General features: G+C 32.8%; 13 protein-coding genes and 1 long non-coding RNA gene across 22 annotated transcripts; 5 read left to right on the top strand and 9 right to left on the bottom strand.

The window, feature by feature from the left end:
- Nucleotides 1-1570: 1570 nt before the first annotated feature.
- LOC120251649 (phosphatidylinositol/phosphatidylcholine transfer protein SFH1-like) lies at nucleotides 1571-7045 on the bottom strand. The gene is made up of 11 exons (XM_039260253.1): nucleotides 6813-7045; nucleotides 6688-6716; nucleotides 5757-5840; nucleotides 5607-5660; nucleotides 4830-4907; nucleotides 4077-4130; nucleotides 3396-3455; nucleotides 3224-3319; nucleotides 2583-2684; nucleotides 2376-2456; nucleotides 1571-2241 (listed from the first exon to the last, which is right to left on the bottom strand). The coding sequence occupies exons 1-11, from the start codon at nucleotides 6865-6867 to the stop codon at nucleotides 1954-1956; spliced, it is 981 nt and encodes a 326-aa protein (XP_039116187.1). The 5' UTR covers nucleotides 6868-7045; the 3' UTR covers nucleotides 1571-1953.
- Nucleotides 7046-24661: 17616 nt separating this feature from the next.
- LOC120252776 (U-box domain-containing protein 36-like) lies at nucleotides 24662-27868 on the top strand. Its single transcript, XM_039260929.1, has 4 exons — nucleotides 24662-25013; nucleotides 26498-26616; nucleotides 27374-27489; nucleotides 27583-27868. The coding sequence occupies exons 1-4, from the start codon at nucleotides 24752-24754 to the stop codon at nucleotides 27797-27799; spliced, it is 714 nt and encodes a 237-aa protein (XP_039116863.1). The 5' UTR covers nucleotides 24662-24751; the 3' UTR covers nucleotides 27800-27868.
- A 46-nt stretch (nucleotides 27869-27914) lies between these two features.
- Nucleotides 27915-31033, bottom strand: LOC120252766 (serine/threonine-protein kinase D6PKL2-like). Its single transcript, XM_039260920.1, has 3 exons — nucleotides 30906-31033; nucleotides 29149-30063; nucleotides 27915-29020 (listed from the first exon to the last, which is right to left on the bottom strand). Exons 2-3 carry the CDS (start codon nucleotides 29946-29948, stop codon nucleotides 28147-28149), a joined length of 1674 nt encoding a protein of 557 aa, XP_039116854.1. The 5' UTR covers nucleotides 29949-30063; nucleotides 30906-31033; the 3' UTR covers nucleotides 27915-28146.
- A 16121-nt stretch (nucleotides 31034-47154) lies between these two features.
- Nucleotides 47155-49574, bottom strand: LOC120256912. The gene is made up of 3 exons (XR_005535459.1): nucleotides 49471-49574; nucleotides 47614-47698; nucleotides 47155-47378 (listed from the first exon to the last, which is right to left on the bottom strand). It is a non-coding gene; the product is annotated as an uncharacterized LOC120256912 (long non-coding RNA).
- Nucleotides 49575-57048: 7474 nt separating this feature from the next.
- LOC120283709 (heterogeneous nuclear ribonucleoprotein 1-like) lies at nucleotides 57049-61206 on the top strand. Its single transcript, XM_039290431.1, has 6 exons — nucleotides 57049-57191; nucleotides 57294-57334; nucleotides 58950-59110; nucleotides 59926-60025; nucleotides 60123-60292; nucleotides 60403-61206. The coding sequence occupies exons 1-6, from the start codon at nucleotides 57145-57147 to the stop codon at nucleotides 60922-60924; spliced, it is 1041 nt and encodes a 346-aa protein (XP_039146365.1). The 5' UTR covers nucleotides 57049-57144; the 3' UTR covers nucleotides 60925-61206.
- A 1897-nt stretch (nucleotides 61207-63103) lies between these two features.
- On the top strand, nucleotides 63104-67800 carry LOC120283689. Of its 3 annotated transcripts, XM_039290415.1 has the most exons (11): nucleotides 63104-63207; nucleotides 63777-64123; nucleotides 64370-64528; nucleotides 64952-65035; nucleotides 65738-65833; nucleotides 66328-66420; nucleotides 66524-66667; nucleotides 66756-66863; nucleotides 67268-67319; nucleotides 67400-67468; nucleotides 67591-67800. In XM_039290415.1, the coding sequence occupies exons 2-10, from the start codon at nucleotides 63791-63793 to the stop codon at nucleotides 67426-67428; spliced, it is 1098 nt and encodes a 365-aa protein (XP_039146349.1). In that variant the 5' UTR covers nucleotides 63104-63207; nucleotides 63777-63790; the 3' UTR covers nucleotides 67429-67468; nucleotides 67591-67800. The 3 variants fall into 3 exon arrangements, with proteins under 3 accessions (XP_039146349.1, XP_039146341.1, XP_039146356.1); XM_039290407.1 differs by lacking the exon at nucleotides 67591-67800 and having other exon boundaries at nucleotides 67400-67589; XM_039290422.1 differs by lacking the exon at nucleotides 67591-67800 and having other exon boundaries at nucleotides 63134-63207; nucleotides 63831-64123; nucleotides 67400-67589.
- Nucleotides 67801-68262: 462 nt separating this feature from the next.
- On the bottom strand, nucleotides 68263-71953 carry LOC120283678 (oligopeptide transporter 5-like). The gene is made up of 7 exons (XM_039290397.1): nucleotides 71860-71953; nucleotides 70784-71220; nucleotides 70588-70685; nucleotides 69875-70444; nucleotides 69441-69708; nucleotides 69141-69323; nucleotides 68263-69017 (listed from the first exon to the last, which is right to left on the bottom strand). Exons 1-7 carry the CDS (start codon nucleotides 71933-71935, stop codon nucleotides 68394-68396), a joined length of 2256 nt encoding a protein of 751 aa, XP_039146331.1. The 5' UTR covers nucleotides 71936-71953; the 3' UTR covers nucleotides 68263-68393.
- A 15127-nt stretch (nucleotides 71954-87080) lies between these two features.
- LOC120253889 (probable E3 ubiquitin-protein ligase XERICO) lies at nucleotides 87081-87907 on the bottom strand. Its single transcript, XM_039262096.1, has one exon. The coding sequence runs from the start codon at nucleotides 87754-87756 to the stop codon at nucleotides 87322-87324; it is 435 nt and encodes a 144-aa protein (XP_039118030.1). The 5' UTR covers nucleotides 87757-87907; the 3' UTR covers nucleotides 87081-87321.
- A 10412-nt stretch (nucleotides 87908-98319) lies between these two features.
- LOC120254467 (protein YELLOW LEAF 1, choloroplastic-like) lies at nucleotides 98320-101398 on the top strand. Its single transcript, XM_039262569.1, has 5 exons — nucleotides 98320-98465; nucleotides 98633-98694; nucleotides 99665-99789; nucleotides 100713-100788; nucleotides 100990-101398. The coding sequence occupies exons 1-5, from the start codon at nucleotides 98383-98385 to the stop codon at nucleotides 101232-101234; spliced, it is 591 nt and encodes a 196-aa protein (XP_039118503.1). The 5' UTR covers nucleotides 98320-98382; the 3' UTR covers nucleotides 101235-101398.
- Nucleotides 101399-101890: 492 nt separating this feature from the next.
- On the bottom strand, nucleotides 101891-106605 carry LOC120255378 (zinc finger protein CONSTANS-LIKE 9). Of its 2 annotated transcripts, XR_005534995.1 has the most exons (6): nucleotides 106467-106605; nucleotides 105547-106164; nucleotides 104663-104890; nucleotides 102859-103166; nucleotides 102250-102614; nucleotides 101891-102158 (listed from the first exon to the last, which is right to left on the bottom strand). XR_005534995.1 is itself a non-coding variant. In XM_039263212.1 (5 exons), the coding sequence occupies exons 2-5, from the start codon at nucleotides 106138-106140 to the stop codon at nucleotides 102485-102487; spliced, it is 1260 nt and encodes a 419-aa protein (XP_039119146.1). In that variant the 5' UTR covers nucleotides 106141-106164; nucleotides 106467-106605; the 3' UTR covers nucleotides 101891-102484. The 2 variants fall into 2 exon arrangements, 1 of the variants encoding a protein (XP_039119146.1); XM_039263212.1 differs by having other exon boundaries at nucleotides 101891-102614.
- Nucleotides 106606-110929: 4324 nt separating this feature from the next.
- LOC120282935 (protein translocase subunit SecA 1) lies at nucleotides 110930-115065 on the bottom strand. Of its 2 annotated transcripts, none has more exons than XM_039289770.1 (6): nucleotides 114822-115065; nucleotides 114595-114743; nucleotides 113347-113508; nucleotides 112193-112308; nucleotides 111239-111307; nucleotides 110930-111143 (listed from the first exon to the last, which is right to left on the bottom strand). In XM_039289770.1, exons 1-5 carry the CDS (start codon nucleotides 114994-114996, stop codon nucleotides 111289-111291), a joined length of 621 nt encoding a protein of 206 aa, XP_039145704.1. In that variant the 5' UTR covers nucleotides 114997-115065; the 3' UTR covers nucleotides 110930-111143; nucleotides 111239-111288. The 2 variants fall into 2 exon arrangements, with proteins under 2 accessions (XP_039145704.1, XP_039145710.1); XM_039289776.1 differs by having other exon boundaries at nucleotides 114595-114729; nucleotides 114822-114944.
- A 1047-nt stretch (nucleotides 115066-116112) lies between these two features.
- LOC120283618 (nucleotide-sugar uncharacterized transporter 2) lies at nucleotides 116113-120040 on the bottom strand. 2 transcript variants are annotated; one of them, XM_039290335.1, is made up of 9 exons: nucleotides 119909-120040; nucleotides 119486-119564; nucleotides 119188-119267; nucleotides 117708-117859; nucleotides 117398-117606; nucleotides 117226-117319; nucleotides 116980-117146; nucleotides 116723-116893; nucleotides 116113-116510 (listed from the first exon to the last, which is right to left on the bottom strand). In XM_039290335.1, the coding sequence occupies exons 3-9, from the start codon at nucleotides 119264-119266 to the stop codon at nucleotides 116303-116305; spliced, it is 1080 nt and encodes a 359-aa protein (XP_039146269.1). In that variant the 5' UTR covers nucleotide 119267; nucleotides 119486-119564; nucleotides 119909-120040; the 3' UTR covers nucleotides 116113-116302. The 2 variants fall into 2 exon arrangements, with proteins under 2 accessions (XP_039146269.1, XP_039146261.1); XM_039290327.1 differs by lacking the exons at nucleotides 119188-119267; nucleotides 119486-119564; nucleotides 119909-120040 and having other exon boundaries at nucleotides 117704-117757.
- Nucleotides 120041-122844: 2804 nt separating this feature from the next.
- On the top strand, nucleotides 122845-126284 carry LOC120253524. The gene is made up of 2 exons (XM_039261859.1): nucleotides 122845-124691; nucleotides 125920-126284. Exons 1-2 carry the CDS (start codon nucleotides 122886-122888, stop codon nucleotides 126016-126018), a joined length of 1905 nt encoding a protein of 634 aa, XP_039117793.1. The 5' UTR covers nucleotides 122845-122885; the 3' UTR covers nucleotides 126019-126284.
- Nucleotides 126285-127103: 819 nt separating this feature from the next.
- LOC120253953 (pentatricopeptide repeat-containing protein At5g65560-like) lies at nucleotides 127104-132598 on the bottom strand. Of its 4 annotated transcripts, none has more exons than XM_039262139.1 (5): nucleotides 130098-132598; nucleotides 129594-130010; nucleotides 129284-129451; nucleotides 128662-128849; nucleotides 127104-127656 (listed from the first exon to the last, which is right to left on the bottom strand). In XM_039262139.1, the coding sequence occupies exons 1-2, from the start codon at nucleotides 132524-132526 to the stop codon at nucleotides 129761-129763; spliced, it is 2679 nt and encodes an 892-aa protein (XP_039118073.1). In that variant the 5' UTR covers nucleotides 132527-132598; the 3' UTR covers nucleotides 127104-127656; nucleotides 128662-128849; nucleotides 129284-129451; nucleotides 129594-129760. The 4 variants fall into 4 exon arrangements, with proteins under 4 accessions (XP_039118073.1, XP_039118078.1, XP_039118068.1 ...); XM_039262144.1 differs by having other exon boundaries at nucleotides 129594-132054; nucleotides 132131-132217; XM_039262134.1 differs by having other exon boundaries at nucleotides 129594-132598.
- Nucleotides 132599-139505: the final 6907 nt, after the last annotated feature.

Genomic DNA, 139505 nt, shown 5'->3' with positions numbered 1-139505 from the left:
ACCGATCACTAGTTATGGGTGCAGACGAATAACCCAGTCCCCTCATTCCTGGCTGAGGGTGTGTATGTTGGACGATTAATTCTCAACCGGTGAGCATGCCCATGATGTATAACGTTTATCATTTTCGTCAAAACATAATAATAATAAAGTAACTTTTAAAATTTTAAATCTAGGGATGGCTCTAGAGCAAACGTTAGATCATCATCTAATAATTGTTATTGATGTGGGTCCCTTCTCCTTTGAAATTAGAATTTTATTTTTACATGACGAAAAACCTACACAGTGAGTTAGAATTTGATGTAACGTGTAAATATCAAATCTAAGGATGTCCGTAGACAACCTGCTCTCAATCTTTTTTATTATATAAAATTTGAAAATATTTTTTATTTTTATTATAATAAAAAGGTAAAATATATATATATATATATATATATATATATATATATATATATATATATAAGAGAAGAGAGACAAAGAGAAAACCGGTTGGGTGGGCCGCAAAAAATAAAAGTGAGAGGGTAATTGGATGCTGATCCAATGGCACTCTAGAGACTTGCATAGATTTTAAAATCTAGGCATGTCCTAAAATATGTGTTCAAATAAATTGTTTCATGAAGTTACAGAATTTATATTCCATAAATTTTGATTAATAAAAGATAGTTATGAAGCCAGTTTTACAACATAATAAATCAACCAAAAAAAAAATAACAGTTTCAATGTTAATTAAAACAAAAAGCTTCCCTCAAAATAAAGCAACAAAAAAAACAGACCAATTTGCCACAAATAATACAATGCTGTTTGAGTTAACAGAATCACAACCTCAAACTTCTCTCAACCCTCAGTTCCATCCCTGCCAAAAATCCATATAAACTCCTAATTATACTCTCACTTCATCTATACATACATTGTTCTTCTTGTATTTGATTTCTTGTTCTGTTTGTGCTTAGATTGTTTGTTTCTGTGAAAGGAATGGAGCCATTAGCCATTGTTGCAGCAACAGGAGCAGTGCTTGGGCAAATAACAGTGATGTTATGCCATCTCAGGCCATTCATTAACCGTCTTATCGATTGTCTTCAGCACCCTCGGCCACCACCTGCCCGTGCCGTCACCGCATCTTCTTTACTCGACGCTTTCTCCGGCCATCATGACGCTCAAGATTGAATAACAAAGAGGATGACACTCAAACTTCGTATTTCATCTTCAAGTTCTCATGCATTCTTGCCAGTACTAAGTTTGCCACTATTTATGTATGTATACTTTCAAACATGAATCCAAGAACAATGTTGGCATTTGAAATCTTCTGGTTTTGCAAGAAAACTTCTTAAATTGCCGGTTTTTGTAATATATCAGCTGAAAAAGATAATTTCTGATAACTGTTCTACTGGAACACAGTTAAGATGATAATTCAGTGCAATAATAACATTACTGCAGCAAATGCATACATTTCTCCAGTCAAAAGTTACTTCCAATTCAAAAGTATTTAACCTGGTTTGACATCACAAACAAGGAGTAAATCACATATAATTCTCTGATGAGTAGAACAACTCAAATTACACATGAAACAAAGTGATTAACATGAAATTCAGCAAGTGAAATAGATTTCTGATGAAAATTCAGTGCATGTTACATATAACAGTATTGGATGCATTTTAACATTACTGCAGCAAATACATTAGATTCTCACTAGTACATTAAGGCGCACTTGAGACAGGCCTTGTCTAGTAGGTTTTTTTTTTTCCTTTTTTTTCCTTTTTCTTTTCTTAGTTCAAAAGCTGCAGATTATAACTACAACAGATTGTATTAGTATATATTATCATTAGAAGCCTGCAGTGAGAAACTGCAATCACTTCCTAGTATATCCCACTGTGTAATTTCGGACAACAACATGAAAGGGATCGTAAACAACTGCAACATTGCTCTGACAGCGGCAGGTGTTACCGATTTTTTATGCCTTCATATGGTTGTGCCATTGGCATCCCCGATCTTTTGGAGCTCGGACTCTATAGTTGCAAAAATCTTTGTGTCTTGAGGGTCAGGCTCCGGGACATCGACGTGAAAGGATCCTTGTTTGATGGGTTTTGGAAGTTCTTGAATTAGGGATTGTTGATTAATGTAGTCATATAGTTCTTGATGGAAAGTATGATCCAATGAGTAGCAATCGGAGCTCCCAGAAGATGAATACCGTGACGAACCGGAGCCTTCCCTTGTACAAAAATGTGGAAGAGATGCATAGTCCATTATCTGCGAAAATGATCAACAATTTAGAATGGAAAATAAATAGCAAACATTTTAGAAGAAAACACTCAGAGGTGGACGGAATTATAAAATACCGACCACACATGCTTTTTCTAAAATGATAGATCGAAGTGCTTTACCTTTAACAATTCATCCCTGCCAGAACCTTGCAATACTTGCACTTTCTTTCTTGTCCTTTCTTGCAAGAGAGGCTTCACAACCTACAAAAATGTCGAGGAATGTGTCATTGACTAGACATCAAAGATCTAAAAGAATAATAATAATAAATTCAATACTTATTCAATTGATCACAAGAAAACCAAGATCAAGGTGACAAAAGAAATTACCTTCCAACATGCTGAAAATATGTAAGGAACATTTACAATAAAATAAGTATCCGTCTTCTCGGGATAGTTCAGGTCATCGACAGTAGAGATGACAGTCAATAGCTGCATTTTATACATTATAAAAAAAAAATCAGCATCAAAGGTAACGTCTTTAGTGAAGAAGATTATTGGTATGATAAAAGATGGATCCTGTACTACTCCAATTTCAAATCAGAGGTTTCTATTTACTGGCGTACTCTCAAGTTACCGAAAAGAGACAAGCTGTTGCAGACATAATTGTCGAATCCTAATCCAAACGTTGAAATTTATAATACGTAGTATTCTGATAAACACTGGTAATCAAGGTCATTCCAACCAATAGGTTGTGATTTTGCTATTCTTGCAGTCCCTTGATTACATGCGACTAATTAAGATGCAAGGAAAATGGGTTTGAAGAGAAGAGTCAACAGAGATAACATGTTGATTATTGTGTAGAACTCTACAACCAGTTACCTAATGGAAGTTAAACAAGTCAACCTCAATGAGAACAATGAGTATCATAGAAAGAAAATATCAGCAAATTTGCAATTCAGAGTGCAAACTGCTAATCCTAAGCGAACAAGGCTACCATTAATAAGCAGAAGAGTGTGTAAGTGGCGCACCTTAATTTGGCTCAGAGCTGAAAACTTTAGGCCAGTCATATCCAAAATTTTTATGCAGGTACCAATATGTCGTCCATGTTTCCTTGTTGCAGCAGGCTACAACGTTGCAGAAGTAAATAAAGGTGGCAGAAAAAATGCTACAAACATGAAGACTGAGCAAAAACCTACTCACCAAGACAATACGGTCACGATATTCATTGATTTGAATGTGTGACTGGACATAGTAGTGAACCTAAAAATGAAATGAAACAGCAACACAGGTGAGACTTGAGGGGGATGTATGTCAAAGTTAAAAACAGAAAATTGCATATGGCAATAAAAAATGTGTATATATACGTTCATATAATCAAAAAAGGTAAATAATCTAAAAAAATGAAAAGGAATGGAGCCACTGGTCAACTCTAAAATGGGAGGCATGATTTATTTTGGGCCTAAATAAAAAATTTTCATTTTAGTCCCTGAGCTGGATGAATTTGTTCATTTTAACCCCCTCCGTCCAACATAGTGTCACACATATGTGGCAAGTTTTTGGCCACAAAAGCTACCATGTCGGACAAAAAGATCAAACAAACAAACTCATCTCATTCAAGAGCCAGAATGAACAATTTTCTTACTTCAGGAACCAAAGTAAACAATAGCTCCACTTTAGGGGCAGTAAGAAATGATGTATCCATGGCAATCAGTCCTCAAAATGGAGTTGCATGAAAATCAGAATGACAAATAAAACACTCAAAACATTATGCCTGAATGGATTAACATCTTCAACAAGCACCGTTGCCTTCTAGACAACCAGCAACATGCAGATATAAGGAAGTTCATCACAAGAAAAGGATAAATACTTAATAATACTCACAGATGCTTTGTCGAAAGTGCTGAGCCCAACACCAATAGCAAAGACCGGGAGACCCTATAGGAAAGTAAGAAAAATATTGCAAGTCAACAAACATAACAAAGTAATTGAAAAAAAGAGGGTCTGACCTCACACAATTAAGATGGTCATGGGATCAATGAAACTTGAGATGAAGTGGGTTATATATTATTATTCATTAATTTTTAAATTTCCAGGGTCAGAAAAGACGGAAACAATCAGCAGACAGATATAAAAAGTGGAAAGGAGATAATTGGTTGTAAGAGAAGGGCATCAACTGAGACCTAGTGAAAGGACAGCTTATTCAAAGTGCAACCGCTTTATTCTGTTATACATTTTCTATCTAAACTTTGACAATAACCACACATGCAGCCAGGTAATGACAAGGTGCACTACACAATGCACTGGATTGGATAATTTTCAAAAGAAAATACCCTCCAGCTCCACATAAGTAAAAGAACCCAGGCATATAGAATATATGCGGCGAAACAAGCATGTTTACGAATCAAACTTTGATAAATTACCATTTGTGGTTCTAATAGATACCATCTGCATGATTATAGTGACCACAATATTGGTGATCAAAGCAGAAGAAAGATAGAGACACATAGTGTTAAATATTTCTCCATGTTATTCTATCATATTTAATTCCATAGTTCACGAATAAAGAAGAAGAAAAAAAAGGTACGCATGAAAAGGGAATCAGAAGAGTTTAAGCACGCGAAAGATAGAACTAACCTCCTTTGAATATCCTGACAAACCTATCAATTGTGAATCACGGACTGCCCTATATAAATCCCTCGGAATTATCGGTTTCTGAAATGACAACATATCTTAAAGAAATTAGCATATTTCAAAAGAAAGGATAACTTAGCATTGGGCATCTAGCATTATCAACATGACTTAATAGACGTGCACGTAATAATATTACCAGATCACTTTTGAGTTCCTTACAACTGCATTTTACATATTTGGTGGTTCTTTCATGTGATTATTTAAATGCATTATTGTAACTATTAGATCATAAAAGACTTGGGCAACAATGCTGAAACGTCTGCAACCATAAATATTTCAAGTTAACTGCTATGTGGACTTGCTTTGGTAAAAAGATTGTTTCAGTGCAATAAAAAATATGGTAAAATACATGTTAGGAGTGAAAAATAAGTTTTTTATCACCAGTCATTAAACAGATGACAGTTTCCACCTTTGCAGATTCAATCAAAAAAATTCTCATCAAATCATGGGAAAAGCATACATCAAAAGCTTGAAAATTCAAAGGAATCAGTAAACCTGCAGTTGTAACAAGTAGATAAATCATAAATATTAACTGACGCCAATGGGATTAAAAAGTAAATCATGTTCAGAATGCATCTCTGCCAGACTGCAGAAGTGCTAATTTGGTGTTTCACATAACATGATGCCCGCTCTTATAAAAATATTTTATTAAAAAAGAGATTATGCATGAGATGGTCCATCCAACCAACAAAATATTAAACTATACAGGAAAAAACTCACAGCCAGTATGTTGTCTATTTCATTCTGTATCCTCCAGTTTAAACAATCCACCAGCTGCAACAGAGAAGACAATCATGGAAGCGTTGTCTCATCATGAGTTGACCATCTAAAACAGCATCCAAAGAAAAATACTTCAAATATCTAACCCACCATTTTATGAGCTTTGGGAACACTCCACTCTCTTGCCTTGAGAAAACGATTCAATGTCTCTGTTGGGTAACCTTGATGCATGTTCTGTGGTCAAAGCAAGAACGTATGAGCCCTTATTACAATGGAGATCTAATAATCAATATGGGAAAAGTACACTTCCACTTATCAATACACTTTGGTTGTATTCAAGCAGCATGTGCCAAGATGTCTGCTTCGTTTTGAATGTTAAACAGCAAAGGATGCATATGGAGATCTAATAATCATCTCTAGGTGTGTATTTGACATATGGTCCATTTTCCAAATAAGCTGCTGAATTCAACCATACATTTCAGAATAGCATGTTAATCATCCCACAAAAATATAGATCACCTTTTAAGCTGTCCTCTACTATGAATTGCTCGCCTCATTATAACCACAATCTACATAAAACTAGTTGAGCCCTATAAAATAACTCATTCATTCTTATACTTTCTACTCAGATCCTTGATGTCATGGAGTCTAAACAAACAATTTAACACAAAAAGATGGAAACTTAGATTCCAACCTTCAGACCGCATGCCTCTCCCACAGCACTAACTAAACTTAGGACAGTTATTAGCAAAAGATAGAATTCGTATGACTTCTTCTACATTGTAAAAACAATCCCGTGTCCAAAACTCAAAATTAACACAGCTCAAATTTCGAAAGTTCGCTCCTTTTGTCATAACAGATCTTGCTCAATTAATGTCCATAGGTGCATGCATTGATACAAGTTAAAAATTAAGAAATACAAATCTGGAGAACAGAAGTAAATTCACACAGATGCATTCTCTGATCATCACTTCCAAGCTAATTCCAACAAAGCAAACAATTCCAAAAACCAAAAAACAAGCAGATCTATCAACACCACAACAACATTACACCCAAATCAAAATCTAAAACTCATCCCAACCTGAAAAGAGCTCCTCAACGGCTCCTCAACTGCAACCAAAAGAAAACAACCCAAAGATCATAACTTTAAACCAAAAACCCATCAAAATCAAACAAAACAACAATCAAACACCACCAAAAACACACCTTGGTCGATCAGCGCAAGCAGCTGCTTGATCGCGTCCTGCAAGTCACTCCCCATTCTCGGCCCCCAATTCACCACCAACCAAAATCAAAATCTCAAAAAGCTAGGGTTTTTCTCGACCCCAAGCGAGAAAGAAAGCGAGGAAGGAGGAAGCAGAGAGCAATGGGGAGCTTCTCCTCTCCTTCGCTTCCTCCCTCTCCCGATTTGAATCTATAGCCTTGCCTGCCTTTTTCTTCTTTCTAGGTGTACGGGCAGGAAAAAAGAAAAATTAGAAGAATAAAAAAAAAAAAAACAAATTAGTAAAATTAGGGTTTAAATTTGTTTTCTTTTGGAAAAAAAATTGGAAATTTTCTGGAAAATCTTTTTGAAAATTTTGATTTTTTTTTTTTAACTGTCAAGATGAGATTTTTTTTTTCTTTCTTTCTATCTTCTTCTGACCACACGCGCTTCATCCGCTGTGCATGATCTAACAGCAAACAGCTAATTTTTACTAGGGGGATTTTGTGCTGCCACGTGTACTTTAATGTGATGGTATAATTGGGGGTTGGTAGAGAGGTGGAAAATAAATATAAATTATTATTGTTACAATGATGTAAAGCATGTGACTCCACCGTCATGTAAAAAATAATTTTAAAAAAAGTATTATAAATAAGAAAATTATTTATTTTTGTTTGTTTTTTACAATTTTATTTAAAAAATAAGAAATGTGAATAAATTTAGTAGATAAAAATAACACTTGAAAAATATATTTTCTATTGATTTTAGATAATGTTTGAGACTATATTATATAAATGGTTTTATTTTTTTTTATATTAAAAATAAATTTTCAATATTATTACAATTTTCTTTTTACTTTATTTTTTAAAAGATATTTTATGGTGCTAGAATCAATTTATTCCTCTTTCCCGGTCAAAATATATCAACACTATTGAATTGATAGTGAAATTGAATAAAGTACAAACCAAACTTGTAGTTATGATCAGTCAATATATATAAATAAATATATATATATATATATATATGAACCTTAATAGTACAAAATTTGTTAAATTTCATAGTATATATTCCCATGCCAAAAAGATAAGTATTACGATTAAAAAGTAATTCCAATTTTCAAGGGAATATTAATAAGTAAAAATTCCTTAAATTCTTAGAGAATAAAACGTGTAGGAGAGTGATGTCCACTGTTGTTAATAGTCAAATTCAATAATGTACAAATTGAACATATTCTAATAATCTTTAAAAAAAAATATTAAATTAAATAAATTTCATAGTATTTTGTCCCATGCAAAAAGAGTGAGAAAAAATTAACTAAAAGGTGTTATCGGCATCTCTAAAAAGTAATTTTAAAGAATAAAAACAAGTAAAATTTTACTTCATATTCTTTTTGAGAATAAAACGTGTGGGAGAGTTATATGATTATATCCACTTTTATTAAGACTTAGAAGTTTAGACAATAAATAAATAAAAATAAAAATAAAAAATAAAAAATAAAAAATCAGACATGTCTTTTGTCCACTTGAGTGATGACTTCATTTTGTTGGTCATCCTTGATGTTGACATTAATTTTTTCTTTTTCTGAAAAAATCTATTTATTTATTTTTTAAATTAAAAAAAAAAAGATAAGGAATTGATTATTAATTGATGTAAAAAAGAAGGATGTCTCTACATAGATTGCATGGGATTGTTACTCTTTTAAAAAAATATTAATAAAAATGTAATTTCCACGCATATAATTTTTATTACATAGAAAAAAATAATACATGAAAAATAAAAATACATACTTCCAATCATAGGAATTGAATATATTTGGAAGATTAGATGTATAACATTATTTAATTTGAATATTATACTTTTTTTTTGTCCCATTATAATTAAATGTTCAGTTTTAGAAAATTTTTATGTCTCAAATTATATATTCATATAAATAATTTAAATATTAATTTTAAAATTTAACAATACTAATTGATTAAAATATATTATTCTCTATCATTGTTACTTTACACAAATTTAGTGGATAAAGAAAGAATTATGAAAATAAAAAAATAAAATAAATGTCATGAAAATTTTTAATTTTTCCTTTTATTTTTATTTCTTTTATAAAATTATTAAAATGAATACTTATAATTGAAATAGTAATACTTACAATTGAAGTGGTAAATTAATCTTAACATTTAAAAACTATGCCTTCACTTTAAAAATTACTCCATATATGTATATATAATCGTTTTTATCAAAAAGAATTAACTCCACAAATCAAGGATATTATGGACCGCAATAAATCAAAGTCAATTTGCTTGCCATCCCTGTTGAATGTTTGGCCTTCGTCACATAAATCATTTGCTTCCTTTTATTTATTTATTTTATTTATTTATTATTTATTTAGTTGATGTATGACGTGTTAACCAATTGCATTTATTGTACTAATTAATATGAGTAGAAAACAAGAGGAAAGTTGGCATTGGTGGGGATATTTCATGCTTGTTGTTGGCTTGTTGGTCTATAAGATTTCATTTCATTAAGTATGATAAGATTTATTTCTAATAAATCATTACTTCAATACTTTAAAAAAAATTGCCTTCTTTTTATTTATTTATTTTTTTTGCGTATTCTGTTTTATTTAAATATTTTATCAATTTAAATTAACCATGCGTATATTTGTAAAATAAAGTAATAATTGAGCGATTAACATACTTTGCTCTCATGTGGAATATAAAAATTGGCTTCCTCCCAATAATAAGAGGATATGCCAAAGCTATTTGATTCAAATGGTTACATGTACTAATATGAGTCCTTCATGTGGGTGGCGTGCAGAGTTGTAAGAGTTCAAATTCTTGTTAGAGATAATAACTCACGCGATAGAGATACTAATATGTATTTATCATCTTTGTCAAAAAAATAAATAAATAAATAGGTAAAATATAAAAGTATATGTGTTTGAAGTAATTTATCGATATTATAAAAAATATACATACATATATATGAGTATCAATCATCAACAAATGTTTATAAATTTAAATATATGAACATTCATATCAATCATTAGATTTCAATCTAATAGTTATGCACTTAACAGATCTAAATCATTCAACCCAATTTCTACTGGAACTACTACAACTTCCAAATCAACCCTTATCACTATACATAATAAAGTTAATCTTAATATGATATATTATGGTTGGTAAAGTAAAGTTTCTCGGTTCCACAACCATGAATTTATTTATTTATTTAGTATAAAAAATAAGTTTGATTTTTATACTAAATAATCTTTATTTAGTATCTCTATAAACAATTTTTTTTGGAGAAAAATTGTTGATGATGTAATAAATAAAAAACAATAATCTTTATTATATATTATAGAATCTAAACAATTAGTGGGAAGAACATCGGTGGTGTGACAGGACGAGGACTCACATGAACCTTAGATTTTTATATATTTTCCATTATGTCTTATATGCTTTTTAAAATATAATAAAATATGGCATTTTATTCCTTGCAACTAAGTTTGGGTCTTATTATTTGTAGATTTAAAATTAAAATTATATTCAAAAGTAGGGCTCAAGTTGACCAATTTGGCCAATTTGAAAAAATGCGTCATTATGTCAAGTTGTATTAAAATTGATTTATTAATTATAAAATTATATGAATTTGCAATGACCATTTAGCCTATTGGTATTGGGTCCTTTGTGTAGGGTGTTCGCCTCGATTATTGAGCATGGCTCCTCGAGTTCGATCCCCATCTCACGCAAGGTGAGAGCACGATTCGGTGGTGAGCACTGCTCTCCCACATGTTCGTTCCTGAGTTCAGATGCTTGTCGTCCTTTTTAAAAAATATATATATATGAATTTTTTCATGTGCCATAAATTAAAATCATATTATTTCCTGAAAAATTAGTTTTGAGAGGTCCAAATCGTGGAAGTTTGGGTTAAAAGATGTTTTGAGTTTAAATTTTTATTTTTAAAATTTTGTTTTGAGATTGTTGTTTAAAAAGAGTTTTTTTTTTTAATTTGTAAATCTATTACAAATAGGAATTTGCTAATATACACCTTTAATAATAAAATTTAGTTTAATATTCTTCAGATTAGTGCTTAACTACTTACATGCCTTTTGATCAAAAGCAAACTGCCACCAAAATACTAAATTAATAGTTATCACCTTGAGAAATAAAATAATAATAATAATAATATTTTCATGTAAATTATCTTTCATAGGGTACATAACATAAGTAAATAAAAGTTCTTGCAAATATGATTTTACCGATATAAATTAGCAATTTTTTTTTTTAGAGTATGTAAGCAAATTACATTTTTTAAGTAGCTCTATCTAGTGGAGAGCATCAGTTTGGTAACCTAACTGAAACAAATTATCAGTTAATTTAACCAAAATATGTTAAAAAATGAGAACTGAACCGAATCAAATAAAGATAAAAACCGAAATCAACCAAACCGAATTTTTTTTTCAATTATTAACCAAAATTTTTTATTTAACCAAAATTATATAAAAAAAGTTTTAAAATGATTTATAAGACAATTAATTGAACTATTAATTCATAATTTTTTAATACATCATTATATCATTTTAGGTTGATTATAATATATTTTATTATTTATATAACATAATTCATTTGATTTCGGTTAGACTAAATTTAAAAAAAAAACCAAAAAAACCAAATTACCAATAAAATTGTTACTAAACCACACTAGAAAAAAAAATTGATAACCGAACTAAACTTTTTATTCGGTTTGGCTTCGGATTAGTATTCAGTTTTTTCGAATAATGCGCATCTCTAGGTCTAGCAAGAAAGTCCTATTATAATTGATTTTTGAAAAAAAATACTTTTCTTTAGAAAGCCATACAATATCTTAACTAAGATTTATAAATATTAAAGCTGGCAACTCTTCAAGAATCAAAGGAAGCCTTAACTTATTGTGTACTTCTTCTAAGGATAAAAGATCTATCTACGAATCGTCAGAACAACCGAAAATTTCTAACATGCATCCTAGATTAATAGAGTGGTACCTGAATAATTATGTGAACTATCATTATTTGAAGGTTCTGTTTACATTTCTCATCACTTCGTAGTGTGTTTGGATGATGGAAATATTAACTGCAAATTAACACTTTTCTTTCCCACTGTTACACATTGTTATCCAGTAAAAAATACCACAATATTCATGTGAAGGATTAGAATTTCTCTATGTGCCCGCATCTCATCCCGTCATTCTTCACCATTTTGAGAGAAATCTTATTCTTTGAGTTTGAAATAAAGATGTTATCCCTTTTGATGTACTTCTTTTGTTTTTGGTTTTTTAAAGGGATAATACACATATATTTTATTGTCGATTATCTGAATAAAATGAATTATTTAATTAAACCATTTACTCATAATAATTAAAATGTATAATAGTTATATGAATTAGTTTATTTATGTTTATGATGATTAAAAAAAATAGGAAATTAATTTAATTAATATATATAATTATAATCATTATTTAAATTATTTTACTATCTAATAAACTTAATTATAATTTAATATCATCCACCATTGTATATAATATCATTCATTTATTGTAAAAGGCATACAAGTAATTTTACCACAATTTTCTTTCATATCTTTTTCTATTCCACACTTTCATTCCCTCCAATCAAACATAAGTTTTATGGTATAATACTCGAATTGGTCCCTCTACTTTTCTCTATCTTTTTTTTGGTCCCTCTACTGGTAAATGCTCCCAACTAGTCTCTCTACTTTTGAAGATGGGTCCATTTAATCCCTCTATGTTTGAAAATGACCCAACTAGTCCCTGTATTTTTAAGATTAGAGGGACTAATTGGAAAGAGACTAAGAGTAAAGTGACTAAGTGGGCTCATTTTCAAGTGTTAAAGAACTAGCTTGGTGCATTTCTAAGTAGAGAGACCAAAAGAGAAGAGAGAGCAAAATAGAGGAATCAATTCGGCTATTACACAATATTTTATTACTATTTTTATTTTCCTTATTTTAATTCCCATAATCCCATTCCCCCTAATCTCATTCCCTTAATTCCCATTCCACAAACCAAGCGCGTAAATTTTTCCAGTGAGTACTTAAGTTTGGCCTTATATCAGTTTGAGCAATAACTTTCAATTTGCATCAAAATGAGCATCAAGTTTTAATTTTATTTCTTCGGTAGGGTAATTGGGGATTTCCGGTAGATTTTTTGACATGGACGTCGGAAAGCTTTCGTGGATGCCCTGGGTCCATGTCACCAAGGGAGAGAAGCTGACGTGTACGTCCTACGTGAACAAAAAAAACCACATTGGTTAAGTGACTGAGTTGGTGACTCGGTGACATGGACTCAGGGCATCCACGCAAGCTTTCTGGCGTCCACATCACCAAAAATCCACCGAAAATCCCCAATTATCCAGCTAGAGAAATAAAATTAAAATTTGATGCTCATTTTGATATAAATTGAAAGTTAGTGCTCAAAGTAATATAAGGCCAAACTTAGATACTAACTAGAAAAATTTACCCTCCAAATGGGTTATCTAACTACCCATGATTTATGTACTTTTTTTGTTTTGATATATATATTTCACTCATGTACTGCTCCACCTTTTTCTTTCTAAACTTTAATTCATTTAGGGGTTGTTTGGTTACCTGCAACTAGCTGTAAGTAGCTGTAATGTAACTGGTTTTACATGTAAAAAGCTGTTTGGTTTGCTGTGAAATCAGTTTTACATGTAAACAGTTTTGCAGTTTTGTGTACTTTTGCTGCATTTCAACTTACAGCAAATTTTGCTGTAAGTTGAAATGCAGCAAAACATTTGGGCTAAAATCATCATTCTTCACTCTCCAAATTATGCATTAAAAAAAAATGAAAACTTACATGTAATCAATTGTTAATATAATTAAACTTATACTTATTTATATTTTATTAAATTTATTTTTTTTATTTAAAATAAACCAATTTGTATTTAATTTTAATTAAAACAATATTTTTTATATAAAATTAAAGAATTTTATATATTTTTAATTTAATAAAATTATTATTAAGTTAATTAATTAATTAATTTACATTAGTGTTAAGAGTAGATGGGGAGAGTTAAATTAATTATTTAGAGTTAGTGTTTAATTATTTATGTTTCTTCTTATTATTTGGCTTAGTTATTTGAGTTTCTGATTATTATTTTTAAATGTAATAAATACTTTATTAAATTATTTAATTAATTTAAAAATTAAATTAATTATTTTAGTTTAAATTATTATTTTTAAATACATTAAATATTTAATAATAATACAGTATATTGGGGGTAATCTCACCCCTCTACTTATATGGTGACCATATCTTCTAATTTACATCAAACCAAACAAATTAAAAGTAATGCAGCATTTTAAGTTACAACAAACCAAACATCAGTGATGTAAATAGAAATGCAGCATTTTCACTTACACTGTAATTTCACTTACATGTAATTTCACTCACAGACAACCAAACAGCCCCTTATTTGCACTTATACATATCCATTTAGAAAAAAACAATAAATAAAAAAAGCATAGATGACAAAGATAGAAAAAGATATCATAAGAGCAAAGCAAAAAAGTAAAACATTTTTTCCTAGTTAAAATTCTTTTAACATTTGAGCATTGAACAACCCAAAGTTATAAAGAGTATAGCCAGTTTGAATATTTCTTTCCACAACTGTTTAATTGGATTTGTTTGAACTGATTATTTTAGAAACAATAAAAAATAGTGGAAATTGCCAAAAAAACCCTTTAAGCTTTGTAGAAATCGCCAAAACACCCCATTAGTTTTTGCAATCCCCAAAATCCCTCCTTTTAAACTCTATGCTTTTTCAAACTCCCAAACCCCAGAACTGGATGCGAATCTGAGTGAGTTTCAAATTTTTGACGTAAAACGCCTCAGACGGGGAGTCGCGGCGCAGCACCATCTCGGCGATTTGAGAGGAAGTGGGCGGTTTTCCGTGAGGGTAACCCCGAGAGACTAATTTATCGGGAGCCGCTTAATCGCTTTTTCTCAACTCACGCCTTCGCCTTTTTCCATTTCAAGTCGCCTCCGAAGTCGTCTCTCATCGCGAAGCCTCCGTAATCGGCATTTCATCGCCTTTTTCCCTTTCCACCCAGATCTCAAGGAGAAGTCCTCCGCACAACTAGTTGGCATTTCATCAGCTTTGAAATCTAAGGTATTGAGTATGGTTTTACGTTAACTGCTCACTATAAAGAAAGATTTTTTTCGATTTTTGCTTTTGTGCCCTGCTTTTTGTCGAAGATATCAAGTCTCAGTGGGGATTTCTACCGGGGTTTTTGTTAGTCTCAGAGGGAGATTTCTCGGCTGGGGTTTTGTTTTGTTTTGCATTTTCGTATGTATACACCTATCGAATTAGTTTTTTTTCGATCGTTATGATTTCGCTGTAATATTTATAATGCATATTTCTCGCTTCGCTTGAGCATGGTCTGCAGCTTTTACAAACGAGGTCGACGCTTAAGAAAACTGAGATGTTACAGCTTTTAACATTTGTTGTCACCGCTTAAGTATTCTCGCCTCTGCTTAACAAAATGGGTCTCGCTTAACATTTTTATATCTCTGCTTAATAACCGAGAGTTTACCGCTTAAAAACCTTATATTTCCGCTTAAACTTTTCATCAATATCGCATGTCGAATGTGTTGTTATTGTCAGCAGCTTTGTGATTACGGCGGTCAACCTAGTTAACGGGCCGATGCTATTCGACACCCAGAGTGGAGACTTTTAGTCGAATTGAAAAATAACACTGACCCATGACACCGGAGATTATTCGACGGACACCGCTTCGCAGCTGCTCATCGAGCTAGAAGCTATATACCAAGAGAGAGCCCTTCTCGATTCTCTTTTCGCAGACGTACGATGGTCGCACTCAATAAATTCGGGATCGGGAAAGCTCGCCGAAGCTTTCAGCACCTCAAGATGTGGCCCTCGTGTTTGGTCTCAAGGCTCGCGATGGCGACGCAGCTGGTCTTCGTAAGAAGAAGACCAGTGTCATCGCTCAAGGGCGGTATCTATCAAAGACCCACGAGAGACACGCAGACTCCATCAAGAGCACTCGCAGCAACTTGTTCGGCTGTAGGGAGAAGAAGATACTTTCGCCAAACTCTCGATGGTGTACCTCATGCGGGACAGCCCTCTTCCCAAATACATCACGCCTGGCTCGAACCGGATCGCTGATTACGCCGATGATCTAGCGACCCATGGGACGATACGCACGGGCGCAGCGACGCATTGCCGCTTGCATGGAGGATATTCCACAAGAAGCCGCCCGAGCGCAAGATAGATGCGCCTAAAGTAAGACCAACACGTGGTACATTAAGGGTCGCTTTGGCCGCGCTTAACGTCCCTGGTTTTACGAAATGACCCGAACGGGAAGAAAGTCCGCTTTCAGAAGATCCCAAGGATGTTGCTACTACGTGAAAGTACTTTCACCTAAGCAAGCTGATTTGTAGAAACGAGCTTGTCATCGCTCGATGGAAAAGAGGTAATAAATCATGGACAATGTTTAACATAAGTCTTTAACGCTTAAACATTTTATTTAGCTGCTTAACTTTAGTATTTACCGCTTAACTCTTATTCATAATCGGGTTTAAATATTTTTGTTCTCCGCTTAATTATATTCTATAACGCTTTAAATATATAAACACCTGCTTTAAATATAGTTTTTATAGTTTAAAACGAACGATTTCACGAAATTGTTCGGGTTTACATATGTTAGTTTCTCGAAATGGTTCCCATGACGTCGAAGAAGAAATATTTGTTGGGGCCAACCGACCTGACGGATGCCATCGCTCCCAACCACTGGCTCAAGGCGGGATGAGAGGCAGCCTCTATCGCATGGGCTGACGCCTGCTCTCCTACTTCCACCCCACCACGCCGCACGCATTCCTCGACGCCGAGAAGCCCTCCCCTACCCCTACAGACGGCAACAACCCCCTACCACGACAACGACAGCCCCCGAGCGTGGCGTACTCGACTACGGCAGTCCCTCCGACCGCTGGCAAATTTCACCGCTGACATTAGGCGAAGATGTCACCGCAACTCTTACGCAGTATGCCAGATATTGATGACCGAAGCTCGGTTGTCGCCGCGTGTCGAGGCGCCGGAAGGACGTTTTCACAACCGGCCGCGCCATCCCTCGAAAGAACCGAGCACCCGGACGAACGAGGCGTCGGAATTTCGACGACGAGGACATCATCTGGAAGGTCATTCCAAGGCGGCCACATTCAAGAGACTTGCGAAAAAGAGGAGAACAATATCGCCTGCTCTCCACCGCCGGCCGACGATGAAACAATCGCGAACATCATCGGGCACGATGGCGTGGTTGAGAAGGACATCGAGATGACGCTGCCGCTACCGCTGAGAAGGCCGCTGACTCTTTCTCGATGAAATCTCGACCGCGGAACTACCGCCGAGATCGCGGCATCAAAGATGGACACAATCAACGAAGATCAAGAACAAGTTAAGTGCGTCATGCCGCCCAATGATCGCTCGAATCCGCTGTCGTGGCCGCGAACGTGTTCGCGGTCGATGCCGCCGCCGCCGCCCTCAAGATCGGGCTGTACACAATCCCACAACAAGAACAACCATGTAAGTGATGTGTTCATAGCTGATGTCGCCGCCATCGTCCCCCGCATCGAAGGAAGATGTCACAAGACCCCGACCGAGCAACGAGAGAGATGATCAAGGCCAATCAAACATCGACCGCATCTTTACTGAAAGCTTTTTATTCAAGAAGAAGAAATGGGTTGGCCTCGAGTCGTTTTTAACAAATACGAGCAGTGAGTTGATGAGGATCTTTCTCAACTCGCCTACTGGATTGGTAAGTGTAAAGTTTTTATGATATTGTTTAAAGGTTTTATTATAGTGTTTAACAATTACCTAATAGTGTTTAATACCTTTTATGTTATCATTTAATTTGTCTACTTAACATTTAATTATATATAATATCATGTAACAATTGATAATATCATTTAAATATTTATAATACGGTCTTATTATATCTCAGTATCGCTTAATCCTCAAGACTGTCAAGGTGGAAGAACGACGACTGCCGACCATTACACGCCGACAAATTATACACGCCGCTGAGGGGAAGGAGACGGTCACCGATGATGCGATGGACGCCAGATGCATAATACAAAAAGTCGCCGAAAGCAAAGAGCCATATCTCTTACAAGAAGCGCCGCCCATCACTGCATCATTATGGCTGTTTATGCCCGCAGGAAGACGCATACGACTGACACCATTATGGCTATGATCGGGATGTCCTGCAAGAACCGCATGAAGTTCAAATTGTCATCCTCTCGATAATCATGAATGGCCACTTCCATGTCGTCGTCTCGGACAATGATAAACAAGAATACAGTGCATTATTCTTCATGTCCGGGTACGATAAAGACGCTGCTGGACATGGTAAGTTCTTTAATTATGTCCGATTAATATCCGTTTGGTATTTAAATCCGGGTATTCTAATCTCGACTTGCATATCTCGACAATGAATCTATTCGACATTTTGTGTCGATCATGGAGTTCGCGAGTCACGACTCAAGAAGTACCCACTGCGATCGACATAGAAACCCCACGCCTAAAAACAAGGAAGCGCCGATCGCGCCGCTCACGCCATGCGCTTTTATCGAGCAATTACTTTGGGGCGAGAAGTCACGGCTACCGCAGCATGCATCGCCCTTACCTCGGATTAAGGTATGTTACCCGCATACTTAAGGAGGGAGAGGCGCCCTAGGCCACGCATGACAAAGGGGGTCGCCACAAGCGGGTTAAATTTTTGTGTTTGAAGAACATGTCCCTGTATATCCGAATGTCAATTTTGTTTTCGAATGTAAACTCGACAAATTCAATTCATTGTTTTCGTGTTCAAGAGTACGACTTGTATATGTTAATGTAAATTTTTGTTTGTTTTGAATTGTAAAAGCGTGTTAAATTCCATTCAGCTTTCATTTCATTGTTTAATTTACGCTCTAATTGTGTACATTTCACTTTCATTGTTTAAATATACAATATATCGCTTTAAACATCGCTTTTAAATATTTCAAAAATACGCTGAAATCTCGCTTAAAAATAACACTCGTCTCTGCTTAACTAAATGCATTCATTGTTTAAATAAATATGGGAAGTCGCCCATCAATAACTTGTATATCTCAATGTAAAGTTTGTTTGTTTTCAATCGTAAAGGCGTGTTAAATTTCATTCGCTTCATTTCATTGTTTAATTTACGTCAGAAGTTGTGTACATTTCCGCTTTCATTGTTTAAATATACCATATATCGCTTTAAACATCGCTTGAAATATTTCAAATTACATAGATCCGCTTTAAAATAACAATATCTCTGCTTAAATACATTCAATTCGTCTAGAAAGAGTAAGAGTTTAAATATGGAAACAACTCCATCAATACACAATGTTTCCCCGTCATCGCTCGGGCTTATTAACAATACCTAGTCGGCCACGCTTCATCAGTAAGATCGCCGATCGCGACCGGATCCATGGCGCTGGTCGTAATGTAACTCGCGGACATCAAACGCCATGCGACTCGATCCTCTTTTTCGCTCAGGCCGCCCAGTCGCCTTCTCGCACAGTGCGTCGCAAACGAAGCTCACGATTTCGCCTCAAGGCCCGCCATCGCTCGGGTATGGGGAATATAGCTTCCTTGTACGCAAGTTTGTAATTGTCGACGTGAAGTACCCGCTAATAAATCGACGTACGCTGGTGTCCCTGTCAGCATTATTGCTGCGCAAGCGTGTTTGCAAGCGGGATACCATAAACTTGCCACGCTCGACATGAACAAGTTCCCGATGGCGAGATCCACGGAGTTGCTCGCGACTGTCGATCACCCGTAACGATCATCGACACAACGACCAACACGAAGATTTCGGCCGTCCCTCAACAATGATCGCTACCTTGGAATGTATGTCCGGGCATAAGTAGGTCTCCTATTTGTTTGCTTTGCTCACGCGTTACATAACATGCGCATCAACTCGAACCTCGCAAATAAGGTTAAACAAAGACAAGTGATGGTTAAATAATTCAGTAAACATGTTTAAACATTATTGTAAATATTTAAACGAAAGGATTAATATTTAAAGTCGACAAGTGTAATTAAACAAAGATTGAGAATGTTTAAAGGGTAACACTAAATGTTAAGTGTAAAACCAACATTCGCAGACCTTACGGAGTCGACCATTTTCGCCACTCGGTAAATGACGAGCTTCCTTGATCCAAGCATTGAACGACTCCGCGACGCTTTGAATACATCTCACCCCAACGATCACCTCCGAACAGATAATTCGACCAATGTGCCTATATCCGATTTATTAATCAACCAGATGATGAGCTTCGGGTGATGCGGCTCGCAGCTCATTCACTGTGATCATCGAAATCTTTAGCCGTGGATGCCCACGCAATGCGGAAGCATATAGACCAGACACTCCTCCTCAATGCCTTCCCAAGTCCGACATTGGCTTTCATAAAATTGGCCTCCAAAATGTCGAAGACAGTGATGCATGTGGCGAAGAAGGGAAGACTCTCGCAATTAAGCGCCACAAGGCCCTCTGGACCTGTCCGACACGAAGGTAATTATCTCATGATAATCTCCATCCTCGTGATAAAGCATCGCCTAACTTAGATATGAACCAAGTCCAATTGGCATCGGGTCTCGATTGTCGACTATACCGAAGGCGACGTGGAAAAACCATCGTTTCCATCTTTCCTCGTGCACCCGAAAGAGTGTACCCGATATTTTCCAAGGAGACGGGTACCATCGAGAAAAAAGCAGCTGCCCGCAAGCCCTCTTGAATCCCACAATACACGCTACCGAAGAAAAAGAATGCACGCTTTAAAACGATCACCGCCTCTTTCCACGATCGCATACCGGCCGGATTTGTCTCGAAACGCACCTTATCCACATACCAAAAGCAAACAACAGTAGGCTGGAGATGTCACCGCCGTTGAGGACCACCCGGCATGCTCTTTTCCCAACCAAGCCTACTTGTATGGTATGTGGACACCATGTTCCCGCAACATGTCCTTCCGAATGTCGACGGCCTCTGCATAAGGGACGGTCCTTGAGCTTCGAATCACTCGTGCGCTAACCCATTTTTGGACGCTTTTCGGATGCGACGAACCTATGCCACCACCGCAAGTGTGTGACGGGTTGATTGTCTTGATTCTGAAAAGTATTTTTGTTATACTCTTTTGATGCATGATAGGCGCTGAACGACAACCATCTGCAGAGACATTCCACGATCACTCGATGTTTTTTTCGCTCTTTATAAAATTGAAGTCAAAATTCCTTTTGATTGCATGATTTCAAGTACATCCTCGAAAATGTTCGACACCGTCAAAACGTTGTCCAATATCCAACGACAAAGACTTCGTAATGATCCGACGAGGAAGGAAGACATCCCACACCGTCGACGTGGTCACCATGGGGGATGAATGGGAGCACTCGCAGAATCCGAATTCTCGCCAACACTTCACTCAAATAAAAAGATCAATATGTTAAGTGGAGAATATAATGTTTAAGTGATAATGACAATATTTATACGTTAAATTAAATACTTAAGCATTTAACTAATAACGTAAACGACTAGTACTAATATGTTAAACAATGACGGACATATTTTACACAATAATGACCCTGCATAACCTGGAATAATTAAAAGAAAAGGAACTTACTAACGAGTAAACCTCGCTTTTCATTAGGATTCGGCAATGGCACATTTTCCGTCTCGACGACAAGATCAACTACATGACACATTCAAGATGGAGTGGACGTGACACATCCGTCTGGAAGTCAACATCGCTTTTCTATTGGGCAAACCGCTTTATATCCATCCGATGTGATGAACTTAACCCACGACAAGAGAAACTTCGAGACCCCATCGCTCACATATCTCATCTAACACCAACTCCCAAGAAGTCCGAAAGCGGTGAACATTAGCACCCTTCCCTCCCCGTTTGAATCTAGCAATACCACAAAAACTCTCCATAATATATCGATTGAAAAACCAAATCGATACAAACCAAATGAAGTGAAGAACAAAAAAAGAAGACGAAGAAGAAGAAGTAGAAGATGTAAAGAACAAACAGTCGATGAAAGGGCAAACAAAAAAAGTGCAGATTGTAGCATGAGAGGTTAGACTAGAGCGTGATGTGATTAGGGCGTATTTTTTTCCCTCCATCCCAAGGGCAAAAAGGGAAATATATGTCACTGCATCGCGAGGAAGACATATTCTCATCGTTCGAATGAATGTTTCTCAACTCAACATGAGTCTACGTATAAGCGTCTAGCTTTTTATGTTTAAACAGATACATATAGTGTTTAAAAATAATGGTTAACTGCTTTAACTAAAGTCTATATCATGTAAATAATATGTTATTGTTTAAATTGAATGCTTTTCACCGACATCGCGTTGAAGATGGGTACCTCTGAGTCACTGTTTAAACATCTTTACGTATTTTTCTTAAACACCGTTGTCATTGTTTAAAGAGTAACTCAGAGTATTGTTTAACATTTTCTATTGTTTACACCGTTGGCATTGTTTAAAGAGTAACTTTTTCTTAAACACCGTTGTCATCTGTTTAAACATATTTACGTATTTTTCTATTGTTTACAAATCGACGTTCTTTTTGTTTCCCACATTGTTTGTTTTTTTACTAGGTCTATGTTTAAATTTCGGGAAGTTCACGATCGAAATAAAAGCTTTGTTTCGCTTTTATTTATAAAAGATTTACTAACATTTACAACGTCCGCTCGGACTTTGGACACTCACGACTCGACCGTGATAACGAAACAAGTGTCCCATGACATTCGAATGCTCACGCGGTTGCATAACATGCGCATCAACTTGAACCCGCACAACGCATGCAACATTAAAAAGGTTAAACAACACACATTCATGAAAACGACTATTAATCAATGTGTCGTGGTCGGGACTTAAACGAAAATCCCGATAGTTAAACACGTAACGTAATGGTTGTACATCGATGTAATGTTCTTAAATGGTAACGTAAAAGTCTCAGTGATAAATATCAACCCCGTCTTAAAGGATGTTTCCTGATCTCCCTCCTCTAGAGAATCCTCCGTAATCACGAAATACGTGAAAAATTTCTTTTCTTACCCAAGTCGAAATGCTCGCTTAATTGCTTGCCCGTCATCCATCGACGAAGAATCCTCCGCGATTCGAGCAATTATGAGAGCATTTCGACTCAAGTGAAAAAAGATAGTTTAACTTGTTGCGTGATTGCGGCTAAAACGATTCTCAAGATAAGGAAGAAGGTTCATGAAACATCCTTTCGAGATAGAGTGGTTGTCCCATGGGAAGAGGGAGGGACGAGGAGGAGGAGGAGGATGATGAGGGACGACGGGAGTGGTTGTCCATGGGGAGGGTTCTTTCCCGGTTATTTATGGTGTGAATTCCACAAGCGGTCGACTCTTCATATCCGAGAAAAAGTTAAACGACAAAGTGCCGATCATCGATCGATGAGAACGAGCGGGTGTTCGGAGAAAATTATGTTACTGCGATAAATTTTAATGCCGTCATTAATTCTTATGCACGGGATACCATAACCTGCACACCGCCACGCTGCCACTCGCCAAAGAATTCGGATCAAAGCGAAAAGATCACCGCTTTACTGCGAGACTTTGAGAATTTACACGTTAATATGAATAGTTATACATGTAAAGATAACGTTAAGCGGAGATGGGAAGTATTACACGGATATGACAATTATTAAACATATTAGTAAAATATTTAAACGTTAAACCAAGCGAAAGCCCTTCAAAAGGTTGAACACTGATGTGATTTGGCGCTTTCCTTTTCCACCATTTTCGTAGCCAAAAAATGGGATTTCACAACATGGGACCCATTTGAAGTGAGCAGTAGGGGGTAAAAGGGAAGTGAAACACTATCTGAAGTACTGGTCCAGGGTGTCAAAAAGTAGGAGGGGTTTTTGGGAAGTTTTGAAAATTACGAGGGTGAAACGTAATTTTTCCCTAAAAAAATAACACTAATAAACTTTATCCCCAGTTATATGTTGTTCCTTAAAAAACACTTGTATAAAAAAATTAAAAAAAAAAAGCTAATTTTTTTTTCTTAACAGATCTAAACATGACCTAACTACACACATGAGCAAAAAATATGAAACTTTTATCGATTCAATTTAGTTTAAATCTCAAACCACATTTTTAAACTTATAAATTGACTAAAAGTGCATCTCCTTAAATTCTAAAAAGCCACTTGACAGAGTTTTGTACTTTTATGCCTTCATGTTATGTTTCCACATTAAACAACCACAACAAAGAAGATCAATGTGCATATATATATATATATATACAATAGTTTTATTGTCAAAGTTTGCATACATCATTTCCTTCTATTATTTAATATTTTATCAAACAAAAACAGAGGAGATAAACAATCATAAAATAAAAAAACAACAAACTTAAGACTATAAAATTTTTCTTCGATAATGACAACATTATAATTATGTGAATATTAGTTTATTATACGGATATTCGATATAAATATACACACACAATCATAAAATATACACACACCCAAAAAACCTTCCTTGAAATATCCAACTTTTAACTGTTAAAAAACACCAAAATACAAACCATAATGTCATGTCCAAGATTATTAATAAATCACAAGGTTGGCCATTTCTACATTTCTACATTTGTTTTTTTTCCCCCAAATGTATGGTTATCAAAGAAACTCCATCCTCTTAACATGTCAACTACCAAGTCTTGTGTACATTTATCAATAAACTTCTATCAAGAAAAGTCAAACATAACAACACAAAATAACAAGAGGAAGAAGAAGAAAGAGATCAGAAATATCTTCTCTAAGTTTCTCTATCTATCTTTCTCTTGTTGAAAGATCTTTCATAGTTTAGAATGGGGAGTAATAGTGTGTGGGAGATAGAGGAGGAGGTGGCTAATAGTAGTAGTAGCCATAATAATAATAATGGAGGAATAGGGAGTTATATGAATGGAGGTTCTTTATCTTCATCAAATGGTGAAGATGTGTATGTAGCTGTTGGAAAGAAGAAATCAAGCATGGATGCACTCTCTTGGGCTTTGAAGCATCTAGTCAAACCTTCAAGCTTTGTTTATCTTGTTCATGTCTTCCCTGAGGTTCATCATGTTCCTACTCCATGTAAGTTTCACTCTCTATTTTTTTTTTTTTCATAAGTCCGAAGTTAAGCGTGATTGGGCGGGCGTGAATAGAATTAAGATTAATGGACTTTGGAAGAAATTTTTTTATTTTTTTCATAGAATTAAAAAGTTTGATCTCATGAAAATTTTGTGTTATTATTTTTATTTTTTAAAATTTTAAATGGTATTATGATTGGTGAGTTATTTTAAAGTTTTTCATATTTTTTGCTTTTTTTTCTTATAGTTATAAAGTTTGATCTCATGAAAATTTGTGCTTTTATTTTTATTTTTATTTCAATTTTTTTTTGTAAATATATGTTGGAAGCATAAAATTGAGTGGGTTCAAGTGATAGTGATAAAACTAGATGGTGTTTCTCTTTATTCTTATTTTTGAAATTATAAACTTAATTGTATTTATTTAAATGGAAATAATTTGTGCTACTAAGATTAATGATCTTATGAAAATTCCTTATTGTTTTCTTTTTATTTGTTATTTGGAACTAAAATGCATAATTGATCATAGATGTTGATTTTTTTTTTTGTTGAATAAATAGTTGTGAAAGATATTTAATGAAGTAATAAGAAATATAATAGTAGAAATGGTGGTCTAATGTGAAATTAAATAGTTGCTTAGATTGCAATTAAGATTAATTAATTGATGATCAAATTGGTATGTATTTGGTGAAGGTGAATCAGAATGAGTAAGAGTGGTCAAACCTTATACAAAGTCAAATCTGACTGGCCCTTTCAACAAAAACACAAGGCATCTTTGAAAAATTAAATTGAAAAGGGGGAAAACAAGGTATCTTTTTGGGAAAGCAAATGCATGATATTTGAAAAAAAAAAAAGAAAGAAAACATGTGTTATAAAGTCTTTAGCTTAAAGCAACTTCTTCTCATTGTTTTTTAATCATATTTACTTTGATTCTTGATTTAAATAAACTTATCTAATTTCTACATCTTTATACAAGATAAATATATCTCATGTATTTGGTTGTTTTTTTAGAAATATAGCCCTGGATTCGAATCCTTGACCATAAACCATCTGCCTGTGATTTAGAAGAGAATTAAATTAAATATCAACTTTTTTATTGTCGAATAGTTCTAGTGATGTTTCAATTGGTAATCATATATATATATATATATTAGGTTTTTTAATCATTAATTTTTCAAAAATTATGGACTCTAAACCATTGGAGAATGAGTAGTGACAATTTTACAAAAATAATTTTTTTCCAACATGTGTTTTTTTGCATAAATAAATAGTTAAACTCTAAATTACTTATTTAAGCAACCCAAGTCTATCTCATTTAAACAAATTTCCATTAGTAGCGCTGGGTATTTACAAGCCACAATTTAAACCCTCAATTTCTTAGTGAAGAGGGATCATCTTGTCAAACATTTCTAATAAAAAGTTTTAATTGACTATTTATAAAAATGAAAAAAAAAATTAAATTTATTGGATTTTATTTAATTTTTGATCCAGTAGGACTTGTGCCAAAAAGTCATGTGAGTGCACAGCAAGTGGAGACATACATGGGACAACAAAGAATCAAAAGAAGAGAAATGTTGCAAAAGTTAATGGATTTATGCCATTCTTCTCAGGTAATCTTATTTCATTCCTTTGTATAATCCTTCATGAAAATTTCTAAGAAATCTATAAATCAATTTATCATTCAATTTATTTGTCTTTTTGGTAAAGTAGAGAAATTTTTTATACTTGCCCATCAAAATATGTTTAATTATATATTTAATCTTAAAATCTTGTTATTTAAGTAAATAATTTTAAGTTCAAATTTATACGTATGTGAAAAAACACCCATAAGAGATCTATCTCTTTATATAGTTCTCAGTACTTAGTTTGGACTGGTTTAGAATTTATCAACCCTTGTTATTTAATGGATCAAAGACCTAAATAAAAAAAATTGTTATTTATTTCTATATTTTTATAAAATATGTTTGTTTAATAGACATCTTTTGCTTAACCTACCCCATGATTAGAGCCTAAAACAAATGATGATATAGCGAAAAATATCCTTAGTAAATCATAAATTAAATATAATATGTTTTATAGTTTTTATGAAGAATTGAATAAACCTAAACCTTTGATTTTAGGAGAGTCAAGTGTTTTCACCGCTTTCGCGCGCGAGAGTGGCAAGTAAATAGTGTTTTGAAAAATTCTTTTTAATAGCATAATTTACAACAAAATAGAATTAATGGCAACTTTTGAAGGACAGATAAACAATTAGTTATATTTTGAGGGGTATAACAGGTAAAAAGAGACCTCTAATTTTAATTTGTAATTATAAGATTTCATGAGGGTGTAATTGAAAAATAGCACTGATGAAAATGTTTCAAGCAGGTCCAAGTAGACACACTTCTCATTGAAAGTGATTCAATTGCAAAAGCAGTCCTTGATCTCATTCCAGTGCTCAACATTAAAAGGTTAATTGTTGGGGCTAGCAAATCTAATCTGAGGTAAAATCAAAATCATTTTTATTAATTTTCTCATTATTTCATCTAAATAATTCATGATTTGATTTTGTTTTTAAATTTTTCTCAAATGATTAGGAAGTTGAAAGGAAGCAGCAAAGCAGAACAAATACAGAAAAGTGCTCCTCAGTACTGTGAAGTAACAATCATTTGTGATGGAAAACAAGTTAATGACATTGATCACAAAGAGAAATCATCTTCAAATTCTAAGAATGTTTCTGAAAAGCATGAGAAAGATGGAAGAAAACAAGTTATTAAGAGTTCTTGTTATTGTTTTTCGAAAAAATTCTTGTGATACATTTATTTTTTGTGAACATTTAAATACAATCAAAGAGAAATTGCCTGCCGAAGAGTTGTTTTCGTATTTCTGCAGCAAAAATCATTCAGAATTGGAACTCAGGAACTCAAGAGAAAAAAGGCGAACAATTTCGATTCTCCGAATCACCATAATTAACATGAAAATGTTTCATCATCCTCTGAATACATAATTTCTGACTGAGAGAACACAAAGAATGACAGGTGAAAAACAGTTTACATGTATGGAATATAACATGTCCTTCCCGGAAATGTTCAGAAATTCTACCATCTGCCTTACGTATTATACATCGAATTGCACCATTTTTATCAGAGAAAAAAAAATCACTAGAAGAAGTCGAATTCGAGATAGTTATCAGAACCCTTCTGAGTTACAGCAGTGTTGGCTGGCTTTTCACTGGTTGATGTGGCGGAGACCGGAGGCCGTTCAAGTTCAACAGGTTTTGGAATCTCCGGCGGAGTTGCACATCGGATTAATGCCCAGTTCACACCTTCAAAGAATGCATGCTGCTTTATTTCGGTCGCCCCGCGCTTGTATGCAAGCCTTTGTTGTGGTTCTTTGATGAGCAGTCCTCGTATGAGATCTCTTGCGGCGAAGCTCACAATGGGAGAGTCGGGAAATCGCAATGGCTGTCCGACAACGTTGAATAATGTGGCCCGGTTTCCCAACCCCTTGAATGGAGTTTTGCCGAACAAAAGCTCATACAAGAAGATACCAAACGTCCACCAATCGACCGCACTTCCATGGCCCTCACCCTTGATGATCTCAGGAGCTAAGTACTCGTGTGTGCCAACAAACGACATTGAACGTGCATCAGTTGGTTCGGCAATGAGCTCTGGCAATGGAGTGACCTGGTTTCCAATCTCGGGTTTTGGTTTTCGATCCTTCTTTGACTTGGATGAGAACAGACGAGGCCCGAAGCATGTTGTAGGGGCGACGCATGCAGGCTGGATGCAGGACGGCTCAATGCAAGCAGGTTGGACACAGTAGACAGGATTGCTTCGCTTTAGTGAATCAGAATCTGGGTTTGATGACTTGATAAGGGTCGGGTTCACAGCACATCGAAGAGAGAGGTCAAAGTCCGAGAGCATAATGTGGCCATCTTCCCTCACCAGGACATTCTCCGGCTTGAGGTCACGATATATGATACCGAGCATGTGCAGATACTCAAGTGCAAGAAGAACCTCTGCCACATAGAATCTGCATTCAGGTGGTAATGCACAATAGTCATGAAATAATGAATTAATCGATTCATTGTCAATAAGATCAACTAGTGAATGACAATAATGAAAATTAAGTATTAGTGAAATTCAAGCAAAGATTCATACTTCACAGCTTGTTCGGAAAAATATTTTCCGGGTTGCCTTTGCCTAAGAGTGTGTAGATCGCCTCCAGGACAATACTCCATCACTAAACACGAGAATTTCTCGGTCTCAAAATGAGTATATAGAGTCGGAAGAAACGGATGATCCAAACATTGCAAAATCTCTCTTTCAGTTTGAGCACGAAGTAGCTTTTTCCGACTCGCCAAAGATGCCTTATCCATAACCTTCATCGCAAAGTAAGACTTCGTCCCGCCCAACTCCGACAAGTAGACACTACCAATATCACCGCAACCCAACCTCTTCAGCAATCTAAAATGGTTCAATCCCAAAACTCCATCTCTAGTGCGGATCATTTGAATGGCTTCCCATCGGGAGTCATTCGCTTTGTGAGGCTTACTGATGCTACTACTCATACTGCTACAAGTGCTCTCATCACTGACATCGGTGCTCGTACTAGCCCTGCACAAGCTGCTCTTTCCACTCTCGACACAATCGATCCTATCACTGATCTTAGCACTTCCGCTGGTCTTCGCCAAACTACTGGTCCCGTCGCTCACTTTAGCAGACGCTGAGCTATCCTTGACACTGCTCTGCACAGACAATTTCTTTTCTTGGTCCCCATTGACATCAGAGGTCAATGCCTCATCCACTTGAGAAAGGACATGAATTTTCTCAGTTTTATCGGTCAAAGCATCGATCGCAACGCTCTGCAATTGTTTTTGAGTTGGACCTTGCGACGAACATGGCTTTTGCGGACTCGCCTCTTCTTCAGATAAAGATTTACTAATAGTTTGCGAAGCCATCAAAGCGAACTATTTGCACTGAGTGTTAGTTCAAGCTAAAACATTTGAGCTTAAATAAGCACAAGCTAACAAAAGTGGTGACATTCAGCATCTTGTTCTCCATTAATGAGAAGTCCTGTAATGACATTAAAGAGAAAGCAATAGAACAGTTGTGAAAAACTAGTGGATACATGACACTAAAAACACAAAAAAAAACGTTGCATATAAAAAGAAAGTGAGAATAAATCTACAGATAACCAATCAATGGTGCACAATTTATATCACAAAGATTCAGTAGTGAAACAAAATCTACATGGAAAGTTAAAGATCTTGAGATAAGAAAACACAAAAGCTATTTCAACAAAGCATCAGAAACCTACTCTTTGGCTTCATTCTAGAAATACACAAGTAGATTTAAAACAAGATACATTAAAGGGAAAAAGGAAAATTAGAGATGGTACAGAGATTGAGAGAAGGGGATTTGTTTGCATCTCAAAGAAGAAACAAAAGGAGAGAAATCATAGAAAAAACTCATAAATACAAAACTGCACATCACACCAAACTTCAGTAAAAACCAAAAATTTTTCACAAAAAGCAAAAAATTGCAGAACCAAAACACCCAAAAAATGGGGCTTTTTTTTTCCTTTGGGAAAAGACAACCAGAAGAGACTTAGAATTAAAAAAACCCAAAGAAAAAACAGAAACAAGTGAAAATCATGAACACAGGACTCAAGATCATCATCCCTGCCTTCATTTAAGAAATTAAAAAAAAAAAAAAAATTCTCAAAGCAAACATCACAAAACAGAGACTTGTTTTTCCATCACAAACAAGAAGAAAAGAAGAACAAAAAGAAGTTCTCCATGAAGTTCAAAACCAGATCTTAAGATAAACACACCCAAAAAGAGAAAACCAAAATATCAAAACAAGCACAGATCCATTATCCAAAGAAACGAAGCAAAAGCAATGCAAAATCATACCTTGAGCCCAAAGATCAAAACTTTATGAGTTCCTCTGCTAGAAAAACAGCTCTGCAACTCAGTGTATCCACAGAGAAAGAGAGAGAGAATGAAAAAGCAATGAGAGCCAGCGATTTATTAAAGAAATAATATTAACAATAATAATAATAATAATAATTATTATTAATAGATAAATAAATAAATAAATAAATAAATAAAATAAAATAAAATAAAATAAAAAAGTTTACGGTAAGTGAGAATTGGAAAGATTAGATTAATAAGGATGTGGGTGCATTAAGTGCATGCAAAGAAGAGAGCGGTCAAAGGTAAAGCCATGATTCAATTATTTCACTAATATCTTTTTGTCCCCCACTCCCAAGGCCTCCTTGAATCACATCACTGCTTGGTGTTTTTTTTTTTTTAAAAAAAAAAAATTTAATAATTTATCTTTTATTATTTTTTATTTTTTCTATACTTATTTTATTATTTTTTATTTAATAAAATATAAAATTATTTATTTATAGCGGTAAGACACTTAACCTCCGTATGGAAGGTTAAATCTTTTCTCATTTATATGAATAATGATTTATTCAAATTGTTAAGAATTTAAATATATGATTAGTTTGTTTTTTAAAAATAAAATAATAAAATTATTTGTTTTGGAGGAGTAAAAAGTAAAAAATAAGTATATAAATGGGGTTTTGTTTAAATGGAAAATTTGGTGTAGAAATCATAAAAATTATAGTTATATGTTTACATCTCATAAAACATCACTAATATTTGTGTATGAAAATAAAATTTAAAATATATTTTTGTCGTTTATAGTTATTATCTTTTTATTGATGAAAATTATTAATTTGCTTGTTTTAATTGTGGGAGCCAATGGAATTTATGGCAATTTTTTAAAAAATTGTGAAAATTAGATAATATGGACCACAATTTGTTAATGCTAAATAGGGGCAGTTTGTTAATATTAAAAAAAAATGCTTTGTTATTTTTTCTTTTTATTTAAAAAATCCTAAATTTTAGCGTATTTTTTACATATATATATATATATATATATATATATATATATATATATATATATATATATTTATCCTTACAAACATGCAATTACAGTAAGTTACAAGGGGAAAAAAGATAATAAAAGTGTAAAGATAATTTTGTTGGTGAATTTGATTTTTTTAAAAGTTTTTTTTTATATATTTTTAAAAATTCACTTAATTATATATATGCCGATAATAAAACTTAATAATATATATATATATATATATATATTACCACTTTAGCTCATAATTTTTATCAGTATAACTGTTTGTATAGATCAAAATTATAACATAATCTATATAATGTGTCATAATTTAATAATTTTTAAAAATTATGACTAAAGAGAGAAAAATTTTCAATTTCCTGCTTTTCACAAGTTAAAGCGAAAAAAATATATATTTTTTTTAATTTTTATTTTACTGGTCTCAATGCTTTTTTAAAAATTCACAAAAACATTGGTTCACTTTCCCATATATTCTTCATATTTACAGATACCCCCCTGGTTCACATCACTTTCGAGTCCCTGTCATTTTGGTAAATGACAAAAACATCCCTCCTTCTCCTCCTGCCGGCAATGCTCTGAGCTTTGATGAAGATGTTTTTAACTAGTGGACCTCCCTATGTCCTACTTATTTTTCTTCATTGTTTTAATATAAATATATTTGCAATCACTATCCAATCTTTTTTTTTAATTTAATTAAATATCGACTAAATTTATAAAAAAATAATAATTTATTAAATGACTAAAGATATTTTTGCAGTCTTAGAAATGCCACATTTAAGTAATGCTTATGTTTTTTTAAGATATGAGAACCACATAATAAATATATGTATTTCATTAGAAATTTAGAATGGGTAACAGGAGCCTAGAGATCGAATAAATAAATGGTACTTCATTACAATGATTAATGAACAGCTCAGAGACCGAAATTCTTGGCTTTGGTATTTTGCAGTATATACTATTTATTTACTATTTTTCTAGGTCCTCGTAAAAGAGTCATATTCTTCATTCCATTTAACTTGAATGTCAAGAGATTTACTATCTTTAAGTTATAATTTAGGATATATCATTTTGGACGTATACTAGTAGAGTCATTATCATTCATCATCGCCTAGAAATGCTACTTTTAACCCATATTATAAACTCTAAAGTCATGGGTAGAAACCTTTTTCAGAACTCATGCATCAGTGATTTCGTATATCTTTTTCACTCGCAGACTTATCACTTTTGTCAAAAAAAAATAAATAAATAAAAATAAAAATAATAATAATAAATATAAATATTTAATAATAAATAGTTGAGGAATAATATTTAAAGTGAAAACTTTATATTGTTCTTTTTTAAATTAATAAATTTGATAATTGTATTTGAAAATAATATTTTTTAAGTACAACTTAAAAATCAATTGCAGCTTACTATATAATTAATGCATTTAAACACTTCGGACTCAGAAAAAAAAATAGTACAGAAATAAGTTTTTATTTTATTCAAATTGATATTTTAACTATAAAAAAAATATTTTATTGATATTTAGTGCTCAAGTTAAGATGTACTAAAATTATTTTTTTAAATAAAATATTTCTCATAATAAAACTACTAAAATTTGAACTTTTTATGATAATAAAAACAACTAAACATGGCTAAAATATTAATATTTTCTATATGATGTCTATGAACCAGGAAGAGAAATCAAATATAATCATTGTGAAAATGGTAATAAAAAGTAAAATTAAAACTTCAAACATTATTAAAAAAAAAGTAAAATAAGTCTAATGAAAAAAATTGAATATTAAGTTACAGTAAACCAAACATGCTTAAAAATTATTAAAAAAAAAAAATCTTTGAACATATCAAACAGTTAATAGATAATAATATTTGTATGGACCACTTGGTTTGGCTTGAAATAGAGCTTCATAATCACCATAAATGGAGGAAATTATTGCTAGTTAGAGAAAAAGAATATTTATGGTTTGTAGTTATTTGTGGATGAAATTGTGGTTATAAAATAATAATAATAATAATAATAATAATAATAATAATTTTTTGCTTGCAAATTTATACAGCTCCAAAAAAGGTATTTAATGACTTATTTTTTGTAAAATAATTTTTTTAATACATTTTTGCAAATTATTTTTATTTGCTGGTATACTTCTCTCATAAAAAATCAACTAAAAAATTTCTTAAAAAAGAAAAATTAAAGGCCTATTTGATTATGTTTTTCTTTTTATGTTTTTATGACAAATTTGTAATTCTATTTTTTATCACAAGTTTTGGAAATTATAAAAAAAAACTGTTTGAGTGTTGATGTTTTAAAAATAGATTTAAAATAAAAACTTATTTGCAAAAAAGTTATAAATACAGGTTTTAAATATATATATATATATATATATATATATATATATATATATATATAAACTTGTTTGACTGAAAAAAAAAATCATTTATTTTATTCTCTACATTTATTTTAACAAATAAAAACAATAAAGATCAATCTTTATTTTCATGAAATGTATTAAATTAATTTTCAATCATAAAATATATCAATAAATGAAAGCATGGTTTGACATACAAACTAACTACTATCCTGATGGCGTAATCTGGAACTTGTTTTTGAAACAACTTGATGGCCATTTGGTTCACTGTAATTTGAAAACATTACCGTATATTATATAGTAATATAAAAAAATTACCACATTTGAATTAGTGACGGTAGTAATATTAATAGTAATATGTGATTATCAACTTTGGAATATTACCAAGAAACTTGGTAATTCCATTACCACAAAAAAAAGTGACTATGTTGGATTACCAAGTGGGTGGTAATCTGAAAATTTTTTAGACAAATATACATTTTGTTTAAAAATAATAATTTTCATATTTTATTCATTGAATAAAAAAAAATTAATTTTAGATACGTTATTTTGGAACTTCAATTTTTTTTATTTTAATTAATTTTTCCTGTAAAAATTTTATTTTATCTCAACTTTCCATTTATTCAAAATTTTAGATATAAAGGTATTTTGGAAAAAATGTGCAAAAATTAATCTTTGATGTTATAATTTAATTATTTTTATCCCAAAATTTATTTTACTTTAAATTTAAACTTGCACAAAATTATAGATACAAGGGTATTTTGGGAAATTTGGAACATTACCAAATTGATTATTATGTAATATGAGTTTTCAACTAAACATGGTTATCATAAATTACCACAAGATTCCTAGCCACATAGTATTCCCAATTACATTACCATGCTAATCTCATTACATGGTAACATATTATTACGGCTAACCAAATTGACCCTCAAGGTCATCTTTCTTTTGGAATAACATTATGTATTGTCTCCTCGTGTTTAGGCCTTGCATTGTTCCTATAATTAAGGATGGTAACTCCATCTTTATTTTGTGGGACCGCTAGGTTAATAACCAATCCGCAACACATCTTGGCTTAAGGCTTTTAACAGTTCTCCATATCCGATGTCTATAGAAAGTTAATTGCCTAATCCCATTGTTTATCCAGTCATGGATCCATTGCTAGGATAGTGCTATAGACTAGCATTAGGGTTGGAAACTATACTACTTGTAACATAGACTCAAAATAGTAGAGCCTTAATCGTGGCAAGTTTATCATTAAATCTTTTTATGGCTTCCACATTAACGGAGGTAGGAGGTGCCAAGTAACCCCGATCATTTGGAAAGAGTTTTGTCCCCGAAAGGTGTACTTATTTGCCTATCTTGCCTAGGACAATAAGATTCTCACTTTAGACAATCTTACATTTAGGGAATGTAACAGATTATTTATCGCCACTTGCACCTTTTGTCACTCTACAATCAATCACTTGTTTTTTGAATGTACTCTTGTTGTTGGCATTTGGAATATATATATTCATGTTAAGGGGATTTCTCTTTACCTTGTATCCATGATTAATTTGTGGGGGCCTTTAGTGGTGTCAAACGGCCTAGCATGGCCAACACGAGATGGCCTGTGCCCGGGCGTTTGCAGCCCCCTGGCCATGCCGCTTCAGGTTGACACGGTCTGGCACACCTCATGTAGGGGTTTTATTTATTTATTTATGATTTATTTTCAGTTTTTTAACTAACAAGGCCTTCTCTTTTATGTTTCCAGATTTCCCTTTTTTCTAATAAATTTTTAGCAATTTTTTTGGTTTATATATATATATATATAATATAGTGGGTCGGGTCACATGCTGGGCCTACCTTGGTAGTAGGTGGGCCTTGCCAGCCTGGCACACAGTGCGCGTCCCACAGTGGGCCCTTGCAGTGCCGGGCCAATCCAGCCTATAGCCTATTTGACACCACTAGGGGCCTTGGAGGGCTTCCATTAGAGACCCAAGCAGGGACACTTGGGACCTCTTAGTTTGAGCAAACATTTTGAGTATTTGGCTAGAAAGAAATAAGTGATTTTTAAATCTATACTTTGCTCGACAACTACCATTATGGTTAATATTAATAATCAATATCTTATATGGATTGCTATAAGTCCTAAGCCGAAGAGGACAAAGGTATATCACAATTCAGTGCAGTGAAGTAAAGCTTGGAATTCCTGGGGTTCCACCTTGATGTGAGCGATCTTGGCAAACACAAGTCTAAATCGGGAGCCGGCTGATCCCCTTATGTCTTTTGCTTAACCAGGTAGAAAAGCTACGTTTTATCCTGTTGGGGCATAGTTTTTTGTATCATGTTCTTTTATATCAGTTGTGTTTGTTTTCTTTCAATCTCTTCCTGATTATCATCCATACGTAGTGGATGTTATGTACTACTATGTGACTCTTCCTTCTCCATATGTGTAACCTTAGGGATGGCAATGGGGCCGGGCGGGGGCGGGGCACGCCTCTACCATCCCCACCTCGTTCCTTTTTTTTATTCATAAATCGCCTACCCGCCCCGTCCTACCTTGCTCATTGTTACAAATAAGTAACTAAAATTCCTAAAAATATTTTTAAAATAGATTTTTTTACAAAACATATACTTATAAAGACAAGCTCATAAGAAATTTATTGAAATTTTTTAAAAAAAAATCATTTACCCCTACACTATATAATATTTATAATAAGTTAAATTAATAGCGGGGCAGAGCGGGGCGAGGTGGATCGAATTGGAACAAACGGGTCGGTTCGATTTTTGTCATCTCTATGTAACCTTATAACTTTTATTTAATTTTTTAATATATGTGCTTTATCCACTTTGTCAATATAAATATATATATATATATATATATATATATATATATATATATATATATATATATAATACAAAAAATAATTACCAGATAGTTAATATTTCCCTTCCAACTCAATAATAGAGGATTGAATTCTACTCGCATTGTACATATTTCTCGAAAAAGAGGATAATAATCTTATGAGTATTTTTTTTACACTAATATTTGATCCTTGAAGCAACTAATTAATGCCAATACACTTCTCCAACCACCCAGGAAGGGGAGTAGTATTTTATATGAGTGTATGTCAACCAACTGATAGTTAATGAAGAACCATAAAACTAAGTTACTTTGAGATGTCCATGCGCGTAAGAAATCCAATAATAATAATAATAATAATAATAATAATAATAATAATAATAATAATAAAGATTTTCTTATTTATTTTGTAAAAATAATAATTTTTTATAAATCTCTTCAAACAATTTTTATTTACTTATGTACCCTTGTTACCAAAAATCCATAAAAAATTTATAAAACAACAAACTATCATTTATTCTATTATTTACATTTACTTAGACAAATAAAACACAAAAATCAATCTATACTTTCACAAAATGTAATAAATTAATATTCAATCATAAAAACATATAAATAAATATATTTTTTAATACATAAGCATATATAGTTTTTATGAAAATTAAGTATATCAACAAAATTACAGAAAAACCTTAAGACCGAATATTTAAGATATCTGAGCTTATAAGAAATCCCATAATAATAATAATAATAATAATAATAATAAATTATTATTATTATTATTATTATTATTATTAAATTGTGGTGCCCCGCCTCTTATCAGTATCACACTCACTGTGAATATGAATGTGAATGCTCAGCCTTTTTATTTTATTTTTTTCCCAAATGTTTTGGATAATGCACTTGGAATCTTGTGAAGAAAGGACTTTCTTTTCAGTGATTCTTTTTTTTTTTTTTAACATGCATATTCCTATTTTCTTCGCTGATTACTTAATCTCCTCATCAATCATTCTGCTTTTTAACTTCAGGGGGTGTTTGGTTCGCGGTAATCTTTTCAGATTACCGGGAATCCAGTGGTAATCTAGATAGATTACCATGTTTGGTACTGTAGCATCGGTAATGTTGACGGTAATGTGAGATTACCAATACTGAAATATTACCAAATAAGATGGTAATGTGATTACCACCAAAATAGGTGTCCATCCAGATTACCAAGTTGGTGGTAATGTGTAATGTTTTGTTTTTCCAATTATGCCCTCACTCATTTAATTCAATTCCTTCTTACACTCTCTAATTTTTATTTTCCCTTATTATTTTTGATATTATAATTTAATTATTTATTTATCTAAATACTCTAAATTAAGTTTTGTGAATTTTTATATGTAGAGGTATTTTGGTAAATAAAAAGATATTTTAAAAATTTGTAAAAAAATAATTTTTGATATTATAATTTAATTAATTAATTATTTAAATACTTTAAATTAAGTTTTTCAAATTTTTATACATAGGGGTATTTTGGTAAATACACAAGGTATTTTAAAAATTGTTAAAAAATAAATTTTGATATTATAATTTAATTATTTATTTATCTAAATACTTTAAATTAAGTTTTTCAAATTTTTATATGTAGGCGTATTTTGGTAAATACAAAGGTATTTTTAAAAATTGTAAAAAATAAATTTTGATATTATTATTTATTTATTTATTTATCTAATACTTTAAATTATGTTTTTCAAAATTTTATACATAGAGGTATTTTAGTAAATACAAAGTTATTTTAAAAAATTGTGAAAAAAATAATTTTTAATATTATAATTTAATTATTTATTTATCTAAATAATTTAAATTATATTTTTCAAAATTTTATATGTAAGGGTATTTTGGTAAATTTGATATATTACTGAGGTGATTACCATGACTAACCAAACATAGTATTGAAAGATTACCAGTAATATAAATTTTCAACCAAACATAGTAATTTCACATTACCACAACATTCCCGGACATATAACATTCCCGATCACATTACCACGGTAATCTCATTACCATGGTAATATGTCATTACTGTGAACCAAACGCCCCCTCAAGGTCACCTTCATCCTTCATTGCCACACATTAACCATGCAACCATTAAATATCTATAAAGAATTTAATATCAATTTTGTTATTTAGAGACTTCTTAAATTTGCAAATCTAAAAAAACCAAAAAACATCTCTAAAACAGTCAAAAACATATCTAAAATAACTTTTAAATGATCTAATAGTTATCATTGATGTGCCCCTTTTTCTTTAAAATTATATTTTTTTTACAATAGAAAAAAGTCTGCATAGTGGCCGGCTAATTTTATGATAATGTATAAACGTATATAGATTTCAAATTTATGAATGTTTGTACATAACTAGTTTTTTATATACCTTATTTATTATAATTAATATTAAATGTCAAAACTTCCCATCCATACTCAATATAACCATATAAATTAACACAAATAACCCTGCAAAATAAAAAACAAAAGATAAAGAGAGAGAGAGAGAGAGAGAGAGAGAGAGAGAGAGAGAGAGAGGAAAAGAAAGGAGAGAAGTTTGGGTGCATTTCCAAAGAGAGGTTTTATCATTGACATGAAAATCCATTTTGATGAACATGACTCATCAATGCAAAAAAACTAAAAACAAGAAGTCACCTCTCAAAGCACTAGTGTTGTGTTTCACTTGCACCAGAGAAAGACAAAGGACTTTCTTATCAGAGAGTCTTGTTCCTATGAAACTTTTTCAGTGTGTGTGTTTTTTTTTCTCTTTCAACTATACCTTGAGTTTCACAAGGAAAAAGCATAACAGTGCCAATTTACAAGACATATTTGATCCATGACACCTCAACTGCTATTCTATCATTCTATGTTCTCTGTCTTTCTATATATTTTATCTTCTTTTTATTCTTAGCTTTCTCTTTCATTACTGCTTTCAATGTTGGTCTTGGTCCAAGTTCAACTTATCTGTCCAATAGAGATAGACAATGTATTGTGATTAGATTAGTTTTAGTTTATTTGTTCACTTTAAAATTGGGTTCATAGACCATTGTCTCTTGAGCTAGTGATAATGTAATTAACTGTTATATACAAAATTCACATGCAAAACAAACCAGACTCTCTCTAATTTATATAATAAGTTTTCTATACTAAAATTTTATACATATTTTTCAAACTCTAATGCATATATAAAGTATCATAAGGATAAATTTAAAATAATTTCACATCAAGTTAGATATAATAATATAATTGAATCAGGTAAGCTGGCAAGATTTAAGACGTACACATTAAAAAAGAAATTGATAAAATAAAATCATTAAACAAACTAAATCTTATTCTCTTTCAAATTTGACTTTATATTAAGTTGATCTTAGTTAATATTTTGTTATTCCAATGTGTGTGTAAATTTCTTTAGAAGTTTGCGAATATAAAATGATAATTTATGTTTTATATATATGTGTGTGCGTATAATATCGCAGAGTCTATTAAATAAGATGAATTATGTTAATTAACTTAGTAATTAAATATCTTATCATGCATTGTATGCTGATATCCAAATCATATCTATAAGAATATAATATTTCTCTTTTGTTAGAGTTACAATATATATATGTATTTTGACCTTACAATATTAGTATGAGATCTTAATTAAACAAGAACCAATATATATATATATATATATATATATATATATAAAGAAAGAAGTAGATCTAGTCCCAATTATCAAGTGCTTGTAGGGTGCCAATGCATCTACAACCAATGAGAGCAAAGCTTGTCTCTCATTAATGTTATTCTAATCTCTTTGTTTAAGTTAAGCTAGCAAATGATACAAAACCCTAGAAAGGCTGGCTGCCTCTTCATTGTTCCCTGAACTACCCTTTTCCCTAAGCACATGCATCTTCTCCTCAGTCTGTTTTATCAGGGCATCTTCTTTCCTTTAAAAGAAGTCCTAAGCATAGTGTTATTATAATGTTAAAGGGTATTTATTATGTGTACACATTTCCTACTGATGTATAAAATTACATATATGCCCTTACACATGATGTATTTACATATATACCCCATAAGTCAAAGACTCATATGGTTAAGGTTGAGTTAACATCGATGAGAATAAAAACAAATGTAGCCTCTAAAAAAATTCATGCTGTAAAATGTGAGAAAACATAGATGAGTATATTCTTGTGATTTGTTTGCAATAAGTGTTTAAATCCATGGCTTGTCCCTCCCAAAATAAAAAAAAAAAAAAACTTAAATCCTAATCCTTCACGGACATAGAAGACACTCAATGTCTTTGAATCATAATGGTAAAACTAAGCTTTAAGTTTCTTTTATTGAACTCCTTGAAACATATATATATCTATATTGATACAAAGTGATTAGTGTTATAAAAAAGATAGTAAGATACAGAGATGCACTAGTTATGATGACTTAACAACCACTAAAAAGTCATAATATGGGGCCGATTAATATGTAGGGCAATAAAGACCGATCACATGCGTCTAAAATAATATATTAGTAATCATAATCCTACAGTAATAAATCTCCTGCCACAATACTTCACCAGAAACAAGAACTTTGCACTTGTGATTGTCCTGTTTCTCTCCAACAAATGGAGATATGAACTAATTATAATAATGTGGAAATATCAAGATGAAAAATCATTAGAATCAAAATATATAATATCTGTGATATCGAATAGATGATAAATTTATGTTTAAAATGGGTTCTCATGCATTAAATGATTTGACTTAAACTGCTATAACTAATCAGTTACACCATTAGAATGTATAGTTCGTACATGTATCAGTTAAATTCCTTGAGACAATTTCTGACAACCATGACAATCTATACAATATATTGCAAATTATAAGCATGAAAAGTTAAAACAAAGGCTGCAAAAGTCCTTCCATATATATGAAAAAGGATCTTAGCAAGTGCAACATGATTCTCATTTAATTAATACACAATAGCCAATGAATGATCTTGAGTTTCACCTGCAAAATATGGATGCCAGTTGAGAGAAAACATTATACTGAAGGATTAAGAAATCACAATAATCATAATAATACAGGGAAAGGCAAGAGGGAATCTATCTCATTCTCATTCATTTATTAGATATATTCAAAGAAATTGATGATGAAGCTAGTGTATACTCTCATCAGTCATCACCTTTAAGCATCTGCAACAAAAACATGTGAGTTCAATATCATCCAAAATCAAGAAAACATTGAAAGATGAAGAAAAAGCTTGATAAATTTATTCGGGTAAAATGGATCTTCTACTAACAGAAAAAAAAAAAAGTTATCGCTGACGTTCCAAGATCCACTTCCAGTGGATCATTATAGTCATTATTTTTTACTTTTTTTTTATCGCCTTTGTAGTTTTGTTACCTTTTTTGTTATCAGTTATATGTTTTCGCTAATCTATTATGGTTTATCAAAGTTCAAGAAATGCAAAAGAAAAGAAAAAAATGACAATAAGCAGAGGTGGGCACGGCTGTTCGGAAACCCGGTCTGGCCCATAATCGGCCTGGAATTGGCTCGCCGGTTCAATGAACCGTAACCGGCCCATCATGTAGATAGGCTGATTACGGGTTAGGGAAATCCCAACCAGTGACCCGGCGGGTTGGCTCGCTTGGTCAGGCCCGGTTTGGAACTGGGTCAACCCGTAGGGTTAACTCCGGTTTGGTATTTTTTTTTTTTGAATTTTTTTGACTTTTTTTTTTTTAATTTTTTTAATGGGTGGGCAAACCGGCGTAGTGGGTTGGCCCGACCCGCCGTGTTAATAGGGAGTCGGGCTGGTTCCGGGTCCAACTCCCTGTGATCTGGACCAGCTGTGTCAGACGGGTCCGGAGGGTTCTACACCTTTGTCGGGCCGGGTCTGGGTCAGGGTCGAAAGGCCGGTGAACCACAACCGGGCGGATCAGGCCCGCCAGGCCGGTTAACCGTCCCTTGCCCACCACTAAACAAGCATATGGAATCATTTTGATATTGAAAGGATTGTCACAAAAAAATTATTTATAATAAAAAGTTACCCCAAGTTCCCAATTAGAAATTAAAATAAAAATGAAAACAAAAACCGAACAAGGAAAAAAAAGACGTAGGGTAAATAAATAAATAAGTGATTATAAATTTCTTTTAATTGGAAAATTAGAAGAAATCAATCAAAACAAAATGGGGATATAGAGAATATATATATATATATATATATATATATATATATATATATATATATATATATATATATAGAGGACCAATCCTCTATGGACGTCCATAGATAAGAAATCTATGGATGTCCATTATCAGCCGTTGAATTTCGATCCAACGGCTAACATTGATGAACGATGAGATACTACGATATATGAGCGATGTGATTACTCGTTTAGAACGATGATAATTAACGGTGATCATCGTTCATCATTGTCGTACCGTTGGATCATGATCCAGCGGTACGATAATCGGGACGATCCATAGATGAATCATTTTGATATTGAAAGGATTGTCACAAAAAAATTATTTATAATAAAAGTTAAAAAAAAAAAACCAGGTTCCCAATTAGAAATTAAAATAAAAATGAAAACAAAAACCGAACAAGGAAAAAAAAGACGTAGGGTAAATAAATAAATAAGTGATTATAAATTTCTTTTAATTGGAAAATTAGAAGAAATCAATCAAAACAAAATGGGGATATAGAGAATATATATATATATATATATATAGAGGACTCAATCCTCTATGGGACGTCCCATAGATAAGAAATCTATGGATGTCCGATTATCGACCGTTAATTTCGATCCAACGGCTAACATCGATGAAACGATGAGATACTACGATGAATATGAATAGTGATTACTTGTTTAGAAACGATATAATTAACGTGATCATCGTTTCATCATTGTCGTACCGTTGGATCATGATCCAACGGTCGATAATCGGACGTCCATAGATTTTTTTATCTATGGGACGTCCCATGAGGATGAATTCATATATATATATATATATATATATATATATATATATATATATATATATATATATATAAGCTAATCATCAAACAAGATGAGTATTAAATATGATGGCCAAGGAAGGACCACACATAGTCTACATTTCATAACCAAAAAGAAAGAAGAAGAAAAAGAAAATAAAGTTAAAACCAGAGGAAAAGCAATACATGTCAAAGTGAGTATAGTCGGTCATATGATAATGTAGAGCATTATGTTAAACTAAGGCTGTTGTTTTATTAAAGTGCACATATGCTATAGTTTCAGTTTCTCTATATATGTGAAAGTTTCAGCAGTCAAGTCAAGTGAAGAAGTTGAATTGTGGTTTGGCTCAACCATTTTACATTACACAAGCTCTCATTACATTGTAGATAAATATAAGTCATGTGAAGAGTATCTTGAATGAATGAGAAAGCTTTCAGTGTGCTCTTCTTCTTCATTATACTGGTTCTTTGCTTCAATGCTGCAAGAATGAAGATCAACACATTACTAAGTTCTTATTTTCAGCCTCAATGTATGGATTTGATTCATTATTTTTTCATGCAGTTGAAAAAAAAAAAGAAAAAGAAAAAGAAAAGTCCTGTCAAATGTTTTTTATGAACCACCTTCGCATTGGAATTAAGCATGGTAACTCTTTCACTCACCAAATGAAGGGCAGAGGGATTAACTTGCTCTCACAAAATTAGTTGAGGTAAGTGGCTAGTCTATTTTATAAAAATCTTATTGATCATCGCAAGTATAATAATAATTATGGATATCACAGAATGAACAAGAAAAAAATCAGCTTGCAATTGCCACCTTGATAAAGAATCAATATCAACTGAGCATATCTTAATTTCCTGATTGAAAAAAACAAAAATTACTTGAGAACAACTGTAATTTTATTACAACAAAAGATTTATGCAACAAAAAATAGTCATCACACAAGAAATAGAGTTTAGGAATATTATCACAAAAATAAACATAGTTTTAATAGCAAATGTGAAAGCTCCACAACAATTAAAAAAACAGAGAGGTATTCTAGTGTTTGAATACACACAGAGGCAAGCAAACAGATCACAGACATGCGCAAATGATGGAGTAATTAGGAGGATCAAAAGAGAAGTGGGGAGAATTGAAAAACAAAGAAGAGGACAGAAGAAAAGAGATGTGGAGATGAGGAAATTGTTAGAAAAATGCAAGGTTGGTGTTCTAACAAATCGCACAAAGTTTATAAATTGAATAAGTAAAATCAATTTAGAGGCACGTTTCCATTATCCTTAAAAGAGATTTACATCCCCGATCACAAAGATTTTTTTTTTTTAAAGTTTTGTACAGTTTCTCTCAACATATAACCAAAGATAATGATTTAAGAAAAAAAAATGTTGTTTTCCAAAATCACACTATTTATGGAAGAAAAAGTTGAAAACAGAGTTGTTTGAATGCAAAAAATTTATAGCCTCCAAAAGACGCATTCGAAGAGTTACAACTTTTTATCTTTAATAAAACCATCAACAAAAGCTTTTTGAGTGCCACATCTTTTTAGCCTGATAGGATCATTAAAAGGTCATAGTATTCTTTTAAAATATATCAATTAAATTAATTAATCACACTCAAAAGTTTGCCTTTGAAAAATTTCATCTTTTGGCCACTTAATACCAGTAGTTTATATTAAAAAAAAAATGATTCTCCATCGGTATAATACTCGAATCAATCCCTCTACTTTTCTCACTCTGCCTTTTTAGTCCCTTTACTTGAATTTGATATTTTTAGTCCCTCTACTTTATTTTTTTGGGCAAATCAAGTCCAACCTTTGAACGGTGTTAGATTAGAGATTCACTGTTAAGTTTTTCTGACATGGCATTTTAATGGATAAAATATAATTAAAAAAATTATTTATTACTATTATTTTGTAGAATTATTTCCTTCAGTCTATTTGTCGGGCTGCCAAAACCCTAGCTTTGGGTGCCACTCACCGGTGGCCATGGATGACCCCCATACCTTGGCCCTCCTCAGCGAGCTCGTCTTCCGCTTTCTGCCCACAAGATTTTCCATCTCCACCGATGCCGCTCTTCACTACGCTCGACGCCTCCTCTCCCTTAATTTTCTCTCCCCCTTCTCCATCCTCGTTGACGAGACATCCCTCTCTGACTTCATTAAGTACCAGATCACGCTCTCTGGCAGCACTTCCGCTGCCCTTGTCTTCTCCGACCTACTTCACAAGCTCTTGATGCTTTTTCGGCAAGTCTCTCTCTGATCATCCTTCTTCATCTATCCTTCCCTCACTTCTTTTCCCTGCCTCCAAGAAGATTGCAGTTCAATCTATCACGGGGAGCAAGTAAGCACATATAAGCAAGTGTATAAGCAATTCTTTAGTGGCCGCAGGCAGGCCCCTCAGAGTAAATGACAGTGGAGGTTAATTGAAGGAGATGACGTTACACGGCGTTCAAAACCAGTCGTCAAAGTGAATGAATTCAAAAGAACGAAGAAGTAAGGAAATGATACGACTCTTTCTTGAACTATTTCATAAGCAGATCTTTCCCTCCACACTAATCATGTTCTCTTGCAACAAGAGTAGGGTTCCAAGGTGGTAAGCCGACGATAGCCAAGGTGGCTCCATACGGGCACTGGGTCTAGCTGTGGGAAAAAAGACAAATTTTGGTAATTTTTTTTCAGAGCGTCGACAACAGTGGTGGGGTGCTCGTGCTCTTGAAGGATCCACATTTTTAATTTTTTTAATAATATTTTATTTATCAAAATACCACGTTAGCAAACCTAACATCAAACTAACATTGTTCGAAGGTTGGACTTGATTTGCCCAAAAAATAGAGTAGAAGGACTAAAAAGGTCAAATTCAAATAAAGGGACTAAAATGGTAGAGTGAGAAATGTAGAGGGACTGATTCAGGTATTATACCTTCTCTGTCTCATTCCATTTCCTTTAGTGAAATATATAATAGCTTTTTTGTAACAAACTTTAGCAAGAAAGGTATTCTTGATCATGTTAAAGAATATACAACTTTGGCAGCAAATTGGATGAGGAAATTTTAAATAACTTAAGTTTTACACCCTCCAACTGAATTTTTTTTACTGATGCATCATGGATTCTTGACTCTGAGTGTCACACCCCGCCCCGCTGGCCCACGGAACGTGACAACCGCCGTGACGATCTCGAGGAGGGACACTTCGCCACTCAACCATCGGAGTGCAGCAAGGCTAACTAACAACCTAGAAAACAACAACATTAACACTAATACATATCGGAAGTAGCAACAACAGCAACCACAATAATAAACAGAATTAGAGGAGGGTCCACAAATACACAGGGAAACAACAACAATAACAGCACACAGCTGATAGACCAAGGGTTTAAGAGTTGTATACTACTAGTCAACAACAAGGTTTTCTACATACTAGTGGATCCCAAGTCTCAACAACATATGCATGAACAAAATGAACATACATGAACTGAAAGGAAATGCAATAGAGAGAACAGTAGTAAATGCTCAGCACACTGCCACACCGCCGCACCTACTACCTGCAACAGCCTAAGAGGAAGAAAAAGGGGTGAGTAATGAACGTTACTCAGTGAGGGGCAGTTAGCACAACTCTAATAGAAATATACCACAATAATGGCATAAATCTCCAAATATGATACTTTACAAATAAAATAACTAGTTTGGCGCATGAGTACATATAATAGTAAACTTTAATACAATATAACAAAAAGATAGAGTAAGAGGGTAATTTACCTCAACTAGAATTTTACAACTTCAAAACCACAAAATACTGAAAATAAGGTTCCAAACAAGCTAATCACGAAGCAAATCTCCACAATAAACATGTAAATCAAAATAGTTCCCTTTATAAGTATAATAAAGTAAATGAATTTCACAATAAGTAAACATAATACTAGTGCCAAGTCGAATTTATAAGAGACTGCCCTCCTAAAAGTGACAGCTGGGCTTCACTCGCTCACCACCAATTCAAGATGACACTACAAATAAAATCAATGGAAATAAATCTCAAACCCAGTATTAAACAACACCCAACACTCACCCAGCATAAAGCAACACCCAACACCCAACACTCACCCAGCATAAAGTGGTGTAGGAACCTCCTCAACCTTAATAGTGGCCATGGCTAGATCTAGAACCGTCAAAGTACTCATACCCTTGACGATGACCCATCGGTTCACCGCCTGGTGACAACGGCTACCCGATGAATATCCAGTCAAGACTCTACACTCCCACCTAAACTGGTCCTTATAGTAATCAGCCAATCTACCATGCCACCTCAAAAGGCTGGCCGTGGAAGTCCACCTACTGCAGCAGGGAATCACCATATAAACTCAACAATAAGCACAACTCCACACGGAGTACAATAACCAACAATAATAACAACAACATTACCTTAGCCATTTCTATAAGGAAATGATAAAAACACAAACAAAACTCAAGCTTTTAACACAAATCATTTTTCAAAATCCAACACAAGAAACAACGCGGAAATTCTTTCCTTTCGACAACCTAAAAGGAGTTCAAGCTTAGATTATGCAAAATCAAAGAATTCCACGACAAATCCCAAGTTTCACAAAACAAAGATTTCACAAACTCTTTGAAGAATTTAACTCACAAGTCAAAGATGAACATTCAAACACCGAAATAATACCTACAAGATCTTTAACAATAATAACCATTATTAAACAAGATATAAAACAAGTATAAACAAATAAAGCTTTACTTAAGCCACAATATATATAGCTATTAGTATTTTTCTAATAAAATTATACTAATTAGTCCCACTCGATCACAAACTTAGGCGAGTATAGCATGCGAGAGTGTTACTCCTCTACTGGCTCCCTACCTCAAGCCAATCCCTCAACACCTAACCAACCATGACCGCACACACGCACACACACAAGCAAGATAAGAGTAAGCCAAAGAAACACTAAGGAAAACCATAAGATCAAACACACAAAACAACTCTCAACAAGGGCAAGGGTTAGCTCAAAACTAAGATTGGGGGTTTCCAAAGAATTCCAAAGGTTCCAGGCTTCCCTCTAAGCCAAAGAAACCAAGAAAACAAGGAGAACTCACTGGTGCTACAATAACCCCAAAATTGCAAGCATAAGATTCACTAAATATTCCAACAATTATTGGAAAACAGACAAGGGAATCATACTCCAATAACCTTCTACACTCTAACAAGAAGATAATGCAAGAATCAAGGCTCAAATATGCTCATTTATCACAAGCGCTAAGGTCACCTAGCAAGGATGAAGAAACAAGGAGAAAACAAGAAAGAATATGGTGTTTACCTAGCTAGCTTCAAAAAAGAAAGAGTAAGGAAAGATGGAGCTTCAAGCCATCAAGAGAAGGATTTTTTATTCAAGGTCTCCTTTTTCTCCAAGAGAAAAGTAAAGAGATAATGAAAGGAAAAACATGGTTTTAAAAGACGAGGCATGGCTTTAAATGATAAGGCATGGCCTTGAAATGACAAGGAATGGCTTTGAAATGACAAGGTATGGTTGGGGGTATAGCCAAAAGAAGGGATATGGAAAAAGACCAAATTGCTCTTCTAACTCCCAAGTATGCAAAAATATAATAAAAAAAATTAGGATTAAGAAAATAGGGCAGGGTACAACACTGAGCTTGGAGGAATAGGCATCTACATTTTAGATACCAATTTCCATATTCTGGTTGCAGGTTATTGTTGTTTTAAAGCATAGTGTTGCTTGGATGCTGAGTTGCAGGAGTTAGAATTAGGACTTTTGTATGCTTTGAAGAGACATATACAGTTAGCCTACGCCTTTACAGATTGTGTGAAAATCTATCAACTCTTCCATCATGGTAGAAGTGAAATTTTTCTGGAGAATTGGTCAAAGATGGCTACATATCTTCCATCTCAAGTCCATAATGCATAGTATAATCATTGAAGCAATTCTTAGAGACTGGAAACAATTTAATGATGGTCTAGCATTGCATGGAAGAAGTATGAAGACACTTCCTCTATTCCATAGGGGATGGAACTCCCAAAGTGGTTAATGGACTAAGCCAGAAAAAATGGTTTATTCTTCTAGTTGTTGTTATGAAATTTGTTTGTTTATCTTGTAATGTTGGACCTTTTAATGTTATTGTTCCCTCCTTTGTATTTGATCCTTTCTTTTAGCAACAAAATTGCTACCTTGTAGTTCCTTTCTTTAAATTAAAAAAAGGGGCTAATAAGATGTAATAGGGTATGAATAATGGCTTGTCCACGTTGTTGAGAAAAGGAAAAAAGGCTCTTCAATACTACCACCACATACAACAACAATAATTTGTTCATTAGAAAATGTAATAATGGATGCATAATCAATAAAGAGAGAATTATACAAGTGAATCACAAAGAAAAGGAGTATTATCAAAAGAAAGAAACATAATAATAATAATAATAATAATAATAATAATAATAATAATAAATTGTTAAATAAAAAAATAAAATATTTTAAAAAAAAAGAACGTGGGTTTCTCTAACAATTACAAGAATTTGATCAAAGAGCATGAGCATGCGATCCTTGAGAATATGCATTGCTCGTCAGGGTTCTCTAAAATTAACAAAAATAACATTGCTACAATATTTATGTAGTATTCTATAATGTATGGACAATACTGTTGATCCAATAATTCGATCCTGAGGCTGCTCATTCACTATTCTCATAATATTCCACTACACCAAGTAGTGGTTATTAATTAGTTAGGTATTAATCCCTCTTCATTTTCTATAACTACTTGATAAGAAATACTTTTTGGTGGAATCTAATGCACGTGTGTGTATATAAATGGTAAAATACCCTAAATGGTCATTCTACTTAGGTCACTCTGTCCTTTTAGTCACTCTACTCAGAAATGCTCTCAACTAGTCCCTCTACTCTTGAAAAAAAGCCCACTTAGTCTTTTTACGCTTGAAAATGACCCAATTAGACTAAGTCAAGTATTATACCTATATAAACCTATATTATAGCATGCAATTAACTTAGATTTAAACAGTAAATATGCTCTACAACTCCCATGAATGGACTTAAGTGTGTTAAACACTTTCACAAGATTAATTTCATATCTTTTGTGCAAAAAATTTTGGGTATTTACTTGTCATTAAAATATGCCTAATCTCTAATCTAAATATGGATTCTCCTTGACTAACATGTCTTATCATGGAGCTTCCATAATTGTTGACTCAAATGATAAGAAGAACATAAATGAGTAGTGGAGATAATATCGGTTGCCATAGTTTTTTATAGAAGGTAAACAAAAAAGAAATCTAAAAAATTGATTTTTTTAAGCTTTAATTTGGGGGAAAAAAGAAATACTTACTTTAGATGTGGCTTATAGATGTGGATAGAACCATTGATATGTCCTCGGTTTTCCTGGTATAAGTTATATGAGAATTTGTGATTCACAGCATGGTGCAATTTTTAGTGTCTGGTGTATATTATTATTTTTTTACCCTTAAAACCATACATTCTGCTCTTCAAAGCTTGGAATTTTAAAGCAAGCATGTTAATAGTTAGTACGGTGCAAGGCATTCACAACATTATGACATGGATTGGTGATGTTTATAGAAAAAATAAAAAATTAAATATATTTTTAAACTTTTTGGACTTTTCATGCAAAAATGACCAAAAGTATGGTGACCTTGTAGGAACCCACTAATGTAAATTTAATTAAATATAAGCTTTTCAGCAAAATTGCCATATTTGTAACATTTTGTAACTCCTAAAATAAAATTAAAAAAATATATATTAAAGCTTTTTATTTTTTTCTTCAAAAACTGATAATGTTATAAATATGGTTTATTTAATTTTTTTTTAAAAAAACTGATATTAAGCTTGGTCATTTTTGCAGAAAATGCCTGATTTAAATTAAATCAACTATATATATATGCTTTAACAATATATATGAGAAACATACTATGCCATCAATAGAATAAAAAAACTATATATATCTATATTATTTATTAATATATTTAATTAATTGCTCCTTAGCTTTTGCGATGCACACAATGAACAAGAACCAGTGTTTTCTGTTTTCATTAGTCACCATCATATAGTTGTAGAAACAAAACGATAATATTTTAATATCACTGTGAACAATTTTCCTTTTACTTTTTTTTACAAATTTACTAAAAATGAATAGAGACAATGAGCTTACACTATGTCACACAAAATGTAAATTCACTCACATGCACCAAGTGTGACATTTTCCTTTCAAGTGTGACACACCTAACTACAACTTATATCTAAAATTTCTATATAGACAAGCACCACTGCATTGGCAATCAATTCAAATATAACACTTGCATTTTCTTGATAGATCCTAATTTTTTTAAGTAGAATACCCTATTTAGTCCCTCTAACATAGTTAGTCTGTTTTTTTGGTTTCTGTAATATAATTTGTATCTAGGAGATCCATGTATTTTAATTTTTGAGAAATATAAGTCCTCATAAGGACCTCCTAGGAGCAAATTATATTAGAGAGAGGGATTTATATTTCTCAAAAATTAAAATACAGGGACCTCCTACGGACAAATCATATTAGAGGGACTAAAGAGACAGATTGACTATATTATATCTGGTATCACTTTAACATCTTTGTATTTTGCATCTGTAGTTTGGAGATTAAAGAGATGTCTCTTCATAAAAGAATCAAAGATTTATGTTTTCTCTTGGAAGCTCAGAATTAGAAGACATTCTCTAGAAACCCACATGATGAGCAAAAACTGAGTATTTTATTTCCATTTTCATTAATTACCAAAACTGAAATTTTCACTGATAACATGTAGTTGCAGTGACAAAGTAATAACACTGTATGCTGCAGCATGTCTAATTAACTATGCATGGCTTATGTTTCATCAATAACCTAACATTTACCATTTTACTTTATACAGATACATACAAAATGAACATCAGGTGTTAAATCCCCTCCTATACATCAAGTGTGATGCACTCACATTTCAAGTGTGAATGTGTGACACAAACATAGCTACAGACTCATACTTGGGATCTATATAAAGATATAGACACAAGCATGCATTCTGCAACATCAACATTAATCCAAATACAATTTCCTGATGGATACCAAACTTCTTTGGTTTTCCATGCTGATCATCCTCATGTTTTTCAAAGCAATTTCAGCTACAAGGATTCCAGATTGTTTTCATTTGAATCCAGTTTGCTGCCACGACGAAATGATCCACCTCCCACCGGCACCTCCACCATATGACTGAACAATTCGTTATTGTTTCGAATAAAATGTGTGTGTATGAGTGTCTCATAATATACTAGAAATTGGATATGTTTATCTATCTATGTGTGTATGTTACCATGTCTGTGCCACACTAGTTAAGTATAAGTAGAAGTGTCCGTTGAACATGTTACATAAGGACCCAAAACCTTAACTTCTCCATAACTCGAGTTACAGGGAAGGTTTGGTGAGAGTATATGAAGCTAGAGAAAATTGGTCTCATAGCCAATGTGGGACTATGGACCTAAGCCACTACGTCCCAATACCCTCTTTGGGCCTACAGCGGATGTGGGACCCAAGATTCTAACTCATCCAAAGCACAACATGCATCGACATGGAACACAGCTTTGATACTATATTACATAGGGATCCACTACTCTAACTTCTCCATAACTCGAGTTACAGGGAAGGTTTAGTGAGAGTATATGAAGTTAGACAGAATTGGTCTCACAGGCGATGTGGGACTATGAACCTGAGTCATTACGTCCCAACGAAAACAAACTAGTACTGTTGCAAACATATATGTTATTGATTTAATATATATGAAAGAAATATATTTATACAAGTGCTTGTTCAAGAGGGTTATGAGGAGCTAAGTAATTATGATAATTAATTTATAATACCTTCTTTTGCCCAAACACCTTGTCTTCCAATGCAGATACTTAGATTTGTAGCTTGTATGAAAATCATATTGGCTTATGATTGGATGGGAAACTAAAGTTTGTCACAAAAGCGAGATTTTTATTTATTTTTTGGTTATATATATATATATTTATTGTAAACAGGACTCAAAAACACATATTACTCTCTTAGCAAGATAAAAGCATTATAGGAGTGGAAATTTTGAGAGGAGGATAGTTCTTACGTACATGTCTTTTTTTTCTTTGGTTTTTTTAAATAAAAATTCTGACTTTTTAATTTATTTTCTCTGACAAAGCTCTTTAATCTATGTGCTTCTATGATGTATTGTCCTTTTTATTTATTTATTTATTTTAATTATTGATCGTGGATCTGAAATATAAGAGGTAATTAGAATACTTGTATGCTAGAAATGTACTTCCATGACAATATGTATGAAAGTTTTGGGTTAAAATATGTTTCCTTATTTGGTAATTAATAAAGAAAATAAGATTTAATACTTATTTTATAATTTTTTTTAATTAAATTGGCTATTTTTTACATATCAAGCTGCAAGACTACAAAATCTGAAGGGCTGATAGCCTGATAATATGAATAAATGGGCAAAAAAACTAACAAAGTTCTTTTCTAATATTTATAATTAGGGGGTGTTTGGTTTGAAGGAAAGGAATGAGAATCATTGCTTACATTAAGAAAGCCTTTGTTTGGATATGGAGTAATGTGAGTGAGAGAGGCATGGACAAAAAGTGGGAGAGCCATGGGGGGTGGGAATTCCTATGCCTCTCATTTTTGAGGGGAGTGGGAGAGGAGAGAAGAGATATGATGGGTAAATTACCCATTTACCATTTTATTTTTTTATAATTATAAATCTATTAATCTAAATAAGTTATCATAATAATTAGTTCAAAAATACTTAAATACAATATTAATTATAATAAATAAAATGAATACTATTAAAGTGAACTATTTTAATTTTAATACTTAATAATTGTAATTAAAGTGAATAATAATTGATATGAATGGTTATTATGATTTAATTTTCTTAATTAAAGTTAAATAATTATTTATTATATTTAATTAATTGTTAATTAATGATATTAACAAAGATTTGGATATTAATAAATAGTGTCACATGTGAGCTATTAAAATTAAATATCTATTTATAATAATGAATTTATTTTAATACTTAAATAATTTAAAAAATAAATTTTACAACCCATTACTATATTTATAACAATGATATTCAATTGCATAAAGGGCATAACAGTCATTTTATTATATCTTTCTTTTTCACTTTTTTCCATTCCCAATAAACTAATTTTCCAATCCTTCCAACCAAACATAGTTTTAATTCCCATGCCTTTTTCAATCCCCTCACTTTCATTACTCCTCCACTCTTTTTCCATTGCGTTCCTTGCAACCAAATGACCCCTTAGTTGGTCCTCTAATGAAGTGTTTTCCAATGGTTTAAACTTTGAAGCTCAAAATATTTAATTTTATAATATTTATATAATTATAAATTGCAATTGCCTGCTACCATATAATTTATATGAGAAGTAGTGAAATTAAATTTTTTTTTTGCAATTTAAAATTTACAATTTCAATGTTCCTTGTGAACTAACCTTAAACACAGGACTAATGAAAAAAAATTTCCTCCAAATAAAATAATTTTTTAGTCACTAACGGCCTTTGGGTCAATTAGTACTGGTTCTTTTGCATAGGTAGGGCGTTCATTTTGGGGGGGACCTGAGATCAAATTTCATGTCCGCGCAAGGTGAGGCACGTGAGTCACGTTGAGCTCTACTCCCCACATGTGTACGTCCCTGACTTACCCTTAAATGGGGGCGCTTGTCGTCTATTTGTCAAAAAAAAAATTTTTTTTTAGTCTTTTCTTTTTTAGAAAATTTGATCATGTATTGGCAATAATGCATTTATTAATTAAAAAAATATCAACCTATGGAAATTTATATTTTGGGCCTAAAACACACAAATTATAATATGAATTCACCATCTGATAATTATTTATTTATTTATTTATTTTACAAAATGTAAACAAGCCACGCGTTAGGGGCTCGTCCATGAACTGGAAGACTGATCATCCATCCTGGATAGAATTAAATACTGTTAGACTATGAGTTTTTAGTAATTAATACTCTTTCATGTCCTTTTTAGTTTATACTCATTTCATTATAGAAGTTTTTTTTTACTTGTTCATTTAAACATTTATGAAGCATTAAATATTATTTTTTTTTCAAATTTATCATTTATATTTAATATAATTTTATAATTTTCAATAAATTATATTCAACTATATATTTTTAAAGCACATTTTAAATAAAAATAATTTTAGAAAGTTAATATAATTTTTATAAATTTTAGATTACCAACTAATTTCAACTAACTTTTTTAATCCATGTGATTTAGTTAAAATGGACAAATAAAAAAAACCACAAGTATAACTTTTCACCGAAAATAGATAATCTATATATTTAAGAAAATAAAAAATAAAAATAATAATAAAAAAAATTTAAGGGTAGTGTTATGGTTTTAGAGAAATGATCCCACGTAACCGGTTTCGTGATAGTTACTATAGAACCAAGATGTGGCTCAACAACATTGTTGGATTGCCACGATTTAATAATTTTTAAAGTAAAATGTATAGATCTTTTAAGATAATTACCAATATATCCCTAAATTATATTATAAAAATATAAAATTTACATGGCTAAGAATATACCACATCTTGGTTCCGTGGTAGTTACCACGGAACTGAGTCTACCGGATAAAAATTCATAGTTTTAAGGGAACTATTTTTCTCCAACTTAGTTGACAGCCGTTCAAGTGCCTTGAGATAAGACCAATGGTCACGATTAGCCGGTCTGGTTCAAATTTGAACCGATGATACGAACCGGAAGGGTCCGGTTCGGCCCGGTTTGGACAAATTAAAAACACTCTTGCTCGATGACCTCGTGGCCCTAAAATCATCGAAACCACAGCCCCTCTTCTCATCTGCTCCTCATTTGGAAACCCTAACCCTAACCCTTGGCCGTTGCGAACGCTTGGAGATCATCGCCATGGCCTCCAAGGCAAGGATCAAGGAGCGTGACGGAGCAAGCCCCGGGTGAGCTTTCTAGATTTCGGTGTTTATTGTGGTGGTGTTGTAGTATTTGCTGAGTTTTTCCCCCCTTTTTTGATGGATTTCATTTATTGGAAAATTTTTCAGGAAGATCTTTGTTGGAGGACTCCATAGAGACACTACCGATGGTAACCCTTTTCCTTCTTGGAATTAATTTGTTGGGTTTCGTCGTTCTTTTTTGGTTATTTAGGTGTTTGCTGGTTTTGTTTCTGCACGAAATCTCTGATTTCAAGGGAATTTTTGTTATGAGGGATGATTGCCAGTGGATTTGGTCTTTGAAATAGAAAAAAACTGGATTTTGGATTGATGTTAGGGTTTGATCAATTCGCCCAGTTATTTTTTTATACTGTAGGTGATGTGTAGTGATTGTAGGAGGTGATAGCATGGTTAAGTAACATGGAGTTTGCTGGTTGGTGGATGAAATTTAGATTCGTGATTAAATGCGAGGAATTACTGTCTCCTCAATGAAGTCCTTGTAGATTTCTTTGTATGAACATAGTGTTTATATAGGTAATAAAATTAAACTAGATGCAGGGACTCTTCCAACGATCTCTGCCAGACTGAAGGAAGTAGTGGAAACTTAACAGCATAATTTTTTCCTCAAAGCGATTGTAAAAACTTTATCCATTCAGGTTGATCAAATTTTCTTGAATTTTTTTATATTGTTTTTTCCCTTTACTAAGCTAGTGACCAGTGATGGAATCAGGAAAACAATGTCGGCGGTTATGAATTACACCATGGTGTATCTATTTAGATTCTGAGTTTTGATTAGTTTCCAGAGACAATATATATGTATCCAGATAAAACTGTGTCTGCCTGCCTGGAATCAGAAAGGACATGTCTCTATCTGTTCCAAACAATAAAATTTTTTACAAAAAAAAAAAATGGTGACTAATTCAAGGGGATTAAATTTTTTCCGGAATTTTTTTGATAGTTTTCGTTGTTTGCTTGTTTGTGATTATTGATTGATTCATGAAAACAATGTTTTCATTTATCAAGTGCACCATTGCTTCACTATTTAGATTTTGTTTTCTGTTAATTTTATGTAGGTCAGTTCTATATATATTTGCACATCTGCATATGAAAGCTGTGGAACATGTGTTTGTATTTGTTTTGTAATCAAGGTGATACATGCTTGATTAGTTATGTCCAGTCAGATCCAAATAGATCATATATTCTTTTCTGTTTAGCTCTGCTGGCAAAATAATCTGAAAGTTCTTATGAAAGAATAGATGTTTCAAGTCTACACTTAAAGGTAAACCATCAATAAGAAAGGACACCAAAAAATTGTCACTTTCATGACTGCAGGAGGCTATTGATAGTTATGTACGTTAAACAGTGCATTTTTTTTCTTGAATTAGGCCCATGTTAGCTCTGTGGTAACTCAATACAAAATATCTATCGTGCATTTTCTAGGAATTGTTCTGTGAAACCTTTCTTGTCTGTTGGTGTAAATGATGGTATATATTCATTATCACTTAAGGATACTGACTTATTGGAAATAGACAACATGCTTATAATGTTATGAGTGGTTTCTCTAGTAATGCTATTTACTTTTGACCTGTATGCGAGTCTATTTATTTGCATGTTCATACATAGCCTGTAAATATGAGATAGTTCATGCTGTTTATTTAAACCTAAGTACCGGTATTGGTTGTTAATCTGATTTTTATTATATTCTTGCTACTTATTTATGTTCTCATTCTCTTTTTCTTTGTTGTCATTTTTTTTATGAACTATCAGACATCTTCAAGAAGCATTTTTCAAAGTATGGAGCTATAGATGATATTGTGATAATGAAGGACCAAAGGAAGCAGCCAAGGGGTTTTGGGTTTGTTACTTACGTTGACCCATCTGTTGTTGATAAGGTTATTGAAGATACACATGTCATTTGTGGTAAACAAGTAAGTGCAAATGTGATAATTGAATGGTTTATTGATTCCTAGAGCTTGTGTCATGCTCTCCCTCCCTTGTGTCATTTTTTGATGCTTACTTTTTCAGTATATCAAAATTATGGATTTCTATCAAATTTGAGAAGTTGCCACTTCATCAATTTTTCTCATATCTATTCTTTCATCTTTACAAGATCACTTTCTGACTTTCTTATGAAATGACAAAAATTTGTCTTATGAGTTACATTCTTCAATTTCTTTTCTGATGATCAAATGTATTTATTATGCATGTTTCTTGTTATTAAATCTCTTTGTTTGTTAAACTCCTTTTGAAAATCATTGTCTTTTGAGTCTGATGCAACTTCTACCAAGCATCTCAGGTTTTCTTAAGTCGGGTTCAATTGTCTTGGATGTGACATTATACCCAAATGTCAGTGCCAGTATGTGCAAATCTCTGTTCAAACACCTCTAAATTGCTTTTTGATCTTTATGTTTGGATTTTAATATCAACTGAATTAGAATTGAACTTACAAATGGGTGTTGACTCCAGTCTTGCCCTAACATGATTAGTGCCCCACATATTCTCAGTCCTCATGATCTACAACATATGTGTATATAAATACTCATATCCGTTATCTGTGAACTAGTAGCACTGCTTATTTTTACTGTTCCACTCAACTACCTTTTTCCCATCCTATTCCTCTGCGTGGTTGTGTTTTGACTTGTAGTCTGACACGTTTTAGTATCCACTGAACATTCCAAATCGCAAGTCATGCAGCATTCAAGTTCCACTATTGCTTATATCTCTAGTTCTAATATATGTGCAGGTTGAGATCAAGAGAACCATTCCAAGAGGTTCACAGCAGTCCAAAGATTTTAAGACCAAGAAAATATTTGTTGGTGGGATTCCCACACAATTGACAGAGGGTTAGGGTTTTTTTAATAATCATCCATGTAATTTATACTTTTTTCTATTATCAACTTGTTTTTACAATGTTTCTGTGTCATTTCAAATCAATGTTAGATGAGTTCAAGGATTTCTTCTCCAAGTATGGAAAGGTAGCAGACCACCAAATCATGCGAGACCATGCTACTAAGCGATCTCGTGGCTTCGGGTTTATCATATTTGAGTCAGAACAAGTTGTTGATGATCTGTTATCTAAGGGTAATTATATTGATCTAGCTGGATCTAAGGTAAGTAGTTCACCATGTTAGATCAATGCTTACCCCCTGTATAGTGTAGTTTGATGTTAGGGCTATTTGTACAGCTCGACTAACATTAACATTCTTTATTTCTTTAATAGGTGGAGATCAAGAAGGCTGAGCCAAAGAAAGCCTCAAATCCACCACCTTCTGCATATGACAATGAACCCAGGCCTCGATCTTTCAATGATGGTTTTAGTGGATTTGGTGATGCTTATGGTGGTTATGGTGCTGATGGTTTTGGCCCCGCATCCTACAGGGCACCGGCAGGTCTTCCTCCACCCAGATTTGGTAATTACGGTGGTTATGGAGGTGGTACTAGTGAATTTGTCGATGGATATGGTGGTATTGGTGGTGGTATGGGAGGTGGCTTTGGTGGTTACCGAGGAGAGTCTTCACTTGGTTATTCCAGCCGCTTTGGATCATATGGTGGTGGGTTTGCTGGTGGATACGGCGGAGGTGCCTTAGGCGGTTATGGCCGAGGTGAAGAGGGGTTCGGGGGTTATGGCGGTGGGTATGACTCTGGCCCTATCGGTGGCTATGGTTCCGGTGGGATCTATGGAAGTAGGGGAGCAGGTTATGGTGGCGGTGCAGCCAGTCGGTACCATCCCTATGCAAGGTAGAAAACCAGAAAACAACCTATTCAGCTGATGAAGACAATATTCTAGACAAGTTGACCAATCTTTGAAATAGCATTTGGTGGATATTTCCTAGTTTATGATGTTGCAGTCTCTGTCTCTCTGTTGGTGATAACTCAGGCTTGATCTTGGCTGCATTATTGTTCCAAATTCCATGTAATGTGTATCAAGCTTGAGTTTATATCACTGCCCTCTATGTTTGTCTGTAGAACGCTGTGACAAACTGTTTTTTTACAAACTTGGTGCAAATATTTGTCTGTTCTTTCTGGTTGTTGAGTGGTGCTATTTTCGCTCTGGACATTTGTTTGCAGTTTATATTAATGGTTTTCAGGCCTAGTGAAAAACATATACACAACTAGGAAGGGTAATGTTATATATGTATAAAATTGTTAAAGTTAAATCTATTTTAGACCTATTTTTATTTTCTAATTAAATTTTTAAACCAGTTGTGTTCCAGACACACTGAGGCATTCAGTTTAGTACCTAAATTAGAATTTCTCAAGTAATTGTTTGTTTTCACAAGAAAATTTGTTAAAGGTTTTGAGTTTTAAGTAAATATAAAAATTAAAAAATTAAGCAGTTAAATTGAAATGACATGCTTAAAGAATTTCAAATAATAAGACGTTCACTAGCTGGTAGAGCCACACTGGTAGGTCTCTAAACAGTATCATGAATAGTGTTAAAATCATATACTTGCGTGGTAGACGAGTAGTTGTGGTGTTTTGGTTTTTATAATTTTTGCCCGGGGGATTAGTCGAAATCAGTTTGAATGACTGAGATTTTTCAAGTCATTGTTATGATCATCATCCAACACTTCAGATAAAAAATAGGTGTATAAAAATCAGTTATATCCCACTTTATATTAAGCATAGCACTTGTTTTTCTCTCCCACGGTTGAAGCACACTCTACATATTCACTATTGCAGATATTGTTGAAGTGTACTGTATATGTTTATTATTATATATACTATTTAAAAAAATAGATGATTTACAGCCACTGGATTTCAATCCAACAGTTGCAAAAAAAAAAAAGGTCCCCAATCTGTCAAAAGAAAAGAAAAATCTGCTAGGCGGATTTCAATCCAACAGTTGCAAGATGGATTTTTGCTAGGGGTGAGCAAAAAAATCCGGATCCGATGATCCGATCCGATATCCGGTTTTTTTACCCGAATTTTTTTGGGATCCCGATCCGAAGAAGAGGGTCTTGTACCCGATCCCGAATTTTTAAAGGTGAAAACCGGATCGGATACTGGGTCGGGAGAAATTAAAAAGCCGGGTATCCGAATCCGATCCGGTTTTTTTAATATATTCATTTATATATATATATATATAATTAGATATAGATATATAATTAGATATAATAAATTTAAATTTTTATATGGTTTAAAAAGTACTTTTTACTTTTTTTAGACCATATAAAATTAAAATTTATTATATATATATATATTAATAAATTTAAAATTTTACAAGGACGTAAGTAGAAAAAAAAAATAAAATCCCTTGTTTAAATACTTAAAGAGTTACTTATATAGTTACATTATTAATTTATTATATATATACATATTAATAAATTTAAACTCTTATAGGGTTAAAAAGTAAAAAGGAAAAAAATTTCAAATCTTTATGTCTAAGATCGGTGAAACTCTTTTATTATTTTTTTGAATTTTTTTGTGGGGAGAATAATGTAAGGTTTTAATCCTCTTTATAAGTTCTGAGTTTCTCGTATTTGTTTTTTTATGAATGTTGATGTTGTTATATAAAAAAATCTATGGAGTAGATGAAAGCTTAATTTGGATCCCGGATATCCGATGATCCGATCCGGGTTTTAAACCCAGTGCCGATTTTTTTATAGTATCCGGTTTAAGCCAGGGTCGGGATCTGGGTCAATCTTTTGCCAATCCGCAAAACCGGGTACCAGATCCGGTTTTAAAAACCGCGTCGGGTACCCGGTTTTGCTCACCCCTAATTTTTGCTGAAGGAGCAGTCTCAATATATATATATATATATATATATTAGTTCTAAATTTAGAGCATATATTACTTATAAATAAATAAAAAAATGAACTCATTTTTGCCTTGGGATTAGAAACAAAAAGCATTTCTATTCAATATGTACGGTGGATCTTGAATCAAGAGAAGTGGCCAAGGGCTGTAACGTTGCGGCAATTTTATTATAACTACAAACTATAAACCCTCGAGTTCATCCCCAAAATGAGAAACCTCCGACATCCATCACGCTGAGACGCGACAATTTGCCTTCAAATTGCAGGTATATCTCAATGATTTGTATTTTTTCTGTTTTGTTTTTGCCCTAATTTGTTCTCACATCGATCACACCAGTAAAAATTGTTTTTTTTTTTCGTTTGCATGGTGGAATGCTGTGATTTTTGTTTGTTAGAACACAGCAATAAAAGGGGAAAATATCAATTTTTTAGTAATTTGTGGAGAGCTCAATCCATAGGAGGTATTGGAATGCATATTCTGTTAGTCATTCATGCCGTTCCTGAGATCTGCTGCACTATTTCCTGATATTTGGCTGGAATTGGGAACTTTGTCAACGTTTTTGTGAAGAATTTTTGTTCAATTTTACTTTCAAATTTGGTCTTTTTTTGTGGTTGGATTAATGTTTCCATTATGTTCGCCATTTGTGTGTTGAAAATATATAATCTAAGGGATATCATATCATTTGCATTGTCAATGTTGTTTGCCTTTGTACTGTTTTGGATGTTATCAGGTGTAGAGATTTCTAAATGCTTCATTTGAATCAGGTGCTTTTTATTTATTTATTTGTTTTTTATCTGCTCCTAATTTCAAACTTCCACCGCCTTCGAATTGTAGCATATGGCAACTCTATGATGAGCTGCATTTCATATATATCATCTGCAACTGTAGTTTCACGGAGTAGTCATGTCGTCATGAGGAGTTCTTTGTATGGGTTTTCTAGCAATTCATGGAAACGAGGTATATGTCATGCTGGCTTGAGAACGATTAAATTAGATTTCCTCTTCTCAAGATATCGTGTTCGGTGCTACTCTGCTCGTCGTGCACGTGGCTCACAACCACCAAAAGTTAACCCTGAAACATCAATGGAGGAAGAAAATAAGGCATTCTATGTTGTCCGTAAAGGGGATGTTATCGGCATTTACCAAAATCTAAGCGATTGTCAAGCTCAAGTCAGCTCTTCAGTGAGTTATTATGTGCTTTGCTAGTAATTATGCTTACATGACTTGGAAACTATGAAATTAATTGCTTGTCTTATGCACTCATTTTAGTAACCCAAACTATATGAATACTTTTAAAACCTCGTCCAATTCATTATTTTGTGAATTAACTTGATATTTCATTCCCATGGTAAGTTCAAATTTATATAATGTTTTAATAAAGTATGTTGAAAATGTCTCTTATGTGTTCATGTCATGGGTTTCATATAGGTATGCGATCCTCCTGTTAGTGTTTACAAAGGTTACTCTTTGCATAAAGAAACAGAGCAATTTCTTGGTTCCCGTGGCCTTACAAATGCTTTATATACCATTCATGCTTCACATGTCAAAGAGGATCTTTTTGGAACCCTTGTTCCTTGTCCTTTCAATGTAAGTTTTTCAAAACCACTTATTGCCATCCATCTTATTTAATGCTTGTTTTGATAAAATATTGTGCTTGTGTAATTGTTTATTTCGTGCATGCTTAAACCACATCAAATTCCCTGATTTGTCATTTTGTTTAATCTGGTCTAAATGAAACAATGGTTCCGGCTATGGTCAAAGAAAATAGTCAATGTCAAGAAAGGTTCACAATAACTGGATATTAGAGATTGACAACTGTTTGCTTATACATATGCTTCTGCCTAGTTGGAGATGATTTTGTATCAATCTAATGTGATTGGTTTTGCATTCATCCAAGTTGTAGTTTTTAGAAATAGGATGTTTATGTCCTTTGGTCTAAATATATGTTGTTTGTTCTTGTGATGGATAGTCAAAACAACTGACAGATGCCTTATTTCATTATTTTCTCAGCAACCTGATGGACTTGCTTTTTTGATTGATAAATCCCATGATAAAGCTCATTCAAAAAGACCAGTGGAAGCAGCAAATACTGTGGTAATCTTGATTTGATGGCTTAATATTATAGATGATTAGTGTAGATGTCTTGTAATTCTTTTTGGTTATGATTTTTAGTGTTGATCATCAATGTTTCCTTTTAATGTGCTGCTGATTTTAGGGGCTCATTAAGATAGAATTCTATGTTCTGATTTTTTTTTTTTTTTAATGAATGGAAGACGCCCTTTTATTTTTAGTTTTTAACCATTTGCAGTTTAATTTGAGTGTGGTTTAACAGGATTATTTTGGTTTGTAGATGCCCTGGTTTAGGATAGGACCATGAAGCAAGACATGTTAAGAACTTTGTTATGTATGGAGAACTCATTGAGCTTAGACTAGTCTACTCAATTTATGTTTGAAATCAAGCAACCTGTCATCTTTGATGGATAACAGCATACCTTTGCAGTCTCTATCTATCATTGAGTGGTCATTATAGCTATTTCCTAATTGTCATAGGAATCTGGAACAAGCAGCTCAAAATTGATGTGTGATTGTGGGTACTTTTGGTAACCTGAATCAGTAAGCATTGGATACTTGCAGAATTTTCTTCAGATGGATTTTAAATAATTTCCTTTATATTGCAAGAATTTGATGCTACTTGTCCTTGTACATTGTTGCTTTAGCAACTGAAGCAGTCATCTTCCTTGTACACAGATCTTGCTTATTCTCATGTCATTGTTTTCTGCACTTTCTGCTCTGTAGGGTGTTATCGGATCTAGTTCTGTTTCGACAGAGGTTTTACAGAAACGTCCAAAATTAGGGCTGGCTATCGAGGCTCAACCTCTACGTAGTAAAAAAGTAAGTTGCTGCATCTTTTATGCTTACTTGTCAGACCTGTCTGAGTCCTTTTCAGTGTTGCGATTCCAGATTTTTCTGTGTGTTTCACTTGCTCTGGTGTGGGCTTATAATTGAGTTTAAACCATAATCTGATTTGGCTCAAGTTTGCTTTAAAATTCTTGTGAATCAACTCATACGAACATACATGAAGATTGGTGTTACACATTTAAGATCTAATGGATGGTATCAGAAGCCTAGTAGTATTGTGCTATCTTATGCTATTATTTTATACTGAATAAAGCTGGTCAGCTTTATGTTGAATTTACTGCAAATTGTGATCTTGACATTATGCAGAGTATCAGTTCAAATTAAAACCTTCAAATTAACTAACTGAAACCGAATATTTCAAATCAAGCTGGAACAGTCAGGAAAAGTTTGAACTTGTCTTGCAGTTCTGTCCTTGTATGAAGAACCCCAATTGTGTAATAAACTTTTTTTAAGTTTCATGTTATTAGATGTCCTGCACTGTTGAGTTTGATGGTGCCTCTAAAGGGAATCCCGGAAAAGCTGGTGCTGGAGCAATACTTCGAGCAGAAGATGGAAGCATAGTATGCGTTATCGACCTCTTTAATTAAATTCCCTATCAAATCATTAGCATCAAAGAAAAATTCACCTTGATATACTTATTCAACTCTTTCGATCTTTATCAAGGTTTCTCGACTCCGCCAAGGATTGGGCGTTGTTACCAATAACGTAGCAGAATATCGAGGCTTGATTTTGGGAATGCAATACGCTCATAAGAAAGGATTCAAGGAAATAAAAGTGCAAGGTGACTCTAAACTTGTTTGTATGCAGGTGTGTCGCTCTCGATCTATTTTCTATTTTAGTTCGTCTACCTGTTTCTCTGCTCATCAAATTGTTAACTCTTTCTTGTTTTAAACAGGTACAAGGTCTTTGGCAAACCAAGAACCAGAACATGGCTGATTTGTGCAAAGTAGTGAAAGAACTCAAGGATATGTTTGGATCAGTCCAAATCAACCATGTTAGGAGGGTAAGAAAATGGGGTTTTTTCCTTGCTGCCTCCTGAAAAATAGTGACATTGCTTTATCCCCATCTCTTTTAATTTTATTTACTTTCGCTAACTTGGGTTAAAATATATGTAAACGACCTTTTTACCAATTTTTTTTACATAAAATCTCTTTTATAATGAGTTATCATTCGACATTATATATAACATTTGAGAAACCCTGTTTTTTGATAAAAGAAAACATATGATTTCTTCAATCGAAACTAATTATATGTCTAATATCGAATGATATGCATTATAATGTAGATTTTTATATGACAAAAAGTGAGGGGTTGGTAAACAATTTCAATATTTTAGAAAAATTGTGTTCTTAGTGTATATCTGTTCATTTATGTCCTTCAATAACTTCGTCTGGCTAAAACTTGAAGGAGTTTAACTCGGATGCTGACGGAGAAGCAAACTTGGCCGTCGAACTTCCTAGTAAGAAATTAACATCCTGAATGCCTTTTCTTTTTTATGTCTTAGTACCGATTTACAAGAAACTCGGTAATCTAATGCAGATGGTGAAGTTTATGAGGAATGTGGATAGATTTAACTGATGCTTTTCAACATAACACACAAGGATCATGGTGAAGTTTTTCGCATCAATAGTTACTCACATGCCATTGAAAAGTATTGTAGAATTTCTCGTATTTATTTTGGTGAACAATTCTAGTGCTAATTGAAGAAAAACATGCTCTATTTTTGACAGAATGTTTGCTTAATTATGTCTTTGATTCAATTTCCACAAAAAAAAAAAAGAAGCCAAAGTGAAGACCCTCTTCATATTCATGTGAAGGTATGATATGAATTCATTTAGTTGTTGAGTAATTGTGTAACAAATTAACAGGATGTGGCTGTATTAATTTTTTTCCCCCAGTCAATTTGAGTTGTGTTTTTATTGGAAATTAGTCCCAAATATTTTGTCAAATTTCTAGATAAATTTTGAAGTGGTTACTTAGTATTTTTTTTTCTTTTTTAAATACATTATATATATATAATATTAATCTAATACCATTTGATTTTTTTGTGGTAATTTAATAGCTATTCATTGTATTACAGTGAATTTATTAAAAAAAAAATTAATAAAATTACTTATAGAACGCCTGCAGTGTACTCTTATAAATAAAATAATTTTAGGTGAAATAATTAGAATCTATATTTTTCTGCTACATGACATCTTAAAGGTATAAGGTGACTGTTCTGCATGTACTTTGTCCTTTTAACTCTTTGTTTTTTTTTAAAAAAAATATATATATATTTTAAGTGATTAATCCATTTTTTTAAATAGCACTCAATAATAATAAAAAAATCATAATTAGTTCAGAAGCAGGGACATCAAAATTTACAAACAGAAGTGAAATATCAAATGAAGAACATAACATAACATAACATTACCAATCTATTAACAAACCACAAATGAAATTAATTAGAATGTCCCATGATGAAAATTTCAATAAACACAAAAGCCTGGCAAACAAACCAAATGATGCAAAAGATAATGAGAGTATCTAGTTAATGAAACACAGGGCATCCCTTCCTGATCACCCCAGGAGCTGTAGGACAAGTAGCATAAGGGCAGTGATCATCACCAGCATTTCCCCACCACTCTACACCATAGATGTTAAAATACTGCAAACTAAAGAAGAGAAGAATGGCCATGAAGGCGACGCCGGCGTCCATCGCCGCCGATAACACATAATTATGCCTTGTCCACCAACCTTTATACTTCTTGTAAATCACCACATTAAAAATGTATCCTACAACAAACCAGGTAATATAGTTCACTGATCTTGCCGGAGGCATATACGCTGTTGCACCGATCAATATCGGCATATTGATGTCTTTAATCCATTTTTTCTCCGGGAATTTTTTGGAAAGAAGCCAAATTGGTACCGGAGCAAGCGCGCCGATGAGGAAGAAGTAATTCATCATTGAGTAGAGGCCTAGTTTAGTGAATATGCGTAAAGGACCGAGGACACCCCAAATGATGGAGGCGTTGTAGAACACATTGCTGCCCGGGCATGTCCATGGGCTGCTCTCCGGCAGAAGGGCATCATTGCAAATGTTTGGGATTGATTCTAGCAGCCACCACGCGGTGCCGAAGTATACCGATGATGTCACTATTGTTCCTACAAGCTTCATTATTTCATCCAATGTTAATTCATGCAAACATGTTGTAATTGACATTTATGCAATGCATCTGCATGTGTTCCACAGAAGAAAAAGAAAATTGAAGAAGGTGGTAGAGCATTTAGTTACCTGGGCAATAAACATGGATCTGGGTGGTATTTTCATGTAATGACCTAACTTGAGATCTTGAAGTAAAAATAGAGCTTGAGTCATGCTTATGTATCCATAAGTTTTGAATGCAACATTTGCTAATGGTTTCCCTGGGTAGAGATACCCTATTACCATCTCTGTCACTACATTCAATCCTGGTGTCTGCATCACACAACACACACACACACACATGGATTCAATAAACATTCTATATAATCAATAAATTATTAAATGAATAAAGATCTCATTATTACATAAGTGAGATTAATGCATGCACACCTGATTAGTGGTTGCAGTGATAATACCCACAGGGAGAGTGAAGAAGAAAGCAATGGCACAAGCAAGTATGATGCCCCAGTATGGTAGCTGCAACTGCTTTCCAAAGCCCTCACAAGTCCAGATCGAAAGCCCGAACACCACCATCAAGAGGACGATAAACCACCACTGTGGAACCGTCTTGTAATTCCTCTTCATTAGCCTCAGGTGCACGTCGGCAAACTTTTCATTTGCACTCTTCGTCGTCTGCTTCCATAGCTTCAATATTGATCTGGAAATTAACCATGGATCGTTTAATACAATTAATTGCAAACCAAACATATCATTTACGCCTGATTAAATTAGTAGTGATCTAGTAGTTCTATCGGCGACCCGTGTACCAATAGACCCGCAGGTCGTTGGTTAAGTACGTAGCTTTAAGCTAACAATAGACTTACTTGCCGTTGAACAGAGCGACATGGGATAGTACAGCGGTGAGTGTAGCGAAACTGAGACCATAAGCAAGGGCGAAGTAAGCACTCATGTTCAAACGGCTGTAATTCTCGTATTCTTTCAAGTTGATTGAGAAAGTTTCCTGATTGAGTATGCGAGTAACGTTGTAAGGCTGTCCATTACTGTCGTAAACATTTGGAGTGATGATCGGAAATCGCTTCGCATTGTATGTATTGGTCCAGTAGATGATCGGAGTAATAATATAAATTATGATGACAAAGCCTGCCATTATATTGTACAAAGCAAATGCCGGGTATGATAAAGGACTTCCGAGGTAAGTAATTGTTGCCCAATCTAAACCAAATGAGCCGATGCCGAGCCCGTGTTGGCCAGAGCCGATAATGTTGGCAGTGACAGATTTTTTCCATATCCAGCAAGCAATGGAAAACATCGAAATCGAAGGAATAAGATAGCCGGGGAGAAGATAGTAGCAGAAACTAAAGGCGAAAACCATTAGGAAGAATTGCATCCTTGAAAGCCCTCCTTTTGGCCTCTTTTCCTTTTCATGCAATGTTCTGAAAACCCAACAAAAAATAATAATAATAATAATAATTTAAAAGAACAAAAGAAAAAAAAAAATGGCATGGAATTTGGATTTTGAGCCATGAAAACATCAATCTATGAGTTAGAACTGAACTGAAAACTAATTAATTAAGACCTGAAGAGTGAGACTTGAATAAGATTTATTGGCCACCACATGTAAGGAGAATCCACTAAGTACTTTCTGAACAAACCAGCCCATCCATAACCAAGCATCTGAATTACAATAACATACAAAATTTATTGACAATTCTCAAATCTCTCACATGAATCATGTAAAAGGAAAAAAATAAACACTAATTGTAAGAGATTACCTGAGTTGTAAGACATAGCAAATATGCGGCGAGGGGATTCAATTGCCGGTGATAGTAAGCCTTAACTGCAGTGATGATGTCCAGTGCATAGATACCGCCATTACCGGCATTCGCAATTATGGTAATGAGAACATGCTCTTTCATATTAAAAGGTCCAGGGTTTAATGAAAAGGTCCAGTTAGTGAGAGGGAATTTGATTTTGCATTTTGGCAGTGTGGCAGCCATTAGCTTCCCTAATGGAAGAACTACAATCTGAGCACAGACAGATGTAATTGTTATCGCATTTGTTCGGTACCCGAAGAACTGGTTGATGAAGGACATTATAAAGCAACCGGCCACTCCTAATGTCCATGTTCGAAACGTCAATGTCTGCAATGTCGGATCATCGGTTATTGGCACCGTCAACCTCACTTGCTCTATTGGATTATCATTCACTTCTGCTTTCCATTGTCATCATATACATTATTGTCATCAGGATTCAGAAACATATATCAAACATATAACAAACATATGAAGATGAAGATGATTATATTACATAAATCTAATATTCAACACTATGAAATAAATTAAACAGATGAAAACATTAATTTCTAATGTAAATCCAGAAAAAAGAAAGAAACCTAAACACAAACCCTATTATATATATATATATATATATATACACTTTGGATCAAATAAAACAACTAACTGTGGAACTTGAAGATAAGAGAAGATAGAGAAGTGATTCTCAATAGTAAAACATAAACCTTAAATATGTGATGGAACCACTGACTTCAATATATATAGATAATTAGATCAAAGAAAACATCTATGGAACTTGATATTTGAAGAAAAAAACATAAAACCTAAAATGATAAAACGGATGAAACATTGATGTCTAATGAACATGCAGAAAAAAAAAAATTAAAGGAAAACACAAACATTATGGATTAAGTAATGCATCTGTACAACTTGAAGATAAGGAGTGATTCTTAATAGTAAAACATAAATTCTTAAATATGTTAAACAGATGAAAACATTGAAGTCTAATGTATAAACAGTGAAACAAAAAAAGAAAAGTGATTCATGTTTAATACCAGAAGGAAGTCCATCAGCAACGTTGTTGTTCTTATCAGAGGATGGAGTGATGATTTCTATTTCATGGGAAGCCATTGGTGCTCTCTCTCTCTCTCTCTCTCTCTCTCTCTCTGTGATCAGACTAGAGACAGAGAGAGAGTGAGATTTGAGAGGGAAAAAATAAATATAGACCTAAAAAGGAATATGTCATGAAACCCCACTTTATAAGAAAAGATTCTGGGTTGTTTGTGTTTCTATAGATATATATCCATTTAAAAGTTAAAACTATTTATCTATAAATGCATGTGAATCTTTATCAATTTAAATTGAATTAATTTAATTTTATTGGTTTACTTTTTCAATAACACCTAGGATTTTTTTTTACAATTATAAAAAAAACTAATTTATTCAAATTTAAGGAAGTTTATAAATTAAAATTATGTTTGTATATATCTATAGAAATTGAATTACTTTTTATTGACTTTTTTTTCTTGCAAATAATGTTTTGTGATCTTTTTGTTGCAAATTTGAGGATCTTTCAATTGAATACTGTTTTTTTTTATAAATTCTATTTAAAAATTCAGATAAATTGAGTAAAGCGCACCTCAAATTTATTTAAATTTAAATTTAATAAGATTTTACCAGAACTTAAAGCTGGCAGTCCTGATTCTCTTGGACATAAATATCACTTTGTGGAGGATGTTCAACAAATCAAGGAATAAACTTATTTTTAGTTATTTGAAAATAAAAACAGAACAAAGCCTCTTCCAATTGCATTCAAAACTAAAAGTGATCTCAACCATATATATATATATATATATAAGGAATAGTTATATATGGTTTTTTTTATATTAGCATTTATAAAAAAAATAATTATATTAAATTAGATCAAATTTTAACAAACCTCTACGTTGCATGGCAAACCTAGCTACACAACTCAAACATTATTTCTACTTTTCCGAAGATCGAAAAGGGGAAAAAGGACCATCTTCATTGAGAGAAATCAAGCTCTAAGTAAAACCGCAAATTAAATGTATATAAACAACAATTCAACCAACATTAATCCTAATGAACTGGTAAAAAAAATTAATATTTTTAACATCAGTACATTGGACAAACATCGAACCTGAACACATGAAGTAGTTTAGACTAAATTAGGGGTGGAGCTAGAGGTGGGCAAAAGGTGCCATGGCTCCCTCGTTTTTTGTTTTTTGTTTTTAAATTATATATATATATATATAATGCATATAATATAAAAAATAATATTTTTTAAAAAAAAATTGTGAAAATTTATTTATTTTTTTGCTATTTAATATTTTATAAATTGATTTATATAGTTTTTTATTTTGTATTTTTGGCAAAAGTCTATTGTTTGATCAGTTTTTTTTACAAATTAGTATATATAGTCTAAAATATTATAGTTTTAGACAAACATATTTATAAAATTTTATTGTTTAGTCTTTAAATATTTAATAAATTGGTCATATAGTAACAAATTTTTTTCGTAAAATTTATTATGGGATAATTTGATTTTCGAAAAATTAGTATGTATATATATGCTATTTAAAAGGTATAGTTTTAGGAAAATATTTATAAAAATCTAATATTTTCCTCATTCACTTTTTACTTGTCCTCCAAAAAATTTTTCAAATCCTTTTGAATTTTTTTTGTCCACCCTAAAAAAAATTCTGGCTCTGCCTGGTGTGATAGAGAATTACTACAATGAAAGTCACACATACGACATCCTGTTGATAAAACATATTTATGCTTAGCCCTCTATCTCTCAGATGATACAAGATATCCTTCTATAAAGGATTGGACAATGAGGATTATAACAGAGATGGGGACCTTATTTATTACAGAGAAATTAATGGCCACCATAAATCTTCTTAACAATGAGTAGCTAATTGGAATAAGTTGATGCTAACTGGGATAAATTGTTGAAGCTTACTAGGATAACTGTTGTCCACCTCATCTAACTGCCATCTGATTCAGCATAACAGTTCTAACCATCAATTTCTCAGCTTCCCTCCATTTTCCAGAGAACAGATCTCACACAGAACTCACCTTTTTCTCCTTGTAAGTTGAGCTCCCCTTCTCCTAGCTACACATCTCTACTACCTCAACCTTTGCAACACATCCCTTCAAACACCAATAAATCCACCATCTTCAGTGGCTCACGGTGATATCTCCTCTTTTTCATAACACTTTTCCCCCTCATAAAATTTTCTTGTCCTCAAGGAAATCCTGGAACTCTAAGCTTTAATTCTTTTGCAAATTCCCATGTCGCATCAGGAGAAGAACCATATTAGTGTATTAACCATTGAGTAGATGCTCCATGTTATATTTTCACTTAAAATTCAAATTAAATCTCAGGGTGAAAGCCACGTGGAGGTCCAAGAGAGTCTGGATTCAAATCATGAGAAGCCAAACATGTAAGCGCACTTGGACGACCCGATGGAGGGGTTAGTTACATCATCCACGGATAACAAAAGGGCTAGGAGATTTTCCCAAGTAAGAAGGGCTAACACGCATCTTGAGGTCTTCATTTGTGATGATATAAAAGGGAAGAAGAAAGGGGAAAGAGGCATTGATGAACTGAGTGAGAACCAGGGGCCCTACCTCTTGGAGGGATAAGGATCGGGATGTCTTCATGAAATTTGTCCTGGTTGTTTTCTTTATTTCAATAATGCTAAATTGTTGAGAGATCAAACTTTGTTTCTTTCTTGCCTTTACTGCTTATTAGTGTGGTTTGGTTGATGATGAGTTGATGATATGCTTATAGATCTAGAATTATCTTCTTGTTTTACTGTAACTTGATTACAATTGCAATGAAATAAGAGCTTGAAGCTCTTAGATGGTGCTGATTGTGAATTGAAATTGTGATTTGTGGAGTATTCATTACATTTTTGTGCCTTCGTTGAGTTCATCTTTTGATGGCTGAGGATACTAGATTGAATGACCATTCTGCAAAGATGGAACTGTGTTAGCTGTTTTAGGGCATAAAGAGGAGAAAGACAAGTTGAAGGATGATAGAATATCTCTGATTGAGCAATCTTTATCTTCTCTAGTGAAATGTATGGAATCCTTGCAACAACAAACCATCATGAACCAAGTGGCGGCTACATCCTCCATGGGGTATGAAACATCTATTTTGGATCCAAGATCCACTTATCAGTCGCATCCGAGAAATATCAAGATGGATTTTCCTCGTTTTGATGGTTCATAGGCATTGCAATGGCTCTATCAAGTGGAACATTTCTTATCTTACTATGTAACTTCAAATTTCTATAGATTACAAACAGACTTAAGGGCCTTCCATATTTGATAATCCTCGTTCATCTCTTTTTAAAATATTTCAAGAAGGAACTGTGATGGAGTATTATCACTCTTTTATTGAGCTAGCTAGCAAATAGAATGGAAGGTTTATCTTCTGATACTTTTCTGGACTGCTTCTCTCAGTGGATTGAAACTTAAATTACAGTGAGACATTATTCCTTGGCATCCGGAAACTATTACCAGAGCAGTTACATTGGCTCAATTATATGAGGAGAGACCTAGTTTGGGCGACCGTTCTCATCGAAATAAATATCCTCTTATTACTGAAATTTCCAGTTCAACAAGGAAATCAGCTGGTGGACTTATTCCCTATACAAATCCACCCAGAGTATCAATCTTGCCACTAATTGGACCACCACCTATGGCACTGCCAACTCCTTCATTAGTTTTAGCTAAAGTTCCAGTAATATCTCCATCAACAGTCACTACTTCACAGTTCAGAAAAATGTCCTTCAAAGAAATGCAACAAAAAAGAGTTCAACGATTATGTTATAATTGTGATGAGAAGTTTTCTCCAATGCATAAATGTGCTAATAGACAATTACTTTTACTGCAATGGGATGAAGATTTATCTAATTCTACGGAGACAAGAGGGAGTAATTCATATAACACACTAGAACATTTTCTGGACACTGAGCAACAATTACCGAAAGAATTGTAGCGTGTGTCCCTCAATGCAATGGATAGTAATTGGGTTTTTGGTATAATGCTATTTACTGGCGTTATTGAGGGACATTCTCTACAAATTATATAGGATAGGGGCAGTGACGACAGTTTTATCAGACCAAGACTGGCTAAATTTTTGCATTTGCCAATTCTACCAACAAAACAGTTCAAAGTTCTAGTGGGGGATGGTAATGCCTTACTCCTCTAAGGGATGGTTAAAGATCTCCCAGTACAAATTCATAATCATAGCTTTACCTTCTCAATGTGTCTTTTACCAATTGTGGGTGCCGATATTATCTTGGGAGCTAATTGGTTAGCAACACTTGGTCCACACATCGCTGACTACAGTATTAGGACTCTAGAATTCTTTTACAATAAAAAGTTGATCATACTGAAAGGAGAAACACAATTGAAACCCAACAGGACTACTATCCCTCAATTACATAGGTTGTGTTCTACACACGCAATTACTTCTTGTTACACTTTAACTGTAGCCACACATTTAGAATTGGGGGCTTACACACAACAGACCCTACCAGCATAGAAATCAAATTACTCTAAAGAGCTTATCCTTCCTAAGGACATGCCTGTTAATCTGCAATAGCTTATCAGAAAGTATTTTGCAGTGTTTGCTATGCCTCATGGACAACCTCCTTCTTGGAGTTTCAATCGGCGAATTCCCTTGATTCCAAATTCTGTTCCAGTAAAGGTACGACCTTACAAATATGCTCATTGTCATAAATCTGAAATTGAACAGATGGTAACACAGACGTTGTCGAAGGGAATAATTGAACTGAGCAATAGCCCATTTTCATCACCTGTCTTATTGGTTAAAACGAAGGATGGCTCATGGCAATTTTGTACAGACTGTCGAGCATTTAATGCGATCACCATTAAGGATTCCTTTCCAATTCCGATAGTTGATGAGTTGCTAGATGAGTTGTGGGAGGCTTCCTATTTTTCTAAACTGGATCTTCGATCTGGTTACCACCATATTTTGTTGCAGCATGAAGACAAATATAAAATGGCATTTCGAACACATCATGGTTACTTTCAATGGAACATTCCAAGGTCTTATGAATCAAGTGCTTCACTTTGCACTAAGAAAATTTGTCCTCATTTTTTTATAATATATTAGTCTACAACAAGGATTTGACTTCTCATTTGTTGCATTTGGATCAAGTATTAGCTACTCTTGTGCAACACCAACTGTATGCCAAATTTTCAAAATGTTAGTTTGGTATACAAAGAGTGGAATATTTAGGCCATGTGGTTTCTAATCAAGGGGTGGAAATGGATGGAGCTAAAATTCAATCTATAGTTTAGTGGCCAGTTCCTAGTAACTTGAAGCAACTGAGAGGATATTTGGGCTTGACATGGTATTATAGAAGGGTTGTTCGGCAGTATACTCAATTGGTAAGACCTTTGACTGATCTGCTGAAAAGGGATAATTTTCATTGGAATACTGAAGCTAATGATGTTTTCATGGCCTTAAACAAAGCTATTACTACATCACCTATCTTAGCATTATCAGATTTTTCCCAACCTTTGCCCATTGAAACAGATGCATCAGGATTAGGAATTGGGTTGTTTTAAGTCAAAATAAACACGTACCCAATAGCCTTTTTTTCAAAAAACAATATCACCATTTATATAGAAGCAGTCAGTTTATACAAAAGGACTGTATGAAGTTACGGAGGCAGTGGCTAAATTTAAGCACTACCTAATTGGACAGCAATTCATAATTAAGACTGGCTAACAAGCACTAAGACATCTTTGTACTCAGACAATTCAGACTCCTAAACAGCAGAAATGGCTTCCAAAGTTGTTGGGATTAAATTTTACAATTGAATACCAGCCTGGTGTGGACAATAAGGCAGTAGATGCACTTTCTAGATGTTTCCACTTGTCTCATTCAACCCCTGATTGTCAATTATTGTATCAGATTCAACAAGCACAAACAAAAGACCCTATATTCAAGGATATTATTCACAAACCGTAATATCCATCTAATATTCATACAGATTATGTTTGGAAACAAAATTTGTTGTGGTGGCATGGTAAAATTGCATGTCCCTCAATTCAGGCTCTTAAGCAAACATTGTTGACTGAATTTCACTCTTCTAAAATTAGGGGCAGTCGGGACAATTGAGAACCTATGGAAGATTAGCATTACAGTTTTTCTGGCCAGGCATGAGGATAGATGTAAAGAAAATTTATTCAGGCTTGTGCAATTTGTCAGAGAGCTAAGAATTTAGAATCTCATCCTGGTGGTCTGTTACAACCATTACCAATACCTTCACATATTTGGTAGGACATTTCTATGGATTTTATTGTGTAATTACCACTGTCACGAGGGAATTCAGTCATCTTTGTGGTAATTGATAGATTGTCCAAATATGGGCATTTTATGGCTCTTTGGGCTGAATTTACTAACCAATCAGTGGCTGATACATTCATTGAACACATAGTCCGATTACATGGAATCCCTCGGCCCATCATTTCTGACAGAGACGAAGTTTTTACTATCAAGTTTTGGCAACATTTATTGGTAAAATGGGCGCTTCACTAGCAATGCCATCTACCTATCACCCTAAAACAAATGAGCAGATAGAAGTTCTAAATGAATGCATTGAACACTATCTTAGGTGCTTTATTACCAATAATCCAAAATCTTGGTGAATTATTACCATGGGTAGAGTATTCTTACAACACAACTTATCATACTAGTATGGGAATTACACCATTTTAGGTGGTGTATGGCTGGGAACCTCCCAGCATTGATTGCTTATGCTTACAATGATTCTTATCCTTTACTTGTATCTAAATTATTATCTCACAAGGATAAGTTACTGCAGCAATTGAAGATGAATTTGGCCAAAGCACAAAGTAGAATAAAAAAATATGCTGATCAAAAGTGCAAAGAGGTTTCATTTGAAATTGGAGAATGGGTTCTCGTCAAGTTACAACCATATAGACAACAATCTGTATTTTTGAGGAGTAATCACAAATTGAGCATGAAATATTTCGGTCCTTTCCAAATTTTGCAGAAATTGGGCCACGTTGCTTACAAGCTAGCTTTACCAGAGGGGCCAAAATCCACTTGGTTTTTCATGTTTCAGTTCTTAAGAAATTCATTGGCAATCCTCTGATGATATATCTCCAATATTACCAATCATGACTGATACTTTGGAACCTCTAATTGAGCCTGAACTACTTCTGCAAGTTCACACCATTTTGCGCATTCAGAGATTAATGAAACAAGCCATGATTCAATGGCATGGTTTACCTCCATCTGAGAACTCATGGGAAGATTTGCCACTACTGTAACAGCAATACCCGATATTAGACCTTGGGGACAAGGTCTCAATTGAAGAGGGAGGTAATGTTATGTTTCCACTTAAAATTAAAATTAAATCTCATGGTGAAAGCCACGTGGAGGTCCAGGAGAGTCTGGATTTAAATCAGGAGAAGCCAAAAATGGAAGCACACTTGGACGGCTAAATGGAAGGGTTAGTTACGTCATCCATGGTTAACAAAAGGGCTATGAGATTTTTTCGAGTAAGAAGGGCTAAGATGCGTTTGGAGATCTTTATTTGGGGTGATATAAAAGGGAAGAAAAAAGGGGAAAGGGGCATCGATCAGCTGAGTGAGAACCAGAGGCCCTGCCGCTTGGAGGGATGAGGATCTAGATGTCTTCACAGAATTCGTTCTGGTTAATTGTTTTCTTTATTTCAATAATGCTAAATTGTTGGGAGATCAAACTCTATTTATTTCTCACCTTTATTGCTAATTAGTGTGTTTTGGTTGATGATGAGATGATGATTTGCTTATAGATCTGGAATTATCTGCTTGTTTTACTGAAACTTGCTTAGAATTGTAACGAAATAAGAGCTTGAAGCTCTTAGATGATGCTGATTGTGAATTGAAATTGTGATTTGTGGAGTATTCATTACACTCCATTCTTTCTCTTGACTATTCAATGATCCAAGATTGCTAAAGGTTTCAACTCTGACATTTGAATGACTGCTGGTGGCAAAGTAGTAACAAAATGTCTTGAAGTAACACGGAGTACGATAATGTTCCTTATTCAAATTAAGTTAACAAAGATGCTAAGGAGGGTGCAACAAATAAGGCATAACAAAAAGAAAAGGACAAGGATTGACTTTAGGAGGAATGTGAGAAAATAAAGAAGTTAAAAAAAAAAAAAAACTTGCTCTGATACCTCTATTAGATTTGGGATGTAGTAAGTTTGAGTTAAAAGTGTAAATGAGGAACAGGAAGTACAAAGAAAATATAGAAAAACTTTATTTAAAATAAGAACAAGGCTTTACTTAGAAGAATAAAATGAGGAATATAGTAGTTGGTTACTCACATACATACTTACACTATGACACCTTTGACCTATCTATAGCTATTTCATATAAGTGCCATATTAATTTCACCGTCTTACCATTGTCATACTTGAAAAGTTTTGTATATAGACTTTTCTTTTGTGATAAATTAAAGCTCTCTAGGAAGAGCTCTAGTTAGGGTTTTTTTTTTTTTTTAATTTACTGAAAGCTCTAGAAAAGGAGCAATACTTCAATAAACTCAATCAAATTCATGGAAGAACAAAAATAAATTATTTACTTGAACAAGGAACACTGATTTGGGATAGACCTTCATGTAGCACCCTAACTTTAAATCTTGAAGGAAAAAAAGAACTTAAGACATGCTTATGGATCTATAAGTCTTAAATGAAACATTCACTAGAAGTCCTCCTGGACATAAAAATTCGATCACCAACTCAATGATGATATTTAACCTTTGTTGCAAATTCACATATTCAACTTAAAAGAAAGAATAACTTATCAGCATTTTATTCAAGTTTTCTACGAGTGGATGATTTAAAAGATATATAATAGTATTCATTTGGTTTACCATTGTGCTAATAATGTTGACAAGAAATGGAAATCAAGTACACAAACAAGCAAAACATCCTTGTGAATCAGTTGAAGCTCCATGCTAAATTGCTCACAAGCCAAAACTGGTAAACAAGATAGCTGCAAATTACCATTATAGTGCCACTTCATAATTTCTCTTCATGTATATGTACATCAACAAACTTTTCATCTACTACATTGCTTTCATTTGCTTCCATAAACTCTATTGATCTTTCGCAATAAAATTGAAACATATGTGATAAATAACACTGATTCAAGTTTAGGTGACCAAATGAACATTAGTTTAAGGTTTGTGACACACTCATTTCTTAGGAGTCATGGGCTCTAAACTAGTCTAGGGTAAGGTGTTCAGAGCTTTGTAAAGATGTAGACATCCCTTAATGCGTAAGCCTTTTTTTACATACAAAAAGATTTGGTTTTGAAATCACTTATTTAAATGACTCAAACTTCTACCACTTTTAAAAACCCCTATTGGTAAAATGAATATGTGTTTAAAACTGGTAAACCTTGATATTATATATTTTCTTTTCTATATTTTTGAAAATTAAATGCAAATGTCTCCCTATAAAGAATTGTAGTAATGTTGTAAAGAGTGTCATCTGAAGGGAAGACATGAGGCCAAAAAACCAAAAAAACACTTAGCAATATATGCATCAATTCATCAAGTGATTAGATTACATAATCAAAAATCTTGTCATAACATTAAAGGCGATGATTGAAAGCTCGATTGGCAATGGACTCCCAATGAATGTTGTGGTGCTCTAATCCTAACCAATTGAGCCGATATGGAGCCCATTGAGAGTGAATCAACCTAATGAGCTATGACTGACGCCTTTTATAACCAATAAACAAAAGAGAATACAAAAATAAATAGAAAGATAAAATCATGGACAATTAATATTGTATGAGAAGCTTTAGATTATAACAAGCATGAAGAATTGCAGTCATATATGTTAAACATTCATTTGTCTCTTCTCTTCATGTAGCACTTTATTATGATTGTTTTTATAATAATTTAGTATGAAAAATAAACAGTAACCAATTAGGATAAAAATTTAGACATGAAGAGTGAGACTTGAACAAGGTTGCTTGACCACCACATGTATGATGAATCTACTAAGTATATCCTCAACATGAAAATTAAACAGTAACCGATTAGGATGAAAATTTAGACCTAAAGAGTGAGACTTAAACAAGGTTGAAGGTTGCTTGACTGAAACATGTATGATGAGTCTACTAAGTATATCTTCAATATGAAAATTAAACATTAACCAATTAGGATGAAAATTTAGACCTGAAGAGTGAAACTTGAACAAGGTTTCTTAACCACCACATGTATGATGAGTCTACTAAGTATATCCTCAATAAACTAACGCATCCATATCTAAGCATTAAAAAAAAAAGAAAAGAAGTGGATAAATCAAATTCATTGGAAACTGCAAATGTAGGTACAAAGAGTTCCAAGCAAAACAAGTACAAATAGAAGCATGGGATACAGGATAAGATCCACCAGAGATAGAACACCAACAAAAGTAAAGAAAAATATAAAGGAAGGTTCCTATCTAAGCATATGTTATTGTATATTATATATATATATAAAAAAAAGAAGATAAAATATAGATTCAAGATGAGAAATTGACGAAGAGTCTAGCAAATTGAAACTTGTATAGTGACTACCAACAAGAATACAACAAATGCAAGAAACATATATCGATACATTGCATAAACACTAGAATAATCTAAATTTGCAAAGTTGGTGATCGAAGCATGCTCTTTGAGAAGTTCTATTTGGTAATTGGGAGTTTAGTTTTTCTTGTGGATAATGTTGTTTCCATTAGTCTCCCCATAGCGAGTACGATAATTTGTGAGCAAACAGATGAAATGCTTATCTAGTTTGTTCCATAACTAATGAACTGATTCAAGGAACCAAGAACAACACTTGTTGAGATTCCATGAACCTATGTGTTGAATGTTAATATTGTTTGTCTTACATCCTTCATTGAATTATCATTCACTTCTTTAGTATTATGAACAAAAGATGACATGATAAATTTTTGAGCTAATTAAATAAGTAATAGAAATTGTCATTGAGCTTGCCACTATCATTTTTTTTTTAGTAATTGTATTGAATGGAAATAGATAAAAAAAATACAATGATAATGATGCCACAAGGTGTGATTAGATACATAATAAAATAACAGCTCGCACAAGATATAACTAGACACATAGAAGTAGATCGATGATGAACTGCTTCAAGGTTGTCCACCTCCAAATTTTTTTATGAATCTAACCAAATCCATGATCGAATGATGGTTCTTCTGCATTCGAGACTCTACTTTGTCTTACTAGCTAAGCCTACAAGTTTGATTCGCAAAGCTCACCATTATTGATATTTTTTAAAGAAGGAAGCTCAATTTTCATAAAAATCATAACTCTGTTGACTAGAGTTTCTTTCTTTCTTCGTTTTTTTCTTTTGCTATGATAATCGATTATGTACTTTATTTTAGCAAGTTTTACTACAAAATCATAGGATTTAATTAAGATTAATTCTGCATTTGCAGTAAATGTGGATCAAAATAAGGGAACAAAATATATTTAATTTATCTTCCTTGAAAATTTATAACATTACAGATTGACCTTTTGTCTACAAAAGTTTATTACATAGAAATATTAGTGTTTTGTGGGTTGTGTGAGAATACGATTTTTATCAGGTGTACATGGTATTGTCACTTTATAATGAAACCATTAATATTTACATATAATTCCTAATACCCTTAACATTAATAATTAATTACTTACAAAATATTTATTTCTACGCAAGTTTTTTTCTTATTCAAAAGGAAAAAAAACTCCTTATTAAAAGTGAATTTCATTGAATATAGATCCTTGAGTTAAAAATAAATAAACATTAATGGTGTGCAAGGTATATGACTAAATAGACTTTTATGTGAAAATATATCAAAGTATACACTATTTAAAAGATTTCTATATATATATGTGTGTGTGTTCACATGGTATCAATTCTATAATGATTAGTGCTAAAATCATAATCCACATATAGAAATTTAGAAAGGACTAAAATGTAGAGATGAATTTATTATACGAAAATATTGGATCAGCAATAAACAATAATTCAAACAACGTATCATACTATCATATGCCATTTTATCTGTTATTTTTTTTTATTTTTTTTATAAATTCATATAGAAATGTCATAATTAGGTAATATAGTACTAAGGACAAATAATTTATTTTTAACAATCGTTTTCTAAGTGCCACTAATATAGGCGGCAACAATGATTATTATTATTATTATTATTATTATTATTATTATTATTTACATTCTTCATGATGTATGTTCATGTACTATTTGTTTATTGTATTAGTCTATTATTTGTTTTCTCTCTACTGCTTTATTTTTTTATTTTAATAAAATTACAATTTATCCATTTCTATTTAAAAAATGTCATACAGTGGATGTTTCTTTTAAAAGAAACAGAATCATGATGTTTGAGACTTTGAGTAAGGGCTTGTGAACAAAAGAAGTGGATGGTAGGTAGGGGTGTATTTGAGCCGAGCCGTTCGTGAGTAGCTCGGTGTTCGGCTCGATAAAAGCTCGTTCGTGTTCAGCTCATATTGTAAATGAGCCAAGCTTGAACATCATTTTCAAGCTCAATTAATAAACGAGCCAAGCTTGAACAGCCAAAAGCTCGACTCGTTTTGGCTCGCGAACACAGCTCGTGACCAAGCTCATGAACAAGCTCGTTTATAAGCTCGATTGTGAGCTCATTTATATATATATATATATTACATTATATATATGTATATGTATATGTATATTAAGGTGTATATTAAGGGCTATAAACTTCTATTCGAAGGCTAAGTTCATTAAAAGCTCGGGTCAACTAGTTCATTAAGTTAAATGAGCTCATAAGATAAACGAGCCAAGCTTGAACACCACCAAATTCGGCTCATTAAATCTTGTAAAAAACTCGTTTATTGTATAATTAAAAGCTCGTTTATAGTATCATTTACAATTTTATTTGTAACAATAATTAATATAATCAAACTCAAATCGAGTTGAGTCACACTTGATAATGATTTATTAAATAAGTTTACTAAATAAAAAAATAGTCAAGCCTTAATCAAGTTAGCTAGCTAAGTCTAAGTTTCGAATTTTCTTAACAAGTTGAGCTTGAGCATGAAGCTCGAAATAAGCTCGATTAGAGCTCGAGCTCGTCTAAAATAGTAACGAGCCAAGCTTGAACATAAAAAATGAAGCTCGAAGAAAGCTCGACTCGAGTTCAAGCTCGATTAAATAGTAACGAGCCAAGCTTGAACAAGGCAAAACTCGACTCGGCTCGTTTACAGCCCTAATGGTAGGAGGCACCATGTGAGCTCAAACTTTCATGAGTGTTATATATGTAAATTTAATGGAAAAAAATGAAATTCATTAATTCCTTAGGAAAAAAAAAAGTATATTTTGAAAAGAAGTGGATGGTAGGAGGCACCATGTGAGCTCAAACTTTCATGAGTGTTATATGTGTAAATTTAATGAAAAAAAATTGAAATTTATTAATTCCTTAGAAAAAAAAAAGTATATTTTGAAAAGTGCCTTGTCCATTCATGAACACATGAATGTTGTTATACATATATAAATACAATATATACATAGATATATATATTAGTGCTCTCTCATTCCTTAAGTACATGTTTATTATTATGATTGTAGTTAATGTGATGAGACTGAGGGTTTTATAGTGGAGAATTGGGATTTGGGAATACCATCTATCCCTCTCAAAAAATTTAAAAATTAATATGAGTATTAATTTTTTTTATATTTATAACTAATAAATATATATCTATACATACTATTAAAGTGAATGTATAATTTACTCCGAAAGAGTTTCAAAGAACAATTTTAATTTTTTTAATAATATTTAAGTTTTTATTTATATTATTTATAATATTTATAATTAAAAAAATTAATTACACCTAATTATTTATGTACTAAATGTCCATAAGACCTTTGAAATCCAATGTATAAAATAGTTTTTATGATAAGAGTTGTTTAATTATATTATTTTATATATGATATTGCCTCAAAACTCACCACAAAATTTTAAAATCTCCGATGCAAAACCGGGAAAAATACCTAATAATTATTATTTTAAGTGTATATTTAAATTGCATGTAAGAACCTCAGGTACATCATTTATAGAGATACACACTATATAAACATATTCAATTTTCTCAATAAAAAACTTGACTTTGATATATATATATATTAATAAAATCAACAAATCACCAGAAAAATACGAAATAACTAAAAAAAATACAAAAAATAGTTATTTTCTCAACACACTTTTTGTCATCATCACTTTGTGTAAACTAAAATTCAAACTCATTTCCCAATATCCTATACAAAAAACCCGGTGCTACTAAATTTTTTACATCATAAATGAGGTTATAAATCAAATAAATTTGAAATTTTTTAAAAACTAAACAACAAAAAATTGTGCATCAACATAGGCCCAATGAATCAAAAAGTAATTCCACTTTATAACCAGCACTAACTCCAAAGTTTAACAAAGTCATCAAATGGTCAACCAGTCACCAAATTGTTTTTTTTATCTTTTAACTCATGTGGAATATTCCACTACCAAGGCCAAAGTCAAATCATAATTACTCCCATTTTAATTGGAGACAAATTTCAAATAATTTAATTGTCAACATGATAAGATGATAACTATTGCAAAATAATACATAAAAAAAATTATATAAAAAAAAAAAAGAGTTTAACTCCATTCAATATTTTTTTAATTCTAAATCATATAACCATTATCTATATTTTATGCCAAACATTCATCACCCACTAAACTTAACAAATGTAGCTCAAGCTTTCCATACCTAACTTCTTTTCATAATTAAAAAATAATAATAATAATAATAATAAATTTTGAAAATTTTGAAATCTTATTACAATTTGAAATTTGGAACATCATCAATGAAAACAATAATTAACAGTATCACTCTACATACTAAACCATGAAAAACAACAAAAACAAAAATGATCACATTGTCACAAATCCCAAACATACAAAACAAAATAAAAAATAAATATATATATTTAATTAAAAAGACATGGAACTCACAACATCCACCAACAAACAAACAAACAAACAAACAAATATATAAATATACATACATTGATACTAACTCTAAAATCTAAATAAATATATAAAAACTCCAAACAAAAATTTAAAACAAGATCTGCTTCATTGCTATCCTTTTTCTCTCTCTCTCTCTCTTTCTCTCTAAATAACAGATATCAATTGTACACAGAGAGTATTTATATATATATATATATATAAAGATATAGATTTAGATTTTTTTTATTTATATATATATATATATATATATAAATATGAACATAGAGAGGAGAAAGGACAGAAGAGCAGAGAGCATAGTATGTATGTACGTATACGTATACGTATATATAAAGGGGATGGCAAGAGGCGTAAATACCAGCTAAAAGGAGGGCAAAGAGTCGTCGGGAGGGAGGAGGCGGGAGCGGCACAGAGGGCACGTGACATGGTGGTACTCTAACCAACGGTCGATGCAAGCCTTGTGGAACACGTGGCCGCACGGGAGCCGATCAACCTCCGATTCCGGTTCAAACCGGGCGAGACAAACCCGGCAATCGCCGGCCCAGCGCCGACCGATCCGGAAGGGTTTGAACCGGCTCCGGAACCGATCCAGCGGGCTCGGCTCGGCGGAGAAGGTGACAGCGGCAGCGGAGTCATCAGTGGAGAAGTCTGGTGATGGATCTGGAAGCGGGCGGAGGCGGAGAGCTCGGAGAGCGGCGAAAGCGATGGATTTGAGGATTGAGATCGTGAGGGCGGTGTTGACGAGGACTAGCGTGAGCATGCCTTCGGATGGCGTCGGGAGGCTGGAAAGCCCCATCGCCGGCGGCGATTGGAGGAGGGAAAGATCGAATTTTGGGGGATTATTAGGGGAAATTTAGGGTTTTTTGGGGAAGAGATAGAGGAGGAGAAGAGAGAAGAGGAATGGGGATCATGGAGGTGGATTTGAGGTGGTGGGTTTAAGAGTGATATCACCGCTTGGGTTGGGGTAGGGTGGGGTTTATATATAAGAGGTGAGAAGTAACTAGGGTTTAAACTATGGTTAGGTTAAGGGACTTAACTATGGTTAATAAGGTGGCTTAGTTTGTGAAACATGTTTGATTTATGTGGGCCTGAAATTTTCAGATCATTTTGGTCACTTGTTTTTTTTTTTTGGTTCCGAATTTTGATAAATTAATTATATATTTATGGAAATTTTGGAAATTATTGTATTCCTTTTATTATAATTATTATATATATATATATATATATATGATGGGTCATCTCCGGACATTTGTGGATAGGTTATATAGGAACATAAGTCTATCAACAGTTGGATTTAAATTCGACGGCTTTAGATCATTTATTTCAATAGACTGTGATTTATAAACAATACTACCAATAGTGTGGTGTTGTGTGGGATAAATATTATTTAGAACAATAGAAAATAAATACATGTTATTCTAATCTCAACTGTTCAATCATGATTGTATTCACTCTTATTTGCACCTCTTTTACTAACAAATTCTGTAAACTATTGCCATAAACACATATATATATATCCCCTTGATTTGAGGATGCTCTATGAATTATTGCCATATACATATACATACACATGCATATATATATATATATATATATATATATATATTAAGTCATTTGCATAGGCATGCAGATTACTGTTTATTAAGGGTGTTTGTTTTATAGCTATTGGATGATTATCTAATGGCTATCATTTATATCAATATTGCACATATCAATACTGTACAGATATGTTTTATGATCACTATACACTACTGTATAACACTGTTTAATGCTGTTTATGAATAGATTTTAGTTGTTGGGTAATGATCCAACTATTAGTATAGATATCCCTAAATTAAAAATTTAGGGGCATCCTTAGATGGTAGGTCCTCATATATATATATATATATATATATATATATATATAGCTTTTCATCCATAAAGATTAGGAGATTAGGTTCTTCCAATTTAAACAATTCGGTCTCTATCATTTGAACTAATTTTTGCTATAGTTTTTAATCCATTCAATATATATATATATATATATATATATATATATATATATGTAATAATTTGTTTTACTTTTTTTAAACATATGTATAAAATTGGAGTATATAAGCACAAATAAAGTTTTTTTTTTTCTTTGAAAGGTGGATAAACCACATGCATTAAATAAAAGAGTTGAATACAGAAAATCCACTCACGTGAATAAAGATAGGAAACAGTACGGAAACCAAATAAATTGTTATTTTTATGAAACATCATTTTATATCTGAATTAGCTATATATAATAAGCACTTTAAGTAATACTAGATATTTAAGGTGGACAAAACAAAATACTTGATTTTATTTTTATGTTTGTGTTGTATAAGATATAATGAAAATAGCTAATTTTGTCATATAATGAGATGTTACTTTCCTCATTTTATCCTTCCCTTTCCAGCTTTCCTTCTCTATGTGTATAAATTATAACCATATATTGGTATTATCGACATATATAATTTTTTATATATCTGTAAAATAATTAAAGGCATGTTTTTCAAACATTTAAAAAAAATTGTGAAAGATGCAATGAAAATAGCTAATTTTGTCATACAATTAATGAGATGTTACTTTTCTCATTTTACCCTTCCATTTCCCTCCGTGTATAAATTATAACCATAGGTATTATCAACTTATATAATATTTTTATATCTACAAAACATTTTTATTTTAAATTAAATTAAAGGCATGTTTGGCAAACATTTATTTTTTTTAAAAATATTGATAAGGTTATAAAAGTGCATTATTAATATTTTACATTGTTTTAATGAATTTGATGATTAATGGAGTATTTATAAATTAAAGATCTTTGTGGAACTTAGGCATGATTGAAAGTAAGTAAAATTATGATGTGATTAGGTTGAAATGACATGTTTGTGTTTAGTGGAAAAGAAGCGAATGTTTGTTTGGAGAGTGTTTTTGTGTGTTTTTACTTTTTAGTTGGTTTGGGAAGTTGTATGTGTATAAAAGAGACATGTGTCTTGATATGTAGAAATATTAAAGAGCTTCTTCTCATGGTGTTCACACTTGTACCCTTTTACATTTATTCTTTCACTGTATATACCATCATTCTTCATTGTAATGACAGATAAGTTTTATTAGATGGATAATATACGGAAATAAAAACTAAATAAACAGTAGAAAATTAGAGCTAATAAACCGAGTTCTATGCATAAGATGCTTGTGTCTTTATTAAAAACATGGATTTAAACTTCAACTCACTATAATATGGGCACCAGGTACAAGTGTTTTAATGTATTAACTTTATAATTATGTGTTCCCTATGATTTGTTCATATTTGATCAAATAATAATAATAATAATAATAATAATAATAATAATAGAATATTAGAAGTGTAATCACACCATCCATTTGAAAACCACAATAGTATTTCTAATTAACTTTAATTTTGCTTTATTATATAGGATTTTCATAAAAATGATATATTTGACTTCTGGTATTATACTACATATATTATATAACAGAATTTATTCGATATTTATATTTACAATAAATCAATATCAAAATACGGAATTAATATAGATTTTAATGGTAAAGTTATGGACAATAATAGACAATAGTTGATTTAAATCTAAATATAAACCGATACTATTATAAAGTTAATCTAAATAAGATTAAATTACCATTATTATCAATCAATTATTTATATTCATATTTATAAATTTATATTTGCATCTATCTTGTTTTTAAAATTTAATTTATGTTTACCAGTATTTGTGTTGCATTGGGCTCTTTTTTATTTATATTTGAAGGGATAAATCATAAATTTCCTTATTGTAAAATGAACATAGAATGTATTCATAATGAATAAAAATAATTTATTGTGCAAGATTTTTTTTTTGAATAAAGTGGATAAATCATTAATTTATTAAAAAAAGAGATATGAAGTTTTGAGTTTTTGTATTTATGTTTAAATAATGAAACATTAGATTTAAAAAAGCTCATTGAAATGATTTTAAATATTATAAAAATAATTTGAGTAATTAAAATGTGCATTAGGAGAATTTTTTTTCTAAAGCTCATTTTATTTTAATTTTTTTTTTTTTACAAATTTTATCAAGAGGTGATGACATCAATCTACAATCTTATTTGATTAGGCTTGACTTACATAGTGTAATTCACAATAATGGAAGTCATGATACTTTTAACCGCTAATTAATATTTAAATAATCAACAATAAAAAAAATAAAATAATTAATTATAGTAGGACAACAAAAAGAGTCCAAAAACAAAGATGACAAGTCTAATAAAAATCAAATTTCAAATCATTGAATATTTTGACCATTTATTTTTATAATAAATTATCCTTTTTATTTAAGATCTCCATGTTTTATAAAATATATCATCAAAAATAAAATACATAATAATAAAATTCAACCATGAATCCTTTTAATCAACAATTTCTAGATAAGGACACTTGTCCCAAAAACATTCCTCTCTCTTTGATAAATGTCCTTTCAATAGACCCACCATTATTAATTGTCCTTAAAGATGAATTTCTATTATTTCTTAAAATTACTTAAAAGTCATGTCCTCATTGTCCATTATTTGTCCTACATGGCAGTCACTTTTCTCATCTTTCATTTATGTGACACTTGTAATTTCCTTTTCTTCTCTCCTTCATCTATCCATCTACCTCTCTACCTATCTAAATAAATATGTATATATATATATTTTTTCTTTTTTATTAAACTATATATAAATATATATATATTTATATTTTCAATATGCCATCTTTTTCATGGGGTGATGCATCATGGTGACAAGGCTAGTGCAATGGTTGATTTGAGTGAAAGAAAGTTTTCTCTACATTGATTGATCATGATTTTCTTTCTTATGTTCAACATAGTGACAATTTTTTCCTTCCTGCTCTTTTGGAAGTCAGCAACATTGTTTTAAATGCTTGGTATGAGATCTTTCTAGCTACCTTACTTTGATTTTTATTATTGATAGGAAAAATTAGAAAATAAGTTAATTTGTTTTTAATATATATGTTTCGAATTTATGGGAATATATATATGTGCAATACGTTCGATGCAGATGCAGACGTTTGTAAAGTATTTGCAAAAAAGACAAAAGCAAGAGAGAGAAACTATATAAGAGAAATAGAGACAAAAGTGAAAAGAGAAGACAAGCAACAGAACGAGGTTGAAAATAGGTGAGTGAGTTGGTTGGTTTTAATAAAAAAATTTCACTAGACATGCAAATCAACTTGGATGGTTGTGATTAAAAGTGATCCGACGGTTGTGATGCGAGTACTGTGCATCCAACTTTGCACTATTCAGCTGTTCACAATACTGGTCATCCCACCTTGCATTGTTTATATCACTATTCATTGTATTTTTAATTATACTATTTGATAATTACTGATTGTGTTACTGTTTACACCAATGGATGATCTGTAATCATTAGACTCCAATCCAATACTGGTATAGGGACATTTATGAAATTGTAATATATGAACATCTCTAATATATTGGTTCTCGATCACATATATAAATATATATGGATTGTTTTGATTAAACCCGTTGAATAAGGTGCTAAAAATCTTAAACAGTAGTTAACATCTCTCAAGAGGGGGATTGTTAACATATTGTCATAAAAATTATATTTATTTATATATCTTTGAAATTTTTTTATTTACTGGTTTGTTTTCGTAATTAAACAATAATTTATAAGTTTTATAAAAATATAATATAATTTTTTGTTTTTTGAACTCTTTTCATTTGCTAAAATAAACAAAACTAAATGAAGAAGGTAAACAATAGTTTATTTATTTTTAATTTTTTAGTTTATTTTTTTACTACATAAATAAGTATAAACAATTATATATTTTTTAAGAGGTATATAAACTATATATATATATATATATAATAATCATGATAATACAATTTTTATAATCATAAATTATATAGACGTATATATGTTAATATATATATATATATATATATATATATTAACATATATACGTCTATATAATTTATGATTATAAAAATTGGAATATTATCACAATTCTCATTGTAGATTATTATGATTAGGTGTAATTTATTATCAATTCATTTGCTAATATTTTATTAAAATTTAATATCAATGGCCCAAACACCTTTGGTTTAGCAACAATAACCCCACTGTGTTTTATGCGGAAAATTTAATGCTCATGATCGAGATGCGATGAGTACAGTGGTGCAACAAGATATCTATGCACAATTGGGATGTAAATTTCCGTCTCAATATCTGCCTACTTCTTTTGAATAGAATAGCTCAATGCCTACATGATTTAAAATACTCCATATTTTAAAATTAAAAAAATGGTATTAATGTGCACAATAACAAAACATCAATCCAATTATTAGATATCACCAACCAAATGTTGATTTTGACAAAAGGCGACAAGCGCCACCTCACAAAGAGGTGTCAAGGGACAGACAGGTATGGAGATGCACTAGTTATGGTGACTTAATAACCCTTTAGAGATTTATTAACTCTGTCAGACGTCACATGCAGTAATTAGATTCCCAATACGTGCATGTCCAAAAGATATTTCATGAACTAAACTGAGTTAATAAATCCCCTATGCTCTGCAAACCCTAGAGATGAGGGAAATGACATTCTCCCACAGAGGACCCATGAAGAGTAAATATACAGTACTGCTACAATATTTTATACAGTATTATATAGTATATGCACAATATTATATTAGTACTGTTGACCCACAGAATTGATTCTGGGTCTGTCCATTCATTATTCAAGTAATATATATCACTGCACTAAATAGTGGTTGTTATGTTAAAAATATTCCAATGACAAAATTTTCAAGATATTTCCTCTAGGGCTTTAAAAGATATTATTGTATTCCAACAAACATGCAAAGAAAAATATACAAAGCATGAAGTAGGACAAGGATAAGAATGGTTCGAAGTCATGTCCAATCATTGTACAAGCAAAGAACATGTTGTTCATGGTTTCATCTCATTTTCATGTGTTTTTGATGCTTTGTTGAGGAACCTATCATGTGCCCCATCGCAATAAACTATGACCTTTTTTCTTTTTCTTCTTTATTTTATTTTATTTTGTGACCAACTTGGCTTGCAATCCAACTCAATTTGTACTAACATGTGCTCATCTTTGACAAGACTAAACCTTGTGTTCATTCATCTGAATATTGTTCAAGGATATGCATGCTCACCACCAACCAATTTTATTCTCAAATCAGTGTTTTTATCTTTTGTGTGTGATTGTGTGTTTGTGTCTTGACATTTAAAAATAAAAAATAAAAATAGCTTTGTATAATTAGTTTTATGTAAAGAATTGAGTTGAATCTAAAGTTGGTTAAGGTTGTGTAAGGGGTAAAGGTGTAAATGAGCCAAGCTACTCATGAGCTACTCGAGATCGGCTCGGTCAATGCTCGAATTCGATTCGATTTTTCACGAGCCGAGCCGAGCCGCTCGTTTATGTTGACAAACCGAGGTCGAGCCCAAAAATATTCAGCTCGTGAGACTCGCGAGCCTAAACGAGCTTTTATATATAAAATATTAAATTATTTACATATAAATTACAAAAATACGTAATTATATAAACTATATAAAATTACAAAAATACATAAATATACAAGCTAATCGAGCTTAAACGAGCCGAGCTCGAGCTACTTGAGCTTTTCAGTGAGCCGAGCTCGAGCACAAAAAAAAATAGCTCGAACGAGCTCAAGCCTTCGAATACTATACTCGAGCAGAGCTCGAGCCTGGTGATACTCGGCTTGGCTCGGCTAGTTTACAGCCCTAGTAAGGGGAAAAAAAGAAATTTTTGAATAAATATGTAGATTATTCTTTAAATTGAGTCAAAATTAATAAATAAATTTATATATGACAATGATCACATGACGGATTGATACTTTAGAGAAACAAGTAGTTTTGACCATAAAAATTATTTGTACTTTAGAGAAACAAGTAGTTTTCACAATAAAAATTATTTGTAATGGTAATGCTTTCTCAACAATTTAATAAATTACTCATCTAAAAATTTATTTTCTATTATTTTGTATTCCGCTACATGCCAATTTATCATTTTCAAACGCATATACTTCCAAAATAAATTAATGCCAAAATATAAAGATATTGCCATTTTTGCAAAATCTATATTTTTACAAGAAAACAAGTCAAATTTTCTTCTCACAAGTTTTGGTGATTTATATTGAATAAATGTTAGATTAGCATAATTGTAATTTTTTAAAATTTCACAATGATATACCTTGCATTTTTATCTCTATAATTCATACATGCATACACTATATTTTTAAATATATTGTGGTTATATATATTGTGGTTGTCTTATAGATTATTTTAGCAACCAAAAGAGATCAAAAACTTTAGGGGGAAACAAGTAACTTTCACCATAAAGATTATTTGTAGCGGCAGACTTGTTTTAACAATGATTGTTATTTGTTATTGAATTACTCATCTAGAATTTTTTTTATTTGTTTCTTATTCTATTACAATCCAATTTATCCTTTTCAAATATATAAACTTCCAAAAAATGCACTCTCAATTGAATTTCTTATTTTCACGAAAAAATTATTGTCTAAATATATATAAACAGAGATATTGATATCATTGCAAAATCTATGATTATCAAATAAAACAAGTCAATTATTCTTTTCAATAGTCATATTTTTTTTACGATTTATGTTAAATGAATGCTAGATTATCATAATTATAATTAATTAAAATTTTAGAGTGACATGCCTTTCAATTTTCTTTATAATAAATACATAAATACATGCATGAATACATACATACATATATTATATTGTGGTTGTCCTATATGACCCATATGTTTGCTTGAAGGGAGGCAACAATACAACAATCCAAGCTATTCAATTTGATCTGATTCTGAACAAAATCTTCTTGCACATTAAACAATGGACCTAAGAATGGATCAAACATATACCCACTGGCACTTGACATTGTGTAGCCAAAACAAAAACAAATATGAAAGATATGCTTGATCCTAACATGTATAACAGTATTGTATCTTTCAATTAAATAAATGTTGGAATTCATTTAACATAGACATAGCACAAACATTGGACAATAAACAAAATAGTAGGTATGTGTGCATGTGTCATGCATGTGCTTCTTACATGCACCATTTAGCATGTTAGGACATGTTGGACTTACTATTTTCTAGACTATTTAATTATATGGAATTAATTTGATTGGTTAAATAGAAAAAACATTAAAATGATTAAGTAGTTTAAGGAGAAGAGTAAATATAAACTATTTTATAGTATAAATGATATTTTATTGGTCAAGTTTCCATAGCATATTTGAGGTAGTAAATTCATCTAAATAATTTTATATTGAATGTTTTCGTATAGTTTAAGACCTAAAATTAAACTTCTAGGCAAGTAATATCATTTCTATTTTTTTTTTTTTGTTAATATACTTTTGATTGGAAGAAGGTGGAGAGATTGGAAAATTATTTATTGTGTTGAGTTTCAGTATATAATTTCATTATCTCATCCCTTAATTTGATTATTGTAAGACATAATATTCCACTGAATTGAATGTGAGAAGATTGAGCCTGGCCCATGACTTTAAATTGTGGCCTGTTGGGCTTTGCCTCAAAAGTATGACTGCTACTCTCAAAATTGGTGAACTATAAAAAATAATATAAATTCTATTAATTCTTTTGGGTCAATTGAAGCATAATTAATAATTTACAATAAATGAGTCTAAATTTGACCGACGAAGAGTAAATAATTTATATGAAGGATTATAGTTGTTTTCCTCTCTGACTTTTTTGTTAAAGAACTTTTTATTTTATTTTTTATTTTGACAAAGCACCTTCTATTAAGAGAAGTCAGAAACATGCACATTGGCGTGAAACAAACTTAATATATACCTATGTTCTCATCTTGTGTGAGTTTTGAGATTCAATATCAAATTTTCTTATAATGAATACTTTAAGCAAGTGACCCGATACAATAACGTCAAGAATTGATATTTAGACTATTATTCATCTTGGTCCTTAAAATAATTAATATTTATTTTGATCAAAATGATATAAATTCATTTATTATGACACATCCATTTTAATGCATTCAAACATATTAAAAGGTTTATGCGATGATAATGACAACAAATCAGATAAATTTATATAGTTTAAGTCAAATCAATCTATGGATGGGAGGGTGTTTTCCGTATTTCCTTTTGAATTTTTTTTTTTTCAGATATGTCCTCACAAAAATGCTATTGATTACCTATTTTCAAGTAATAATGCTTGCAAAATAACTGTAATTTTTTATATTTTTATATAAAAAATTCTAAACGTTTAACAATAAATATATATATATATATATATATATATGTGTGTGTGTGTTTTATATGTATATTTATCATTATTTATGAAACAACTATGTTGGTGAATAACAAAAGTAACAAACTCCAATAACTTACACCAACAATGAAACAACATCAAAATAATAATAATAATAATAATAATAATAATAATAATAATACTTTACTTCAAAAATTTACAAGTAAAAACCACATAAAAAGAATTTACTAATATTTTAAAAGTCTTCGAAAAAAGAGTAGAAAAATTATATATATACACAACAATTCATCATCTAAAGACATCCCAGAGCACTGTTGCTCTGTTGAATTATCATCTAAAGATTACTATTGATGTAATTTCTCTCTTTTTGAAATTAAAATTATTTTTAATAATAGAAAGAAACTGTTCACACATAAAAATAAAAAACCTTATACAGTGACCATTAAATCAAAATCTAACTGTTTATATATAAACGTCTCCGTTCATAATATGGCATGTCAAATATACTGTAGTTTTAACAATTAAATTGTAGTTTGGTTGTTTTTATTAAAAATGATCGATTTCAGTTTTTTCAAAAAAAAAATACAAAACTAAGAAATGTAGTTACCTCCTCTCGCTTATATACCTCATACGCTCGGCACCAACAATAGCAATAGTTAAAATTGTTGTTTATATTTATATATAATTATATAATTATATATATATATATATATATATATATATATCAAATTATTGTTTTATTTTCACACTATTTTTTTATTGGAGAATACATTTTACCTTCAGCCCTCCTACCAACTAGTCCTGATTCTGCCACTGTGTATAAATGTCCCTAGACGGAGACATGCATAGACATATGTAGATAACGGTCCTTTATATACATATATTGAGTTGCACTCAAATTAATTATTTATTTAAATAAATAAAAAAATAAATACACCCAAAAAACATGCAAACCGACCTTATTTTCCTTTTAAAAGACCAGTTTCCTTTTTATTCCTTCTCTCTTTCTCTTTCTCTTTCTCTGTTCCTCGATCGCCACCACACCATGGTTGTGGCCCTAGCGCCGGCGATCTCGCCGCCGCTTCTTCGTTTCCGGCCAGAGCATCCTCGTCCTCTACAGCGATCTCGGTCCGTGCCCTTCACTTCTCATGATCTCTGATCTCTGATCTCTTTCTTGGTTCTTGGGAATTCTTTTGGTGTTGATGCTTCTGAGATTGGCTAGGGTTTTTGTTGATTTATCTTTTTTTGTATTGATTGTTGGATGGAAAAATCATTGAGTTGGTGTTGTTTTTCAGGGTTTTGGTTTCCGGAACACGCGTGGTGCTACCATTGCGAATTTCCAACGAGGGTTTGCGAGGTACATGGATTATTTATCTTTCTATGAATTAATTGTCTTTTATTTAGATTTATTTTGAGTTTTGAAGACAGTGATAAAGTTGTTGGTGATTTAGCTTGATTTTATGAAGTCTTTTATTTCTTGAGATTATTTTCAAAGTGTTTAGATGGTTCTCATTGTGGGTGAATTAATGATATTTTGTTTCTAGTTTATGGTACCATGATTTCCTTGACATTGGACAAGGCACTGGTTTCTTGAGATTCTAATTATCTGTAATTTTTTGACTATGATCTCATTGACATTGAACAAAACATCCTTTTCTTGATATTATATTAGAAGCTGTGTCTTGATGGTGATCATGGTTTTTATGAATTAGTGATATTTTATCCTTAATTTATTGGGCTATTATCTTCTTGATATTGAACAAACCATTTGAATACTTTGATTTACTCTTATATATATATATATCTGGTTGATATTTTATCTATATTTGATGTTATTGATAACTGTTGGAAATATAGTGCAATAAATTGATAATATACACTTCTGTCACATGAAATTGATTATGACATGGCCATGGGATGATTGTTTTGATTGGTTTACTGGAACAAAAACCATGTATTGCTCTTTCCCTTTTGTTGCATTTGGTTTTGGGATCTGTTTATTGCTTGTCGAATAAAGCTCCTTGGTCATGGATGCGATAATCTAGTTAAACATAGTCTAGTTTGGCATCTTTCTTGTAGTTATATGGTGATTTGCTGAGACGTATGACATCAAATGTCTATAATCTATTTTGTTCTTCTTTTGTCCTGTAAGACGAAGACAATTTTCTCAGTCACTCCTGAAAACTGTAATCTCAGAATTTTTACGTGTTCATGTTCACTGTCATGTTATAATTGCTGTTTGGTATTAGAGTAAAAAATATTTGAAAATGGCTGAATAAAGAGAGATAGGTTTTACAGTTTTTTTTTTTTTAAATTTTTTTATGCAGGTGCAACAGCTGTGAGAAGTAGGATGGTAGTTCTATGCATGAAAAATCAACTATCTCAACAGAGAAATGGAGTTTTACATCACAATCAACTGCCCTCTGCAGCGATGATATGTGCGGCTGCTCTGGTTTGCATTTTTCTTTCTAGTTTTCCTTTTTTATGATTTTGAGATTCTGCCAGATAAAACTGTTTCATACGGAGTCTGATTAGTGTAATCTCCATAAGAATAATACAAGCCCCTGAATGCAATCAGTATATGGATATAGATTTATTTGGTATGACATAGTCATTTTTGGATTATCTTAGTCATAATCTCTATATGGATGTAATGTTTCAATCTTTTCATTTGAAGTGATGAGGCTTGATCATAAAACGTGTCAACAAAGGTAGAGTTGGATTGGAATCATGATTTTGAGTATATCATTCTGAGAGGATTAACAATTATTTTAATAGAAGCTTAAATAGTTGCTCAAAAGCAGAGTTACATATATTTAAGGAAAATTCAAATCTGATGTATGTTTTGGGAGAAGTCTAATTCACTAGTAAGGAAAGATATTATGTGTATACATTTGGGATATTTTTTGTTGCAAAATTAATAACCATAACATTTGTTGGCTGTGGTTGGATATATTGATATTAAGGTTATTGTCTCGGGGAGAAATTTAGAAGATAGGGTTGTTTCTCCTAGTGCTTTAGGCAAAAATAATGTGGAAATTGGGAAACAAGATTGCCAAATAGTTCTTGGTCGCCCCTGATTCCCCTAATTGTAGTGTTACGTGTACGTCTCTCACCTCGACACCTACTTCTTCAAGTTTTCAGACCTCTCAAGGGCTGAAAAAATAAATTTATTTTTAAAAAATAATAATAATTCCTCCTTGAGACAATGGCCAATGATCAACCTAGCATCTGAGAATCATTGATGGCTGATGATAGTGATACCATCTCGCCCAGAATTACCACCAAATGCCATAGCTTTCTTGTTTTCGTTAAATAATTGGATGTGTTTAATTGATAACAGGTTTTTCTTTTGTCTTCTGTTTTGTGCTGCAGACTCAGAGATGTGCAGCAGAGCAAACACAAACTGTTCAGCGACCGTCATCAACAATCACGAAAGCTCCAAATGAAGGTACCGTACCATTCACTAGATGTCTCGTTGTTATTGGTTTTCATTCCAGAGTTTTTTTTATCTGGATTTTAACTACTAAATACACCTGCACAATGAGCATTACGTCATACATTCCAAATTTCAAATGAAATGATATAGTAGTTTATGGTCCTTGAGTTACTGATTTGTTATTTATTACTTAATTTTCTTTGGCAAGTTCAGGCAAGGAGAAATCCCAGGACAGGCCACCAAAACTTGATGATGGTGGCAATGGGTACCCTCCATATTATTTTGGTGGTGGCGGCGGTGGAGGTGGAGGTGGTTGGAGCAGCTCCGGTGGATTCTATGTATTTGCTTTCCTCATTTTTCTAGATTACCTTAAGGAGCTGGAAGAAAATAAGGAAAAGCAGAAGAGGAGAAAACAACATGCCACAGACGACGAATTCACTAGTATTCCTTCGGAGTAGCTTGTTCCCGGGCAGCATACACACCATTTTTTTTTTTTCAATTTTTAAAGTTTAGCAATTTTCATCCTAGTAAAATGTATAAAAATCTGATATGACTATTGGGCGGAATTTTTTTTTTTTAAAAAATTTTAATGAGAGAATGGGAATGAAGGATTGTTCCAGCAGGATATTCGTTAATGTTGTACAAAAGCGTGAAACAGATGGTCATATCTTAGTATGTTATCATTCAATACGTACTAAAAACATCAAACTATATTAATATAAGAACATCAAACAATAGTAAGATATATATATATATATATACATACAGGAAAGCATCATCAGGGGGGTCGTCCTTTTTTATCGTCTGTGTACATCTATGTACATCTATGTATGTCTATCAACGTCAGCAGATGATGTTTAATATATATATATAGTATTCATTCATGAAAAATAAGTACTAAGAAATAATTATAACAAAATCACAAGAGCTATTGTTTGGCTGCTAGCAATTTGACAACCATTATCCATCCTTCATGGTCACCAGCAATTGTGAAAATGGAGAACAGAAAATGATTTGCATGATTCAATTGCAACAACATTTCACACCCATTTATTTTCCAAAAACATAGAGAAAGCCTGGGAAAAGAAAATGACAAAGAAAACAAATCACAGTATAAAGAATGAAGAGTTTTAAACAGGGTTTATATATTGTCTGAATTACATTCTACAAATACACAAGAGGCAACATTTTTGAGGGGGTTTATTTTTTACAGACTTTACAAAAAAGCCTCTTGCCAAATAAAATAGTTTGCCATTCAAATGTTGAATAACTCGCTCAGTTGCGAGACACTTTATGCTCTACAAATTTCACACTTAAACAAAATGGGTAGGTATATAAGACATATTTTTTAAGTCCATGACCTGCAGCGAAAGGTACATGATCTGGAAGCAAAAGAGGATGATAGAGTAGATAGAATGTTGCACATGTACAAATTCAAGAAGAAAAAGGAAAGAAAGAAAAAGATGCACACACCTCTTTATCAGGGAGCATAGAACACACATCCATGGCCCAATCCTTGATAGTATGGAGTACTTTAAGCTCATAATTTTCTCCATTCATGCATGTTGCAGAGCTTCTTTGTTCTTCTATGTCATGAGAAGGGCAGTTTTCAGCTTTATGTGAGGGTGGTGAGTGCATCATTCTCCAAAATGTTTTAATCAACTTATAAGTTGAATGCTATATAATAGGTGCAAAACAGTCTAGTTTTTTAACAGCTTCTTGTCTGGCAGAGTGGATCATAGTCGTAAGCATCCCCTGCCTTAACAAACCGTCCCTTCACTCGCTTTCTTATGTCTGCCCTAGCTTTACGTGATTCATACCTTATTTTCTTTTCAAACCTGCACATAAAAAGAAAATTGTTCTTGTCATGCATTTTCATAGGGTTTAGACAATGTATACATGATCTGCAAGATAGCATTGGATTAGCTGTGAAAGGAACAGGTTATTGTTCCATAAATAAGTGCATAATTTTTTTTAAAAAAAAAAAATGTGAACCATATTGGTCATCAAGTGAAAAAACAGCAGATCAGATTGTAGTTGAGGAAAGCTCATATTTAAAGGGACATTGAGAGGTAACCCTACTTGCGTGTTTTCTTCTTTTCCTTGTAACGTAAGACAGCACTGTCCCTGCTAGCTGGAGAGAAAGATGAGCTCTCAAGACCAGGAGGATACCACGGCGGCTCACCCATAAGCAGTGCCGGTGACATCCCACAGTCTTGATAATCTCCAGCACTGCTTTCACCAGTTAAACCAGAGAAGGAAAGGGAAAGAGCTGGACGACCTTCCTTTGCAGGGAAACATAAGTTAGAATCTGCTTTGGTTCCAGGATTTGACATGGCAGAGTCTACAGAAAGTGGATTATTACTGCAAGTTCCTTGAATTGTTCTTGCCTGTTCAACAAACAATACACAGCTAACTTAACATGACCGGAATGCTTCTCACAAAAAATAAAATAAAATAAAATAAAAATAAGACAATGTAACATGGACCATGGTAATGGCAAAACAAATGTCAACACATAATTTCACTGTAGAAAAAAGCTGGAAGTACAAGTAGGCAAGTTCATACCCTAATAATAATTCGCATAACTGCTTGCTCTGCCAACAGGAACAACAATTAGCGATGACACATGAAAATTTATGGGATAATTAAAAATTTTCTCATTATTTGTAAAATCATAACTTAGGTCCTCAACTTTTGACTCTTGTATGATTCAGCTCATTCAGTTACGAGCAAGTACTATCAGAAAACAATATTTATCCTGAAGCTTATGACAAATTAAGTTGTAATTAAAATTGACATATTACCATGTCAGCAATTATGCTTTTAAATGAAAAGTTGGAAACTAAAGCAAGCTTGCTCAGGTTGTAAAGGGCTCTGTCGGATTGATACCACATTAGCCCTTCCATAATTAAATAAAAAATTTGGAACTAAGACAAGATGCCTGAGGGTATAAGGAATCCATAAGGACAATTAGAGAAATCTCAGGATTTGTTGTTCAATTGGATATGGGGGCATATAGTTTGAAGTCAGAATCCACTTGTAATGTTTACATTTGTGATTGTAAACAACAGCCACCACATACTAAGATATGCTTCAATAAGATGACTACTATAATTAGAGTCCTTGGGCAGTTATTCAACTGATTTATTTCCAAAAAATGCATATGCAGCTCGGCAATTTGGTTGTCTCTTTTCAAATGTTTAGCGCTACTACGATATTGCAACATGACTGTAAATATTCAGTTATGTAGTATATATTTCATTACGAAATTGATTGTGTAAAACAGAAGAAAGATCAGTGTTATTTTCTTTCTTGTACCCACTATGCACTAAAGAAATGAGTATAGACAAGTAACAAGGGAATTTGAACAACAAAAAATCAAAATAGTATGATAATACACAGCAACCTCAATTTTGATTTTGGTTGGAAGATTATGTCTTTGGCTAGTGACATCTTGATTTTATTTGTAATTTAAAATAAAAGGCGTAAATTTGAAATATTTCTTTTCTTCATGCTGGGATTCTTCCAAAGAAGTGAAGTTTAACATTATAAAATGGCATTGGTAAGTAGGAATGTCCCAATCCTGATGCCAATAGTATTGAGAGGAGAATTTTTGCAATTGGTGTGCTGCAAAGTTTGTTCAAAACAGTGGAATCATGGGTGTAGAGAAGCACTCTAAACAAGGAAGTTGAAAATCCATGGGACAATAAAGATGGCAATGCATGGGATAAAAGAAAACCGAGTAGGAGATGAATCTTCTTAACAAACTGTACCCACTTGCACTTCCAAAGCATGAAACCAAAAGTATGAAAAGCTCAAACAGAGAAAAGACCATTAAATTTTAGAGTGCCAAAAGCCAGACAACATAGCAAGGAACTTGTACCTCTGCCGCTGGATTGACTTGACAATTTGAATTTGCAGCAGATGTTTCCTTCGTCTCAAAAAAGCTTTCTATACCAGCATCTTCAAACAGCTGTTCAGTAGGGTTGTGAGATACACCGAAAAGTTCCTCGTAATTCTCAAAAGTCAAGTCAACATCATCGACACTGAAATCATCATAGAAGCTTTCATTCTTGGAAATTCCAAGATCTTTAGTGTCGGAAAAGCATAGCTGCAAAATAGTATTAAAGAATGGCATTTAGTATTCTCAAAGGGTCAGAAAATCATAAACCAAGCTCTACAATAACTATCAAGAGCAATTATTTTTTATTGCACATAATATTGTACATAAACCAAATAATTATTTGGTTGATTTGCTTCTCATTCAATTTCAGTTGACTGATCAGTCTTTGTTATCAGACCTCACCAATGTCTTTTTAAAATTGAATGTGGCACTATTCTTGGAAATAAAAAAAAATCTTAAGAGGACAACAATGACATCACCAACCACAAGCCAATTGAAAATGTACTCTACATGGATCAACTGGACTGCCATTCATACAGCAAGAGAATCACACAAGAACAATAGACTATGGATACAATAATTATCAAGTTCCTTGACAAGTTTGATATTTTGCATTTACAACATAAAAGGCCAAGGTTGACATGTCAAGAACTCAATGAAATACATTATTTTCAAAATTAAACCTTGGTCAGCTCACCTCATGCACCTAGAATTTTCGGTTAAAAGGAAACAAATAGGAGAACATATATGTTTCATGTGCTAGGAATAAGCAAACAACATGCTGATATTTCATTCCATGAACAAGACAAGATGATACAAATGCATTCATAAGGTAACAATTCATAAGCAAATTGTGGATGCACCTTAGGTGCCGTTGAATCCACCGAACAAGCAGGTTGATCTCCACTACATGACATAGGATGTACATCAGATGTTGAAGTTGAAGCAAGCCAAGCACCAAAATTATTATCATCATTTTCCACATTATTTGCCATGCTATCACACGGTATGTCTGCCCCACTGCTATTCTCTGCATGTGGTCTCCAATTATCACTGACACTGTTCTCATTTATGCTCATCATACCCATCCCCTGCTCACAACTAGACTCTGCAATCGGAGGGATCTCCAAAACAAATGACCAAATTCTAGAAAGCTCCGAAGCAGATGGACAGCCAGAATAGCAGTTAATAGTCTGTCTTTTATGTCCTGAAGCTGAAGCCGAGCCACCATGTCCAGTCCAATCACAATTCTGGCAGAGCGAAACACTCTCCTCAATGCACCTAACCAAAGCAGGCTGTGCACTGCACCGATCACACACGAGAGTCCGCCAGTGTCGCCGAGACAGCGCATTCGCCGAATGAACATTCCGATCACAAGACAAACACAAGCAAGCAGCATCAGACCGGCAATACACCATCGACCTTTGCTCCCCGCAAAAGTCACAAAGAGGACTCATCCTGCTCCTCCTCTCTTCCACAACCTTCACACACAACACTATAACAAATCAACACCAAATCCCAGCACAAGAATCACAATCAACCCTGCAAAAACAACTTCGACATAGAACCCAATACAAACAGCGACCAATTCCACACTTTCCCCTAAATAATTCATCCACTACAAATCCAAACATCAAAAAAATCACAAAAAAATCTCTAAAAAACATCGATCTACTGAACATGATGATTAAAAACCAAAAAAAACATCAAAGAACTCAGCGAACAAGAATTGAGTCAAAAAAACGAAGAAAACCGTGAAAAATCGATGAGATATAGGACAAACCGGGTTGAAATGGATCGGCGAGAAGGGCGAGAAGGCGAGTAACAGTCCCTTGAAGCTCAATTCCTCTTGCTTTAGCCTTCAATGGAGAAACCCTAGAGGGAGAAGGAGAGAAGAAGATGGAGGGATGAGAGCGAAGCTCCGGAATCTCTGATCCGAGGGGGGTGGAGAGCCGAATTTAAGGTACGCACGAGCTGGTCACTATCGAGACCTGAAAATAGGACTTTTCAAAATGACTTAACACGTGGCAGTTTTTGGTTATTTTGGAGGCTTGGTTTGGCGAATCAAAATGGAACACGTGGATAGGTGAGAATGTTAGGTGAGAATTGAAAGGGGAGGACGGGGAAGTGAGGAAGGGGTTTGGTGGGGCCCGGAAGGGCTCGTGGAAAAGTTAGTGGGGGCCATTGCTCTTTTCGCTTTTTGAGTGGTGGTTTTGTAATTTACTTGGAGGATTAGGGGTAAATAAGTCTTTTTAGAGTTTGGGTGGAGTTTTTTTAGAGCTGTTTTCTTGTAGGTAAGGGAAGTCAGCTTGTAAGTGGGGGAACTGAACTACTTTTTTTTTAACAATTAAAAAAAAATATATAAATAGAGAAATATTTATTTATTTTGTGTTTTTGCCACAAATGACAATATTTGGAAAATATAAGACTGTGTTAATACAGTTGGATAAAATCATTATTTCATTTAAAAATTATTTCAGTGTGTATATATATATATAATATTATTTTTTAAAAAAATTTTAATAAATAAAAAAATTAAAATTTTAAAAGCAAAATAAAATCTTGTTAAAAATTATGTTTTTTTAATGACACATGACGGGTTTTTAAAATAAATTGATTATTTTACTACTGTTAGTTAATATCATTAAAAACTTGTTAATAGTTTTTTTATTTTTTTTACTAGAATGTCCCTATTTTACAAAATTAGAAAACCACAAAAGAAATTAAAAAAATTCTAAAAAAATTATTATTATTATTATTATTATTAATGGGTTGGCATATTCATAATTTCAAACAAAATAATGAAGATGGGGTCCATGTGAGAATTGGGAATCAGGAAGTGGAAAGTGGAGGATATGTTCAAACTTAGAACATTAGAATGAAAAGGAATGGAATTTGATGCATTGAAAGTCACCTTTTGTATTATTTTTCAATTAGATGCTCTCTTTCCGTTCATAACTTATGCTTTATCTTACATTTTGCTTTGTTAGCATTTTTAGTATGTAAAATATAATTATCGATTTTTTTATTTATTTGCATATATCGGTGTGTATCATATATATATATATATATATATATATATATATATATATAACTTCAAAGTCTTTCGAAATTATGAATACATTATTCAATGAGATAGGGAGATTTTCATATTGAACTAATTTTATGAAGTTAAATTTTCTATGCCGTACTTCTTGAACGATGACTTTATATTTTGTACTTTGATCGTTTGTTATTAATAGTTAATTATTATTTATTTTATTTTAATTTATAATGATACATTAATTAATATAATATTCTATTATAAACTTAAATATTTTGAATGTAATTTGACAATAATTCATATAAACATAAATAACTCTTTCAATTGATGGAAAACAACAAATAAAATTTACATGAAACAATATAAATAATCCAAAATAATTTTTAAAAAAAATTAAAAAAAAAAATTGGTGCATTGGCATGTCACATAACCACATTAAAGATTTTATTGCAAAAAGGTAATCAACTTTTTGTGAAAAGTGACATGAGGTGCATCTGAAACTGGGAATTTCAGCCGTTGGATCTAGATCCAACGGTGGAGATATCTTGAGGTCACCAAAACGGGGACCAAGATTGCGTCATTATCGGTCTCTCTGTATTGGGTCCCGCATCCATTACCGTTCAGTGGTCCTCGTGATGGGGACCAGTACCTAGGAACTACTTTGATCATCATGATCTCAAATCTCGGCCGTACGATTAGAATCAGATGGCTATCTTTTCCCTATCGATGCGGCGGATGGCAATCTTGTAGTTTTGGAATAATACCAGGTGTTTTTTGTACGGTGTTGGTTAATTTCGTCATTGGATATATTTTATTTGCGAAAAACCCCCCGAAACTTTTGTATTTGCACAATATGAATATCAGAGGGGCTTACTGCTTAGATATATATGGGGATTTGTTGACTAAGGACGTTCGTAGAACAGCTGCAGATTACAAAGGACAAAAAATGCATCGGTGGGTGTTGTTGGTTTCTATAATTTTATGTGGACAGTTATCGATAAAATATTGTTTATTTTCACTTTGACTGTTTTCAGCAATATTTATTAAATTACTATATATCTATAACCTACGATCATTGGATTTCAATCTAACGATTACTAAAAGGATGTTCCTAATAAATTGATCCCCTCTCTCTATATATATTGATATATTTTTATGTAAAAGCCTGAAAATCTCTAAAATATTGTAAGTATTAAATAAATTTTTTTTAATATAAATAAATGACATAGTGATGTTTAGAATTTAAAATGATGAATATTTAACATTAAGTCAGTCAACCAATAGAGATATAAATTAAATTTTTTATGTGCAAGTATACAGCTTCTAATAATATTTTAAAAATTAAATAAAATATAAGAGTTATTTCCAAGGTGTATACAGACAAAAAAAAACCCCTTAAAAAACAAAAAGAAAGAATTATAAAACAATTTTCAGATTTCTAAAGGTTTAAATTATAAAAAACCAACCCATTGGACCTTTATGCTTATCCGACGTGGCAAGATTATCCACTAAACAGTGTTAAAAGGCACCAAAAGGCAACAGTAGGATCTAACCGACACGTGTCAGTAAAATGCCAAATGTAGGACCCACCAGATGCCGGCAAAGACACGTGGCACGTGCTCATTGGGCAAAACCTTAATGGGGGAAACTAAGATACGATTATGTTAATCACGCTTTAATGATGGAATTAAAGACAAAAGGCCAAAAGAAAAAAAAAAGGGAAAAAGTTTAAATAAAAATTAATTTTAATAATAAAAAATAATAATTAAATAAAGTAAAGTTTTAGGATTAGAAATGTTTCCTTAATCTCCACGTTTGGGAGTGCTTTTTAAGGCTTTTTCAATGTTGTGGATAAATGTAATATAATTGCACGCCTTTAAGGTTAGTGGGGACATGAATAATTAGGTTTAATGCAAAGAGTGGGTAATGACATTTGATTTCACTAAATAATAATAATAAGAATTCAAAAAATATATAAATAAAATTGAACTTATAATAGTTTTTTAAATTTATTTTAATAGAAATTAGGTATGAAAAATAGATTATGTGGAGCCCTACAATCTAATCAAATGAACCCATATTTATGAATTGGTTAATACTTAATATGCTAATTACTATTATTGTTGGACCAATTTGATGAATAATATAATTAATTATGAGCACATTTTTTTGATATATATGATAAATGTAGTTAAGTGGGGGGTTTGCATTCTAAGAAATTTAAATTTTAAATACTAAAAAATTCTAAACTTGTCTTTCATAGTGGAACTAATATTGTTGGCTATAAATCTTTTGACATAATTATAAGCATATTTATCTTTTATATATTTTTTTATTTTATTCATGTTCTTGATAATTAGCAAGGCACCGAACTTCAAATGATAAAAAGGCAATATTTTATATAATTGTCACATTTTTTTTAATATATATTTTAGACAATGGCAATATTTTATTTTATTTTTTAAACTAAAATAAACCACCTAAAATGTATTAGAATATAATTGTCACATGATAAAAAGGTACATAAGTAAAACACATAAATTAACCAAAAAAAAAACCTTTAGATCCAACACTTAAGTTTTAATATTTTCTTTATCAATTTTTTTTTTTAAAAAAAATCTATTTCATTTTGTAATAAACTCAACTCAAAATTATAGAAAAAAAAGAGAGCACAATTAATAATACAGCAAAATATGAAAAAAAAAATCTATTTCATTTTGTAATAAACTCAACTCAAAATTATAGAAAAAAAAAGAGAGCACAATTAATAATACAGCAAAATATGAAAAAAAAAATCTATTTCATTTTGTAATAAACTTAACTCAAAATTACAGAAAAAAAAGAGCAAAATTTATAATACAGCAAAATATATCTTCCAAGACAAAAATTCAACAGGTGTACTGTTAAAAAGAGAAATGAGATGCAGAAAAAGTTAATGAAGTTGCAATACAAGTGTCTCACAAGCAACAGGTATCAAACATATAACTTAAATAATGATAAGCAACAACAAGCTATCCACTTCATTAAAAACAAATTACATCCATCCACCTTTAAAGACCAACACCAAACACATCATATTGGAAGTACAATACTTTGGTGGGAGATAAAGACAACACTAGCAACTCAAAAGGTCTTCAAGAATAACCTGCTGTATGCCACAAAGCAAACTCAGAAAGATGCATCAACAACTGGCTAAAATAACATAAAAAAAAAAATTATTTACATGATCTTCATTCAGTAGCACAATGTTTGGGATTGTCACATTATTAATAAGTTAATCAGCACTTTAACATCATTAAGCAAACCAGTAATGAAAAGGACAGTTCTTGACAAAGTTCTGTATTTGCTAATTCAGGTGCAAACTTTAATTCGACCATTGATGCGGAATGTATTGTCTTCACTTGTATCCAAAGTGAACTGCAAGATATAGACCAACAAGGGCGGATAAGATGGCGAAAGTTCACAAGCTTTGGAAATGTTAGACTCAACAGTGGATGAATTATTCAACTCACCATGTGCTGGTGCCTGGTGGAGATTGATTGTCACCAAGATATGATACAGCTCAAGTCATTCCACAACACCTTCATGTTTCAGAAAACGCCACGAGCAAAAAAGTTAATAACTTGGTGAACAAAAAATAGACTGATGGTAACAAATGGGTACAAGAACTAGAAATGGATTCACAATAGTCCTGCAAATTGAATTGGAAAACAGAACTATTCTTATGAATTGCATCTGTTAGACTAAAACAATAATACCATACTCTTCATGCTGGGTCTGCAGTACATGGTTAAAAAGCAAATAATGATGACATAGATAATTTAGAGAGTGTAAAGCTGGTAGAAGGCTATGTGTGAGGTTAAGATATTCATTATTTCTCATAAAGGGTAATGATGGGATTATTTGAAAATTCTGGCAAAACACAACAGTCCCTTCTAAGAAGATTATTATGGGGCTGAAAGCGGCACACAGATGATTTAATAACCAATAAGAACAGTTAGGAGGAATAAACTGCCTGTCTGCCTCTAGAATGGATCTATGCAAGAGGTATGTTTATCCCATTGGAGTTGCAAAGATTAATATTTCCTGAAATATCCATACACTTAAATCATTTTATTATAATAATGTTGGAGGATGAATTTCATAAAACAATATTATTCCAGGTTGTGTGTAAATATATAACTGACGGAGAAAAGTTACTTCAAGAGAGAAAAAAAAGGTTATTATATTGTTCCTTATGAATATTATAAATCAACTATTCTTGAAATATCATCATAAAATGTGACATGAATCTATTGTATTTTATTTTGTTGTCCTTGTCCCACTCCCTATCAATTATTCTTGCACTCCCTTTTTCTTTATCACGCTGCAAATCAACCTTCTGAGACAGTGTTATATTGTATCATTTTGGAAGTAGATAACACACAATATAAACAATGAAAATATTGCCCAGCCCAATACCATACCTTTTGTATTTCTTCCCAGACTTGCAAGGACAAAGTGCATTTCTACTTATTTGACCATTTTTTGCCAAATTAGATCTTGCAACATCTAATGGTGTTGAGCCCATCAGCTTTTGTACCTAAAACAAATTTAAAAATGACAAAGGAAAGTCAAACCACATCTTCAAATAATATTATTGCAGCATGTCAAGTTCATATAGTGATGCACATATAGATTAGGACATATAAGATTGAATGCCATTAAAGCATACATCCAAATACAAGGGAATTGTGTTTCATCATAGAGCAAGATTAAGGCACTTCAGTAACAAACAATAAATGTGTTAGTTGCAGTCCAATTCCATAATTAAATTGAGTCAAAAACGAACTTGCAGTTAATAGGCATGTAGCACCTTCAGGTAAAACATAAATATAACGAATCTTTCTCTGTTTCCAATATCAAATATAAAAAAAAAAAAATTACACAAATTTAAATTAGTAAAATGCCAAGGAATCCATAAAATCATGTGCCATTTATCAAGAATAATTAATTCACAGCTTCATTTAAATGCCTAGGCATTTACACAAATATCTCAGACAAAACAGAACTAACACATTAATGTTGCACCATTTGATAATGGTAAGAAATAAGAACATCCAGTCTGCATGTCAACGTAAAACCTAAAATATTACTAATCATTAAATATTTAAAATTTTGGCCAAATCAACTACACACTTTTGAACCATAAATGATCTACTTTTCATCCTTAAATAAGCACGCAAATTGTAAAATCAGTACATTAAAAAAGAAGCGAAAATAAAGAGTTCATATACTGAAAGCCACAAAGCTTTTGTAGAAAATGTAAATGATAACATCTCTGCATCCATATGGTCAATAGAAACAATGGAAGAAGCCAAGAAGGTTAATTTTGCTTGAGCATTATTGCCAATATTCAAGTTGCTGATCTATTAAGTTGAGTTAATAGTGCATTTAAAATGTATGGATTTTCATATTCGCAAAACCTATGTTATTTTCTACGTATATCTCATTCAGTTTTTTCAGTCTAAAGACACACAGAAAACATTTTACTTAAAAAAAACACAAGTTGCAATTCTTGGTGACCAAAGCTATTAGACAAAACATTTCACACAAAATGCTAGTTATAAATTCTGTTAACCTCATTAAAACTCTTAGGAATTGGTTTCCCTTCCTTCTGCAAGTTTTCTATCTTTTGCTGTGCTTCTTTTGCCCATGTATATTTTGCCAATATATGCTCCACCTCTGACATGGTGCAACCACAGTGCTTCATGGCATCTTGTTTGTGGCTAAGTTGGATATTCTGCAAACAAGCAAAAACCCAAAGAATTGACAAGGATATGTGTGGGGGCACACACACACACACACAAAAAAAATTCCTATTCAACCATATCAAACATGGCATGAAAATGAATATATATTTATGGCAAATTCATGGATAGTTTGCTCCAAAGCAGATAAAATGAGCACAAAAGTTGACAGACATCAACAAGTAGTTATTTCCAAAAAAGAGCCAATGATATGACTGAGAAGTTCATGGATATTTCGCTTTGGCAATGCTGTTACTTTTCAAAAGAAAGCCCATCCAATAAACACCACAAACTGGAGCCACAATAAACACAGCCAAGTGCTCATGTTAATACCAAATCTGATGGTCACTTAAAATATCCAACCTATAATCTTCATTCTCATATAAACCACTTGTCCTTCAATCACATTCTAAACAAATAGCTTTCTACATGCATGTTACTCTTCAAAAGGGATTAACAACTAAATCAAACTTAAGTCTTAACAACACCAAACAACCTTGGACCAACTACTAATGCATATCTACTACGCACAAGATGTAAACACTGATAATCCATTATGACTGGCTGTCACCTTGATATATACTACAATTCCTATCCCTGTACTCTTGGGCCTTCACATTTTTCTGGTGAACAATTATCCAAATTTGAGATTGTACTCACTCCATAAGGCCTTCTACCATCACTTAAAAATCATCCCATACAAATTATAATAACTTCTAATAATTCAAACTTCAAAACTAAAACCTGAAATACAATTTGTCATTAAGAACCAAGAAAACAACAGAATGCATTAAAGAGTACTGCTAACATACGCAAAATAGCACTAACACACATCCTTATAGATGTAAAATTTCAATTCCAATATTATTCAGAAAAAGCAATTGCGCAGACTAAATTATCATTCCAAAACCCACAAATTTGAAAAAAACTGCACTCAACATCTCAATAAGGTATCCTTCCACTTTCTCATACTTCTGATAATACTCCCATAATTGAGCTTCAAAAATGCAAACTTTTAAGCCTAAAAACTATCGTATCACAAAAAAGCATCAAGCTTTCAGCCAAACCCTCAAACAAACCTGTCCACTAGGATCAATTCCACCGAGGTACCGTAAGATCGAGGACTGCTTCTTGAACGCATCGGAGACGGTCGCTTCGCTGCACCGTCCCACCTGAAACTTCTTCAACATACCCAACTTCCTCGCTTTGTCCATCTGATCCGCAAACTCTAAAACAACCTCAATAAATCAGATTCCACCATAAAAAACTAAAAAAAAAACCAAAAGAGAAAACACAGATAAACAACCGATAAGAGAGAATGAGGGATTGGCGGAATCAGCGGCGGGCTTGCCGGTGATGACGCCCTTGATCTTGTCGATCCATCCAATGCCATCGAGGCGAGGAGTAGAGGAGATGGAACGTGTGAGGCTTAGCTGAGCGTAGCGGAGAAGAGCTTGCGGAGCTCCTCCTCTCGACACCATGGAATTCAGTGATCCCTTCTTTGCGCCACCGTCGTCGTGTTCGATGAAATGCCAGGGTTTTGGTAGGGCTTTGAATTACTCACTCACGGTCCATTTTGCCCTTGAAGCATTACAATGCACAACGAGGGTAATATGGTAATTTTAATTTTTACTTGTGCTTTCTTTTTATTTTAGGATATTCATATTATTATTACCCTAAACCAAATTAGTTGAGCTAATCACACTCGGCCCAACGATAATATGAGTAGAGTGTTCAATTGTTGAGGAGACGAGTTTGAATCTCAGTAGCTCGTTTGTAGAGTTTAATTTTTAAATTGTGTTTATTCTTAACACATGGCTAATCCACTGTTTACTTATTTTTGAGATGGTTTAAAATGAAGAAATGTTATTTGTTACTCCCTCCGTTTTTTTTTGTCTGTCGTGATTATCTACCGAATCTCACATACAAAAAAATTTTAGTTATTTCACAAAATTTTATAAAAAATTAATTATTTTTTCACAATTACCTCTAATTTATATCTTCACATTTCTCTCTCATATATTTAATTTTAAGAAAATAATTCAATAGAGTGTTAACTGTTAAGGGTAATTTAAAAAAAAATATTTTTTTGATGTTAAAAAATAACAGATAAAAAAAACATGAATTTGTGACTAATAAAAATGAACGGAAGGAGTATTACTTTCTTTAAGTGGCTGGAAGTATTTTTTTTAATTTCAGTAATTTTACTATTTATTTTGTAAAAAAAGTAGAAGGGTGCGAAGTGGGAGAAAGAGTGAAGTTTTATTAAACTTCACCAACTTCAGGGAAAAGTCCAGAGATGAAATTAGTATAAAATAAAAAAAAACATGCTGAGATGGGAGAAGTGTTATTTTTCTGTTATTTCAAAAATAAATTAATATTCTAGAAGTAGAAAAATCCAGTACACTTCAGTGATTTTCCTGTTATTTTAAAATAAATGAACTATCTTTGTTGTGTATCTCTAAATAGTGATATGATGTAGGATAAATAATCAAAAAGAGATAGTGGCAAACTAATTTTCAGCTTCTTGTTCAGTAAAGAGAACAATGACAAAGTTTATATCTATTTATTCAGATAAGCAAAGTTCATATCATCGTCATAAAACAATAGCCACGGATTATCGACAAATTACAATCAAAATTCATGTATCTGTAACTCTACTTTACACAACTATGTTGAACTACAAAAAGAAAAAAAAAAAAAAAGTATGAAGTTAGCCGGGAAATTTTGTACTGTTTCCTTCTATCAGATTGGTAGCACAGTGATGATCTTCATGTCAGACTTCTATCAGATTGGAAGTTCTTTCGACAATGTTGTTGATTCGTGAGATCGGTTCAGGTTAAGGTAAGTGTATACCGACATTCCACACAATGCGGCAATGGCACCACACAAGCTGACAGTTCCAGGGTCGGAATTGAAAAGCAGGTAACCGCCGAGCAAAATCACACATGTTTTGAACTGTCCTAAGACAACATGTGTGGTTGCAGATGTTGCACTGAGTATATATGATCAAAAGAAATTTGTTAGCAAGACAAAGAATTTGATCAACAAGATGCCGAAATCAATTTTCTGCTGCAGTTACTAATTCAATTCAGCTAATAAAGAACTAATAAAACTTGATACATTATAATGAAAATTCATATTGTATAGAATAAGAGAAAAGCTATGCATTGACAACTTAAGCTTACTAAAGCGAAAGAACTTTACCCGAGTGCCAAAGCCCCTGACCATTGAAGGAGAAAGCCGAACAAGGCAGATGTGAAAATAGCTGAAGTGTTGTTAAAGTTCCAATTGAACAATAAAACACCGGCAGGGTCCAACAAAGGCATCAAAGCCAGTAAGAAGAAGATTGTAACAGGAGTAGTTTTCCACATTAACCTGCGAACAATTTTATATATTTTCACAAGATGGTTTAAAACTGTTAAATCTGATCTTGAACATTCATATATAAGAGTCAAACTTACGCGAGAGCAGTCCAATTTCCGGTTTGTTGCAAATTAGACCAAAGTATCTTATTTATGGCACTAGGAACAATCCAAGCTAAAGCTACACAAGCACCAAAAAAATTAAGTTGTAGATCAGTGACAGTTGCAACTGCCACACCGATCGATACCACTGTCAGTGCTAAAACCTGCATTTTCAATAAAAAAAAAACCTAAAATGAGGGAATTCATAGCAATTTGAAGCATAAAACAAAGTCTTGTGCATACCTTTTGAATAGAAACCTTTTTCCTGAAAAGTATAAACTCAGCCAGAACAATGGTGGGAGTGACGGCAATCTTAGCCATCTGGTAGAACCCTACACTGCAATTGCAAAAATCCGAAATAAGCGTAGAAAACTTAATCAGTTATAGATATCATGTTTTTGTGTAAATTATGTACCTGTTATGGTTTAAGCTAATATTTGCGAGCCCGGTCGAAAAAGACATCACAACACCTAAGGCAAATAAAGAAGAAAACGGTGTTGACTTCGATGGAGGTGAAGCAGGGAGCATGGAAAGACCCTTGAGGATAGCCATGAGTAACCATGCTGTTGCATAGTGAATTAATGAGAGAGCGACTGGAAAATTGAAACCAACTCTCCCCATGACCTGTTAATAGTTGGAATTAAATTATTGTTTTGAAGTTTCAATACCAAAGAATGATAAAGGAAAGGAATCATAGAGATTGTCTAATGAAGAGAAAAACTCGCAAGTTTGTTTGCCATGATTATTCCGACAGCAACCATGAAATTAAATGTCAATGCAACAGAAGGGCCACAATTTCGCTGTTGTTGACGTTTTGCTCCTTCGGAAGTATGCAAATCATTGTACATGGCACTCCGAAGCTCTTCCAGTGCTCTTCCTAGCAGACAATATCAAATACAATAAAACAATACAGATTGAATTATCTAATATAAGGAACAAAAAAACATACCGCATAGAGCTTGAAATACTGGGAACATCATCTTACTATACTTTGTACTGGTGAAGAAGGTGACTAAATTAATTAATTAGCAGCATAGAATCAGATGATATTATCTAACCTTGAAATAGCACTTGTAGCACTTAAAAATTTAATTAAATCTTTAGTTTATACAGGGGAGCTCTCAATTCTCGACTTGATCATAATTCTAATGGGCATAAGCTTAGTTTAACTTTACAAGTATGACACCAATATCTACAGTTAAAATACCTTATAAATCAACAGTGTTCAAAACAAGAGTAAACACAAATTACACTGATTTAACACAGCCAAAAGTAAAGCATTTATCAAAGGATGATGTTTACATATTGACGTGTTTAAAAAAAAAACCATGGTTTACTTTGACTTCAAAGTACCAACAATTGGCAAATACATGATAATCCTACAGTCACTAACATCACTTTATAAGCATAAGAATATACAAACATCAGAATGCTAAAAGTTTGGCAATCACTACATTTTCTCTATACTTGACTGGCACAAGTTCAAGAGTGGACATCAACTTCAGAACATCGACGACTGATAATAAAAGAAGAAAATGCAAAATGTATAACAACTTCAAACTGCCTCAGGTATAACAACTTCAAAATTAATAAAGAAAATCTACAAGTTTCCATGTATAGTTGACAAGTTATACCATTTAACAGCTTCAGAAAGCCACTAATTGGCAAGAACATCTATTATAACCGACTCAAATTCAGACAAAGAAACCAACTTCAAAAAGCCCAAACTTGGTGACGAGAAAAGAAACTGAAATTACCAACTTGACTTCACAAGCGTATAACATATATTAACTATCCAAATCGCAAAAAGTTTTTAAATTACAAAGTCTGCCTGACAAGTGTATAAAAAATATCAGCTTCAGACATTTGGCAAGAATCAGAAATGCATTCCAACTTCAGAATACCAACAATTCGCAATAAGAAAATATATTCAGCTAAAATTTCAGATTTGCAATAAAAAAAGCACAATCACAAAGCAAGAAATAATTATAGCCAGTACAGAACCTTACTCCTCATCTAGACACAAGTAGAACAACCATATCCATTATTGGGCAAGAATTTGATATAAGATTTAGAGATGTATCCAAAAAGACAAAACACCCTCACAAAAGGAAAAAGAATAAAAGACAAAAAGATCCTGTTGAGTCCCCATAAACATGAATTCTCAACATAAAGAATATAAAATGTCATGAAGAAATACTGAACCTTGTTCTCCTGCGTCACTGTCTTTTCTCTTCATAAACTTCTTCCCATCTCTCCCCAACAAAGAATCTAACACCCCCATTCTGAAAAAAAAAGCAGCTAACTGGGAAGAAAATGCACAAGTACTTCCCCAACAGAGCCACACAAAATTAGCAAAATAAGAACTTCAAAATCTCTTTTTTTCACACCATCATAGACTTTCACCTCAACAATGGAGTTCAATCACATAATTAGACAAGGAAAATGAAGGAGCAGAAACAATTGGGGAAGTAAATGAACAAGAAGAGCTCCAAAATCTCACCTTTATAAGATTTTAGACCCGTTCTTCATCAATGGAGAAAGACTGGAGAAAGATCGAAGATCGCACCTTCACAAGATTTCTACACTTCCATAAAGAGATATTTATTGCAGAATGAGGAAACCAAATGATTGCAACAAAAAAAAAATGCTCATTTTCCTGTTGACATTAAAACAACAGACAGGACATTATGAAAAACAAAAAACAGAAACACAAAGAAGAGCTGAAAAATCTCAGCTTTACAAGATTTCAGCCCCCTTTTTTCATCAGTTAGGATTGATAACAGAATGAGCAAACAAATGGATTAGAAAAAAACAAAATGGTTGTTTTCCTGATAACATTGAAGCAACAAAAGAGGAAATTAGAAGGGAAAAAAAAAACAGTAAAAACAAATCAAAAAACAACTAAGGACTAAAAAAATCTCACCTTTATAAAATTTTAAACCTTCTCTTCATGAATGGAGATTGATCATGCAATGAGAAACCAAATTCAAAACAAAAAATACATAAAAGAAATGATCTTGTGTCTAAAATTCCAAAAGAATCAAGGAAACGACGAGGATCAGAAGAAAGCGAGATAGTTATATGTCACTATTAATTTATATATATACAAACAACTATTAATTTATATATATACGAACAAGAGTATTATTTATCATCGGTTTTTGGTTCAATTGGTACTGAATTTCTTATGTAGGACATTTATTTCAGAGAGAAACAAAATCGAATCCTATGTCCTCACAAAGTGAGGGCACCCACACGTGTGCGGGCACTTGTCGTGTATTTGTAACAAAAATATTATTTTATGTGTCTATATTAAATTATTATTATTTTGTGGGATTTAATCTCTACATTAAATATGCGAGAATTTCTTTTTAGAATTTTGGAAAAAAAAGAAAAAGAAATGCAAGTGTAATGTGATAAATGATAATACAAACACTTGTATAAAATGTATATAACTAATTTACTAGAATCGGCCAAATGGTGGACAGTTTGAATTTTTTTGGATTAAAATAATTATATATATATATATATAAAAAATTAAAAAATATGAATATAAATTATTATATAGATATCCATGCTTATACCAGAGTTTCATCTAATGTTGTGAATTATTTAAAATAAAATTATTTAAAAAAAATAACCAAACACCAATATTATTAGGTAAATTTAATAAAACAGTAACAAATAATATAACATATAAACAATAAAAATAAAAAAAAATCATGAAAATAAAATAAAATAAAAACATAATATCTCTTATTATTTATTTTATTGTTTAAAAACAATAAAAAATAAACAATATATGTATGAAAAATGATAGGAAACAATTACAATAAAATTAAAATAGGTAAAATCATATCTATATTTATATATATGTGAAAACAATAAAAAACAATTAAAACAAAATTGATATTATATTATAGATATGTGAAAACAATAAAAAACAATTAAAACAAAATTGATATTATAATATAATATTATATTATATTATATTATATATATACATTAATATCTTATTATATGTATCGAGAGAGGAATGGTCGGTGGTGTGGGACCCACCCAACAATAAACCAATTAAAAGCATGAGAGAGATTTAGTTATGATTATTAAGTAATAATAAGGCTTTTTTTTTAATATTATATTTTAAAATTTTAATTACCAAAATATACATGTCGGTTACTATTTATGGACATGCGTATTTTTATTTTTTTTAAATTGCGGTTCACGATCCTTCTAAATAAAAAACACAGTTTCATATTCAAATCTCTATAATTTCATAATATTTTTATAATTTATTTTTCCCCACTAATTTTTAAATTATTATTAATTTAAATAATTTTAATATTTTCACAAAAATAAAATATTAAATATTCAAAAATTTTAACATGTAAAAATTAGTCCCGTAACTAAAACAAACTCAATAGACGAAAATAATTACATATATTATAAAATAATTCAACAAGTATAATATTTAAGTTACATTACAACTTGGATTAGTAGCGTTCGGACAATTTTGACTATTATGACCTTCATTGCAACATAAACCACAATTTTATGTCTATCTTATTACAAATTATAGTGGATTTTGGGTTTATGAAGGTGGTCTTGGTATTATAAGACCAGGATATAAATGTGAACCATTATAATGGTTCTGATATCTCTTATTTGACATTACCCGAATATCACAATAATTTTTTTCTTTTAAAATTATTAAAAGTATAAATAAGAGCCTAGGAGTGGAAAAAACAAGTTATAAAAAAATTATTATGAAATTATAAAAGTTTTAAAAAGCTAGTGACCCGGGTTTTTTAAAAAATAAAATTGGAAAACATGAGCATTTTGGTAATTAAAATTTTAAAGTATAATATTTTTTTAAAAAAATCCAATTAATAATATGTATATATAATACAAATCTTATATATTTTTAAAGAAATTAGAAAACTTAGTATAAAAATGTATACCTAATACAATAACTTAAAGCAGCATCAATGCATAGTTACAATAATAATTTGTTCAAATTTAAAAAAAAAATATAAACCAATAGTAATTAATTTGGTAGCTCTCATTAATTAAAATTGATTTGGTTAGACATCCATATAACTCCTTTAATTATGCTAAAATTTTCCACAAATACTCTGACTTTGTATCTATAATGACATATTAATCGAATTAAAAATTAAAATTAAATCTAATTAACTATTTTCTCTATCTTGTTGTGGAATTAAAATCAATATTTAGATATAGTTAAATAACACTTTTACAAAAATTTTATTATTCCAAATAGAAATGACAATAACCCGCGGTACCTATCATGATTTATGATTTATTGATTAAGGGATCTTAAATTTAAGTCCCTTAATTTACAAATAAGAGATTTATATAAAAAGCATTTTTTTTTTTAAGATTATATAGTAAGGAATTCATATTTCTAAATCACCATAAATGGTTAATTTTTGCATTTGTCAAGACCTTTGACTAATAGGGATTGTCACTTTCATTTTTTTTAAAAAAAGTTTTGGGATGTTTGAAATTAACTTTTTTAATTTTAAAATTTTTAAATATGTTAATTTACAACCACTAAAAAAATTTTTTTTTAAAGTTTTTTAAAGGTGATATATAAAAATAATAATACTAATAAAAATAACCCAAAAAAATGCCAGATTTAAATCCAATTCTAAATCCAAATCCTAATTCCTTAATTTCCATCCACAAAATAAACTCAATTATTTATATAAAAAATAAACCCAAATAAAATAAAATAAAATAAAATAAAATAAATAAATAAATAATTTTTTTAAATTAAAATAAAAATGTTTTATAAAAAAAATAAAAATAAAAATAAAAATGAAATAATTAATCGTCTTCTTCGTCTCCAATCTCGCAGGGGGCCGAGTTCATCCATGGAGCTCGTCCCCTACTCCGACCCAAACCCTAACCCTAGCTCCAACCTCCCCTGGTCCGAGATGTTCCGATCCGCCTCTCTCCGGCGACCACCGGACTCCCTCCCTCCTTCTCCTCCCAAACCTCCTCGCCCACCACCGGCGAACCCCCATCAACCATCCTCCAATGAAGATCGCCAAACCATAACCCTAGATTCCCAAGCTCGTCTAGCTCTCTACATCGCCATGGCGCATGCTGGCCTCGCCCTCACCATTCTCCTCCTTTACGGCCTTTACAAGCTCCTCCACGACTTCATTCGTCCTCTCCAATGGGCGTTGCTATGCTCCATCCCTCTCCGGGAGGCTCAGCTCGCCGTCGTCGACTTCTGGGCTGAGCCTCTCCAGCAAGGCATCGTGCCGACCCTCCTCGCCGCGCCATCGGCTCTTTTCCGCGCCTCAACTCTCTCCCTTTCCGATCTCCGTTCCGCTATCCTCCGCCGCCGTGCACCATCCCCTTCCGGCTTTCCCCGTCTCGTCCGCTGGCTCGCTTCCTTCTGGCTTTTCACCCTCGCATTCGAGCGCTTCGGCCCTTTCTCCATCCCCTTCCTCCTCCTCGCCGGCCCCACCGCGTCCGCCGCCGCTCGCCACCCTTCCATCGCCAGCCGTCGCCCGAAACCCTCTTCTAGCTTCTTCACCTCCAAAATCCTCGCCCACATGAAGACGATCGTCGCCATCGGACTCATTTTCTGGATGATCTTCGGCTGCCTCGCTGGCGGGATCTTCTTTTCCTACAAGATCGGCGTTGAGGGCAAGGACGCGGTGATGTCCTTGAAATCTCACGTCCAGAAGAGCAATTACGCCGAGAGGATTGGATTCAAGCAGTGGATGGACGACAACGATGTTCCCGGCCTCGTCGATCGCTACTCCGCCAGTCTCTACGAGACTGTATGGGAGCACGTTGACAGCCTCGCCGCGCAATACAACCTCACCGAGTTCGCCAACGGCTTCCGCCATTTCCTCATCACCCCTTCAAATTCCGGCCCATCGACGGCATTGTCAAGCTCGCCGCCGCATCCTTACACGCTGAAGTTCCAATCGCTGAGGACTCGCGTGAAGAACCGCGAGTGGACTGAGATTTATTCAGAGCTGGACGCCATTTTCAGAGAGCTTTTGATCACCAGAGAGGACTTGGTGGAGAAAGCCAAAGGTCTTGCCTTTAAAGGGATTGAGATCTCAAAGCAAGTGCTTGCTAGTAGTACTTCAGTGCTTGGAGGGAGTGCGAGCTTGGTGTTCTCTGTTTTCCTACTGGTTGTATCTGGTGCTGCAGAGGTTTTGAATTTCTTATCCCAATTGATGGTTTTCCTGTGGGTGTTGTACTATTTGATCACGTCGGAGTCTGGTGGCGCAACAGAGCAGGTTGTCGGGATGCTCCCGGTGTCGAAACAAATGCGTGATCGCTTTGTGGAGGTCATCGATAAGGCGATAAGCAGTGTGCTCTTGGCAACAGCCAAGATTTCGTTTTACCAAGGTTGCCTGACATGGTTGTTGTTTAGGTTTTGTTCAGTGCATTTTCTTTATGTGTCCACCGTCTTGGCTTTTATTAGCCCTCTGTTGCCAATATTGCCACCATGGTTGTCTTCAATTCCGGCAGTCGCTCAGTTTTTCATGGAGGGGAGGTACATTTGGGCCTTTGTCATTGCTGCGGTGCACCTCATGTTGATGGATTATGGTTCTTCTGTGATTCAGGTAGACATTCCTGGGCATAATGCTTATCTCACAGGGCTTAGCATTCTTGGGGGCTTGACATTGTTTACAAATGCTCTGGAGGTACTATTTCTGTCTAACAACTCTTTCATTATAGCTCGAACTTCATCTTGTTTCGTGAAATTCTTGCTGAAAACTAGAATCAATATAGAAAATTTGCTCTTCTAGTGTTGTTAGCATATGCATGCAAGGCTTGTCCTTTATCCATCTTGAAATGTATGGATAGCATACAATTTGAATTGTAAGTTTTCTGTTTGTTTCACCTATGATGTGTTTGTAGTTGTCGAGGTAGTCATTTTTGTAGCTAATGCTCAGGCATTCTGTCTTGAGGAGACAAATCACCATCACCTGAAGTTTCACTTGCATAGAAAACGTGTCTCTTTCGGTACTCATTTGAGAAAATTGTGTTGTGCTGCTTGTGCATATATATATGCACAGAGACACACAAAAGGGTGGCAACCAAATTAAACTATAAATCTTCCTGTTTACTAGTATTAAGATGCATTTCTGGTTTTTCAAATAGAGATTAGATTTGTACCGAAATGTATACATTCTCTGAGAAGAGAGGTTCATTTTGTAGCTGATGTATTGCACAAGTCACCATCCTTATCACTGACATAGAAAACTTGTGTTCTCCTGAGAAATTTTGTTGAACATATATATACCTACACAGGCTCACACAAATCGGTGAACATCCACATGAAACCATAATCTTACTATTTTTCACGGTACATTTTTTGCTATCCAAGCAGTCTATTTGCAGCCGAAGTGTATGCATTCTCTTAGAAGGTCACAAATCACATTATGATGGGTTTCTCTTTGTCTAAGTAGTCACTTTTGTAGTTGATTCTAGGCACAAATCACCAGCAGCATCCTCATCAGATAGAAATCTTTGTTTCTTGCAGTATTCCCTCAAGAAAATATCATTGAATATATATACATGCACAGAGACAAAAAGCACCAATGTGTAGTGTCCAAATAATACTTTCACCGTAGTGTTTGTTGGTACATGATCCATTTCTTTTTATCCAAGTGTTGAAGTTTGTTGCTGAAGTGTATACATTCTCTAAGAAAAGCACAAATCACTATCATCATAATCATTGCTATATTGTTCTTTGTTTGCTGTAATCCATTTCTTGTTATCAAAGATGCCCTGTTTGTGTTTAATCTTAAACTTTTGCCAAATATGATCATTTCTTGTCATCAAAGATGCCATTTTATGGCTAACCTTATCTCTACCTTTTTTTCCCCATTTTTAATTAATGAAAAGTGTCATGTTTGCATGATTTAGGGAGCTATAATGGGACCACTTATAATGACAGTGGTCATTGCATTGAAGAATTTGTATGCAGAGTTTGTGTTGGTTGATAATGAAGAAACCTGCAGTTGATGTCCATAAAGAAAGACTGCTCAAAAGACTTCATTTCCAGTTTTGTTGTTCAAGTTCCTTGGTTCTTTAAAACATATTTATTTTATTTTATTTTTTGTTATTCCTTAATGGAAAATTGGGATAAATTATTCCTAGTGTGTTAATTACTGTAGAATATGAAGCAGTTAGTATTTATTGTATGATTGATAAACAATTGTCAGTTCCTTGTAGTATGTAATCTAAGTTTGGTAGTTATATTTATATATAAAATATCAAATTTTATGTTGTATTGTGTGGATTTGGAATAATAAAGTTTGGATTTTTTTTTTCAGAGAAAACAGTGTATTTGAATCTGAGTGTTGATATATATATAATTTTAGTAAAGTTTCCTACATATATATATACACATAATTAGATCCAATTGACTTCTTATTATGCATTGTTAAATATTCAACATTTTGCATAAAATTATGCAGGTTATACATTTACTTTATTCAATTTTTATTCTACATTTTGAGCTATAAATATTTATGAAATAAATTTATATTTTTTTAAAAAAATTATTTATAGAATAAAAACTGAGATATTTACGACCGTGTCTAATTTTAGATTTTTTGTGTCTAATTTTAGATTTTTTAAGGGGTATATAATTGTTCTAATTTATTACCTCCTTGAAAAGTTCATTATTACGTACATCGACCTTTCGGTAATTACCAGTAAATCCTCATTCTCCATTAAAAAAAACATAATTAATGAGTGTTATGTGCTCCATTTAGAAACATAATGATATCATTCCTATTACCAACGACATTTTAATCTATTGATATCGTGTAAAATGATCATTTTAGAGAAGATCTGAGATTAAATTCTAAAACTCATATAAGGTGAGGACACAATCGCTTGTTGAACTTGCATCATGTCTGTGCACGTTGTTGATACATGCTTGTCATATTTCGTCGAAAGAGATATCACCGCTATTGATATATAATTTTCCTATCAAGCTGATATTCCATTCCTTTCCCAATTCAATTTGAGAATTCGAATAAATAAATAAAATCTCCAGTTAATGTAGACAACAAGAGAGAATCATAAACAAAGTGGAACATAGCAACCTTTTTTTTTTTTAAATAAGAAAATCAAACTAAAACACTACACACATGATTTTGAAATGCCAAATTGTACCTACATTCCTAAATGATGGTGATAACAATAACAACAATAATAATAATAACATGCAACTGTTCTCATTGTTGTAATTGTAAGCATCGCTAAAAATTATTATCGAAAAATGATTTCCATACAGTCCACTTTAAACCTTATTACCACACAAAACCGATCTCCAAAGTCACCATTACGAATTGTTAATGCGCGGTGAAATCAAAATCGAAACATTGAGTTTCATTATAAAGCTAGAAGGCCTGACCTTTTAGCATGAGAGAACCAGATTAGAGGTCCATAACAAGCCGTCGATGCCTCAGAACTCCAACTCTTCTCTGAATCAGCTAACAAATGCAATTAATCCGATTCAAGAACCATACAAATTGCTTGGTTGATTTTGTAAACCAAGTTAGCAAATATCGATAGCTCCCCTGGATGATTAAGAGACAGAATTGGTGGAAGCTTTTGCAGGAACCAGAAAATAAAAACTGAACAGTTCAGCTGCAATAAAAATGTCAAATGTTCAACACAAAAAACAGAGTATGAAACACATAATAATTAGATCATATTTATGTTGCAGAAAGATAACAGTTTCAATTACAACAAAGATATGTTTCTATAATTCTTATATTCAGCAATGACATGTTCTTGACTCATGTAACACAAATGGAACTAAAAAATCGGCAAGAGTTCCTTCATATTAATCAACCAATATATACACACACACATTGAAAACCAAACCATTAGATCAGCAGAGAAAGATCATTCTGATGATAGTCACACTTTGATATCAACTTTCTGTTAATTGTTTTAGTAATACAGAACGACTAGTCCTAAGCATGACATAACTATTTTATGGCTTGTGTCAGTATGAGTCCACAATTTCGCCTCTGAAGGGGAAAAAACTAGTGTTGTGAGAATTAACCAAAAGTAGCCATAATAAATACAAATGGAATAATTCAGTCTGATTGCTAGGTATCCATTATCAGAAAATTAAACAGGGATAGATACAATGAGTTGTCTGATCCTTAGGTCCTCATTTGTCAGAAATTAAACAACCCACCAAATGTTTTTCATGAAAACCTATGATCGATAAATTTTCTGTGTATAGTTCTAAGTTTGAATATGGACATCATACAGATCCACCAAAAAAAAATGAGAACCCTGGGTACAAAATTAATTACAAATGGCTCACTGACATCACTATTGGCTTGGTTCCATATATGGGTACATGTTTCTCATTTTGATCCATTCGATCTTATAAATTGGAATAGTGAAAAAAGCTCTCCAGTGATAAGTTACTAAACTTCAACACAGACCTTTATTAACTCCAGTTAAAAGCCTAAAATCAAACTTTAATACAGGCTTGTCCTATTGTAGCAATGGGCCAAAGTTGATTGGGCAAAAGTAATGATATATTAGGTCAATATTATTCTAACTATTCTTTCACCTGCAGAGTCTACATAAACAATAATCTGGAGGCCTAAGTAGATCAACAATTCATACCAGGGGTGTTGCGCTGGGTCAGATGAGAACAGAAAGGTCAAGTGAACTGTAACTCACATAGATCCCACTTGCTCATTAAAATCAATTAACGATGCATAATTACAACTTCAGCAGCATCACTTGTATCAACTCACGTTATCACCATCACTTGCAATATGTCTCAACATGTAGTCACTAAATCTTTACATCTGCAGTTAAAAATCACGTTGATAGGTAAAGCTCAGGCAAACTCATGGCAGCATGCCAAGGAAAGAATCGGATCAAGTAACAAATAAAAACTTGAAAACAGTACTAATTTCAGTGAAAAAGAAAATAGCACAGGTAAGATATCAAATGAAACTTCAATGCATACCTGCTCCATATGAAAGCAACAGATTAATCTCTCTCTTCTTTTTGAATAAATAAGGAAAGCGAATGGTAAATATGAGACTAAACAATGCTGAATTAAATCTAATGTATAAATAATGCATGTAACAACCAGAGATGGTAACTCAGAAAGTAGCAGATAAGTTTTGAAGTGCAAAATACATTTCCTTTTACAACTAAGAAAGGGACAGATTCTAAAACTAACAACATGTAACATCTAAGGTTTAACTACGTTATCATAAAATAAAGTCCTTACCTGTGCTCATCAGTGCGCCTAGCGCTGACATGTGGATCATCATTGGAAAATTAGCATCACATACTCAGAGTTTAAACCCAGACTTCTCCTCAAGATGATAGCACCAACAAATGAATTGCACAAGCACAACATTTCACAAGAGATAGATCCAAAAGGCAACCTACCCTGCTAAAATATTTTTCGAAGTGAAAAGAAGGAATAATAGGTCAGCAGATAGTAACACTTTTGCATGGAAAGAATCTTGAATGCAACAAGTTGAGACGATACACATGAGAAACAAAACCATGTAGGAAACATACAAAACACTCACCGGTCTCCTGTTGAGTAGCAATTAAATCCGATTGACAGGCTTGGAGTTAATGATGACGAAGGGCATGACAAAGAAATGCATCGTATCTCTCCCAAAGGAGCTTAAATACATGAGACATACCTAACAGATATCATGAAGCCCAAATCATTCTTCCAACATGATCATCCCTAACTCTCACTTAACACTTCAACTGAATTCACAGGAATATAATTATCCATCATAACGTATGTTTGCCGACTAGGGCGAAAGTTCCTTTCTTCCATGATAGCTAGCAGATTTAAGGCTACATCAACATGCCCGTTTCTACATAGACCATCGAGAAGAACTTCCCAAGCAATTTCATCATAATTAAAACCGCACCTAAATAGCTTACAAAAGACATCTTTAGCTTCCTCAAACATCCCCTCATCACAAAGTCTGCAAATAAGAAGCCTGTATGAACACAAATATGGTAACAGACCACATTCAACTATAGCATCTACTAAACTTGATGCCTCTGCAAACCTTTTCAAATTGCAGCAGCAATTGATGAGGGAAGCGTATGTCTCCTCATTGGGAGACAAACCTTCTTCTTTCATACAAGAAAGTAACTTGAATGCTTCATCCAAACGGCAACCTCTGCAGAATCCAGAAATAAGGGCATTGTAAGTGGTAAGTCCAGATTTGCAACCATGTCGTACCATCTCCTCCAAAAAATCTAAGACACTATCTATCTTTATCAATTTCCATACGTCAAGAACGTCAACTGCGATCGAATCAGGCAATTTCCTATTGAACAAATGCTTGAGAAAAATAGAGTAAGTCCAGTAATTGGGCTCTTGGGATTCATCAATCATTTGCTTAAGAGCATTAAAAGCTCTATCCATGTATCCCACATGTCCATACCCATCGATCAAAGTATTATAGGTGAGGACATCAGGAAGAAACCCTTCATTTCTCATTTGTTCCATCATACTTTCTGCCTCTTCCACCTTCCCTCCCCTGCAATGCGCACGAATTAGCACTGTGTAAGTGAATACATTTGGCTTACAGCCTGAAGAAGCCATCTGCTCCAACATCCTTTGAGCATGTTCATAATCTCCCTCTTTCAACATCTCATCAACAATATTAGTATACGTGGCCACTGTGGCATTGACTCCCTTATCTGACATCTCATCAAGCAATGCCAATGCCTCTTGCATTTTCTTTTCTTTGCACAAGCCATGAATCAAAGCACTGTACATGTACACATCTGGTGAGTAGTCTTCATAAACCAATTTCTGAAGCATTACTTGAGCAGCATTGGTATTTCCAGCTTTGCACAGTCCATCAATTATTGCAGTATAAATCACCTCATTTGCGTTTACACCTTTCTTAACAAAAAAACCAACAAGCGAGTGTGCATCATTGAATCTCCCAGATTTACAGAAGGCATCTATCAGAATGGAGTATATATGTTGATCAGGTACCAAATCATCCCCATCCATCAGACTGAGCAGCCTAAACGCATTATTTACACGGCCTGCTTCACATTGCCCATGGATTAACTCAGTGTAGGTAACAACATTTGGAGTTATTCCCGATTCACGCATTTTACCCAATAAACTCATTGCTTTATGTACCTTCCTTTCCAGACAGAACCCATAGATGAGCTCATTATATGTCCGAACATTAGGCCGACATCCATTCATCTCCATCAACTCCATAACCTCCAAAGCAGCATCAACCTTTCCTCGCTTACAATATCCATCGATCAAAGCTGTGTATGTAACAACATTGGGAGCCAAACCTTTCTCCAACACCATATTAAGCAATCTACCCGCATCTTCAAGCTTGCCCTGCTTACAAAGGTTATCGATAACCATTGTATATGTCCAAATATCTGGTTTACACCCATCAACTTCCATCCTCTCCAATACAATAAATCCATCATTAACCCTTCCATGCTTGAAATACCCATCCATCAGAGCACTATAGATGAAGACATTAGCAACGAAACCCTTATTGGAAACCTCATTCATCATTCTCTCTGCATCTTCAAGCTTACCATCCTTACAAAGAGCATCAATCATCAACCCGTAAGTCCAAGAATCAGCCTCACATCCACTAAATTCCATCCTTCTCAAAACTCCAAGAGCATCCTCAATCTTTCCACTCTTACAGTACCCACAAATCAAAGCATTAAAAGTGACAACATTGGGAACCAATCCTCTATCCATCATCTCTTTGAGGAACCTCTCAGCATCCAAAACCCTACCTTTCTTGCAAAATCCATCAATGATCACAGTATAAGTACGAACATTAGCTAAAAATCCATCATCCCCAATCCCCATTAACAAAATCAAAGCTTGATCAATGCGACCAACCTCAAGAAGCCCCTGGATGAGAATCGTGTAGGAAAACTCGTTCCTTTGACAACCCAAGCTCGGCATCATCATGAAAATCCAGCAAGCGGTCTCAAAATCCCTCCTTTTGCAAAACCCTAAGATCAAAGAATTGTAAGTAAAGGTATCCGGTCTAAACCCATCTCTCTTCAAGCAGTGCAAATTCTTCTTCACCTCCATGAAATCACCCCCATCTGAGCAAGCTTTGATCATAGCGTTGTAGGAGACGAGGTCCGGCGAGAGGCCATCACGGCGGAGTTCATCGAAGGCTTGTTTGATCTCCGGGATCAACTGGAATCTCGCGAGTGTGGTCAAGAGGGCGTTGCGGCATCGGAGAGATGGCTTAAATTGGAGTTGCTGCTGCGAAGCTCGCATGGATTCCATGGTGGCTAGGGTTTCTTGGGCGGAGGAGCAGGACTTCAGAGCGGCGATGATGGCGCCGTTGTCACCGGCGACGGGCGCAGAGCGCGCCGCCGGGGCTCGCCGGGGAAGAGAGGAGAAGGGCAGTGAACGGTGGAGATTGGCCGGGGGTTTAGGACAGTTGATCGTAGCCGTCCATCTCCTTCTCATTGTGATTGAGATCTGCCACAATAGATAAGGGGGTATAACTTTTTAACGGTTTTACGGAGCTCCAAGATCCGATAACCCGCTTCGCTAGAACAATAATATAAACATTATGAAATTAAAGTAAATATATATATTTAAAATTTTAAATAAAAATTTAACAGGATATAGGGTGTTCATTTCGGGAGAAACTCAAACTTGAACGCCAAAATTTATATAAGCTGTAGGTAAAATATATTAAAATATTAACTCTACGTTTATGTATATATTTAATTTTTTTTTAAATAAAGCCATTGTGTTTTTTTTTTTGAAATTATGAATATATTTTTTCATATTAATTTATTAATTTAAATTAAATTAATTTTTAAATCTTTCATGAATTATTGAATTAGCCTTGTTTAAAAAATGTTGGATTGGAGCATTTGGTTAACATACCCTACAATTTTATGTTCGCACATATATATATATATATATATATATATATATATATATATAAAGTTTGATATTAATGTTTGTAACTTGTAATTTTATAAAACTTGAGAATTTCCTAAATAAACCTTTAATTTTATTCCATATGTTAATGATGCTCATATTTCTGAATTTTCAAAAGAAAACAAATCTTTTGATTTCGTTATGAATAGATAGCATCAATAAAATTGATACTAAGACTTAAAAATTTATTAAAGTGATAGAAGGTGCACTCTGTGTGATAAAAACTCTAAAACATGTTGATATCGTTGAATTATTACCCTTTTATATTTTAAAAATAATTGAACTTCAACGTATTTATTATAATTAAAAAAAACACATTTTTTTTTTGAATTAATATGAGTAATAATGGATGGGGATTGCATTTATTACCAAAATTGCTCATTATGAAGTGACTAAATATTAATATTAATAACTTGTCAAATATGTGATTAACATTGAACATGATTCTTCTTAGGTTAATACTGCTGTGCTATGAGCCTTTTGGTATTTAAAAAGAATTGAGCTTCAACATATATTTCACAATTTTTTTTTTAAATCGCATTTCTCAAGAGACATATATGCAATGATGGACGGGGATTGCATTTATTACCAAGATTGCTCATTATGAAGTGAGTAAATATTAATATTAATAATTTACCAAGTACATGATTAACATTGAACATGAGTCTTCTTGCTACAACTAGGGCTAATACCACAGAGCTATGAGCCTTTTAGTATTTAAAAAGAATCGAGCCTCAACATATTTCTAACAATTTTATGTTTTTTTTTTTTTTGAATAATAGATGACAAGTGCTCTTTTTTATGAATATAAACAGTACAAAACAGCACTGGAACCCGGATGTACAGTATGAGAATAGTATAAAAATCCCGGATGAACAGTGCATGAACAGTATGGAGAACAGTACTGTTGGAGGAGAGATTTGAACCCATGATCTCCCCCTTACACTTTGGTGTCATACCATTGGGCTATCCAATGGTTAACTGTTTTTTTTTTATTAAATCACATTTCTCAAGAGCCTATATGAGCATGCATTTGGATTGTGGAATAAGAATGGAAATGAAATAAAATTGTGTTCGGTCGAAATAAAATTCATTGGGAATCCAAAAAGAGAAAGGGGGAAATGTGGTAAAGTTATTATTTTGCCCTTAGTGCTAATAAATAATATTGAAATATTATTTATGATAATTTTTTAATTCTTGACATATTTTGTTTATCTTATTTACTTAAATTATTACTAAATATTAACTAAATGATTCACTTCAATTATTATTAATTTTAATTAGTATAATTAGGCATTATGAATAAATATTTGATGTATTATTATTTTTTAATAAAGGATGAAACTACTCCATTTTGAAATAATTTAGATATTATTATTCATTTTAATGATTATAATTAAATATTTATATTGAATGGTTCATATTATTATTATTATTATTACAAAAATTAAAAATATTAAAGTAATTATGGGAAAAGGGCAAATATGTCAAATCCCATCAATTCCTCCCTATTACCCTCAATTAGGGGTAATGAAAATCGGGAATGACTTAGGTGAAGTTAGATATGTGTAGTTAGTGTAGTTCACCATTGACATTGTGACATGTGTCCCAAATATATATAAAAATATAATAACTTTCCTACAATGTCTTTACCTTTTTTTAAAAATTACTCATCTCATGCCACGTGTCAAACATCCAATGGTGAACTATACTAACTACACCTATTTAACTTCACCTAAGTTATTCCCATGAAAATCAACCTTTAATTCCAGAGGGTGTTAGCATTAAAACTTTATCTATTCCCATTTCTTAGTAATCATTACCTTCATCCAAACACAACACCTTCATGAATTGAGATTACATTTATTACCAAGATTGCTCATGATGAAGTGAGTAAATATTAATATTAATATTAATAACTTGCTGAGTATGTGATTAACATTGTACATGAGTCTTCTTGCTACAACTTGAGCTAATACAACTGTGCTATGTGCCTTTTAGTATTTAAAAAAGAATTGAGCTTCAGCATATTTATCACAATTTTTTGTTTTTTTTTTTTAAAATAACATTTCTCAAGAGCCAGAGCAATGATGGATGAAGATTGCATCTATTAACGAGATTGCTCATTATGAAGTGAGTAAATATTAATATTAATAATTTGGCAAGTATATGATTAACATTGAACATGAGTCTTCTTGTTATAATTGGGGCTAATACCGTTGGGCTATGAGCCTTTTGGTATTTAAAAAATAATTGAACTTTAACATATTTATCATAATTATTTTTTAAAAAAATCACATTTCTCATGATTTAATACAAGCAATGATGGATGGAGATTACATTTATTATCAAGATTACTCATTATGAAGTGCGTAAACATTAATATTAATAACTTGAAAAGAATGTGATTAACATTGACCATGAGTCTTCTTGTTACTATTAGGGGAAAAAAATAAAAATAGGGAACCACGGCGGAAATAAATAAAGAGAGCAACAAAAGAAGATAATACAAGGTTTAACAAGGTTTGGCAACTTGCCTACATCCTCTGAGCATGTCTGCGGGATTCTCTGTCCCAGCAATCTTTCTTAATGATAAGATTCCATCATTTATCACCTCACAGATATAGTGGTACTTCAATTGGATGTGCTTTGTCCTTGAGTGAAATACTGGGTTTTTGTGAGACACAAAGCGCTTTGGTTGTCGATGTAGAGAAAACCACAGCCTTGGTCTTTTTCAATTTCCTTTAGAAAATTTAATAACCAAATAATCTCTTTTTCGGCCTCAGAGATAGCAACGTATTCCGCCTCTCTTATCAAAAGTGCCACACATTTTTGCAATTTAGACATCCAACTCATCCCCGTACTTCCCCATGTGAAGACATAGCCAGATGCGTTTTTTTTTATTATCTAAGTCACCACCTAAGTCCACGTCAATAAACCCTTGAAGACTTGTGCTATCTTTCTTGAAGCACATTGTCATACTTGTAGTGCCCATGTCTTGTTATTTTCAAGGGATCCCAATTTCTCCTTCATAGCCTGCATCTGCTTGACCAAATCACTCATCTCCAGTACCTCAAGGTAGTCTTCCAACTCACTTGAGTCGGTTAAGAGTAAATAGTCTAGAGAAGGTGAATATCTGGAAGTTGGCTTATGAATTTGAGTAAACCTTCATAACTCTGGTGTTTGTGGATCAAATTCTTGGTCTTGATCACCAGCAATGTTATTAGCTGTGTTGTCTTTTTTAGCCGCATCACCTTCTATTTCATCATCTTCAGTGTCTTTAGTATCTTCTACAACAACCTTTCTTATTTCACTTGCATTTGATCTAGAATTTTCTTTGTATAATTCATTTTCATTGAAGGCAACATCCCTAGACCTAATTATTTTATGATTTTTCACATGCCAAAACCAATAACCAAAAAATTAGTCTTGTACCTAATGAAAATACATTCTTTGATCTTGGCATCCAACTTATCTCTTTTGTCAGAATCCACATGCACATATGACATATATCCAAAGATTTTCAAATGCAATAGAGATACCTTTTTTACTCGACCACTTTTCTTCTTGCAACTCAAACTTTAACACCACCGATGGACTTTGGTTAATGAGATAAGTTGCCATGTTGATTGTGTTAGCCCAAAATGCCTTGGGTAGACCCACATGAAGCCGCATGGCATTAACACTATCGTTGAGGGTTCAATTCATCCTCTCCAACAAACTAGTTTGACTCCATGCTCTACATAGTACGCCTTGAAGTTGACCTAGTCATACTCGCCACCACTCAAATATTTATGCTTTAAATCAATCTCATTCTCAACCTCTGTCTTCCACCTTTTAAACATTTCAAACACATCAGACTTATGCTTGAGAAAATAAACCCGTACCTTATGAGGGGAATCATTGATGAAGGTGACATAATATCGCAAGCCATAATGAGATTGGACTAGTGTCGGCCCCCATACATAAGTGTGCACTAGTTCTAGCTTTTCCTTCTTGCACTCCCATCCAACCTTCGAGAAACTAACCTGCTTTTGGTTTCCAAGCACACAATCTTCACAAAATCCAATCATGTAGGACCTCATGATCAGTATCAACTCCTTTGATGCCAAACTTTTAATCCCTTGTCACTCATGTGCCCAAGTCACTTGTGCCACAGGTTTGGGTCAACCTTTGCCCCTACTACTGCTACTATATCTCCACTACCATTGGTCGAATAGAGTGTACCCGACTTGGTGCCATTTTCCACTATGATTGCCCCTTTTACAATTTTTCAAGAGCCTTCCCCAAAGACAATTGTATATCCCTCATTAGCCAATTGACCTACTGAAATTAAATTCTTCTTCAGCCTAGGAATTTAATGAACACCATGTAATGTTCACTTACAACCATTACCAGATTTAATATGGACATCACCTTTGCCCATTAAGTCTAAAGGTTTACCATCCGCCAAGTATACCTTCCCATATTCCCCTGTCAAAAAATTTCTCATAAATTCTTTACAAGTGGTAGAGTGAAATGAAGCACTTGAATTAAGTGCCCATGATTCAATTGGGTTGTCAACAAAAAGAACCAGGGCATCATCTAAGTTATCACCAGTTGCTGAATTAACCGAACTGGACTCCTTCTCTATCTTTTTCTTGGCCTTCTTTGGTGCCTTGCACTCACGCTTCATATGCCCTTCTTGCCACAATTCCAACACTCCAACTCATCTTTGGATCGAGACTTGCTCCTTCCTTTTGATTTCACCCTTTCATGATTGTTGCGGCCTCTTTGACTCATACGATCTCTATCAACATTTAGGGCCACTACAGATGTCTTACCTCTCTCCTTCCTGGGAATCTCCTCGCTGATGAGCTGATCGCAAACATTGTCTAGGGACACTTTCTCTTGCCCGCTAATCATCTTTACAGTTGTTGATCAACTTTTGGGCAAAGATACCAATAGGGATATGGACTTAAACTTCTCGTCTTACTCGAAGTTAGCTGAAATTAATTGATGAATAATATCAATAAATTTACCATGTGTTCAACCATTGATGTACCTTCAACCATTCTAAAGTTGAATAGTCAATGCAAGAGGTGGAGTTGGTTGGATGTTGAGGGTTTTTCATATATACTAACTAGTATATTAATGACACCTCATGTCGTGGTCTCCTTCATGACATAACTCCCAATACTCATAGATAAGGTTAGTCGTATGATAGTTAGGGCCTTACAATCTGTCTTTTCCGATATTGATTTGTTCACACTTGGTGGTTCTTTTTCGAGTAGCGCATCTTCAAGCCCCTTGGCGTACAACATATTAGTCACTTGCATCTTCTAATAGCTGAAATTTTGGCCATTAAAGATCCTCATACCCACCTTGTCGTCTTCGTCTCCCATGGTTGTGCCACACCAGATTAGTCAACCGAACCTCTTACTCGCACCACTAGCAAAACCTCAGCGTACGAACCTTGCTCTAAATACCAATTGTTAGGGAAAAGAAATAGAAAACTGCAACAAAAATAAATAAAGAGAGTAACAACAGAAGACAACGCAAGATTTAGTGAGGTTCGATAACTTGCCTACATCCTAAGAGTTGTCCTATATCAATTGCATAAAGATTAGAGAATACCAGAGAGATTGAGTTATCATTCTACAAGGGGGAGACCTTCATTTGTAGGCTAATTGGTACATTAAACACCAAAGATTTTTCTTGATTTCTTCCATAATATTTTGGTAAATATCCCAATATAGCAAAAATATTTTTCCAAGTAATTTTCAAAGAAATAATCTACCTTTTAGACCAAGGAAAAAAACCTGCCTATCTTTGGATACTGCCATCTTTGAAATATTTCAAATCTCTCAAATATTTCCCATATAGTTTTGGTTTTACACTTAACAGCTACAACCAGGCTCAATACCCCATGGGCTATGTGCCTTTTTGGTATTTAAAAAGATAATTGAACTCCAATATATTTCTCATAACTTTTTTTTTTTTTTAAACCACATTTCTTATGAACCAATATAAGCAATGATTGATGGAGATTGCGTTTATTACCAAGATTGCTCAATATGAAGTGAGTAAATATTAATATTAATAATTTGCCAAGTATGTGGTTAACATTGATCATGAGTCTTCTTGTTACAACTGGGGCTAATACCGTTGGGCTATGAGTGTTTTAGTATTTAAAAAAATAATTGAACTCCAATATTTCTCACAACTTTCCTTTTTAAAAAGTCACATTTCTCATGAACAAATATAAGCAATGATGGATGGGGATTGAATTTATTACCAAGATTACTCATTATAAAGTGTGTAAATATTAATATTAATAACGTGCCAAGTATGTGATTAACATTGACTATGAGTCTTCTTACTACAACTTGGGCCAATATTGGTGGTCTATGATGTTGGAATTTTGAGGAAATGAAGAATAACAAAATAATAATAATAAACATATAGTCCTTTAAGAATAAATTTATTGTGAGTTTCACACTAAAAATAATAA

Source organism: Dioscorea cayenensis, chromosome 3 (assembly GCF_009730915.1).
Source record: "Dioscorea cayenensis subsp. rotundata cultivar TDr96_F1 chromosome 3, TDr96_F1_v2_PseudoChromosome.rev07_lg8_w22 25.fasta, whole genome shotgun sequence".
Lineage (NCBI taxonomy): Eukaryota > Viridiplantae > Streptophyta > Magnoliopsida > Dioscoreales > Dioscoreaceae > Dioscorea > Dioscorea cayenensis.
This window is presented reverse-complemented; position numbering and strand designations above follow the sequence as displayed.

What these genes read in the sequence shown, in the direction of transcription:
- LOC120251649 (XM_039260253.1), bottom strand. Translation starts at nt 6,867, where the DNA reads ATGGGGAGTGACTTGCAGGACGCGATCAAGCAGCTGCTTGCGCTGATC. An exon ending in AAATAGACAACATACTGGCT is followed by an intron (nt 4,908 to 5,606) that starts GTGAGTTTTTTC and finishes TTGTCATTTCAG; the next exon opens with AAACCGATAATTCCGAGGGA. An exon ending in ATCGTGACCGTATTGTCTTG is followed by an intron (nt 3,320 to 3,395) that starts GTGAGTAGGTTT and finishes GCAACGTTGTAG; the next exon opens with CCTGCTGCAACAAGGAAACA.
- LOC120252776 (XM_039260929.1), top strand. Translation starts at nt 24,752, where the DNA reads ATGGGGAGTAATAGTGTGTGGGAGATAGAGGAGGAGGTGGCTAATAGT. An exon ending in TCATCATGTTCCTACTCCAT is followed by an intron (nt 25,014 to 26,497) that starts GTAAGTTTCACT and finishes TTTTTGATCCAG; the next exon opens with TAGGACTTGTGCCAAAAAGT. An exon ending in GCTAGCAAATCTAATCTGAG is followed by an intron (nt 27,490 to 27,582) that starts GTAAAATCAAAA and finishes TCAAATGATTAG; the next exon opens with GAAGTTGAAAGGAAGCAGCA.
- LOC120252766 (XM_039260920.1), bottom strand. Translation starts at nt 29,948, where the DNA reads ATGGCTTCGCAAACTATTAGTAAATCTTTATCTGAAGAAGAGGCGAGT. An exon ending in TTTTCCGAACAAGCTGTGAA is followed by an intron (nt 29,021 to 29,148) that starts GTATGAATCTTT and finishes ACCTGAATGCAG; the next exon opens with ATTCTATGTGGCAGAGGTTC.
- LOC120283709 (XM_039290431.1), top strand. Translation starts at nt 57,145, where the DNA reads ATGGCCTCCAAGGCAAGGATCAAGGAGCGTGACGGAGCAAGCCCCGG. An exon ending in CGTGACGGAGCAAGCCCCGG is followed by an intron (nt 57,192 to 57,293) that starts GTGAGCTTTCTA and finishes AAAATTTTTCAG; the next exon opens with GAAGATCTTTGTTGGAGGAC. An exon ending in ATGTCATTTGTGGTAAACAA is followed by an intron (nt 59,111 to 59,925) that starts GTAAGTGCAAAT and finishes ATATATGTGCAG; the next exon opens with GTTGAGATCAAGAGAACCAT.
- LOC120283689 (XM_039290415.1), top strand. Translation starts at nt 63,791, where the DNA reads ATGATGAGCTGCATTTCATATATATCATCTGCAACTGTAGTTTCACGG. An exon ending in CTAAACTTGTTTGTATGCAG is followed by an intron (nt 66,668 to 66,755) that starts GTGTGTCGCTCT and finishes TGTTTTAAACAG; the next exon opens with GTACAAGGTCTTTGGCAAAC. An exon ending in AAATCAACCATGTTAGGAGG is followed by an intron (nt 66,864 to 67,267) that starts GTAAGAAAATGG and finishes TAAAACTTGAAG; the next exon opens with GAGTTTAACTCGGATGCTGA.
- LOC120283678 (XM_039290397.1), bottom strand. Translation starts at nt 71,935, where the DNA reads ATGGCTTCCCATGAAATAGAAATCATCACTCCATCCTCTGATAAGAAC. An exon ending in TGCTGATGGACTTCCTTCTG is followed by an intron (nt 71,221 to 71,859) that starts GTATTAAACATG and finishes AATGGAAAGCAG; the next exon opens with AAGTGAATGATAATCCAATA. An exon ending in GTCGCTCTGTTCAACGGCAA is followed by an intron (nt 69,709 to 69,874) that starts GTAAGTCTATTG and finishes GTTAATTTCCAG; the next exon opens with ATCAATATTGAAGCTATGGA.
- LOC120253889 (XM_039262096.1), bottom strand. Translation starts at nt 87,756, where the DNA reads ATGGGGCTTTCCAGCCTCCCGACGCCATCCGAAGGCATGCTCACGCTA.
- LOC120254467 (XM_039262569.1), top strand. Translation starts at nt 98,383, where the DNA reads ATGGTTGTGGCCCTAGCGCCGGCGATCTCGCCGCCGCTTCTTCGTTTC. An exon ending in TTCCAACGAGGGTTTGCGAG is followed by an intron (nt 98,695 to 99,664) that starts GTACATGGATTA and finishes TTTTTTATGCAG; the next exon opens with GTGCAACAGCTGTGAGAAGT. An exon ending in CACGAAAGCTCCAAATGAAG is followed by an intron (nt 100,789 to 100,989) that starts GTACCGTACCAT and finishes TGGCAAGTTCAG; the next exon opens with GCAAGGAGAAATCCCAGGAC.
- LOC120255378 (XM_039263212.1), bottom strand. Translation starts at nt 106,140, where the DNA reads ATGAGTCCTCTTTGTGACTTTTGCGGGGAGCAAAGGTCGATGGTGTAT. An exon ending in TGGATTCAACGGCACCTAAG is followed by an intron (nt 104,891 to 105,546) that starts GTGCATCCACAA and finishes ACTATTTTGCAG; the next exon opens with CTATGCTTTTCCGACACTAA. An exon ending in AAGTCAATCCAGCGGCAGAG is followed by an intron (nt 103,167 to 104,662) that starts GTACAAGTTCCT and finishes TTTGTTGAACAG; the next exon opens with GCAAGAACAATTCAAGGAAC.
- LOC120282935 (XM_039289770.1), bottom strand. Translation starts at nt 114,996, where the DNA reads ATGGTGTCGAGAGGAGGAGCTCCGCAAGCTCTTCTCCGCTACGCTCAG. An exon ending in TCCCTCATTCTCTCTTATCG is followed by an intron (nt 114,744 to 114,821) that starts GTTGTTTATCTG and finishes AGGTTGTTTTAG; the next exon opens with AGTTTGCGGATCAGATGGAC. An exon ending in GAATTGATCCTAGTGGACAG is followed by an intron (nt 113,509 to 114,594) that starts GTTTGTTTGAGG and finishes GCTTGTTTGCAG; the next exon opens with AATATCCAACTTAGCCACAA.
- LOC120283618 (XM_039290335.1), bottom strand. Translation starts at nt 119,266, where the DNA reads ATGGGGGTGTTAGATTCTTTGTTGGGGAGAGATGGGAAGAAGTTTATG. An exon ending in ATTAGCTTAAACCATAACAG is followed by an intron (nt 117,320 to 117,397) that starts GTACATAATTTA and finishes TTGCAATTGCAG; the next exon opens with TGTAGGGTTCTACCAGATGG. An exon ending in GGAAATTGGACTGCTCTCGC is followed by an intron (nt 116,894 to 116,979) that starts GTAAGTTTGACT and finishes AATTGTTCGCAG; the next exon opens with GTTAATGTGGAAAACTACTC.
- LOC120253524 (XM_039261859.1), top strand. Translation starts at nt 122,886, where the DNA reads ATGGAGCTCGTCCCCTACTCCGACCCAAACCCTAACCCTAGCTCCAAC. An exon ending in TGTTTACAAATGCTCTGGAG is followed by an intron (nt 124,692 to 125,919) that starts GTACTATTTCTG and finishes TGCATGATTTAG; the next exon opens with GGAGCTATAATGGGACCACT.
- LOC120253953 (XM_039262134.1), bottom strand. Translation starts at nt 132,526, where the DNA reads ATGAGAAGGAGATGGACGGCTACGATCAACTGTCCTAAACCCCCGGCC.